At 47.9% G+C, this 134,032-nt stretch overlaps 2 protein-coding genes across 4 annotated transcripts; one reads left to right on the top strand and one right to left on the bottom strand.

The window, feature by feature from the left end:
• The first annotated feature begins 15,966 nt into the window (after nt 1–15,966).
• LOC307205591 (neuronal acetylcholine receptor subunit alpha-7-like) lies at nt 15,967–37,683 on the top strand. Its single transcript, XM_079958193.1, has 10 exons — nt 15,967–16,372; nt 25,116–25,255; nt 25,464–25,508; nt 25,878–25,987; nt 27,088–27,167; nt 28,871–29,038; nt 30,311–30,505; nt 31,593–31,679; nt 33,600–33,709; nt 35,186–37,683. The coding sequence occupies exons 1-10, from the start codon at nt 16,321–16,323 to the stop codon at nt 35,690–35,692; spliced, it is 1,494 nt and encodes a 497-aa protein (XP_079814319.1). The 5' UTR covers nt 15,967–16,320; the 3' UTR covers nt 35,693–37,683.
• Nucleotides 37,684–38,980: 1,297 nt separating this feature from the next.
• On the bottom strand, nt 38,981–129,305 carry CELF3 (CUGBP Elav-like family member 3). 3 transcript variants are annotated; one of them, XR_013834045.1, is made up of 14 exons: nt 128,439–129,305; nt 92,098–92,180; nt 65,256–65,304; nt 62,996–63,124; nt 60,656–60,735; nt 58,364–58,507; nt 55,371–55,521; nt 53,745–53,894; nt 51,969–52,034; nt 50,895–51,005; nt 49,852–49,995; nt 49,399–49,542; nt 45,764–45,847; nt 38,981–40,743 (listed from the first exon to the last, which is right to left on the bottom strand). XR_013834045.1 is itself a non-coding variant. In XM_079958216.1 (13 exons), exons 1-12 carry the CDS (start codon nt 128,581–128,583, stop codon nt 49,415–49,417), a joined length of 1,380 nt encoding a protein of 459 aa, XP_079814342.1. In that variant the 5' UTR covers nt 128,584–129,305; the 3' UTR covers nt 38,981–40,743; nt 49,399–49,414. The 3 variants fall into 3 exon arrangements, 2 of the variants coding, with proteins under 2 accessions (XP_079814342.1, XP_079814343.1); XM_079958216.1 differs by lacking the exon at nt 45,764–45,847; XM_079958217.1 differs by lacking the exon at nt 45,764–45,847 and having other exon boundaries at nt 62,996–63,121.
• Nucleotides 129,306–134,032: the final 4,727 nt, after the last annotated feature.

Genomic DNA, 134,032 nt, shown 5'->3' with positions numbered 1-134,032 from the left:
CTTTCTCTCCAGGTCTTAAGGTAAGGCTTCATCTGTGTTTGAGGCTAGGATTCCCTCCTGGGGCGGGCAGTGTGCCATGTGCCTCTGAGCTAGTGCAGAGCGCTTTCCTTCCTGGAAGAGTGACTCCAGGCAGCCTCTGTTCCCCTCTCTTTGTAGAAGAAGTTCAAACATGGAAGTCACGCAGAACTTTCTAGCCAGTCAACTTATTTCCACAACTTATCGCATCATTCCAGGCAAGGCGGGCCTCACCTCTGCTATTCAGTGGTTCCTCCTCTTCCTCCGAGAGAGTGCTTTCAGGAGCTGGTTCAAACGTGAGTAGCTGCAGGCACCAGCCGCAGCCAGAGAAGCGTTAGAAAGAAATTGAGTTCATCTTGTTTGCCGGAGATTCAGGAAGTTCAAACTTCTTTTTTTTGTTTTCGGGGAGAGGGCATGTGAGTTTTCCAGGGGATTTTCCAGCTGGGGATTTCTGGTGGCCTAAAACATCCCTAGAGGAGCAGAAAGGAGTATTTATAATGGCTGATAAAATGGAACTATTGAGTGAATGTGCCTATTCCTGCATTGTCAGGGGCTGTGGAGACTTCTGTTAGCAACCCTGACATTGGGCGTGGGGAACCTCTGGCCCTCCAGGAGCCTCCGAGCCACAGCTCCCATGATTGACCATGCAAAAGTTCAGCCAGTGTTCCCCATCCCTCCCTTAACTTCTCAAACGTGTATCTCCCAAGACACAGTTATTACACGGAGGTTTGTTACAGTCTATTACGCATTCAGTTTATCAGTCGCACAACACAGAAGGGATCTCTGAGCAGATTGCAAAATGTTTAAAACATGATGCGTGACATGAAATCTGGGAGCGAGGAGAGCAGTGCGTCACAGTAGCTAGAGGTGGTCCTCTTGAGGAATTTGAAACAATCACATGTTCATTCAGAATCCAATTGAAGCTAGCTTAATTTGACAAAACCGAACTTGATCCGGTGATGTCAGCTTCTCAAAGTCTTGAGAGGCATCAACACCTCTGGCAACCCCCTCCTTGCCGCTTAGTGCCCCCTCCCAAAGCCATCCCACCATTCACTTTGGGAACCTCTTAACAGTTGAAAACCTTATTCCACCCGGTGATCACAGGGTTGCAACAGGGGCATTTTCAACTTCCTCAAATGTCATAAAGATGGAGACAGATACATCGCACTGGGGGGACATTGTGCAACCAGGGGACCACCACCCAGAAGGCCCTGCCATGGGTCAGTGCCAACAAGGCGTCACTGCTGTTATAAGCAGATATTTCTCCTCTCCATAGAAGTCCGTGCAATGTGCTCTTACATCTTCAACTTGATTCGCAGCAATTTTGACCTCTGGTTTTAAAACGTTGGCGTTTACCTTCGTTGATGTGGCTGCGGTTCTGATGTTGCTCTCTCCGGTAAGAACTTGCAGGAGAAATTGGGGCAGAGCCCCGTCAGGGTACCCAACTTGGTCTCGTCCGAGTGTTGTTGAACTCCCATCATCACCATCCTTGACCATCGACCTTGTTAGCTGCAACTGGGAGCTGGACTCCGGGGACGTCCGGAGGGTTACCATGTTTGCTGCTCCTGTGTTAGGGAGAAAGCTTTTGGTGTGATGGTCTCAGCCCTGGGAATCACCCCCTTTTGCCTGCCAGAGCAACTCGGGGGTCTTAGCAAAGGTCCATTGGCCACCAGGAAGCCCACGCTTGGGGTGTGAAAGCCCAGTGGGCCTGCTCCACCACTTGGCATTAGGAGGTAGACTGCCTCTGACACTGGAGGTTCTGTAACTGTTATGACCAGTTGTTACCAACACGCCTCCCCATTTAAAGCCATCTAAATTAGTGGCGCGCTCCGCACTTTGTGGCCGCAGATTCACCAACACCTTGCAGGGTGTTGGTGTGCGAGAGGAAGGGGCCAGCAAGTTGTGTAGCCTTGTGCACATTCTGAAATCCAGAACCTTGCCGCCTGCCGGCAGCCGGTCCCCACCCAGCTCAGAAACACGGCAGTAGGAGAACCATGAGGAATCCTGGGAGCGACTTGCAAGTAAAATGGAAAGGAGGCAGTGTGCTGAGAGGTGAGAGTTTATGCTCTGAGCACAGATTCGTTCCTGGGCAAAGCTTCAACCCTCTGGGCCCTTGACAGCAAGAACCCAGAACTCATCAAAACCCAAGTGGCAAAGCTTGGACTGGACTGCTTTAGCTGGCGGTGGGAGCTGTGTGATTGCTCTCCTAAAGAACATTACAATGAAACTTCCTGTATGTGGAAATCTAGCATGTAAGGCTGAAGCCTAGCTGTCTCCTTGACATGCTAGATTCCTCTGTTAGGGAATAATAATAAAAAACCCTATAAATCAGAGTAACTCGAGAGCCCCAAATAGACTGCCAAGTCGCCTTCTCCCTTTGCACCCTGAATATAAGCTTGGTCGTTTCTTTGCAATTGGAAGATGTTATTTATTTTTATTTTTAGCTATGCACAGACCAGTTTTGCGGAAAAGCAATATCTGTGGCCCCCAGGGGAAAGAACAGCCTGCCTCTCAATTCTCCTGAATTTATGAGCTGCATCACTTGAAAGTAGAACTCTGGTCCTTTGCCCTAGGCAAGATTCCCCCCCCCCCCCACTAATCGGCTCTCTGGCAATCCAGATTAAATCCGTCAAGTGCGTGGAAACATGAATGCCTTCCATATGCATTGCACCTGTTTTTCTCTTGCTTCTCACGCTCCCCTCCTCCCTGACTTTCCCTCCTGCTTTGCAAGCGACATGTAGGTGTTTTTTTTTTTTTTTAAAAAGGCATCCCTTCCGGCTTCCTTTAACGCATCTTCATTTTCCGAGCTGGTGACTTCTCTTCCTTTTTTTTTTTTTTTTTAAAAAAAGGAATTACTCACAAAGCCATCCCTGGCGGCAACTCAAATGCGCCGTGTAAGCTAAGCAGGAATTTATTTATTTCCCCCCCTAAATGGGTCAGGGTGTTTGTGTTTTTGTACAACAGCTCGGTGCATTCCTAATTTGAATATTCAGAAGCTACATTTTCTTTTTTTTTGATGGAGAGGCTATTCTTAGCATCCGTAACAGGATAAAGTTCCCAAGCAGCCGTGAGGCTATGCCGGGTGATGTCAAAAGCAAATGTTTGTGGGGTATGTGTCGGCAACTGGCTGCTTCCAAAGCCACGTCCTCCCTCCCAATTGGGGTCACAGTTTGGCCCCCGTGTTGCATCTGGGACCTGCATGGCCTTCGTGGGCTCGTGCCAAAGCCAGGAACAGCATCCTTAAGGAGAATTTGTTGGCTTATTGGTGCCTTTCTGGGACGCGGGTGGCGCTGTGGGTTAAACCACAGAGCCTAGGACTTGCCGATCAGAAGGTGGGCGGTTCGAATCCCCGTGACGGGGTGAGCTCCTGTTGCTCGGTCCCAGCTTCTGCCAAGCTAGCAGTTCGAAAGCACATCAAAGTGCAAGTAGATAAATAGGTACCGCACCGGCGGGAAGGTAAACGGCATTTCTGTGCGCTGCTCTGGTTCGCCAGAAGCGGCTTAGTCCTGCTGGCCACATGACCTGGAAGCTGTACGCCGGCTCCCTCGGCCAATAAAGTGAGATGAGCGCTGCAACCCCAGAGTCGGCCATGACTGGACCTAATGGTCAGGGTCACTTTACCTTTACCTTTATGGTGCCTTTCTGTATTGTATATGCCTTCCTGGGCAAAGTTGCCGCTTAATCACAGCCTTCTCCGGTCTTATTTTCTTGTCTGCGAGAGGAAAATAACTCATCTCCTACTCCCCTGCCTGAAACTCTGGAGAGCTGTTGCCAATCAGTGTAGACCATGTAGAGCTAGGAAAACCCAGGGCCCGGCTTCCTATGTCCGTCTTCAGACCAGCCCTTTATTCCGAACCATGAGGACTGGAAACTTGGGACCTGTTTTCAGAGGAAGGGCCACAGCTCAGTCTTGGATCCCGTGCATTACATGCAAAATGTCCCAGCTTCTATCCTCAGCATCCTCAGGTAGGGCTGAGAATGCCCCCCACCCAAAACCTGAAGAGATGCTGCCAGCCAGTGCAGCCAGCATTGAGCGAGAAGGACCAAAAGCAGTTTCCGACACCCCTGTGTTGTTGCGTTTTGGAGAACAGCCTGTTAGCTGGTCAGCAGAATGTGTTGCTCCTAATCTCTGCGCATACTTTTAAGGATGCTTTGCAATGAGCCAGGGATGTTTCCAGCTGAAGCTTCTGGAGAAGCAGGTTTCATGTTTTGAGAGGTGAGGGAGAACATCAGACTGAGATCTTGGAAGATCACGGACAACTCCATCAAGCCTTGGTGGAGCAAATGTGAGACTTCTGGGCTTGACAGCAGCTTATCGGATGTTTTTGAGGCAAAAGGCCCTGGGTTCTTTTCCGGTTGAAAGTCTGCCTTGCAAAGTCCGGTTGCAAAGACCCCTCTCTCTGCCTGACTTCCAGACATTGCTGGTCAACATGAGCAGCAATGTGACCCAGTAGTCTGGCTCCGTTTAAGGCAGTTTGGTATTTAACATTTGGTTGCTTTGAATCATCAGTACTGCAATTCTGGGGACGCGGGTGGCGCTGTGGGTTAAACCACAGAGCCTAGGACTTGCCAATCAGAAGGTCGGCGGTTTGAATCCCCACGACGGGGTGAGCTCCCGTTGCTCGGTCCCTGCTTCTGCCAACCTAGCAGTTTGAAAGCATGTCAAAGTGCAAGTAGATAACTAGGTACCGCTCTGGCGGGAAGGTCAGCGGCATTTCCATGCGCTGCTCTGGTTCGCCAGAAGCAGCTTAGTCATGCTGGCCACATGACCCGGAAGCTGTACGCCGGCTCCCTTGGCCAATAAAGCGAGATGAGCGCTGCAATCCCAGAGTCGGCCACGACTGGACCTAATGGTCAGGGGTCCCTTTACCTTTTTTACTGCAATTCCGTACTTAAGGAGTGGGGAACCTGAGGGCTGAATGTGGCCCTTCAGCTGTTTCCACCCGGCCCTCGGAGCTTTCACGAGTCTACGCCCCCCACCAGCCCTGCATTCATTGCTCCACCCCTTTTGGCCCCACCCACATCTGGCATGTGACCCCCCAGAAGAGTCACAAGAAGTCTGAACATCAGACTTCGCCCACCCCTGCCCCACCAAAGTAATTGGGGCTTGCTTCTGAGTCAGCCTGCCTCATTTTGCATTGCACACAACTTTTAAAAATTGAGTTTTAATAGGCAGGGGGTCTCCACTTTGTGCTGAAAGATCTCCAGCAAGGCAACACGAACCCTACAACTGCCTTTTGAACAAAGAAAAGCCTTTGGTTCCATTATCCTTGCAGTTCCCCGGGAGCATTCCACGCGTTACGTAACACAGGTTTCTAACACCTTTTGGGCATGAGAGAGAGAAAGAGAAAAAGCCTCTGAAAGTGACTGTTGTCGAACGCAAGAACCTCAAGTTTTGGACAAATACCTAGATCACACACACACCCTGAACAAAACACTAGAATGGCCAGAGTCCGTCACTATGCTTTAGCTAAGCCAGCATGTTGTTTAGTCGTTTAGTCATGTCTGCCTCTTCGTGACCCCCATGAACCAGAGCACGCCAGGCCCTCCTGTCTTCCACTGCCTCCTGCAGTTTGGTCAAACTCATGCTGGTAGCTTCGAGAACACTGTCCAGCCATCTTGTCCTCTGTCGTCCCCTTCTCCTTGCGCCCTCCATCTTTCCCAACATCAGGGTCTTTTCCAGGGAGTCTTCTCTTCTCATGAGGTGGCCAAAGTCTTGGAGCCTCAGCTTCAGGATCTGTCCTTCCAGTGAGCACTCAGGGCTGATTTCCTTCAGAATGGAAAGGTTTGATCTTCTTGCAGTCCATGGGACTCTCAAGAGTCTCCTCCAGCACCAGAATTCAAAAGCATCCATTCTTCGGTGATCAGCCTTCTTTATGGTCCAGTTTTCACTTCCATACATCACTACTGGGAAAACCAGAGCTTTAACTATACGGACCTTTGTTGGCAAGGCCAGCATGGTGCCCTGTTTTGCAGCTTGCATGGTGCGCGTTCAGGGGTCCTGAGGTTAGATGCCCCCCCACAAAACCTGCTGGTGATTCCTGCCGCCATAGCTTCTGACATTTAATCAGGTGTTGGGCATTTTAACACTTTCCCCTGAGCTTGAGGACTAGCACCTTATATACAAAGGAAAAAGAAAAGCCCTGAGGTACTCAGAACACCAAGTTCTATGCCCTATTGCAGATTCAGTCATCCTGCACTCGCCCTGTGCCGCAGAGAGAGGATATCGGGCCAAGTAAATTAACCCTCTGCAAGGACCAAATGGAGAAACCGTTCTTTTTTTAGTAGCCTGACTCCCCCAGGCACAGACTCTTCAAACGGCTTTCTTCAGACTGCTTAACCTGTCAGCGAGAAGGAGGAAGCCAACAGTGGCGTATTAAGAGCATATTTCAGATTCTGGACTGCCAAAGCCTCTTCCCAACAGCTGCCAGTCTTTCTACAGTCAGGGGCTGGGGGGGGGGGAATGTCCTTCGGGGAGCAGAGCAGCCGCCTTTGCATGCAGAAAGAGTCCCAGGTTCATTCCTGACACCTTTTAAAAAGTACCGTATTTTTCACCCTATAGGACGCACTTTTTCCCCTCCAAAAATGAAGGGGAAATGTGTGTGCGTCCTATGGGGCGAATGCAGGCTTTCGCTGAAGCCTGGAGAGCGAGAGGCATCGGTGCGCACCAACCCCTCTCGCTCTCCAGGCTTCAGGAAGCTATCCGCAAGCCTTGCAAGCCCGGCGGGAGTTCCCGCCATGCTCCCAAGGCTTGCGGACAGCAGCCTGCAGCCCGAAACCTGGGGAGCGCAGCACACCCCGGGCTTCGGGCAGATATCCGCAAGCCTGGGGAGACCAGCGGGATAGCAACCTGTTCTGGGGGCTGGGGTCAGGGGAAGCTCGGGCCTGGGGGGAAAATAATTCCCCCCCTTTATTCCCCCCCCCCAAAAAAAACTAGGTGCGCCCTATGAGCCGGTGCACCCTATGGGACGAAAAATACGGTAAACAGGAAAGTCTCATTTGAGGGCCTCTGGAAACTGAGTCCCTGTTGTGCAGAGTTTGACAATACTGGACTGGGGAGTGGTGGTCACTGGTCCTATTCGAGGAACGGTTGAGGGACCTGGGTATGTTTCACCTGGAGAAAAGGAGTCAAAGGTGATAGGAGAGTCACCTTGAAATATCCGCCGCATGGAAGATGGAGCCAGTAGGACCCGAACCAACAGATTCGGATTCCAAGGACGGAGATTCCGACTAAACATTAGGAAGAACTTTCTGAGAGTAAGAGCTGTTTGACAGTGGACACAGACCCTCCCAGTGTCCCTATTTTCCAGGGAGGCCCCTGATTTAGAGAAGCTGTCCTGGTTTCTGATTTGACCCCAGAATGTCCCATTTTTCCTTAGGACGTCTCTATTTTCATTGGAGAAATATTGGAGGGTATGGAGTTATCTGACCGCCGAGGCAATCCTGTATGGGGAAGTTTTATGAAAATGTTTAATGTTGTATTATGTTTTTTAATATATTGGAAGCTGCCCAGAGTGGCTGGGGCAACCCAATAAGATGTGTGGGGTATAAAAACAGTAAAATGATCATTATGAAATGGGACGTCCCTGTTTCATCATAGAAATATTGGAGGGTATGGGAACAGTCTCCCTCGGGTAGCTGCAGACTCTCCTTCCGTGGAAGTTTTTAAACAGAGGTTGGGTGGCCATCTGTCATGGACGCAATACTTGAGATTCCTGCGTTGAAGGGGGGTTGGACTAGATGACCCCTGGGGACCCTTCCAACTTTTTAGTTTAGAGAAAATGTTAAGAGGTTGTGGTCTCTCCTTCCTTGGAGGTTTTTAAGCAGAGGTTGGAGGGGATTTTTGATGCAGGGGTTGGACTAGATCAGGGGTCAGCAAGGTTTACCAGCCATGGGCTGGATCACTGTCACGTGGGCCGGGCTGGCGCAGCGCAATGCCAGAAATTGCTTCTGCGCATGCCCAGATGCCGAAAACCGCGCATGTGCAGATGCGATTTTCGGTGCCTGGACATGTGCAGACGTGATTTCTGGCGCCACTCGGCGAGTCCCCACGCTGCGCTGCGCTGGTTTAGGGCAGCGCGTGGGGGACTCTCCGAGTGGGCATCTCGGGGGCTGGTAAAACGGTCCGTGGGCTGCATCTGGCCCAAGGGCTGCACGTTGCTGACCCCTGGACTAGATAGCTCTCAGGCTCCCTCAAAACTCTACAATTCTATGATAATTATATTCCTAGGAGTTGTTCTCTTTCTCTCCACCCCCAATTCCTAAATTAAACCTGCTTGGCGCTATCTTCAGACTAGGAAACGGGCTTTGATGGGTCTTGTTTTGACCTCTGCTCGTCTGCCTTTGAGCAAAGGCACTGTCTGCGGCTGCGGAGAGCCCCTCCAGGACTAGATTGCATTTGTGATCATAGCTGTCAACTGACAGATTTGAAAATAAGGGACCAGCAGCCTCGAAAATAAGGCATCAGCAGCCAAAATAAGGGATTTCCCAAGGGGCACAGATATGTTCGACTTCTGAGCCCCTCCGAGCCAAAGGCAGAAAGCCCAGCCAGCAGCCAAACAAAGCCTCAAGCGGTAGTTCCCACAGCGCAGCAACCCGGCAAAGGGGATGCAGCAAGGGAAACCACCGTCACCTCTCCGCTGGGAAGCGCTGAGCAAAGGCGGGTCCCCAGGCAAAGCGGCCAATTTGATTGGCACAAGGCATGCAAGCTCGACCCCCCAGTCGTTCTCAGACTCCTCATTGGGTGAGCAACACAGCCAAGCAACACAGTTGGAGCCTCCCTCCTCCCTGGCCGGCTGCTTCCTTTGAAACCCGGGAAATTTAAGGGACATCATCAATAAGGGACGTCAGCGGGACACGGCGCTGGGATAAGGGACTGTCCCGCCAAATAAGGGACGGTTGACAGCTATGTTTGTGATGCACGTGCCTTTGTTGGGTCACCCCCCCATTCTTCCCACCTTGAGATGAAGCATGTTAAAAGCGAAAAGGACCCCCCACCCCCGTGAAATGTAGTTGCTTTCCCTTCAGTAGTGCCGTCCGCCGATTGTGAAAATCCGACTGCCGATTGCATAAAACCGTCTGCTGGGAATGCAAGCACCGCCTACCGGGGGGGGGGGTGACTGCTGGGCGCATTTACACAATCAAGTGGATTTTCACGACGATGATCGCACCAATCACGAAAATCCGCCCGCTGGGGGTGTGAGCGCCTGCGTGCTGATCCACCCGGGGGGATTTTGTCAACCCCCCCCAGGCATGACATCTGGGGCGGACCACACCCCCCCTTGCAACGCCCCTGGGAAATGCCACCCCCACTTCAAATCCTGAACAGCTGCTGCCAGTCAGTGCAGACAGCACTGAGTCAGATGAACCAGTGGCCTGACTCTGCATAAGACAGCTTCCTATATACCTGGTATTAGCCTAAACATCTGCCCCTGCTCCTCCCTGATGCTGCTTCTTAAAACAACAACAACAACAACAACAACAACAACAACAACAACAACTTTATTTATACCCCGCACTCCCCAGCCAGAGCCGGGCTCAGGGCAGCTAACACCCATAAAATCACAGTAAAAACATAAACAAAACACAGTAAAAACTGAAAAAAACAGGGAAAAAAGGAGAAAAAGAGGGGGGGAGGAGAAGGGGAAAAAAATAAAATACAGGTTAAAATGCAATTGTATTTTTTTGTTGCACTTTCAAGATGTGGAGGAGAAAACGGATTCTTTTTGTGGGGGTGGGGGTGGGGGTGGGGAAGCAAAGGGTAAAGAAAAGGAAAACACAAAATCAATTTCCACTTTCCTGCAGTGTTTCATACTTCATTTTCTTTAGAGCTAACCACTCTTAAAATTTTGTTCGGTAAAAGTCGATTAGTGTAACTAATTGTAACATACTCTTTTAAATAAATTGATTTATTGATGAAATGTCTAAGCTTTCAGCTGGTCTTTTCTCGCGGTGTGAAATTTATACTGGAGACACGTTTCTTAAATGAGTCTGTACATACTCAGTGTTTGCATTAAAACAAAAACACATCTTGTTGCAAGAGCACCTAGATCCTAAAACCGGTATAGCAGACGAAGGGAACCTCACACCCAGAGGCCAAATGCAGCCCCCAGGACCTTTATATCTGGTCCTTGGGACCCTGTCCAGGCCACGAACCCTCCTGATAGATTCTGGCAATGCCTCCTGCTTGCTTGCTGGAGAATGGAGGGGTGTGGGTGTATTGAAACCACCCTCCAGCCCAACAACAACAACAATTTATTATTTATACCCTGCCCATCTGGCTGGGCTTCCCCAGCCACTCTGGGCGGCTTCCAACAAAATATTAAAATACAGGGACGTGGGTGGCACTGTGGTCTAAACCACAGAGCCTAGGACTTGCTGATCAGAAGGTTGGCGGTTTGAATCCCCGCGACGGGGTGAGCTCCCGTTGCTTGGTCCCTGCTCCTGCCAACCTAGCAGTTCGAAAGAACGTCAAAGTGCAAGTAGATAAACAGGTACCGCTCCAGCGGGAAGGTAAACGGCATTTCCGTGTGCTTCTCTGGTTCGCCAGAAGCGGCTTAGTCCTGCTGGCCACATGACCCGGAAGCTGTACGCCGGCTCCCTCAGCCAATAAAGCGAGATGAGCGCCGCAACCCCAGAGTCGGCCACGACTGGACCTAACAGTCAGGGGTCCCTTTACCTTTATGTATATTAAGGAGGCCCCACCCTTTGGGGGCTTTGCTGAGCTTTTGGGGAGTAATCCCACTGAGCCTTTATTGCTAGCAATAAACACCCTTTTGTTATTCTTCAATGCTGCTGGAGTTTTTCCTTTCAGTCACCCTCATCACCTCCTGCCCAAGGAAGCAGTGAGTTGCAGGCGGGCAGCTCAAAGGCTTTCAGGGCACCAGGGGAAGACCACAAGGGCACCGTGTTGGGGAATCCTGAAGTCTGAAAAATAAAGCGAGATGAGCGCCGCAACCCCAGAGTCGGCCGTCACTGGACCTAATGGTCAGGGGTCCCTTTACATTTACCTTTACCTCCCCAAGTCCTAGCCTGATGCTCTTAACCACTACACCCCCCTGGCTCTCTTACTTGGGAGTTGTAAGCATGACCATTTCAAAGGCTTGAGATCTAGAAACCTGCTCAGTGCACCTCCCTGGAAACCTGGCCTCTTCAAAGTGGATGTGGGATTCTTGGGGAGCCAGATTCTGCTCCAAGACCCATTGCTGCCTTTGCCAGGAATGGCGTTTAGACTGCCTGCTCTGCTGGTGGCAAGATTTTTGCAAGCAGAACCACCTTCCCAGCTTTCCAAAAGCATCCTTTCTTTGGAGGCGTGGGAGAGATTATTTAGGGTGTCAGAACTCCCCGGGCTGCTTACAGATAGTCGCCAAACAGAAATAAATTTCCCTTCCTCTCTCTAGAGATTTAGCGGCGCCACAGACTTCTCCGACAGCTTTCAACTACGACTTTGTGGGTCAAATCAATAAATATTCCCAAGGGGGAAAGAGGTGGAAGAAAAGAGGAAGAATCTCTGCTAAATGCAGCCTGGGGTTGAAAAAAGAAGCAGCGGGAGAGGCAAAGCAGCTTTGGAAGGAGGTGAAAACAAAAAGGCTTTTAAAGTATTTATAATCCTAGTACTGATGGCATCTTTTCTCAAGATGCAGGTTTTAGTGTTTTAAAGAGCTCGGTGGGGCTTGGAGCAATTCGCCAACATCCCAGGGAGATTTCAAGGCCAGCGAGGAAAGATACTTGTTTGTTTATTTATTACCTTTTCTTCCAAGGAACTCAAGGTGGTGAGTCTTGTTGTTGTTGTTTAGTCATTTACTCGTGTCCGCCTCTTCGTGACCCCTGGACCAGAGCACATGCTGGTAGCTTCGAGAACACTGTCCCACCATCTCGTCCTCTGTCGTCCCCTTCTCCTTGCGCCCTCCATCTTTCCCAACATCAGGGTCTTTTCCAGGGAGTCTTCTCTTCTCATGAGGGGGCCAAAGTCTTGGAGCCTCAGCTTCAGGATCTGTCCTTCCAGGGAGCACTCAGGGCTGATTTCCTTCAGAACGGATCGGTTTGATCTTCTTGCAGTCCATGGGACTCTCAAGAGTCTCCTCCAGCACCAGAATTCAAAAGCATCCATTCTTCGGTGATCAGCCTTCTATATGGTCCAGCTCTCACTTCCATACATCACTACTGGGAAAACCAGAGCTTGAACTACATGGACCTTTGTTGGCAAGGTGATGTCTCTGCTTTTTAAGATGCTGCTGGTGAGTCTCGTTCTCCCTATTTTATCCTCCCAACAACCCTGTGAGGTAGGTTAGACTGAGAAGATGTCACTGGCCCAAGGCTTCCCCAGCCACTCTGGGCGGCTTCCAACAAAATATTAAAATACAGTAATGCTTCAAACATTAAAAGCTTCCCTGAACTGGGCTGCCTTCAGATGTCTTCTAAGCATCAGATAGTTGTTTATTTCCTTGACATCTGGTGGGAGGGCATTCCACAGGGCAGATGCCACCACCGAGAAGGCCCTCTGCCTGGCTCCCCGTAACTTGGTTTCTCGTAATGAGGGAACCGCCAGAAGGCCCTCGGAGCTGGACCTCAGCGTCCGGGCTGAACAATGGAGGTGGAGATGCTCCTTCAGGGATACTGGACTGAGGCCGTTTAGGGCTTTAAAGGTCAGCACCAACACTTTGAATTGTGATCATGCCTGGATGGGGGATAGAGGGTTGTGTGTCTGTGCAAAGGTAAAAAATTACCTCCATTGCTCTTCCCACTTTTCCTCTGCCCCCCCCCCCCGACATGTGGCCCTTAAAACATTACCTGAAAGGAAATGGGGCCTTCAGGCTGGAACAATCTCCTGGTTCCTTGCCGCACCGGTTGCTGAGCAAGGACCAAGCCGGTCACATCCTAACAATCATCACTGGCGAAGCACAGATCACGCAGCTACCTCCTTTCAACTTTTTAATTTTTATCTTTTCCTCATTCTCCTCCTGTCCGCCTGCTTCCGGCTGCTAAGTTTCGGATGGCAAAATAAAACCTGAGTCCTCATCTCTCCCGATTCCCAGCTTTGGGGAAAAGGAGACCTTTCTCTTCTTTTTGCTTATGTGGGCATTTATATCGCGCACACCCCTCGCCCTCGTGCCAAGAGCCTGATTTCAATTAGAGCTTTGGCCCCTGCCGGTTTCTGCAGTGGCGGCGGCAGCGACACGATTTATGGCTCCCACCGCATTACAGGGCCTGGAGGTAGACCTAGATGCTGCAGAGCGGTGCTGCAACAGTGCGGCCAAGGAGAGACGCGGATGCTGTGGTTTGGGAGGCGAGATGGGGCCGGATCCTGGCAGGGCGAGGAGACGGGGTCAGGACCATTGCTGCGAATGGTATACCAGGGGTGCATCTTCCTTTCCAAAAATGGAGTAAAGAGGGTGTGTGAGCGAGCGTGTGTCTAAACTAGTCCATGCCATGAAAGTAACTTTGATATTCATGTCTCTGACCACATTGGCCGACCCTTCCGCAGGAGAATTCAACAGCACACATCTGTTTCTCAACGGCCTGGCAGGCTAGGAAACTGTTCAGAGCAGCAAGGAAGTGCAACAGACTCTTTTCAGACTTCAGGATTCCCCAACACGGTGCCCTTGTGGTCTTCCCCTGGTGCCCTGAAAGCCTTTGAGCTGCCCACCTGCAACTCACTGCTTCCTTGGGCAGGAGGTGATGAGGGTGATTGAAAGGAAAAACTCCAGCAGCATTGAAGAATAACAAAAGGGTGTTTATTGCTAGCAATAAAGGCTCAGTGGGATTACTCCCCAAAAGCTCAGCAACGTCCCCAAAGGGTGGGGCCTCCTTAATATACATAAAGGTAAAGGGACCCCTGACTGTTAGGTCCAGTCGTGGCCGACTCTGGGATTGCGGCGCTCATCTTGCTTTATTGGCCGAGGGAGCCGGCGTACAGCTTCCGGGTCATGTGGCCAGCAGGACTAAGCCGCTTCTGGTGAACCAGAGCAGCGCACGGAAACGCCATTTACCTTCCCGCCGGAGCGGTACCTATTTATCTACTTGCACTTTGATGTGCTTTCCAGCTGCTAGGTTGGCAGGAGCAGGGACCGAGCAACGGGAGCTCACCCCGTCGCGGGGATTCGAACCGCCGACCTTCTGATCGGCAAGCCCTAGGCTCAGTGGTTTAGACCACAGCACCACCCGCGTCCCATTTAATATATGTAGCTGTTATCTATTAAAGCAATACATATGCATAAACTTCCTCCAATCTAAAGTTACAACACAATACAGTGGTACCTCGGGTTAAGTACTTAATTCGTTCCGGATGTCTGTTCTTAACCTGAAACTGTTCTTAACCTGAAGCACCACTTTAGCTAATGGGGCCTCCTGCTGCTGCCGCACCGCTGGAGCACGATTTCTGTTCTCATCCTGAAGCAAAGTTCATAACCCGAGGTAATATTTCTGGGTTAGCGGAGTCTGTAACCTGAAGCGTATGTAGTACCACTGTACTAATTATACTATGTATGGTTTTTCCTTCGTTACCTATTCATTGAGCAAGGGAACAAAGAACTCTCTCTAAGCCGCACCTTGCTGCACGTGATCTCTTTGCATTCTTTCTGTCTGAGGGGGTAGAACCAGAACTGGCCCATGAGCTGCCCCCGAACCGTGCCGGCCGTTCGGCGAGTCCACGGTGCCAGAAATCGCGTCTGTGCATGCTCAGATGCCGAAAATCGCGTCTGTGCAGATGCCAACGCCGGAAATTATGTCTGCACAGACGCCGGAAATTGCGGCCATGCACGCGATCCGGCCCACAGAGGGATCTCTGCTGGAATGAACCGGCCCAGGTGAGGTAAACCTTGCCCGACCCCTGCTCTACAGAATGTAGAAAAACTGCCTTTTTGAGCTCCGGGACCCACTACAGGGGTACCTCGGGTTACAGACGCTTCAAGTTACAGACGCTTCAGGTTACAGACTCCGCTAACCCAGAAATAGTACCTCAGGTTAAGAACTTTGCTTCCGGCGGTGCGGTGGCAGCAGTGGGAGGCCCCATTAGCTAAGGTGGTACCTCAGGTTAAGAACAGTTTCAGGTTAAGAACGGACCTCCAGAACAAATTAAGTTCTTAACCTGAGGTACCACTGTACTGCTCTTGTCAGCTCAATCTTTGACTCCCTCAGTCAAAGCCATGGCCCAGGGAGCGGTCGCTGTCATGTGCTGGTCCAAATCTTTCTCCCGGTGTCTAATCTGGCTTATCTCTCCAGGGTATCTGCTCATCAATCTGGCTCCCTTGCATATCTCTTAATGACAAGGGGGATAAATTGAATTCAGTTCGTGCTTAAAGGCGAAATTGCCTGATTTTGCACTTTATGAAACAATGCACGAACCGAAACTCTGCCGTCCCTCGAAATTCGTACTTCCCCGAATTTTTGCAGCGCAGCCGTCCAGCCAAGTGCTGTGATTAAAAAATGCACCAATTGGGACTAAGTGTGCATAAAAACGCGTATATTGGTGAAGATAACATGCAGAAGTGCAGCAAATCCCTGGAAGTTGATTTGCAAAAAAAATAAAAAAAAAAAATAAAAAAATGTCCCTAATAGGAGAAGATGAGTATCGGCAAATGCACATATGGATAAATGAGCCCTGAAATGTTGATGTCTTTTTGTGAGGAATAAAACCAGGAGACCGTGTGAAAATGTGGAGAAATGAACTTGAGATTGGAAAAAAAAACGAGCAACGCCGGAGAAACCGAAACAGACAGATTCATTCATCCCTGATACCCATCTGTAAGATTCTGTTGATTTAAGTTCACAATTATTGCGGGGAAATCAGCTCCTTTCTGAACTTCCTTTGTCGTATACATCTACACAACTGCACTGCAAATCTACTGTACCTGCCTCTCTCTTTCAATCTCTCCTTCATCTCCTGTTTGCCTAATCTCTAATGGTCTTTTAATGTGTGTGTGTGTGTGTGTGTGTGAGAGAGAGAGAGAGAGAGAGAGAGGGAGAGAGAGAGATGCCATGAAATTAATGCCCCTTCTAAGTCCCATTAACGCTGACCTTCTAAAGTGCTCATGTGGCTCTTAAAATCTCTCCAGCCAAAACAGCACTGAAATGATTGAATTAATGAGAGCTGAAAAGCATCCAGTGGGCAATGATGATGCTTCATTCTCCTCTTTCCTTCCCCTCCCCAGCCTCTTCTAAATAAAGATTCTTGCTGTTTCCCTCGGTGAGTGAGCTGCGCGTCCTCCGCTGAGCCAGTACAGAGCGCCATGAGGAAAGCAGACTAGTTGGCACCAGCTTGGGGGGTCTCCCATCGCCCCTTTTCCTTTCCGCGATCCGGTTGCGGACATGGAACCCTCTGCCCGGATTTGTGCCTTCAGCATCTTCCTTCTCTTCCAAGGTAACTTCCTCTCTTTATTTTCTGTGCCCCCATTTCTCTTCCCCCTCCACCACTCCCCTGACCAGGTATGCAAAAAAAATACCCCTCATTTCTTTTCCCTGCCATGAAACACAAGAAACCCAAAACCTCAGAAAAAGGCAGAGAGAAGCATATCTCCAGCTGTTTTCAAGAAGGATTTTGCAGGATGGATTGGATGAGAGATAAAAAGCAAGCCTGGAACATTTTCAAATCTCCCAGGGCTTTGAAACAGGTCTGGTGTTTTTCCAAAAGGAAAGCTTTTGTCTTCCCCCCTATAAACTGCGAGATCTTTTAGTGTTTTAGGACTAGATGATCTCCCAGGATGTCAGGAAAAACCCACTTTCTGCCCTAAGATTTCAAGCCGGAGTCAGGACGAAACCCCTCTCTGTTTTCTGTCCTTACGGAGGGAGATGAATTGGGGCCTGGGTTGGTTTTCCCCCTCCTATAAAACCTAATTTTTTCCCTTTCTCTCCTCGGCTTTTATGCTTTGCAGGAATAAAAGCAAATTGGACTGGGTCGTCTAGCTTTTCCAACTCCCCCTCCTTCCCCTTTACCCCCCACTACCACTGCTTAGCTTATTTCATGCTTGCTGAGTTTAATTTCATACATAGCCTCCATTTCTTCTGAAGGTGGGAGAATGGCCAGGCTGCCTTGTCAGTTTCGTTTAGGGTCTCAAGTTAAAAGGGGGGTCCGTCTCCTCATCCTTTTTGCACCCGCCTCCCTCCGTCTTGTTCCAGGATGGATCTGCCGGTTTGTGTGTGTGTGTGTGTGTGTGTGTGTGTGTGTGTGTTGTTGTGTCAATAGTGGGTGTGTGGGAAACTGCACAGCAAGGCTGTTTCTTCCATCCCAACCTCTCACAAGACAGTGGTAACTCAGGTTACAGACACTTCAGGTTACAGATGCTTCAGGTTACAGACTCCGCTAACCCAGAAATAGTACCTCAGGTTAAGAACTTTGCTTAGCCTTAAGCAAAGTTAAGCAAAACAGCTGGATGTACATTTCCAGAATACAAGATTCAGTGGTACCTCAGGTTACAGATGCTTCAGGTTACAGATGCTTCATTCAGGTTACAGACTCCGCTAACCCAGAAATATTACCTCGGCTTAAGAACTTTGCTTCAGGATGAGAATAGAAATTGTGCTCCGGCGGCACAGCAGAAGCGGGAGGCCCCATTAGCTAAAGTGGTACCTCAGTTTAAGAACAGTTTCAGGATAAGAACGGACCTCCAGAATGAAAAAAAACACCTGGATGTACATTTCTAGAATACAAGATACAGTGGTACCTCAGGTTACAGACTCTTCAGGTTACAGACTCCGTGAACCCAGAAATATTACCTCGGCTTAAGAACTTTGCTTCAGGATGAGAACAGAAATCTTGTAGCAGCGGCAGCAGGAGGCCCCATTAGCTAAAGTGGTACCTCGGGTTAAGAACAGTTTCAGGTTAAGAACAGACCTCCAGAACGAATTCAGTTCTTAACCCGAGGTACCACTGTACTGGAGGTTTGCGTTTTCTGAAATCGGCAGGAAGGTAGATTCTGAATGCAGGAGGAATGGAGATTGCTTCAGCCTCAGCGGCGCTTAATTTATTTATGGGATTTGCAGGTTCTGGCGGCCGAGGGACTGAGACGCCTTTCAGAAGGGATCAGGGAAAGGCGTATGAAGAGGAAAGGGGCCTGTCAACACCTCTTTATCCCTGGAGCATCCATGTTCAGAGGCAGTGCACCCTCTGACTCCCGGGGGGCTGGAGGCAATCCACAGGGGCCAGACTGTCCCCTTCCTGGGATCATAAGCGCATCGCAAGCTTCCTTCTATGTCCCGCTTCCTTGGGTGTCTGTGGGGCTGTGAGGGAAGGAGAAAAGCTTTACCCACTTTCTCTTTGATTTATTTATTTAGAATTTTATTTATTTATTAAAGTTCTTACATCACATCGGTAAACATCATCATATTACATCACAAGGCTTATTTTACTATAATTTTCAACATGTATACAAAGTTTATATACTAAAAGAAAGGAAAAAGGGCAAAAAACTATTCCAAAATCATATCTATACCAACACTTTGGACTTCCTGTCTATCAAATGAATGTACTCTTATTATTGCATATTTCTTTACATTTTATCTAATACATTCCTGTATCAATATGTACCCTTGGTCTTCTTTCTCAGCTCAGTCTCTCCCCAACGTCAATCGAATGCCAACGTAGATAGCAAACCTTTACTGTATTTTTGAACATATACCTATCCCACTTTTCCATAAATTTTTGTTTTGAATTGCCTCTCAGGCTATTTGTCAACTGCGCCATTTCAGCAAATTTTTGTAGCTTGTACTGCCATCCGCTATTGTCGGGGCGTCTTCTTCCTTCCACCCCTTTGCCACCAAATTCTGAGCTGCAGCCGTTGCATATAAAAATATCTCCCTAAAGGCATTCGGGATGTCCCTGCCAACAATACTTAACTGAATTGCTTCTGGTCTTTTTAGAAAGGTTATTCCAAACATTATTTTTTTAAATAACCTTTGGAATAACCTTTCTAAAAAGCTTTCCCACTTTCTCTGTGCCATGTGTAATTTTATATGCTTTTATCGTGCCACCACTTAACATTTTCTCTAAAAAGTTGGAAGGGTCCTTGAGGGTCATCTAGTCCAACCCCCCTTCAACACAGGAATCTTAAGTATTGCATCCGTGACAGACGGCCGCCCAACCTCTGTTTAAAAACTTCCAAGGAAGGAGTCTGCAGCTACCTGAGGAAGACTGTTTCCACACCCTCCAATATTTCTCCGATGAAAGTAGGGACGTTCCATTCCATAATGATAATTTTACTATTTATACCCCACACATCTTATTGGGTTGCCCCAGCCACTCCGGGCAGCTTCCAATACGTATATTAAAAAACATAATAAAACATTAAACATTTTTTAAAAACTTCCCCACGGACGATTGCCCTCAGATGGCTCCGTGGTCAGATATCTCCATCCCCTCCAATATTTCTCCAAGGGAAATAGGGATGTCCTAAGGAAAAGCAGTCAACACCTCTTTATCCCTGGAGGCAGTGAGAGAGGTTACTTTCTTGGGCTCCATGATCACTGCAGATGGTAACAGCAGTCACGAAATTAAAAGACGCCTGCTCCTTGGGAGAAAGGCAATGGCAAACCTAGACAGCATCTTAAAAAGCAGAGACATCACCTTGCCAACAAAGGTCCGTATAGTTAAAGCTCTGGTTTTCCCAGTAGTGATGTATGGAAGTGAGAGCTGGACCATAAAGAAGGCTGATCGCCGAAGAATGGATGCTTTTGAATTCTGGTGCTGGAGGAGACTCTTGAGAGCCCCATGGACTGCAAGAAGATCAAACCGATCCGTTCTGAAGGAAATCAGCCCTGAGTGCTCCCTGGAAGGACAGATCCTGAAGCTGAGGCTCCAAGACTTTGGCCACCTCATGAGAAGAGAAGACTCCCTGGAAAAGACCCTGATGCTGGGAAAGATGGAGGGCACAAGGAGAAGGGGACGACAGAGGACGAGATGGTGGGACAGTGTTCTCGAAGCGACCAGCATGAGTTTGACCAAACTGCGGGAGGCAGTGGAAGACAGGAGTGCCTGGCGTGCTCTGGTCCAGGGGCTCACCAAGAGGCGGACACGACTAAACGACTAAACAACAACAACAAACTGTGACTGATAACCTGCTGCCTTGCATCAAGGGAAATCTCCAAGTCACCAGTTTGGATGGCTTTTTTATAATAATATTTTATCCTTTTTCCATCTTTAAAGTTACACTTGTTACTCAACAGTTATATTCCAGTTCAACAAAACTAGTGGCTCCCTGCTCACCTGACGTCGATGTTTACAACCCAAATTACATACAACTGTGTTTAAAGCTTCCGTCTTACCTAATTTCATCCTCCTTAACATGTTTCTTAATATATTCTTCTGTTTTATTACACTTCAAACCCTGCTGTGGCCTTCGCATAGGGGAAATAACTTTTTATATCGGCTAGAAAAGGTTTTCCAGCCTTCTTTAAAGGCTTCTAAATTTGTGTCTCTGTGTATTCCAAGATTTTCATCAACCGTTCTTCTTTCGAGGCTCTTTTCCCTCCTCCTTCCATTTCTGTGCACAGAGAATCCTTGCTGCTGTAGCCACAAACATAAATACCATTGAGGCTTTTTAGTTTGGATGGCTTTGAAGGAAAATTCAATATATTCATGGAGGATCAGACTGCTCTTCCTTGATGGCCAGACAAAGGATTGTTTCTGGCTGCCGATTGTCGGGAATTGCAGAAGGGGAGAGTTGCTCATGTGTTCGAATCCTGCTTTGGTTGGTTTCCCATTGGGACATCTGCTTGGCCACTGTGAGACAGGATGCTGGACTAGGTGGGCCCTTGGCCTCATCCTGCAGGCTCTTAAGTTCTTACCTGGAGATGCCAGGGCTTGAACTAGGTCCATTCTGCTCTAATACTGAGCTATGGGACTCCCTTCCCAGGGTACCAGCTGGCTTGCATCATCCCCTGTGTAAAATCCCCATGCCATGACTGCACCGAGTGATGAGAAAAATATATAGGCAGAAGCAGGCCTGTGTGGCAAAGGTGTGCGCCTGTAACATGTTTTCTATCAGTAACTGATTTTGCACACATTTGACAGTAAGTAAAAGGTAAAGGCATCTTAAGACAGCATCTTAAAAAGTAGAGACATCACCTTGCCAACAAAGGTCCGTATAGTTAAAGCTCTGGTTTTCCCAGTAGTGATGTATGGAAGTGAGAGCTGGACCATAAAGAAGGCTGATTACTGAAGAATGGATGCTTTTGAATTATGGTGCTGGGGGAGACTCTTGAGAGTCCCATGGACTGTAAGAAGATCAAACCTCTCCATTCGGAAGGAAATCAGCCCTGAGTGCTCACTGGAAGGACAGATCCTGAAGCTGAGGCTCCAAGACTTTGGCCACCTCGTGGGAAGAGAAGTCTCCCTGGAAAAGACCCTGATGTTGGGAAAGATGGAGGGCACAAAGAGAAGGGGACGACAGAGGACAAGATGGTGGGACAGTGTTCTCGAAGCGACCAGCATGAGTTTGACCAAACTGCGGGAGGCAGTGGAAGACAGGAGTGCCTGGCATTCTCTGGTTCTTGGGGTCATGAAGAGTCGGACACGACTAAACGACTAAACAACAACAACAAAAGGTAAAGGGACCCCTGACCAATAGGTCCAGTAGTGACTGACTCTGGAGTTGCAGCGCTTGTCTTGCTTTATTGGCCAAGGGAGCTGGCGTACAGCTTCCGGGTCATGTGGCCAGCAGGACTAAGCTGCTTCTGGCGAACCAGAGCAGTGCACGGAAACGCCGTTTACCTTCCTGCCGGAGTGGTACCTATTTATCTACTTGCACTTTGACATGCTTTCGAACTGCTAGGTTGACAGGAGCAGGGACAGAGCAACGGGAGCTCACCCCGTCGCGGGGATTCGAACCGCCTACCTTCTGATCAGCAAGCCCTAGGCTCTGTGGTTTAACGCACAGCACCACCCGCGTCTAAGACACACATTTGAGAGTAATCCCTGCTTATTCCAGGTAACCATGTGTAGAGGGGTCACGGCTTTTGGAAAGCGAAATGAATAGCTGAATTAGAAACAAAACAATAACAGTGGCGACAACGATGCGATCGGAGTCGAGTTTAGAACTGGGGTCTTCCTGAGCTTCCGAGCTCATTGCCTGTTCTAAACAAAGCAGCGATCCAGGCTTTCAGCTCCACAGTTTTCGCAGCCTCCAATCTTCGGCTTCGTTTAAAGCTTCAGGCCCAAAGAGGCTCGTTTGCCGCTGCGGCAGCTTCAAGACTCTGCTAGCAGCGAATGACAAGCAGAGAAGCTCACGGATGCCCTGCAGCCATCGCCCAAGGCAGTGAAAATTTGGAGCCAGGCGGAGATGGAAGAAGAAGCCCCGGGAGACAAGACTCACAACACCCCTGTCGCCCCAAGGAAGGAAGAAAAACCATGAACCAGTAAAATGGACAAAACGACTTAACCAGACGCACACGAGAGGTGGAAACAGGAGCAGACTCGTGCATTTGAAACACTCCTGTTTTCACGAGGGTCGCTGTCTCAGCATAAATGCTCGCTCTGCTGCATTTGGTACTGAAATAAAAAAATGAAGGTCTTATATATGTAATAAAGGTTCATAAATGTACCAAGCAAACACGTACATAAATATATAAACCGCATGTCTGAAGCAGCACAGGGAAACAGCCCTGGAACCATTTTGACTCCCAAACTGACCAAATGTTTTCTCTGCAAAGTCAAAGGAAAATGGAAAAGCCTTTTCTTTCACAAATCCTGTCTTAAGGGTATGTCTGTATATGAATAGGGTGAGCCTGTGACCTGGCTCAGGAACTAAGTATTTATCATTACAAAGGACTGGCCAGGTTCCCCAGGGTATCCAATCAAGTAAGCATTAACAGGTAACCTGTCAGACAGGAGGTAAACAAAGCACTCAGATTTCTGCTGTAGACTGCCCTTTCTGTGATGTAGGTATGATGTTTCTGGGGGTGGTCTTGGACTCCAGGGCGGGCAATTTAAAATGTCTATATAAGGGCAGGCACACCTTGGCTCTGGGTCCTCCTCCTTTCCTGCGTGTGAGGGGAGCACCCTGTTGCAACAGCTCAATAAAGATATTCTCTGGTTGGCCTCTATAATTTTCTCCTACCGATGGAGAACCTACAAAAGACTATAAGGGCTCTTGTGTCCCCCGTAAGGGAATAAGGGCAGGATTTTTGTTTATTACAGTACATTTTCCAACAGCCTGTCCTACAATGAACTAACAGTGAAAGGGATCCTCTTCATTCTCTTTGGTTCAAGATATACCAGGTCCCCATCTGCGCCATGCATTTAAAACCACAACCGTACCCCTTTAAATAGTCATGGGTTCCCCCCAAAGGATACTGGGATTTGTAGTTTAAGGGTTCTGAGAGTTATTAAGAGGCTTCTAGTTCCCAGAGTTCCTTGGGAAGGAGGGATTGGCAAACCACTCTGGGAAGTGGAGAGGGCTGTCGATGCCTAACAGCCACCATGGCTGAGGTCTGTGTCCAAATGAGGCAGCGATGCTTCTGAAGGCCAGGTGCTGGAAACCTCAGGAAGGCAGAGTGGATCTTGTGTTCGAATCCTGCCTGCCGGTTTCCCACAGGCAATCTGGTTGGCCACTGTGAGAACAGGACACTGGACTAGACAGGCCTGAAAGATCATCATTGGCTCCCAGTACGTTTCTGAGCACAATTCAAAGTGTTGGTGCTGACCTTGAAAGCCCTAAACGGCCTCGGTCCAGTAGACCTGAAGGAGCGTCTCCACCCCCATCGTTCTGCCCGGACACTGAGGTCCAGCGCCGAGGGCCTTCTGGCGGTTCCCTCTCTGCGAGAAGCCAAGTTACAGGGAACCAGGCAGAGGGCCTTCTCGGTGGTGGCGCCCGCCCTGTGAAACGCCCTCCCACCAGATGTCAAAGAGAAAAACAACTACCAGACTTTTAGAAGACATCTGAAGGCAGCCCTGTTTAGGGAAGTTTTTCATGTTTAATAGACTATTGTATTTTAATATTCTGTTGGAAGCCGCCCAGAGTGGCTGGGGACGCCCAGCCAGATGGGCGGGGTGTAAATAGTAATAATAATAATAATAATAATAATAATAATAATAATAATAATCCTGTTGAAACCCACAAGCCGGATGTCAAGGCAATAAACAACTACCGTATTTTTCGCTCTATAAGACGCACCAGACCACAAGACGCACACAATTTTTGGAGGAGGAAAACAAGAAAAAAAAATATATTCTGAATCTCAGAAGCCAGAACAGCAAGAGGGATCACTGCGCAGTGAAAGCAGTGATCCCTCTTGCTGTTCTGGCTTCTGGGATAGCTGCGCAGCCTGCATTCACTCCATAAGACGCACACACATTCCCCCTTACTTTTTTAGAGGGAAAAAGTGAGTCCTGTAGAGCAAATAATACGGTATTTTACTTTAAAAAAACAACTGCAGGCAGCCCTGTTTTTAATGTCTGGTGCTGTATTGTTTTTAATACAGTGGTGCCCCGCAAGACGAACGCCTCGCAAGACGAAAAACCCGCGAGACGAAAGGGTTTTCCGTTTTGGAGGCGCTTCGCAAAACGAATTTCCCTATGGGCTTCCTTCGCAAGATGAAAGCCCATAGGGAAATCTCCGGGACAGCGGGGAAGCGCAGCACGTCTTCCCCACTGTCCTCGGACCTCCTCCGAAGGCTGGCGGTGGGGCGTAGAGACCTCCTTCCGCCGCCAGCCTTCGGATGGCTGTCCTGAAGACTTGCGGTGGGAGGAGGGTTTTCCTTCCCACCGCCAACTTTCAGAATGCTGTTCTGAATGTTGGCGTGGGGAGGAAAACCCTCCTTCCACCGCAAGCCCCGGGAACAGAGGAGAAGCGCTGCGCGCCTTCCCCTCTGTTCCCGTACCTGTCCTGAAGGCTTGCGGTGGGGAGAAAAGCCCTTCTCCGCACCGCCAGCCTGGCAAGCGGTCTCCATAGGAACGCATTAATTGATTTTCAATGCATTCCTATGGGAAACCGTGCTTCGCAAGACGAAAAACTCGCAAGAAGAAAAAACTTGCGGAACGAATTAATTTCGTCTTGCGAGGCACCACTGTATTCGGTTGGATATTCAGTTGGAGGCCCAGCCAGATGGGAGGGGTATAAATAATAAATTATTATTATTATTATTATTTTCTCATGCCCCTCTGTGATTTGCAGGCTCTCAAGGAGGCGTCTACCAGCGGCAGCTACTGAAAGCCTTGATGGAGAATTATACCCCCCTGGAAAGGCCGGTGGGAGATGACGCACAGCCCATAACCGTCCACTTCACCCTGAGCCTCATGCAGATCATGGATGTGGTAAGATCCTGAGCCTGGACAGGCTTATATGGAAACAATGCACTACGAATATATCACTTTCCCCTTCCTCTCCCCTGTCCATCTTGGGGTTTTCCGTGGGGACCTGTACATTATGCACTAGAAATCTTTGCCTCCTTATTTGCCCTCTGAAGTTCCTTAATGCCTCATTCCTAAGCCTTTAACATTTCCCTCCCCCTTTTTTTTGCAGGATGAGAAAAACCAAGTTTTGACCACCAATGTCTGGCTCCAGATGGTAAGGTCATGGCTTACGGGGGGCAGAGAAAGCAGATGTACCTGTTGTATCGCGGCATCGACTGCGTTGTATCAGTAGCCCTGCTTCTGATCTTAGCAGCTTACCTCTTGCAAAGCTCACTTTGCTTGCTACTTTTGTTTGTTGCAGCTGAGCTCTTGCAAAGCTTAGCTTGCTTCCCCGCCAAGTAGTGGTAACTATTGCAATGCATCGTGTTGCTTCAGATTTAGCTCATCTGGGGTGGGAGGACAAACGGGCCCTTAAATATTGGCAACTTTGCCTTGAACAACAGCAGCAACACCCTATCCCTATCCCTAACCGAACTAAACATTGGCAGGGTCCCATCAACGCTGCTTTTTCTCACCTTCCCAGTACTGGTACGACCATTACTTGCAGTGGAATGAATCGGAATACCCCGGCGTGAAGACCCTGCGGTTTGCCGCTAACCAAGTCTGGAAGCCCGACATCCTTTTGTACAACAGGTGGGAGAAGCTTGTAGCTGGGATATTTGGTGGTGTTCGCTGGGTGGGTAATAAGTTGGGCTTCTACAAGAGCCAGGTGGCCAAGTCAACCAGTGGTCAAGGAACTCAGAAAGGCAGCTGGACCACAGCTCTGACCATCCCTGGCTGGGCTTGCTAGGGCCGCTGGGAGCTGCAGTTCAGAGTTTGGAGAGCACCGCGTTGGCGACCCCTGAGCTAGAGAATGAAACCTTGTAAGGACTTGTAAGGAGCAATCTCTTTTCGGATTGCTCCCACCGACACAAACCTCCCTGGACTCACAGATGGATGCCCCCTTCTGAGGGAGGTCCAGAGGGTGGCACCAAGGTGGCAGGGCCTTTTTGGTGTTGGCTCCAGCTTTGCAGAACGCTCTCCCCAGTGAAGCCCGCCTGGTACCAGCTTATCCCTGGAAGGAGAGGAAGAGAATTTCATTCCTCAAGAGGCTTTGTGCCTAGACTTCGGAGCTACCCAGAGTGGTTCCCCAGTCCTAGCACAGGACTGTCACACAAGCCTTTACGTCAGGGGTCAGCAAACGTTTTTCGCAGGGGGCCGGTCCACTGTCCCTCAGACCTTGTGGGGGGCCGGACTATGTTTTTTCTGGGGGAAATGAATGAATTTCTGTGCCCCACAAATAACCCGGAGATGCATTTTAAATAAAAGGACACATTCTACTCATGTATAAACATGCTGATTCCGACGGGTCGGATTGAGAAGGCGATTGGGCCGGATCCGGCCCCCGGGCCTTAGTTTGCCTACCCCTGCTTTACGTGCTCTGATGGATCAGTTGAAGCAACCAGAAAGAAATCTGATTTAACATGCTTAACATAGAAAATTGAAGGAAAACTACGTAATGATGATCTCTGGATGATACTTGATGCCAAGTAAACTAGCAAAAATGTATGTCAGAGTCAGGTATGTGCTGGAAATGTAAAGGAAATGTAAAAATGGGAAGGTAGATTTTATCACATGTTGTTGGACGTGTAGAGTAGCTAAGGGGTTTGGGGGCGATGATATATAAAGGAATGAAATCTGATTTCACTGAGCTTCTTCAACTCTTCCCCTCCCCTTATCCTTTCCCTCCCCAGTGCCAATGAAGAGTTTGACTCCACGTTCCACACCAACATCTTGGTCAACTCCAGCGGCTACTGCCAGTGGCTCCCCCCAGGTGAGAGGCAGACGGAGAGATCCAGAGGTGGATTTGGTGCCACATAGCGGGAAAGTGGTGTCTTTTGCCAAAGGCAAGGTGGTTCTTTTAAAACGGGATTCAGAAGTCATACAAAACACAAGGGAGTGAGAAGATGAAGGATTTTATTCTAAACAGCAAGCAATATATACATCCCAAGCGAGCGCTTCAATCTGCCACTTGGAAGCCCTAAAAAAGCGGCAAAATGTAGCCTCAGTTTGTGGTCGATCAGTCCGTGCAGGAACTTCAAAGAAACACTACCCACAACTATCCAATTTATGGCTAGCCAGCCCTTATGCATAGCTGTCAAGCGTCCCTTATTTGGCAGGGAAGTCCCTTATCCCAGCGCCATGTCCTGCTGCTGTCGTTTATTGATGATGTCCCTTAAATAAGCTCCTGAAGGTAATGGGGCCCTTTATATGTCCAGCTGTCCTTAGTCAACAACAAATTGTTGCTGTTTTTTGTGTGTTGAATATGTGCTATATGGTAACTGATGGACCTAAAAGGTATCTAAAGCCATTTGCATGCAGCAAAATATGTATTTTATCAAAGTAATTGTTGATCCCTTATTTTGGCTGCTGATCCCTTATTTTCAAATCTGTAAGTTGACAGCTATGCCCTTATAGCTTGCCCAACTGGCTACGTGCAGATCATTCAGGGCCGGATTTAGGCTGGATGAGGCCCTCAGCTTCTGATGGTAATGGGCCTTTTATATGTCCAGCTGTCCTTTGTCAACAACAAATGTCGTTTTTTTGTTGTTGTTTTTTGAATATATGCTATATGGTCATTTATGGATCTAATAGGTATCTAGAGCCATTTGCACATCACAAAATATGTATTTCATCAACATACCATGCTTTTCTGTGTATAAGACTATGTTTTTTTTACTCTAAACTAATGTTCAAAATCTGGGCTCGTCTTATACACTGATAGTATCTCCCCCCATTTTCTTAAATGGGAGTCCCCCAAAATAGGGGGCGTCTTATACATGGGGGTATCTTATAGAGGGGAAAATATGGCAACTGTTGAACTGAAATACAATTAAGAAGAAGTATATTAATAGTGAAATAATTATTAAGCTCTAACTTAAAATGATTGGGGGCCCATGACTTACATCATAGGAGCCTATACAACACAAAACACTGTTGCTGTATGTAGGTTTTAGTTTATTTGTTTTTAAACTTATCTTTTGGAAATGTACATCCAGCCCCTCCCCATTCCCGAGGGTCTGAATCCCTATTCAGAAATCTCCAAAATACTGGGGGGCTTTGAAGCATTTATATTGCCGATTACAACAGTTACGGTAAATGTTAAATTAGAGCTCCCCCTGCTGACGACTTCTAGGTTTTTTTGTAGCAGGTCAAAACCAGCATGTCGAAAGTCCATTTTGGGGGCCTAATCTGGCCCGCCGGTCGATTTAATCCGGCCCCCGTGGCAGTATATGTCCTGGGGTAAAATCCTAAAAAAGCTCAGCAACTTCAATCCTTAAAAAAAGTTCAACAACTTTTGGGTGAAATTATCAAAAGTTTGGGCACCCTGTCATAAGTCCTTGTTTCAGCCTGTCTTTTTCATTGCATTTTGGCTACGTATATAATTTCTGTTGGTAATAACAATAACAATAACAACAACAACAACAACAACAACAACCTTGGTGTGGCTCATTTGGCCCCTTCCCCCTGCCCCAGGCATCTTGAAAAGCACCTGTCGAATCGACGTCCGCTGGTTCCCCTTCGACACCCAGAAGTGTGACCTCAAGTTTGGCTCCTGGACGTACGACGGCTGGCTGCTCGACCTGCGCATGCTGGAGACTGACACCTCTGGCTACGTGGCCAATGGCGAGTGGGATCTCATGGGTAAGGCGGAGCCTCCAGCAAACCCAGCGCCAAGCTCCTAGTCCTTGTGAGGTTGGGTTTATTATTATTTTAAACAATAGGGCTCCTGCGAAACCTGGGAGCATCTTAAGAAGAGAGCAATTCTGTAACTGTGTTTTGTTGTGGAATGTCATTTTTAAGTGCTTGTCAGAAACAAATGTATTTAAACAGTATGTATAGGGAATCGTTTGTTTTTAGGTTTGACTAGCTTGGACCAAGAACAGTGGCGGATTTTTATTTGCCTTACCTTTCATTTAATAATAATAATAATAATACTAATACTAATGGACTTCAAAAAGATGTTTTGCTAAATTACCTGTGAACATGTAAAATACTAATTTTTTTGTTTAGGACTTATTGCACTAATGACAAATTTAAGAAATAAAATGCTTTATTTCTGCAAAAAATAAAAATAAAAAATAGGGATCCTGCGGCTAGGGCTGGGGGAAGGAATTCAGCTTTGTTCTCATTTAAAGGCATACCTGCCTCATTCACACTTTTTGAAAAACAGTGCAAACTGGAACACAGCTATCTTTCTGAATTTGAACTTAGCAGGGCAGTTTTACAGCCAAGTCGGGAGCACAAAATTGCATCTGCCCAGGTAAAACATGCACATAAATGCATATATATGAAGCCTGGTACAAAGGAAGTCCTGGGCCTTGCAGACTTGAGTGAATGAGAGGGGTGTCAGTTGGGACAGATTTCTTAGACTGGCACGACCAAATCATACTTGTGAAAATTCCCTGTAAAGGGTACCAGAGGCCAATGGACCTCATCCTGCACACACAGATCTCTGGAATGCCGTTAGACCATCTACTGTTGCTCAGCAACTCCGAAATGGGGGGAGAAATTCAATTGATCTCTCATTTAAACCCAAACTGACCAAATCCACACTTTCCAAGCCAATACATGAATTAAACAAAGCCACCCTCCCAAATTCACACTTCTCTGAATTTTGAAATGCGCTTCTCCAGCTGAGCGATATTTATGATATTTATGCATATACTGCGGTGAAGCGTGCATAGAAACGCATATAATGTGCAAAAAAAAATGTATTAGGAAATCGCTTTGTAAAAATGGTGTGCGGCAGGACTTCTGAAAATGCAAGTTTGCAAACTGATGTGGGCATGTGGAGGAGAATGGGACCTCAGGCTGGGGGGGCAAAAAAACCAACCCCATGAGAAACAGGAAGAAACCAAAACGGATTGATTCTCTGGCGTACGCTGACTCCCTCTTCCTCCTCACCTGCTACAGGTGTGCCTGGCAGTCAGAACAAAGTGTTCTACGAATGCTGCCGGGAGCCCTACCTGGACGTCACCTTTGCGGTCACCATGAGGCGCCGAACGCTTTATTACGCCCTCAACATGCTGGTTCCTTGCCTCCTCCTCTCGGCCATGACCTTCCTGGTCTTTCTTCTGCCAGCTGATTCCGGAGAGAAGATTTCCCTGGGTAAGCAGAACAATTCAAGCCAAACAATTACGCTAACTATTGCCTGTGTGGTTCCCCCCTTCCGCTACCTAGCGCTTTTGTTGTTGTTTAGTCGTTTAGTCGTGTCTGACTCTTTGTGACCCCTTGGACCAGAGCATGCCAGGCACCCCTGTCTTCCACTGCCTCCCTCATGCTGGTAGCTTCGAGAACACTGTCCCACCATCTCGTCCTCTGTCGTCCCCTTCTCCTTGCACCCTCCATCTTTCCCAGCATCAGGGTCTTTTCCAGGGAGTCGTCTCTTCTCATGAGGTGGCCAAAGTCTTGGAGCCTCAGCTTCAGGATCTGTCCTTCCAGTGAGCACTCAGGGCTGATTTCCTTCAGAATGGAGAGGTCTGATCTTCTTGCAGTCCATGGGACTCTCAAGAGTCTCCTCCAGCACCAGAATTCGAAAGCATCCATTCTTCGGCAATCAGCCTTCTTGATGGTCCAGCTCTCACTTCCATACATCACGACTGGGAAAACCAGAGCTTTAACTAGATGGACCTTTGTTTGCAAGGCGATGTCTCTAGGTTTGTCATTGCTTTTCTCCCAAGGAGCAGGTGCCTTTTAATTTCGTGGCTGCTGTCACCATCTGCAGTGATCATGGAGCCCAAGAAAGTAAAATCTCTCACTGCCTCCATTTCTTCCCCTTCTATTTGCCAGGAGGTGATGGGCCCAGTGGCCAGGCACCCCCAAACTCGGCCCTCCAGGTGTTTTGGGACTACAATTCCCACCAACCCTGACCACTGGTCCTGTTACCTAGGGATGATGGGAGTTGTAGTCCCAAAACAGCTGGAGGGCCGAGTTTGGGGGTGCCTGACCTAGCAGAAGCCCCGGCGTTTGAAGCCCTTTGCAGATATTATCTGAGTGGATTCTCACAACAGCCCCATGAGGAAGGTCGGTGTTTGTTGTACCCATATTGCAGAAAGAAGGACTGAGGCAGAGAAGTGTGGACAAGGCAGCTGAGCCTCCTGGCAGATTTTCCTTGGGTTGTTGTTGGTTTTTGCCTCTCTCACTTAGACGCTCCTCCAAACCCAGTGGAATAACAGCCTGTTTTCCCCCCTGACAGGCATCACCGTTCTCCTCTCGCTCACTGTCTTCATGCTTCTCGTGGCGGAGGTTATGCCGGCCACCTCTGACTCCATTCCGCTCATAGGTATGTACGGGAGGGAGATCGGGAGATGGATTGGTTTGCCCAGGGATGGGCCGACCTCAATTGTGCTCTCTGCTCCTAAATGTGATGGAGCCAAACAATTAAACCCCAGTGTTGCAAACAATTATCAGTAATACCCAAGGCAACACGATGACCAAGTACAACAATGCAATATCAATATAAACTCTTTATATAATCTATACGGAACATAGAACAATATGAAAAACCAAATAAACAGAATCTCATAAATCTCTGAAAGTAAGTCTTATAAGTCTTGTTATGTTACATTACTGTATGACCACTGCTCTATAGATATTGTTGTTATACAATTCCATTCGCCATATATACCGTATTTTTTGCTCTATGACTCACTTTTTCCCTCCCAAAAAGTAAGGGGAAATGTGTGTGCGTCCTATGGAGCGAATGCAGGCTGCGCAGCTATCACAGAAGCCAGAACAGCAAGAGGGATTGCTACTTTCGCTGCACAGTGATTCCTCTTGCTGTTCTGGCTTATGAGATTCAGAATATTTTTTTTCCTTGTTTTCCTCCTCCAAAAACTAGGTGCGTCTTGTGGTCTGGAGAGTCTTATAGAGTGAAAAATACGGTAGATGGGTTTATGAAGCATTTCTGTATCTTTCTGCTGTACTGAAGAGGAATTCTACAAAACATATCTGGAATTACTGTTCACTGCATCTGTTTGCCGACCACTTCGGCAGCGTTGGACGTCATAAAACAAAGCTAAAACAGCTTGTTTTCATCAGATAAGAATCTGACCCATTGCTTCTCTCAGAGACTTTCATAGCCCACAAAGACTTTCAGAGACTTATAAGACTTGCTTTCAGAGATTTATGAGATTCTGTTTATTTGGTTTTTCATATTGTTCTGTGTTCCGCATAGGTTATATAAAGAGTTTATATTGATATTGCATTGTTGTACTTGGTCATCGTGTTGCCTTGGATATTACTGATTATTACTGCTCCTAACGCGGGTGGCGCTGTGGGTTAAACCGACTGGACCTAATGGTCAGGGGTCCCTTTACCTTTATGTATATTAAGGAGCTTTTGAACTGCTAGGTTGGCAGGAACAGGGACCGAGCAACGGCAGCTCACCCCGTCGCAGGGATTTGAATCGCCGACCTTCTGATCAGCAAGCCCAAGAGGCTCAGTGGTTTAGACCACAGTGCCACCCGCGTCCCAGAATAAAAGGTAAAGGTAAAGGGACGCCTGACCATTAGGTCCAGTCGTGGCCAATTCTGGGGTTGCGGCACTCATGTCGCTTTACTGGCCAAGGGAGCCGGCGTACAGCTTCCGGGTCATGTGGCCAGCATGACTAAGCCGCTTCTGGCGAACCAGAGCAGCACATGGAAACGCCGTTTACCTTCCCGCCGGAGTGGTGCCTATTTATCTACTTGCACTTTGACGTGCTTTCGAACTGCTAGGTTGGCAGGAGCAGGGACCGAGCAACGGGAGCTCACCCCGTCGCGGGGATTCGAACCGCCGACCTTCTGATTGGCAAGTCCTAGGCTCTGTGGTTTAACCCACAGCGCCAAACCTGTCAATTCCAGTTTCTCATTTTCCAGTTTTCAGCTTGCCACTGTGTCGTTTTTGGTTTTTAAAAAGGAAGCACAAATCATTTTTTTTTTTGCTGCACATCTTCGAATATACACAATTTTGCAAGCAAATTCCCCCAAGCCGTTGCATTTTTGTATGCTGTTCTCAGGAAAATGTATTCCTTTTCCTGCAACTTTCCCCCTAACATATGCATTTTCGTACATATTTTGTTTGCAAGAAGTTTCGGGGGGATTCGCTGGTTAGCGTTTTGATTCAGGAAGTGTGAATCAGGCAGGGTGTGATCCTGCAAGATCTGCCCACCCTTCCTGATGTCAACTTCAGAATCCTCTGAGCCCTTTCTCTCTGCCTCTAGGACAATACTTTGCCAGTACGATGGGCATGGTGAGCCTCTCTGTGGTCGCGACAGTCTTTGTGCTCCAGTACCACCATCACGACCCGGACGGCGGCTGCATGCCGAGATGGGTAAGCGCTTTTAAAAATCCGTTTTCAGAATCGCTGCTTTGTTTATCACGTGGCGCCTTGTATCCAGCGTAGGCAACATTCACAGCATTCCTTTTATGTTTGTTAAATCATTTTTATTAATTTTCTAATAAAAAACATCCAGTTAACATATCAAACCATAATCCAATAAAAATAAAGAACTAAAATAAAAAAGACCAAATTATCATCCAAATTATAGTTATTAATTTTTTGGGGATTCCCATAATCTGGACCTTGAAGCATATCTCCAAACCTCAATCCTGCTTCTCCTCATTGTTTCCATATTTTCCACATCTCGATTTTAACACTTTAAACTTCTCCTTCTCTGGCTCTGCGGCATTCCTTTTAAAGCACTAAGATCCCACCATAAACACTGTCATGGCTTCCCCCAGAGAATCATGGGAGCTGTAGTTTGTGACGGGTGCTGAGACTGGTTGCTAGGAGACCCTATTCCCCTCAGAGAGCTACAATTCCAAGAGTGGTTAAGCATCCATCCCTCTTTTCTCACGTATGTAACAACAGCGGCTAGGATTCACTACGCACAAAAATGGAAGATCCCACCAAAGAATGGGGAAGTGAGGTGGTGGATGATGTAGAACTGGCTAAGTTTAACAGCCAGATTAAGAGAATCTAGCGATGATCGCTTTGTGGAAGGCCGGAAACACTTTTTGGACTACAGTGGTATCTCTGGATATGAACGGAATCCGTTCTGGAGCCCTGTTCGCATCCTGAAATAAACACAACCTGCATCTGAGCGGGTCGCGATTTGTCACTTCTGCACATGTGTCTGAGGTCATTTTGAGCGCATGCGCGAGCGGCAAAACCCGGAAGTAACACGTTTCGTTACTTCCGTGTCGCCGTGGAGCACAACCCGAAAACGCTCAACCTGAAGCAACTTCAACGCAAGGTATGACTGTATTTAACTCATGATGAACTTCACAAGCAGGATTTGAAATATGAGCAACGGGAGGAACTGGAGAATGCAGTATGGATGGGATGGTATAAAAGAGAAAAGGTTTTGTGAGGCAGAAGGGGAGAAATAAAAACACCATGGAATATGGAAAAATGTCTTACGTATGGAAGCGTGCATGTCAAATTTTTGAAAATTGAATAGCAATTTATTACAAAAAATGAAACCACCACCCCCTCTTTCCAGGGGATTCTGGGAATTGTAGCTCATCCGACCAACTCACAGCACTGTTAACAAATGACAGTTCCCAGAATTCTTTGGGAGAAGCCAAATGGTATCTTAGTGCTTGAGATTTATGGTGGGAACTTGGCCCAATAGCATTTATTGGTTTCCGAGTTGTTGTTGACCTCCCCCTGATGATCCGCTCTTTCTTCCCTTCCCTTGTGGGCCCTCCCTCCTTTCTTGGTCCTGTAATAAACGGGGTCCCCGTTTCCCCTCGCCCGTAAACTCCATTCCCTCTCCCTTATCGTCTTGCTGTTTCCACGCAGGTCCAGGTGGTGGTGCTGCAGTGGGGAGCCTGGCTTCTGCGCATGCGCCAACCTGGCGAGGACCCGGTGGGGCGCCCGCACTGCGCCCCCAGCCTGCTGAGTTGCAGCTCGGACAGCAGCGATGGCAGCGGCACGCCAACCCAGCAGGCCCGTCTCCCCGTGGCGCTGGCCAACGGCAACCTCGCCTACCCCGTGGCGCTGCTCCCGGCCAAGCCCCCCGATGTGCCGCGCCCGTTCCTCCCATCACCGGAGCTGCCGTCCTCCAGCCCTGAGGAACTGCTTGCCACCCCCGAGCTGGGCCGCATCCTGGAGGAACTGCACTATGTGGCTCAGTGTTTTCGGGGCCGCGACGCCGCCCAGGCCGCCTGCAGCCAGTGGAAGTTTGCGGCGGCCGTCCTGGACCGGCTGTGCCTGGTTACCTTCGCTCTGGTCCACATCGTCTGCTCCATCGGCATCCTTATGGCCGCACCCAACTTCCCCGAGGCCATCACAAAGGACTTCCTGTGACCTTAAGCCCGCAAAACGGCAGGTTTCCCCGATGCCTAGGTTTTGGCGTACTCCCCTCGCAGCAGGACAGGTCTTTCTAACATGGCTTCCCTCCCTAGCGGCAGGATGTTGCTAGGGGCTTCCGGCGAGGAGTATCCGGGACAATTGAGGACAACCGGCCAGGACTTCCGACCCACTTGTGAACGCTGTCCTGCCGAGTTCTGTGTGCTCATCTGGAGGACCAAACGGACACCGTACCGACACCCCTGTCCCGCACGCCAAGTCCGTAACACTCACCCTGAAGGATTTCAGATCATAGCTGTCAACTTACAGATTTGAAAATAAGGGGCCAGCAGCCTCGAAAATAAGGGATCAGCAGCCAAAATAAGGGATTTTCCCAGCACAGGTATGTTCAACTTCTGAGCCCCTCCGAGCCAAAGGCAGAAAGCTCAGCCAGCAGCCAAACGAAGCCTCAAGCGGTGGTTCCCACAGCGCAGCAACCCGGCAAAGGGGATGCAGCAAGGGAAACCACCGTCCCCTCTCCGCTGGGAAGTGCAGAGCAAAGGCGAGTCCCCAGGCAACGCGACCAATTTGATCGGCACAAGGCAGGCAAGCTCCACCCCCCAGTCGTTCTTAGACTCCTTATTGGGTGAGCAACGCAACCAAGCAACACAGTTGGAGCCTCCCTCCTCCCTGGCCGGCAGGGAGGGAGGGAGGGAGAGGAGCTGCTTCCTTTGAAACCCGGGAAATTTACGGGATATCATCAACCCAGGACAGCAGCGGGACACGGTGCTGGGATAAGGGACTGTCCCACCAAATAAGGGACGGTTGACAGCTATGTTTCAATTCAAACTTCCTCTAGAATTTACCACTCATTGTTTTTCTGAGAGGGGCCTATTTGAGCCTGAACGCCATGGATGTCAAAAAGGCCTCATTCTCCGTCCTGCCCCGTTGCTGCCGCACGCAGCGCCGTTTCCCTTCTGCTGCAGTTCGTCTTCCGCCAAAGAATTGGTTATCTGTCTCGCTGCCTGCTGTGGCGAAATTACATAATATATGTAATGAATTACCCCGGCGTTATGTTACGCTCGGCCCCGTGCATTTCGGTGAAAATGAAACACAGAGCAAATGGTGTGTTAATCGGTCTTGTGTCGTTTGCAGACCAACAGCAGCAGCAAATACCAATTGCATTTGCTGTCTCCATTTCCCTTCCGTTCTTGGGACAACCAAGCAAACATGGGCCACTTCCTGGAACTCCCAAATCAGTTTGGGAGCCCTGACCTGGTTTATAAACCCCGGAGGAGGTTTTCGTAGAGACCCTTTTATAGCAAAGGAAACTAAATCAATTCACATGTCTTTGTGTGTACACATCCTGTGCTGGATCGTGGCCAGGGATTCAAGCCCTGCCACAGCAGCCTTGAGCCAAGGCCACACGGTCACTCTCTTTGCCTCAGTTTTCCTAGGCTGTAAAATGGGAACATGCCAAGGTACCCTCTTGCCAGGGTCTGCTATGAAGTCAAAGGATGCAGTGAAGTTTATGAAAGTGTTTTTGCAACGGACGAGGTTCAGATTCACTGAATGTGGGAATGTTTTTATTGTGTCATACAGTACCAATCTTCTCACTTCGAAAGGCAATGCTATGAACATTCGCATGTTCACAGTTTTGTGTATGTTAACAAGACATTGCTAAATGTCGTGCCAAAAGGAAGAGGGGGTATCTTTCCATTTTGATGGTTTGTTTGTGATCTTTCTGACCCCCCCCCCCCTGTATAGTGTGTTACCATTTATGGTGGCATATATATAAATGTATTTTTTTTAACACTTGCCTTCCCAGGATGGCAGCGAATGTTAGCCAAATCAAGTACACCTTTTCTCTACTCTTTTCACAACTTTTCGTAACTACTGCAGTACCTCTAAGTGAGGGCAACATAGATTGGATTTGCTTTTCATTTAATTTTATTTAGACAGAAAAAAATTAAATTATTAAAAGTGGCAATAAATAATCAATAACTTAAGCACTGATATTGTCTGAAACATATAATCCAACTCTTCGTTTTTCTTAAAATTCCTCATTACTAAAAGTTCTTCTGATTTTGGGGGTTCCCCCCTTCTTTATTTTTTTCCTCATTTTTTTCCTTTTCTCCTTCTAAATAAAATGTCCAAGTAGTAAACCCACCTCCCACCTCCCTAGAAGGGAAAAAGAAAAGAAAAAGAGAGAGGGACAGAGAGAGAAAGAGAAAGAAAGAAAGAAAGAAAAAGATTTAAAAATCCTCTAAAATCAGAAAAGTTAACATGGTGATGGATAGGAAACCCTTTTTTAAAATTTAATTGCAGCTAATCGCAATGGAATTATTTACAATTACTGGATCAGCAAAAGAGACTTGTAAACATATATTTCTTTTTTCTTCTCTTTCCTTCCTCATGGTATATAACCTTGATTTCAGAGCGCTTGTGAGCATGAGAGGTTTCTGAGCACGGAGGGAGAGAGATTATGGTTTGATATCCCCAGCCCTCCATCCTTAGGGGAGACATAGGTAAAAATAAAGACAAGGAGGGACAAAGACCTTCTGTTTTGCAGTGGGGGCAGGCGGAAGAGTCATGAGTAGGTTTTGGTCTCTGGGCTTGTTGGGTTAACTTTACACACACCAATCTACTCAAGAGGGGAGAGTGAGCGTGGGGTGTGTTTAAGCAGAAAGGGAAGAGAAGTATTTTGGGTCTGGTGTCTGATAGAGCAGAAAGATAAGGAATGGGTAATTCAGTCAGTACCGAGAATGGGGAATTTCTGGTAAGCAAGGAGCTTAACTTAGGAAGAGACACCCTGTGTTTGGAGATCCAGCTTTGGTGAGAATCCTTTGACTTGCCCTCTCGGCGAGCGTTGAGTCCGTTCCGTGCCCTCGGATCACCACCCAAACAAACAAGGTCTGGACAGCAGCTCTGTGTTATGGCCCTGCACGACAACCGGGTGTATAAAACTGCAGTTGGCCCTCCTCACATGTTTGGATATGGAGATACGAAGGCTAAGGTCTGGTTTCTCTAGAGATTTTTTTTTGGCCTTTCTTTCGCCCTCTCCGAGAAACCAAAGAATGGATTCGCATGGCGGGAGGGGGATGAGCGGAAAGATTAGCTGTGAAACAGCTGGCAGAAAATGTGGTCAATCCAAAAGATCTCTTGGCCGAAATGGATGCAGGTGGCTTCAGGAATGCTGGGAAGTTTTGGCAGCAACCTCGCGGCTGATTTGGAGAGTTGGGGCTGATTTGGAGAGGTGGGCAACCCAGAGATCTTGCAGCCGGCCTCTTTATGGGGCATAGGCTGTCTCTGCTCATCTTGTGAGGGATACGCTGAATGACAACGCGAAGGAGTATCACATTTCCATTGCCCTCCAGTTCTGGCTGGCCGGATACTCAAAGACCAGGTGTTTCCATTTTCCCCACTGGGTGGTTTTTAGTGTCCTGCTTTGAAAGGCTCTCCTACATCAGCCAGACTGTGTTGCCCAAAGGGAAGCTGGCAGGAAACGGTGGCCAAAAGAGTTCGGGTTTAATTTCAGGTTTGCATGTGGCTCTTCCTCCAGAGAGGCCCTCTCCTAACACAACCAGAAAAGCCTTCAAGTTTTTGTTTCTCTGTCTTAATCACTTCGTCTGGGGTCCCCGGAGCCTCACATGCCATCTTAGGCTCATAACAAAAAGTTTGCTCGTCCAGTTGTTGGGTTATTTTGACCCCCTCCTTCCTCTTTGAGGTTTCCTCCATCCTCGAAGCATTTCTGGATCCCTGAATGGCAATACCAAGATACTTGGGGGTGGAGGAGAGGCACATTTCCCTTTGATATGAAAAAATATAAGTTTCCGCTCTGATCCATCCACCCCAAACGCCGATACGACGGGTGGCGATAAAGTTTCCAGGAGAAGAGAACAGGGAGAGCGGTTTTGGGGTTGTTGTTTCCGGGGGTGGGGGAATATAATGACATGCTCTTTCAAAGCCCGGTGGGGAGAGAGGGTCTGGACAGGCTGTTTCTTTAGGATGAGGACGGCTGCATTTCCACCAGTGCTCCTGTGGCTTTAAACAGCAGCGTATCTGCAAAATACCGGCACCGACCCATTTAATCTGCATTGTATGTTTAAAGGTTTCCACTCCTAAATGGTGGGCAGGTTGCTGATATTTGCAGCGGCAAGTATCCAACAGAACCCCCCACCTCTCCCAAAAAAGCTACTTGCAGGGGAGGCTGCCTTGTTGCACCCCTGTATGAGGCCCTGGTCTGAGATTTCCTGAGGAGGCACTCTCAGGGCAGCGACTTGTGCAGAGCTCCTTTGGGCTTGGGTTGTTTTACACTGGCCTGCATGGTCCCCAAAAAACCAACCTTTCCGTTTGAGCAAAGCTTTTTCTCACCTCCTGAGAGGTTGCCTGGATCGGTGTAAGAAATTGGGTGGAGAGTGGATTATCGGAGGCCCACAAGCTGCCCGCAAACCCCTATATTGGCCCATTCCTTAGCCCCCCCCCAAGTCCCTAGGTTGCTGCACCCTAACAGTGCAAGAGCAAAAGGGCTGAGGACCCCAAAGGTGAGGCTGGGTTCCTCTCCGGTTTGGTCCTGAGTCCATCTGTCTTGGCGTTTCTTCTGTCCAAGTTTGCCTTGTCCTAAATTTCCTTCCGCCTTGAATCTTGCTTTTTAAATTATTATTCTAAGCAGGGCTTTCTTGAGCTGCATGTCTTGGTGACTTCGGTTCCCACAATGCAGTTCTTCTTGGCTGGGTTGGGGGGAGGGAGGGGGCAAGGATTGGAGTGGACGGAGTGGGGAGTGGGGAAAGCCCTGTGGCTGGCAGAAGGGGAGATATATATATATAGAGAGATATATAGTGAGCCCGTCTCATCACTCATCCCGTCCTCAAAGAGGGGCTTGGTTGGCGCAGCTGAAGGGGGATCTTCCGGGTCTCCGGCCAGTGAGGAAATCGGTGCCCCTCGATCTCAGAGAGCCAGTGGCTTTCCTATTATCTACGAGGAGGAAGAAGAGCAGAGGAAGAGAGGAAGGGGGCAGGAGGGAAGGGGGAGACATCAAGGGGGCTTTGTTCCTCCAGTAAGCTCCAGACCTAGAAAGAGAGAGAGAGAAGGGGAAACAAACAACAGAAAAAGAACAGAGATATATATATTAAACGTCTTTCTTTCCAGCTAAAGCCGCTGGGTCACAGAGAATCTGAGGTGCCCAGAAGCCTAGGACATGCAGACAGAGGAGGGTGGTTTGCGTGGAGTCCTGGGATCGAAATCTTCCCCTCGATTTCTGCCCAACCTGGGTGAGGCGGCCATGTTTGAATAGGCTGCGTCTTCTGCAGCTCCTTCCCACTTGGGGGGCCGCAGAAGAAGCTCCCCTGGCCTCCAGAGTCCTCGTCCCCCCTTGACTGTGCCAGAGGATGTATGTCAATAAATCTCGTTTTGAGGGCGTGTCGTGATTCCTTCCCTGGCCGAACAACGCAGCCACGATTAAAACATCTAGTAAATTTTGAGCGGTCAAGTAAGGATGGATGGATCCGACCATTTATGCTCCATCACTTTCTCATTTCCCCCAGTCTTAAATTCAGTTTTCCATGTGTTCCTCAGCAATTTGCAAATTCTTTATTTCTTTTAGAGAAAGCCTTGCAAAAATTCGTGTTAGGAGTGAATTTTTCATTGCGCACACATTGTTGTGCGAGGTTTGGACTAACAACGGGCACATCTTTGCAAGCGATTTCCACGAATCGAATGCATTTGTTTGTGTGTGATTCACACTAAAGTTTGCATCTTGGTGCACGCTACTATCTAGTAATATATGCTTTTTTTGGACACGGCTGGAGAATTTTGCACTGTAAAGTTTGGAGAAGCACGAATTTTTGTAGGATTGCTGCGTTTCGGCTCACGTCTCATTTCGGACGGTGCGAATCGGGTGGATTTGCATTCAAAAATGCCAACAAAACCCCCAGGGTGAAGGCAGCTGGTTTGCGCTCCGCAAATGTATATTAATAATAGTAATAAGAACCTTTTAGGAATAGCCACAGAAAAACGCCTGTGGTTAGATTTGCAGGACGAGGCAATGGCGCCGATGGTGAGTCAGATTGTCTCTCTTACTCCTTTCTGCCTCTCTGCCTCCACCCCACAAAGCAGGGCAAATTTCCCTCTGTTCCCCGCCAACACCGTCCCAAGATTCCAGCAGACAGAGCCCCCTCTAGCACAAAGCACCCGCTTAGGACCATCCAATTAGCTCTGTTCTGCCATTTTGCCGTGTCTCCAAAGGCCACGGAGAATGGCAAGATGGCAGCCGACGAGGAACCTGATCCCATTAGGGGACTTTCCGGAGTTTTGGCTTTTTATGGAGAGTGGTGGGCCGAACCCTGCTCTCAGGTTGTCATATTCCACCCCTCCTGCATCTCTGGAGGAGACAGTTGGCTCCTATAAATTGTGGTCAGGGAAGATTCCCCCCTTTTCTTAACCTCTGCCCCGAACTCTGTTTTGGTCTTAAAGATAACCCTCGTGTTATTCTACCTTTCCCCCTGCCTTGGGCTTTAAAATAATAATAATAATAATAATAATAATAATAATAATAATAATAATATTTATACCCCGCCCATCTGGCTGAGTTTCCCCAGCCACTCTGGGGGGCTCCCAATCAAGTGTTAAAAACAATACAGCATTAAATATTATGGGGTTTTGACTCTCTTTGGCTTCCCCCCATCTTAAAACCCCGGGTTGTAGCCACGATAATCCACTCAAGAAAGTTCTTTAAAGAATGTTGCAGTCATGGGAGCGGTGGAAGCAGAAAACGACCCTCCTTTTTTGGGTGGGTGGGTCTGTCGTGTCTGGTGGTTTGAAATGACCGGGATGATGGGCCTCGCTCCCCACCCCCGTTGAGACGCCGCCCTGTGGAGCCCATCACTGGGGGGGTCCGGCCTCCACACAGCCTTGGCCACGAGCCCCACCCCACGATGCTTTATTTCTTAGCAACTAGAAATACAGACACACACACGCACACACCAACGATGACGACAAAAAGAAAGAAAGCAAACACACGGGAAGAACCCACGACGACAATCAAGAACGACGACGAGAAAAGAAAAGGTAGAGGCCTTTTTTTGGAAGCTGGGGATTCTCATGGACAAGAACAGCCCGGCTGGCCAAGCACAACAACACATCGGGATGTGAGATTCCGCAGGCGGCAACGGTTGCCGTGGAACAGCCAATCAGGAATCTCCGGGATGGATGGATGGCAGTGGTACCCAATAGGTTTGCAGAAGGGAGTGATGAATAATAGGGGGCCAGGGGGAGAGAAAGAAGTTCATGCAGCAGGTCAAAGAGATGGAGACAGGGTAGGGCGGTGGGTCAGGCAGGCAGGCAGTCCAAAGGGGGTCAGGATGGGGAAGAGGACCATGAGTGTTGAGGGGGTGGGTGAATTGTGAGCACAGCCCACAGGGTGGTTTTTTTTTGGGGGGGGGGAGGGTTGGAGGAGAGAATCACCTTTGCCACACAAGTGTTGACTTGTGTCTGTTCCCTTTGCCCCAAACTAATGTATGCAATTTGGGGAGGGGCACGAACTTGTGGAATATGATGCAACCCCCCCTTTTTCTGCTGTTCTCAGACCTGTGCTCCAAATCACTAGGGTTGCAAGCCCTCCTGCAAAACCCTTGTTCGTGATGGGAACAGCTCCTGATCCGTTTCACTGGGTACCGTATTTTTCGCTCTATAAGATGCACTTTTCCCCTCCTAAAAAGTAAGGGGAAATGTGTGTGCGTCTTATGGAGCGAATGCAGGCTGCGCGGCTATCCCAGAAGCCAGAACAGCGAGAGGGATCGCTGCGCAGCGCTCCCTCTTGCTGTTCTAGCTTCTGGCTTAGCCCCTCAGTCCCTTCCCACACCTCCCGGAAAATCCCCCAAGAGCCTGCAAGGGCTCGCTGAAAGGGAGCGCTGAGCAGAGCCTGGGATGCATACAGGCTCTGCTCAGCGCTCCCTTTAAAGAATATTTTTTTCTTGCATTCCCCCTCTAAAAATAGGTGCGTCTTACGGTCAGGTGCGTCTTATGGAGCGGAAAATACGGTACTTATTCTGTAGTCATCAAATTGGCACTATGTACCTAAACCCAGTGGGCAAGGGTACCCAGTCTGGGCCTGCCTTGGGTGTGTGTGGCCAAGTTGGCCTCCAAAGTGGTTTTATTCAGACCACACCTGCCTGTCAACCAGCTGATGTCACTGTGGGCAATACGCTGGCAAATCAGACCCCTGCAGCCGGCAGGATTGAACCCTGTTTGTCAGTTGGTGAGCAGAATGTTCCTGTTCAGATTGCAGGCGGCCAAAATATAGGGTGCGGATTCTTTGCTTCCACGTAGCTCTGTGCTATGCTTTGCAGTCCCAACAAAACGCTTCAAAATGCAGCGTCTTGTAATGTCATTGCGATTAACCAAACAATTTAACCCCTGTGTTGCAAACAATAGTCAGTGATATCGAAGGCAACAGGATGACCAAATACAATGAGACGATATCAATATACACTCTTTGTATAATATGAAATATATGAAATCACATAAACAGAAAACTTACGAATCTCTGAAAGCCACAAAATATGCACTCTTAATGGATTTCAATGATACGATATCAATATACACTCTTTATATACCGTATTTTTCTCTCTATAAGACACACTTTTCCCCCTTCAAAAATTAAGGGGAAATGTGTGTGCATCTTATGGAGCAAATGCAGGCTCCATGGCTTCAGCAAAAGCAACGCGAAGTCTCCGAAGCGCAGAGGGAGTGCTTCCGCCGCGCTCCGGATGCTTCACGTTGCTTTTGCTGAAGCCTGGAGAGCGAGAGGGGTCGGTGCGCACTGATCCCTCTTGCTCTCCTGGCTTCGCTTCGCTGGAGAGGCACTGCAAAGTTTCCCCTCTCTGCGCAGCGCCCCTTCAGCGAAGCGGGAGGAGACATGGAAGGGGCTCCATTTCTCCTGCCGCTTTGCTGAAGGGGCGCTGTGCAGAGAGGGAGAGAATTTTTTTTTCTTGTTCTCCCCCTCTAAAACAAGGTGTGTCCTATGGTCGGGTGAGTCCTATAGAGCGAAAAATTCGGTGATATGAAATCACATAAACAGAAAACTTATGACTCTCTGAAAGTCACAAAATATGCACTCTTAATGGATTTCATATATTTCATATTATATAAAGAGTGTATATTGATATCGTATCATTGCATTTGGTCAGCCTGTTGCCTTGGATGTCATTGCAATTGACAGCTGTGTGGCCCCACCTTCCTATCCAATTTACACGCCCCGGGGTAGTAAGATGGGGATCTGCTCCGGTGGACCAGTTTACAGGTACAAAACGTGTGTCGAGTGCGCCTGAAACCCCATGTAGCAAAGGTGGAAGGTGGGTTTTTTTTGGGGGGGGGGGAGAGAGACAGGATCAGGGAGTGGTAGGAGAGGAAAGGAAAACTTTTTAATAATATTATTTTTTTTTACATTCGCCCACAGAACAAAAAGCACAAACCAATTGCACAGAGCCACCAGCCAAATGCGTCTGAGAGATTAAGAAACAACCGTACAGACAGGCAAAAAAAAAAAAAAAAAAAAGTAACAACACACAGCACAGGCAAGAAAATCATAGAAAAGAACAGGCCACAGCGATATGGTGACGACAGCGGTAGAAAAGGTGACCGAAACCAAATACAGGTAAATTGGAGGGTGAGGCAGTGTTCTCAGGTGGGGCAGCTTGGAGTATTAAGGGATGGAAGGGGCAGAGGTGGTGCCCAGTTCAAAATCGAATTGAGACTCTCTTTTTGGAGTTTGGGGGCAGAGACGGGGGGCCGTGTGGGTGCAGGGGGCCGTGTGTGTGTGTGTGTGTGTGTGTGTGTGGTGGAGGGGGGCTTGTTGTGCAGGGGGAGGCATGGGAAGGGGGGGAAAGGAGGGAGGGGGAGATAAGTTCACCAAACGAAAACTACGTTCCAGAAACTCACGGCACATCCAGTAAACGCTAAACCACGCAGACGTCATGCAAAAAGAGTGCAGCTCGGATCACATGACGTTTTTGTTTGTTTGTTCTTTCCAAATAATAAAGAATAATAATAACAATCACTTTTCTTTTGTTCATTCCAGAGGATGCAACTTACAAGGGGGGGCGGAGCTACGTCTCTCGCGACAGGCGAAGGGGTTGGCTTAGCAACAGAGTCGTCTCAAGATATGATTGCAACACCCTGTCGGAGGGAGGGAGGGAGGGAGGGGGGAGGGAGGGGGTGGGCATGGTTTCGAGCAGCAAAGAAAAAAAACGGGAATTTGGTTTTCTTTTCGTTTGTTTTTGTGTGTGTGTGTGTGTGCGCGCGTGGAAAAACGAACGGTTCTTTAAATTTGTTTTTTTGCAACTTCACCGATAAGAAAAGGGTTTTCTAAAAAATAAAATAAAAAGGACATTTAGTCAAAGGAAAACGACACTGCTTACTGACACATGGAAAGGAGACACAAGACAGGGAGGTTTCGACTCTGGTCACTTGTAAACTCCCAGCATGCATTGGGAAGAAAATGTACGAAATGCGTTGTCACAACTTTCCTTTTTAAAGAAAAATTGTCCCTTGATTCTTTTAGGACAGGTGTGGGGGAACCAGTCCCAGTCCCTGCAAGGGAGATTAGACTCCACCCCCCCCTTGGCTTAAAAAACCCCCAAAGCACAACCCACAACTGACAATGGTCCTTAAGTGAGACTCGTGGCGAGGCACAATCTAATATGACTAATTATACAAATCCACTATTCAAAAAATAATGTTCTTTTCCACTGCACCTTTCTCAATTTCATCAAGCTGCCTGGCAAACAGATCTACAAATGTTTTTAATCTTCGTTTGTTCCCTTAAAAAAAACTAAACGAAAAAACGATCCCCACCTGTCCAAACTCATTTCTGACAGTACAGTGGTGCCCCGCAAGACGAATGCCTCGCAAGGCGGAAAACCCGCTAGACGAAAGGGTTTTCCGTTTTGGAGGCGCTTCGCAAAACGAATTTCCTATGGGCTTGCTTCGCAAGACGAAAATGTCTTGCGAGTTCCTGCGGGTTTTTTCCCCTTCCCCCTTTTTCTAAGCCGCTAAGCCGCTTATCCGCTTACCCGCTAAAAGCCGCTAAGCCGCTAATAGCGCTAATCCGCTAAGCCGTCAATGGGCTTGCTTCGCAAGACGAAAAAACCGCTAGACGAAGAGAATCGCGGAACGGATTCATTTCGTCTTGCGAGGCACCACTGTATTCTGAAACCCAACCACTGGAGATGATCCTTGCTTGCCCTGGGCAACTAGGCCAACATGGCTGTCTGCAATCCAGCTTACCAAAGCCTCTCTTGAACTTTTTGCCAACTCCTTGGGTTAAAAAGAATGAATTTGTAACACTCCAGAATGGAAAGTGGGCCATAACTGATTGAGGGTGGGTGTTGGAGGAGACAACATCCCAGAACTGACTTCTGAAATTTAAACATACCAGGGGGAGAAAACACGCGCGCTCACAAGATTTCCTTGATTTGAAAACAACCGCCCAGAAGGGTAACCTGGGGCGATGCCCTGCACAAGAGGGAAACCCCCACCTGTCACACCTGACAAAGAAGCTTCACACCTGGAGAGATTTATCTGTAGGTGGGGAAATGCGAACGAGAGCAAAGGCATGGTGTGACAGGTTCTAATAATAATATTTTTTTATCGTCCTGCCCGGACACTGAGGTCCAGCTCCGAGGGCCTTCTGGCAGTTCCCTCACTGCGAGAGGTCAAGTTACAGGGAGCCAGGCAGAGGGCCTTCTCGGTAGTGGCGCCCACCCTGTGGAATGCCCTCCCATCAGATGTCAAAGCAATAAACAACTACCTGACATTCAGAAGACATCTGAAGGCAGCCCTGTTCAGGGAAGTTTTTAATATGTGACATTTTAGTGTATTTTTCATCCTTGTTGGAAGCCGCCCAGAGTGGCTGGGGAAACCCAGCCAGATGGGCGGGGTACAAATAATAAATAATAATAATAATTATTATTATTATTGTTCCCCAGCCACTCTGGGCGGTTTCCAACAAAGATTAAAAATACATTAAAATGTCACACATTAAAAGCTTCCCTGAACAGGGCTGCCTTCAGATGTCTTCTAACCATCAGATAGTTGTTTATTTCCTTGACATCTGATGGGAGGGCGTTCCACAGGGCAGGCGCCACCACCGAGAAGGCCCTATACCTGGTTCCCTGTAGCTTTGCTTCTCGCAATGAGGGAACCGCCAGAAGACCCTTGGAGCTGGACCTCAGTGTCCGGGCTGAACGATGGGGGTGGATGTCATGCCACACCTAGACACTAGTGAGTCCTGTCCTCTCTCCCTGAACCCTCCTCACATGCTGGTCTTCATTGAGCCTCCACCCTAAAATATACATCCGCAACGGCTGGGATTGGACTGTCCAATTGCTCCTGATGCCTTTAGAGAAGGCTGCGCGTGGTCTTTCTTAGGGGCACTGACTTGAGCCCCAGGTTATGGGTGCCCAACGGTGACATAACATGACATCATGGCGTCACGGCACTTCCGAGGGCTGCCAGGGTCTCCGACGTTGTCTGGTAGGAACCAGAAGTCGCGTCACAGTCCTGCACTGCGGGTGCTAAACACCCACGATTCTTTTTTGTGTGTGGGTGCCCTGTCACCCTGGGACCCCTAGACCTGGTGCCCAGACCAGGGACTCGTGCAGAATCACAACAGCAGCAGCAGGCCCAGCAGCCTCAGAGGAGGCGCCCTGTGGCCAGCGCTGACCTCTTTTCCGAAAATTGCAAACTTTTGCAAAGATGCAGAGCTCAGCCACAGCGAGGCAAAGAGAAGTATCACCAGAGGCATTCTGGGTAAATAAAGATGGCTCTGGCGGCAGCCTCTTCAGCACTGTTAGCTGTTTCTGCTGCTGCCCCCCCAGTGCCCCCACACTTGTCCAGGCCCCCTCACTCTCCAATACAAGAGCATAAATGCTTAATTTGAGATCTTGCCAACTCTGCTCTGCTAAGGCTGGCTGAACGTCACCGTGCTCTCCTCGTATTTAGAACTGGTTGAACATAGATTTAAATATTGTCTTCTCTGCCCCCTCCACCTTGAAACATCTTCCACCCCCCAAAAAACAATATGACCAGGACTGTGTCGCCCCATAGTGGCTGGGTGGACACTGTGCAGAATAATGTCAGCCAGAACACACAGCACAGCGAAGGAGCAATCTGTGGCCCCCAAACTCAGGTGTTGCTGGACTCCAACTCCCAACAGCCCCAGCGGCCAGCGTGGCCCCCCCCCCAATGGGCAGGGATGGTGATGGAAGTTGTAGCCCGGCTGTCTCTGGAGGGTCACATGTTCCTCTCCCCAGGTCTTGGTGTTCTCCTGCGGACTAGGGCAAAACCCCCACGCCCCCAGCCAAAACGTGACAGCGGATTGCAACATGGGCTTGCAGCAACTGGTGCAATTGTGTAAAGAGAGATATTTTGCATTTTGAGCTCTCTGGGCCTGTTGGGTCCTGCATCAACATGTCCCTCACAGAACGGGCAGAGGCTACTCCACCAGGAAGGCGTTGGGGTCAATGGGCCAGGAGTTAAGGAAAACAAGCTTTCTCGGAAGAGATTTTACGCTGCAATTTCCGCATTTCGAGGGACTTCCGGGGTGCGGGGGTCAGGTGTTGAGGCTTGGTGGTGCCCTCCCTCCAACCCTCCAACGATGCCCGATATGCCCATCTGCTCCAGCGGTGTCTCCTAATCTCCCTCGCTTTGGAAGGGGGGGCACCCACCTGATGGGCAGCTGGTTCAGTAGGGCCGGTTGGCGTCTTTAGGCCTCTTGAGCTGGACTTTGAGGCGTTTCATCCCAATCTGGAAACCGTTCATGGCCTGGATGGCAGCCTGAGCACTGGCAGGATTGTCAAAACTTACGAATCCTGCAAAAGGCGGAGGGGAAACGGACAAGGAGAAGGGAGGATGGGGTGGGCGAGGGCCTGCTGTGACCTCACAGCACGCAGACGGAGACCTCCCCCCCCTCCGTAGAACCCACCCCTTGCTTGGTTTGGTTTCTAAAGCAAAGGTTTAAGTTGATAGTCCCTATGAGGGAGGTGGAGAAGGCACGCTGGGGGGGGATGTTTCTCTCTCTGCGTGCCGAGTGCGAGGTTTTTAGCCTCTGCGGATTGCGGTCCCCCATGATTTAGGGGACCCTATTCTCTTCCCCCAGAACCCTGCTGGGCTATCCCTACCGAAACATTTGCTCTGATTGGTGGCCCGGTCCACAAAGACTTTGGCGGAGATGACATTTCCGAAGGGAAGGAACATCTGCAAGATCTCGGAGTCTGTGAACTCCTGCGGCAGGTGGTAGATGAAGATGTTACAGCCCTCGGGACCTGGGAGAGGACGGCCATGTTTCGGGATAAAGGAAGGCGGGAGGGAGGGAGGAGAGAGAGAGAATTGTTCGTTGAGAACATGCTGGAATACAGAGGGAGCTCGCTGTGCAATCCACATCCCCCGTAACATTTAGATGGAAGGAGGTACAGGGTTATAAAGAGCAGGACTAGCCGCCTGAGAAACAGTTTCTATCCAAATGCGATTTTCGTTTTAAACGCAGTGTAAGGAGTCTCTGGGACACGGGTGGCACTGTGGGTTAAACCACAGAGCCTAGGACTTGCTGATCAGAAGGTTGGCGGTTCGAATCCGCATGCCGGGGTGAAATCCTGTTGCTCGGTCCCTGCTCCTGCCAACCTAGCAGTTTGAAAGCACGTCAAAATGCAAATAGATAAATAGGTACCACTCCGGTGGGAAGATAAAGGGCGTTTCCGTGCTCTGCTCTGGTTAGCCAGAAGCGGCTCAGTCCTGCTGGCCACATGACCTGGAAGCTGTACGCCGGCTCCCTCAGCCAGTAAAGTGAGATGAGCGCCGCAACCCCAGAGTTGGCCACAACTGGACCTAATGGTCAGGGGTCCCTTTACCTTTACCTAAGGACTCTCTATGGGAGTATATTGTATTTAATTGTCGGGTACCAGAGTTTTTAGGGGGCTAACCAGGCTGGGATAGCTGGGATAGCAGGCTTATTGATTTTTGAATTTCTGATGTAGATTTTTTCAATTTCGCTGTTCTGTATGGGACAATGACAATGAAGATTATCGTATCGAAAGCGAGACGGTGCCTCAGGACCTCCACTGAGGAAGTGGCGGACCGGATTCCAGAATGTTCCAATGGAAATAATGTCTACAAGTCAAATGCAGCTGTGGGGTGGGTGGGGAAAGGGGCTTGGTGACCCACCTACCTTCCCGCTGCTGCTGCTGCTGCTGTTGTGGAGGCGGCTGCTGGGCGATGATGGTGGCTGGCTGTTGCGGGAAGGCCGGGCTGACCAGTCCGTAGGCGGCAGGGTAGGCGGCTGTGGGGGCAAGCGGGGCAGAGTGAAGCCTAAGCTCCTCACATTGGCCGAGCAACGGGCAGAGAGAGAGCGACAGGCCTGCAGTGTTGCCCAACCCGCGGAAGAACACGTTGCGGGCACTGCCCAGGCAGAAAGGCTTAAGGCGCAGAGCGGGCACCGTGCCCTTCTAGGAATGGACAAAACCACCAGAGTTCCTAATCTTGTGTATTTCTGAAGCATTTTTTTGCTTGCCAGCATTTTATCCTAAGGTACACATTTTTACATACGGGTATCCTTAACACACATTTTTTAAAAACCAGCAGTTTACCCCATTCTTGGGAGAATTTCTGCATGTGGTTTTCACCAATACATGCATATACTGTATTTTTCCATGTATGAGACTAGGTTTTTCCCCTTAAAAATAATCTGAAAAATTAGGGGGGAGCGTCTTATACATAGATATCTCTCCCTCCATTTTCTTAAATCTGAGTCCCCCAAAATAGGGGGCATCTTATACATGGGGGCGTCTTATAGATGGTTAAATACAGTATATATTTTTTAAAAACGTGCACTTTCCTCTATTGTGCTTTTTTGGGTTTGGAGAACTGCATGGTAAAATTTGAAGCGGTGCAAACTTTGAAGGACAGCTGTGTTTCAGTTCCCATCATTATTCCAAGAAGTAGGCATGAGGGAGCTTTGCGAACCAAACCAAATTCCTCCCTCCTCTCTGGACCCTTCCCAGATCTCGCTGGACCACAAACCCCGCAGTTCCTGAGCGCCACTAGCCTGTGGAGCGCCAGAGACATTCCCCATCCCCGACGTAATAGATGTGGCATTCTGGGAAATCCAATGAGCCAACATCCCTGGCGCCATCTTGGCCATAGAGCAGGGACCAGGTCTCTGGTGTTGCCTGGGCAACAAGGCCTTGGCAAAAGGAGACATATGGGCCCAGAATCCTATAGATGCCCATTCCCCACCCCCTACCTGTATAGTGCTGCATCCCAGCGTACGCCTGCTGCAATGGGTCCACGGGGGCTGCTGGGCTCTGTGCTGTGTCAGGGGGCGAAGAGGAAAGAGTGCGCATTTATGAGACGATAATGGCCTGCTTCACACACAGAAAGCAAAACAGAATCTCCAAGTCGGCATGCCAGTCCTGGTTTTGTTTCCTAAGAACCAACCACATTGTGCAGCCATGGTTTGTTGCTGAATAATTGGGTGCACTCTTCCCACCTTGGATCAAATCTATGCTTCCAGGTGCCATAAGAAAGCTGCAGAGATAGCGCAGGATAGTGCGCACCCCGGAAATGATCTCTTTCAGCTTCTGCCTTCTGGAAGAAGGTAAAGGGTTTGATGTATTACAGTATTGTTTGATGTATTACAGTATGTCTGATGTATTACAGTATTTTAATATTTTGTTCTAAGCCGCCCAGAGTGGCCGGGGAAGCCTAGCCAGATGGGTGGGGTATAAATAATAAATTATTATTATTACTATTATAAAGACCAGGACTAGCCGCCTGAGAAACAGTGTTTATCCAAATGCGATTTTGGTTTTAAACGCAGTGTAAGGTAGTCTCTGTGGGAGTATATTGTATTTAATTATGGGGTATCAGAGTTTTTAGGGGGCTAACCAGGGTGGGATAGCTGGGATAGCAGGCTTGTTGGTTTCTGAATGTCTGATGTAGTTTTTTTCAATTTCATTGTTCTGTATGGGACACTGACAATAAAGATTATTGTATCGTATCGTATTGCACGGTTTTTTAAAGCTGTGGTTTAGCGTTGCGTCGGAATCCAACCATCCTTTTCTTTGGCTGCCTGGTCCCAGGCTCTATATCTGGGGCAGGGAGCCACGCTCTGCAGAAATGAGCAGTGCCGTCTGGGGCCCAACTCAAGGCTTCTTAGGCAAACCATGGTTAAAGCAAACGGCAGCTGAGTGTTACATGTACTGTATTTTTCGCCCTATAGGATGCACTTTCCCCCCTCCAAAAATGAAGGGGAAATGTGTGTGCGTCCTATGGGGCGAACGCAGGCTTTCGCTGAAGCCTGGAGAATGAGGGGGGTCGGTGCGCACCGACCCCTCTCGCTCTCCAGGCTTCAGGCAGCTATCCGCTAGCCGTGGGAGACCCAGCTCTCCCATGGCTAGCGGAGAGCTTGCCTGCACCCAGGAGCTCAGCACGCCCCAAGCTTCGGGATTAGTGCAGCGCACCTGGGGAAAAAAATAATTCCCCCCCCTTTATTTCCCCCCCAAAAAACTGGGTGCGTCCTATGGGCCGGTGTGTCCTATGGGGCGAAAAATACGGTAAACACAGCCAATGCTATTTCAGATTCCTCAAGCTCTGGCAGCCATCAGATCTGGAGCCCAGGTAACCCTCCAGTGGGACATGAAGCAATTTCCCTCCTCGCTTGTCTGCCCACAGCGCAGAATCCTGCTCCTGTACATGGAGGCTCCATCACTAGATACTCTCACAGCTAATAAGCGTACCAGAGGAGCCCTGGTGATTCAGGTGGAAGGTCTACAACTTAGAGCAGCGGTTCTCAACCTGTGGGTTGGCAAGCCCTAGGCTCTCTAGTTTAACCCACAGCACCACCCGCGTCCCTAATATAGGATTACTGTGGTGCATTTGTGTGTGCGGGTGTGTGTGCATGTGCGTGTAGATCTAGTTGGTCTCAAGGACTTGGGTGTCCAGGAAAGAAAGACCGAAAAACAGGGGACAGGGTTTGTGTGATGAGAGGGAGACGGAGACCCCGGGAAGCTTCAGATACCTGGGTATGGGTGGACGCCATTTGTGTAAATGGCCTCGGAGGCCGGCTGCCCCGTGCTCTGCGTGGGAACGGGGCTGTAGCCGTTGACGCTGAGGGTGGCCGGGATGGCAGACACTGGCGTGGCGGCAATGGCAGGTGGCGTGCTGGTCCCTGTTGGAAGAAGGCAGCGGAAGGTTGGCGGGGCACCAGAAACCTCACCAGGCCTCTGTGGTGGAGCCGCTCGTGTCCGTAAACTCCATAGCTCTGCCCTTCTTGAAATCACACATGCGCCAAAGTTTACTCCTCTAAGCATCTCAGGCTGTCAGATCCGTGTGCAAAGCCTCAGTGGGACTAAACGGTGCCAGGCTTTGCATAATACATCATTCGTATTTTCGGCTGCTTTGCATAATCTATTCCGGCTAGAATTTCGCCGCTCACCAAGTTTCAAGGGTGTCATAAAGACCGGAAGCTGGATTTGGAAAAAGAACAAACCGGGACCCCCTCATATTTTGGACTCTGGTTGAATTGCTCCCAGGTTTCTTCTCACAGCCCCATCTTAAGATGAGCTCTGACTACCCCCATTTGAACTTTCCTTCTTAATAGCAAGAAGGTTGTGAGTGGATATGGGGGAGGTTTGAGCAGGAAGTCAGGGGAACTGAATTCCCTTTTAAAATCAAATACCATATTTTTCGCTCTGTAAGACGCACTTTTCCCTCCTAAAAAGTAAGGGGAAATGTGTGTGCGTCTTATGGAGTGAATGCAGGCTGCGCAGCTATCCCAGAAGCCAGAACAGCAAGAGGGAGCGCTGCACTCTTCTACCTTTTCACACCAGGGGGAGCCTTCATCCGCTGCCCTGAGCAGGCTTCGCGGGGCTATCAATGGCTTTTGCAGGAGGTGGGGGAAGGGACCAAGGGGCTGCCCTCTGTCCCTTCCCCCACCTCCCGGAAAAGCCCGCAAGAGCCGCGCTCCCTTTAAAGAGCCGCGCGGAGCATGTGGGCAGCTCTTGGGGGCTTTTCCCCGAGGAGGGACGAGGGCAGCCCATCGGGGAAAAGCCTGCAAGCGCCACACACATGATCCGTGTGGCTCATGTAAGGGAGCGCTGAGCAGAGCCTGCATGCATCCCAGAATATATTTTTTCTTGCATTCCCCCTCTAAAAACTAGGTGTGGCTTATGGTCAGGTGTGTCTTATGGAGCGAAAAATACGGTAATTAATATATATTTTTTTGTCTGGGGGGCTGGAATGGCTACGCCTGAGCCAAAAATACACCTATATCTGTAATCAGTAAAGTTGTGGCCATTTCCAATGCAGATCATTGTCTGCCTGAGTTTATTAATCACGTCTTAAATTTAGCCACTGCCCGGGGGAGTGGCACTGTGACTTGGACCGCAACAAACAAACAAACAAACAAACAAACAAACAAACAAGCAAACAAGGAGACAAACAAGGAAACAAACAAACTTCTTGGTGAATTTCCCCCACCTTTTTCTCCTAGGAAAAAAACACATATTGGGAGTGGGAAACATTTTGGATGCCTTCCAGAAAACCCTGGTTGGTCACAGTGCCAATCGTGTGTTTGTCTGCCCTGTGAGGGAGGCAGAGCCCACGCCCCCCATTTCCTGGCTGGGCCTCCTTGGCCCCCCCTTACCTGAGGAGGTTGTGATGGGGGTGATGGGGGTGGCAATGAGGCCGTTGGGGTTGATGGTGGCCATCTGCTGCATCTGCACGGCGGCCATCGTCGCCATGGGGTTGAGGTAGGCGGAGTGCGTGGCAACAAGAGCTGCCTGTTGCTGCATTAGCTGAGGGCAGAAAAGCGGGGAAAGGGGGCAGGAGAGAGAGGGGTCAATAATAATAATAATAATAACAATTTGTTATTTATACCCCGCCCATCTGGCTGGGCTTCCCCAGCCACTCTGGGCGGCTTCCAAAAAAATATTAAAATACCGTAATGCATCAAACATTAGAAGCTTCCCTAAACAGGGCTGCCTTCAGATGTCTTCTAAAAGTCTGGTAGTTGTTTTTCTCTTTGACATCTGGTAGGAGGGCGTTCCACAGGGTGGGTGCCACCACTGAGAAGGCCCTCTGCCTGGTTCCCTGTAACTTGGCTTCTCGCAGGGAGGGAATTGCCAGAAGGTCCTCGGTGCTGGACCTCAGTGTCCGGGCAGAACGATGGGGGTGGAGATGCTACTTCAGTAAATATAAAGCACCATGGATTTCCACAGAGTCTGTCCCTACAGCCCCATCAGCATCCTGTTATGTGACTGTCCTGCATCTCCTTCCAAGCAGGGGCCAGAGTATTGTCTCGCCAGAGTGGCGCATGCTCTGGTTATCTCTCGCTTGGACTACTGCAATGTGCTCTATGTGGGGCCGCCTTTGAAGGCGACCTGGAAACTACAACTAATCCAGAATGACGCAGCTAGACTGGTGACTGGGACCACATAACACCGGTCTTGAAAGACCTACACTGGCTCCCAGGACGTTTCCGAGCACAATTCAAAGTGTTGGTGCTGACCTTGAAAGCCCTAAACGGCCTCGGCCCAGTACAGTCATACCTCAGGTTACAGACGCTGCAGGTTGCATGAACCCAGAAGTACCGGAACGTGTTACTTCTGGGTTTGGGCGCATGCGCATAAGCGCTAAATTGCACCTTGCGCATGCGCAGAAGTGCAGAATCGCAACCCGTGTGTGCACAGATGCAGCGCTGCAGGTTGCGAATGTGCCTCTCGCACGGATCACGTTCGCAACCCGAGTGTCCACTGTATACCTGAAGGAGCATCTCCACCCCCATCGTTCTGCCCGGACACTGAGGTCCAGTGCCGAGGGCCTTCTGGCGGTTCCCTCCCTGCGAGAAGTGAGGTTACAGGGAACCAGGCAGAGGGCCTTCTCGGTGGTGGCGCCTGCCCTGTAGAACGTCCTCCCATCAGATGCCAAGGCTTCACCCCCCCCCCCCAAAAAAAGGCCAACAACTTTAGCTTCCCACCCCTCCCTTCATGGTTAGATCACTTCCAGAATTTTTATACTGGGAGTAGATCACAGTCTCTTGTGAGTTGGACGTGACTCCTCTAGGCTATCTGAAAACTCTGCTTCCTCCTTCACTTTCTCTGGAGGAGTGCTCGAAACGGGCTTCGTGCGAAGGCAAATTGTTATTATTTTGGTGACGGCCACCTCAAAAAAGATCCGCCCTCATCCTGTTTTCAGCAGACTCGCAACAAAGCAAGAGATGGAAAGCTCGTTTTTATTGCATTTTGTTGTTGTTGTTGTTTAGTCGTGTCCGCCTCTTCGTGACCCCCTGGACCTGAGCACGCCAGGCCCTCCTGTCTTCCACTGCCTCCCGCAGTTTGGTCAAACTCATGCTGGTAGCTTCGAGAACACTGTCCCGCCATCTCATCCTCCGTCGTCCCCTTCTCCTCGTGCCCTCCATCTTTCCCAACATCAGGGTCTTTTCCAGGGAGTCTTCTCTTCTCATGAGGCGGCCAAAGTCTTGGATCCTCAGCTTCAGGATCTGTCCTTCCAGTGAGCACTCAGGGCTGATTTCCTTCAGAACGGATCGGTTTGATCTTCTTGCAGTCCATGGGACTCTCAAGACTCTCCTCCAGCACCAGAATTCAAAAGCATCAATTCTTCGGCGATTAGCCTTCTTGATGGTCCAGCTCTCACTTCCATCCATCACTACTGGGAAAACCAGAGCTTTTACTATACGGACCTTTGTTGGCAAGGTGATGTCTCTGCTTTTTAAGATGCTGTCTAGGTTTGTCATTGCTTTTAAGGTTGCAAAATCTTAGAAGGGCAACGGTTGTGAGGCAGCATGGAGTGGCTTTCACCAAAAGGAACCTCCACTTCTAAATTTACTCCTGCACATAAGGTAAGGCTCCTCCTTTTAAAAAATAAAATAAAATCCCTGCATGTAGAAGATTAGCATCTCAGGGTGAATAGTTCTTGTCCTTCCTTCTTCTTGGCGTGCCAGTTATCTATAATGCAGCTTTTTCGGGGGGTGTTAATGGAAAGCTAGCGTCTGAATATAGGTTTAAAAGCTATGTAAAAAATGTAATAGAAAAAGGGTGAAAGACTAAAGTTATATTATGTCAAAGGTAAATAATATGTTAGAAGGAGTTTAAATATAAGGAGGAAAGTTTGGAGACATAACAGAATGATTTTAATAATTAGAAATGAGTTTAGAAAGAATTTTTGGATTTGCTGTATACGATTGGGTAAAGAGGAACACAAAAAAGGGAGGCGTGAGGAAGTCAAGAAAGGAAGTTTTTGTAAGCATAATTTTAAAAGTTGGAATTTTTATTTTTATTTTTCTTCTATGTGTATTTGTGATTGTTTTTGTTTTTTTCATCTCAGTTTTGTGGCTGTTATGTTTCTTCTTTTCTGTAAAAGCAAATAAATATATTTTTTTTTTAAAAAAGGAAAGCTAGCGTCTGAAGGATAAGGGCCATAGCCTAGCTTACACCCTGACATGCTAGCTTTCTAGATGCGGTGAGATGATCTTAAGGAAAAGTGTGTGCATATGCACACATCAGCGTTCCTGTTTGTGTACTGAGCCAGGAAAACACCTCCCCCCCCAAAAAAAAACACAGCCGGCACCGTCCCCCTCCCCACAACTCCAGGCTCCTAGAGCAAAGGGGAGCCTCTTACTGCTTGGGTGTAGGCACTGTACACCCCAAACTGCAGGGCGATGGGGCTGAACATGCCCAGCTGGTTTGCCACTTGCTGCATTCGGCGGAGACCTCTCTCCTTCTCCGTGTCGGCAAATTTCACCACGAGGCTAGACGAGGCGCCCTGGAAGGAAGAGGCAGAAATTGAGGTCTCCAAACAGAGCAACTTTGCTGAAGCTCAGGAAGTCTTTCCCAATCTGGCACCCTCCAGAGAGACAGTGTGGTGCAATGGTTAGCGTGCTGGGTTACAACCCGGGAGATAACAGGTTAATAATAATAATAATAATAATAATAATAATAATAATAATAATAATTTCTTATTTATACCCCGCCCATCTGGCTGGGCTTCCCCAGCCGCTCTGGGCGGCTTCCAACAGAATATTAAAATACAGTAATGCATCAAACATTAAAAGCTTCCCTAAACAGGGCTGCCTTCAGAAGTCTTCTAAAAGTCTGGTAGTTGTTGTTCTCTTTGACGTCTGGTGGGAGGGCGTTCCACAGGGCGGGTGCTACTACCGAGAAGGCCCTGAGATATCCCCGCTCAGACACGGGCCAGTCACTCTCTCCCACCCTATCCTATACCACAAGGTTGCGAGATGTGAGGTTACAGGGAACCAGGCAGAGGGCCTTCTTGGTGTTGGCACCCGCCCTGTGGAACGCCCTCCCATCAGATGTCAAGGAGATAAACAACTATTTTACTTTTAAAAGACAAAGGCAGCCCCGTTTAGGGAAGTTTTTAATGTCTGATGCTGTATTGTTTTTAATATTCGGTTGGAAGCTGCCCAGAATGGCTGGGGAAACCCAGCCAGATGAGCGGGGTATAAATAATAAATTATTATTATTATTATTAAGGGTCAGTGGAATGCCAATACTGATGGCACTTGAAGACACCTGTTTAGATAAGTGTTTTCTCCTGATCTCCTGTCTTCAACGCCCAAATTCTTCTTTTAACTGTTATGCTCTGGTTAATGGGCTTTGCTCATGACATACTTTAATCTCAGATGTTTTCATATACAGTCGTATCTTGGAGTCGAACGGAATCCATTCCAGAAGTCCATTCGACTTCCAAAATGTTTGAAAATAAAATCGCTGCTTCTGATTGGCTGCAGGAAGCTCCTGCAGCCAATCGGAAGCCACGAAAGCCCCGTGAGACGTTCGGCTTCTAAAAGAACATTCAAAACCCGGAACATTCACTTCCGGATTGCGATCGTTCAGGAGCCAAAACGTTCGAAAACTAGGCTGTTCGACTTCCAAGGTATGACTGTGGTTGCTTTGCTACGTGTTGTCAGACAACAGCTCATGTCAGCCCCTTAGCCAGGGATGATGGAAATCATGTAGACAGCACCGGCTTGGGGGAATGTCTAGAGTTTTCTCAAAAATGCATATTATTAGGGGAAAGTGTCAGTTAAATGCATAGATTTATGAAAGTACCATTAAAAATGCATTATGCTTTGGGAAATTTGCTTGCAAATACGGGTGCACAAGGGGGAATTGTGTACAAAGATTTGTACATTAAAGAGAAAATGAAGATTTTTAAAAAATATATATATAAACTGGTGCAGAAACGCGGAGAATTGAAGTTGAGATTGGAAAAACTAGAAACGGAGAAGAACCCAAAAGGATTGCTTTGTGCCCTATTTGCCGCCCCCTGATCGCTGCCACCTTAAGTCGTGCGTGAATGCATAGCATCGGAGGGTAGCTTGAGAAGTTGGCAACCCCCTGATTCAAACAGCTATTTAATTCACAAAGCAAATTGCCGGATCTCTTTTCTGGACCCTCGGCAAATGTATAGCCGGCAAATCTTTTGGACTGCAGTGGTACCTCGGGTTAAGTACTTAATTCGTTCCAGAGGTCCGTACTTAGCCTGAAACTGTTCTTAACCTGAAGCACCACTTTAGCTAATGGGGCTCCCGCTGCTGCCACCGCGCGATTTCTGTTCTCATCCTGAAGCAAAGTTCTTAACCTGAAGCACTATTTCTGGGTTAGTGGAGTCTGTAACCTGAAGCGTCTGTAACCTGAAGTGTATGTAACCCGAGGTACCACTGTACTCTTTTGGGAAAGCGGAACAGAGGACGTTTGTCCACTAGGAGGTAGCAGAGCCCACTGAAGATTTCTCCCCTCTCCCTCCTCGCTCTGGAGCCTCAAAATGAAAGGACTTAATGGAAGGCAGGAGGAATTTAGCAAGACAACCTTCTCCTCCTCCTCCTCTGCCCCCCCCCCACAGCCCCTGGCTCTCCCTGCCCCCCACCAAGGCAGAAGTTGTGGGTCTCACCGGTAACGTGCGGCTTCCATGCAACGTATTGATGGCAGCTTGTGCTTCTGCGTGTGTCTGGAACTTCACAAAGGCACAGCCTGGCAGAGGGGAGAGAAAGGGAAAGATTCAGAGACAAAAAAAGGAAGAGCTTGGCCGCTGGATCAGGCCTGCACCCTGTACTCACAGTGGCCAATCTGATGCATCACTAGGAAGCTGTCAGATGCTGGTGGGGGTTGCTCGTGAGTAACCAGGCAGGACTCCGACCTGTCTTTTACAGGTTTCATTGTGCAAACTATTTACAGTGCAGATCTACCAAGTTCATGTCCGTCTCAGTCACTTGCAGAATCTGGTAGTGGCCCCTTCCGGCTTCTCCCCCAACATAAGAACTTCAGCACCCCAAGCCTCCTCCTCCTCCCCTCCTTGCGTTTCGCCCTCCAGTGGCGTGCGTCCCTCCTGGCCAGCCCATAGCTGTCAACTTACAGATTTGAAAATAAGGGACCAGCAGCCAAAATAAGGGATCAACAATTACTTTGATAAAATACATATTTTGTTGCATGCAAATGGCTTTAGATACCTATTAGGTCCATAAATTACCATATAGCATATATTCAACACAAAAAAACAGCAACAATTTGTTGTTGACAAAGGACAGCTGGACATAGGAAGGGCCCCATTACCTTCAGCAGCTTATTTAAGGGACATCATCAATAAGGGACAGCAGCGGGACATGGCGCTGGGATAAGGGACTGTCCCGCCAAATAAGGGACGCTTGACAGCTATGGGCCAGCCTGGCCAGGTGAGGTGCTGGGGTTCTCGGCATCATCCTCAAGCCCTCTCCTTGCTTGGCTGGCCCCTTCCCTCTCTTCTCCACTGGAGGTTTGGCTTTTCCCATCACTGGAAGAGGAACTGCTCCTCAGGAGTTTCGGAGGCTCTCTGTATCACAACGGCCCCCCTGCCTTCCTCCCCTGTTCTGATGGCAGCCCCCTGACAGAAGCCCACAAGCAGGAGACCGACCATAGGAGTCCTGTGGTTTCCAGCGACGGGCATTCGGAAGCACCGCTGACTCTGACCGCAGAGGCATCTCCTCCACGAATTGGTCAAATTCTCTTCAAAAGCCGCCCGAGTCGCTGGCCATCGCTACATTTTGTTGCAGTAGCCATTCGCCAGCCGCCCCATCCCCACCAAGCCGCCCTTGTTTCTCCCAGGTTGCGCTCAGGATCGCAAAACCAACTGTGTGTGTTTTGAGCTATGCCTAGCTCTGATTGGCTGCGACCTGTGCCGTCATGAACCCAGCTCACCCATTTTAAACCTCTGAAAGGCGGGCAGACCATGGAGCTGGGGGCGTGGAGGAGGACCCGCTGAAACAGGGTCTGATTGGCTGATTGGTATGTCGGCCGCCTGCCTTCTAGATGCAGGAGGGAGCCAGAGCCAGGGCCATCTTAAGCATATCCAGCGCCGTGGTGCAAAGCTTCCTCTGGCCAACCCTACCCCTCCGTTTTCCAGAGCTTTTTTAGGGAGGACAGCGCTGCCGGTGGGGCTGGAGGAGGCGGGCAGCGGCTGGAGGGCAGCTCCTCTGACGGGGAAGAGGCGGAGGCCGGACGTGGCGCCTCCCAGTTCAGCTGGCTGCTTCGTGCCACGGTGGCCATGGCAGGCAGAGACCCCAGGCGCTGCTTCAGCACGGCATGGTGGGCAAGGGTGGCGAGCTGATGACGGGCGGCGCCGCGTCCAGCCTCCGCCTCTTCCCTGGCGCCCTCCAGAACTTGGTGCCCTGGCACCCTGCGCCACTAGCCTCTATGGGTAAGACGGCCCTGGACGGAGACACCTGTCTGATGATCAATGCTCTGTAAGGACGTAAGATCAGGCCAACATTAGCTCGCTGTGCCTCATCGCTTTTTAAAACAGGCCTGCATGAATCAGGCCTGGCGCACCCACGAGGCAAGGGGAAGCAGCTGCCTTGGATGGGCACTCTTCCACTCTTCCACCTCTGGCACTGGCAGAGAAGTGGTGCCAACTTCAGTGCCAATTCCCGGCGAGATCTTGCTGGAAATCACTAGTGATCTGCCGCTGTTTCTCCAGCAGTGGAAGTGGCAAAGCGAGGCAGCACTTCCTGTCTGGCATCTATCAGGCAGCAAAAAGTGATGTGCCCTCTCCGCGCATGCGTACAAAATGTTCTTACATAAAAGGGCCCCCTTAGTCACTTCCCAGAGCAGCAACTCTCTCCAGATGTTGTTGGACTACGACTCCCCTCCCTAGCCGTTGGCCAAGCTGGTACTGATGGGAGTTATAGTCCAAGGGCACCTGCTCAGGGGCAACCTTCTGATGGCAGCAGTGGGTGGCCGCCCTCCCTTCTCCACTCACCTTTGCTGGTGCCGTCTGGACCGCGCAGTACCGTGCACTCGTCAATGTTCCCGAAGGGCTCAAACATTTTCCGGACGTCCTCGTCTGTCTGCTGCTTACCCAACATTCCCACAAAGAGCTTCCTGTCTTCTGGAAGGAGGAGAAAGGAGGTTGATCAGATAAAGGCCGTCCTGGGGGAGCCCAGACTGCGCCATAAATATGCCCCCCTCTGTTCAGAAAGCTGGCACGAGTTTTAATTTGTTTCCGGTCTATTTTAACTTTTTTGGATTATTGTTGCTATTTCTCTTAGTGGCGATTACGTCTTTTAGGGTTGTTTTTTTGACAATCAAGCAGTATATAAATTCCACAAAATAAAAAATAATACCGTATTTTTCGCTCTATAGGACGCACCCGACCATAGGACGCACCTTGTTTTAGAGGGGGAGAACAAGGAAAAAAACCTCTCCCCCTCTCTGCTCAGCGCCCCTTCAGCGAAGCAGCAGGAGAAACGGAGCCCCTTCCATTTCTCCTCCCGCCTCGCTGAAGGGGCGCTGCGCAGCTCTCCCTCTCTGCTGAAGCCGGGAAAGTCTTGATTTCCTGGCTTCAGCAAAAGCAACCCGAAGCCTCCGGAAAGCAGCGTGAGGTCCTGCTGCGCCCCAAAGGCTTCAGGTTCCTTTCGCTGAAGCCAGGAGAGTCTATCCCTGAAGCCTGGAGAGCGAGAGGGGTCAGTGCGCACCGAACCCTCTCACTCTCCAGGCTTCAGCAAAAGCAACACGAAGTCTCCGGAGCGTGGAGGGAGCTCTCCCTCTGCACTTCGGAGGCTTCACGTTGCTATCACTGAAGCCAAGGAGCCTGCATTCGCTCCATAAGACGCACACACATTTCCCCTTAACTTTTGGAGAGGAAAAGTGCGTCCTATAGAGCGAAAAATACGGTACATACACACACATCCCCCCCCAGGGAAAAAACCTGGGGGGATTGCACCGAAAAACAATGGAAGTATAACAACAAGAAGAATAAAATTTCCTCTTGCGTGCCAACGTAATATGGATTTGCTAAGCACGGTGGGAAAGTCCCACGTCAGTGACAGTGACAATAAGAAGGGGTTCACATTGGACCAATGATATTGGGAATAAACAACAGAGAAAAGGCCGGAACAAAAATAAAAGACTTTCTCCAGACCAGCCAAAACATGGGAAGTGCCAAAAAAATTAATTAATTCAGAATGTATAAATGGCATATATATATATGTATGTGTGTGTGTGTGTATATATATATATATGGATATGATGTGGCAAGATTAATGAAAAATTAATAAAAAATTATTTTTAAAAAGGGGGGGAAACCCTGGAACAGTGTATGTGTGGGGGTGAAACTTATTAGCTCTCCACCACCTTCACCAAAATGGACCCCTCCAGAAGCTTTGGACTATGACTCCCAGTTGGCTGGCACTGGTGGGAGTTGTAGTCTAAAACATCCGGTGTGTGTGTGCGTGCGTGTGTGTGTGTGTGTGTGTGTGTGTTTCAGGGTGGAGAAGGCTGTACAGTCATACCTCTTGTTACATTTGCTTCATGATACGTTTTTCAGGTTGTGTCCCGCAGCGACCCGGAAGTACTGGAAAGGGTTGCTTCCGGGTTTCGCTGCTCGCGCATGCGCAGATGCGCAAAATGACATCACGCGCATGTGCAGAAGCGGCGACTTGGGCAGACGTGCCACTGTGGGTTGCGTTCCTTTCAGGTTGCGAACGGGGCTCCGGAATGGATCCCGTTTGCAACCAGAGGTAAAGGTAAAGGTAAAGGTACCCCTGCCCGTACGGGCCAGTCTTGACAGACTCTGGGGTTGTGCGCCCATCTCACTCAAGAGGCCAGGGGCCAGCGCTGTCCGGAGACACTTCCGGGTCACGTGGCCAGCGTGACATCGCTGCTCTGGCCAGAGCCAGAGCCGCACACGGAAACGCCGTTTACCTTCCCGCTGGTAAGCGGTCCCTATTTATCTACTTGCACCCGGAGGTGCTTTCGAACTGCTAGGTTGGCAGGCGCTGGGACCGAGCAGCGGTAGCGCACCCCGCCGCAGGGATTCGAACCGCCGACCTTTCGATCGGCAAGCCCTAGGCGCTGAGGCTTTAACCCACAGCGCCACCTGCGTCCCGCAACCAGAGGTACCACTGTATTATTAAGGGAATCAAACCTGTCCAGAATGTGGAGGCCAGCTCCTCCAAAGACACCAGGTGAGCAGGCAAGCTGCTCTCTGAACCGCCCAGCACCCCAGAGACAGACTTTACCTCCTCTGCTTTCGCTGTCCGCTGGCTTCACCTGGATCGGTCGGTTCATCTGGAACGAGAAGGAGACAGAGGCTGTGGATCCAGACCCAGAGGGGTGAGGTGGGGCAAAGGCCATCATCATCATCATCATCATCATCATTTATTATTTATACCCTGCCCATCTGACTGGGTCTCTCCAGCCACTCTGGGCGGCTTCCAACCGAATATTAAAAACAATACAGCGTCAGACATTAAAAACTTCCCTAAACAGGGCCACCTTCAGGTGTCTTTTAAAAGTAAAATAGTTGTTTATTGCCTTGACATCTGCTGGGAGGGTGTTCCACAGGGAGGGCGCCACCACCAAGAAGGCCCTCTGCCTGGTTCCCTGCAACCTCACTTTCGCAGGGAGCGAACCGCCAGAAGGCCCTTGGCGCTGGACCTCAGTGTCCAGGCTGGATGATGGGGGTGGAGACGCTCCTTTGGGAATACTGGACCAAAGCCATTTAGGGCTTTAAAGGTCAACACCAACACTTTGAATTGTGCTCGGAAACGGACTGGGAGCCAATGCAGATCTCTCAGGACTGGTGTTATGTGGTCCCAGCAGCCACTCCCAGTCACCAGTCTAGCTGCCGCATTCTGGATTAATTGCAGTTTCCGGGTCACCTTCAAAGGTAGAGCACATTGCAGTAGTCCAAGTGGGAGATAACCAGAGCATGCACCACTCTGGCAAGACAGTCCGCGGGCAGGGAGGGTCTCATCCTGCGTACCAGATGGAGCTGGTAAACAGCCGCCCTGGACACAGAATTGACCTGCGCCTCCATGGAGAGCTGTGAGTCCAAAATGACTCCCAGGCTGTGCACCTGGTCCTTCGGGGGCACAGTTGCCCCACTCAGGACCAGGAAGTCCTCCTTACCCGCCCCTGCCCCCCAAGAACAGTACTTCTGCATTGTCAGGATTCAACCTCAATCCATTAGCCGCCATCCATCCTCCAACCGCCTCCAGGCACTCACACAGGACCTTGATAGACTACAACTCCCATCCTCTCCCCTGAGTGTTTGCCATCCTGGCTAAAGCGATGATGGGAGCTGGCAACATCTGTACGTGTTCCCCTTCTGCCTGCTTCCCACATCCGGGGTTAGAAATTAGGAAATGCAATACTGGGGCAGGTGCAACTCCAGCTTCTTAGAAGCATAGTGTTTAAAAAACATTGCTGTTTCAGACACAAGATCTACCCACCCGGGAAGAATGGCAGATGAAGGTGATGGAGTACATGGAACTGGCTGAGATGACTGGCAGAATCCGAGACCAAGGAGAAGAGTCGGTGGAAGAAGATTGGAAAATTTTTTAAAGTTTATCTTCAAAAATATTGTAAAATTAAGGATTGTTAGAAAGATGTTGGGAAAAGAAAATTACGTGGTTTTAGTAGAAATGACATAAAGGATTAAGTAAAAATGAGTTGGTGAAAGAGAGAATGTAAAATTATAGTATATTAAAACAAATTATTAAGATAAAAATAAGGTTGGAAGGATTTGCTGAAATAATAATTTGAATTAGAATACAAAAACGGGAGGTGTGAGAAGGTCAAGGAAATAAGTGAAGGAAAGAAAGCTATGTAAAGGTTTGATTTGTTCTTTTTTTTAATTGATTGTATTTTTTCTGTCTTTTTTATTTTTCTTTTTTCTCTTTTTCCTTTTTGTAACCTTTAAAATTTTGAATAAATATTATTAAAAAAATAAATAAAAAACATTGGTGTTTCAATTTACAGATTGTTCCCTATTGAAGGAGAATTACATGAAGATGATGTACAGGTGGTACGCAACACCAGTGCGGTTAGGGAAAATGTACAAACCTAGTTCAAATATATGTTGGAAGTGTAAGGAAAAGGAGGGGACATTTTATCATATGTGGTGGGATTGTAAAGTAATTAAAAAAAATTTGGGAAATGATTTACAACGAATTGAAGAAAATGTTCCATTTACCGGTAACATTTGTTTAAAAACCCGAGGCATTTTTGTTGGGGATTGTAGGGAAAGACCTGACAAAACAGTTGAAAAACATCTTCATGTATGCGACAACGGCCGCGAGAGTTCTGGTAGCACAAGAATGGAAGACTGAAGAAACCTCAACTAAAGAATCATGGCAAGAACAATTGGTGGACTATGCAGAAGTGGCAAAGTTGACATATAAGCTACAGGACAAGGATAACTGTGACTTTAAGGATGAATGGGAACAAAGCGAACTGGACTCCTTGGCTGGTTTTGAATAAACATTCACAAACTTTTTATTGATAAGAATCGGCTAAATAGTTTGAGGATCTATAGAACTTTCTAACATGCAGAAAACAGCATTTTTAGAGAAACCAAAGACTGGAACCGAGGGAAGTTGGGGTGTGTGTGCAGGAGGTTGGGGGGAGGGAGGAAAAATGGGGGGGGGGGAATAAGGATGATATGTTTCTGGATAATATGTCTTGTTATAATTTTGAATAAAAAAAATACAAAAAAAAAATTGCTGTTTCATTCTTCTTTTGTATGGCTCCTTTCCTGCAAGGAGTTCAAGACGGCATTCATCACCCCCCCCAAAACCACCTCCCCATTGCATCCTTGCGACAACTCTGCAAGATAGCTTTAGGCTAAGAGCCCGGGGTCACACTCGCAGATCTTCGCCATGCCATTTTTAAACAGCCAGGGAACTCTGGGAGCTGTAGTTTGCGATGGGGGCCGAGAGACCCCCCCCCCCATAGAGATACAATTTCCCCACAGTTCCCCAGGAAGAGGGGCTGGTTGCTAAACCACTCTGGGAATTGTAGTTCCTCCGGGAGGGGAATAGGGGGGTCTCCTAACGACTCTCAGTGCCTTCAAACTAGAGTTCCCGGGATTCTCCCACGACTGTTTTAAGATTATATAACCATGCTTTAATGGCAGATGAAGATGACGGACTATATGGAAGTTGCTGAACTGACCGGGAGACTCCGAGACCAGAGAGAAGAGACGGTGGAAGAAGACTGGAAGAAGATTAAAGAATATTTTTTTTGGGGGGGGGAATTAATATTTAAATCTCTGAATAGCTTTGGAAGTGGATATAGGCTGTAGGGTTAGAAGTAGAAGATAGTCTGTATTATTTGCAAGTGATAAAATGTGAAGTTATTTTAAGTGTGATAAAAATAAAAAAGATGGTTAGAAACTATGATATATGTAAACTGCTAAAGATGAAGTAAAATGAAAATCAGATAGGTGGAACTTGGGGAAAGTCCACTTAATGTTTAGAAAAATAAGGATATGACAAGAATTGGTTTGGGTTTTTGTTTGTTTGTGTTCTTTATTTGTGTTATAAAATGAATAAAAAAATTAGGGGAAAAAATTATATAACCATGCTTTAAAGGTGCAATGTCAGCCTTTGGGTGAGGATCAGAACCCTGGCCCCCCCAGATCCTAGCCCCCCAAACCCCAAATGCCACAGCACATGGACACCTTATATGTGCTATGGGTCGTATAAAGAAATAAAAAGATGCACGGCTCTCTCTCTCCCCCTCGTATGGTCCGCACAACGACCCTGCAGGGTGGGTTAGGCTGGAAGGTCGAGTAAGGCTTTGAGGCCTGGTCTCCCAGGTCTTAACCTGACACTCTAACCACTACGCCACACTGCCTCTTGTTTTACAAAGGAAGTTGCACACACACACAAAGCCCCAGGCAGCCTCGGGAGGGTTAAGTCCCTGATGGAGAGCACTCTCACCAGCCTTCGGGATTAGAAAGAGCTAGATTATGCCAGCAGGCAGCTGGGGCCTTTTTTCTGTAAAAGCAGTTGTAATCACATTAAAGGAAAGCAGGTCTTGCGGAGGCGGATGAGGCCTTTGAAAGGTCCGGGAGCAGGGAAAGAAGAGAGAGAGAAAGGGAGATTTCGCTGGGCTTGTCGGTGAGGCTCCATCTTGCCTCCCTGAAACTGCTGCTGTGGTGGCAAGCTCTAGTGGGCCACCGAGTTCAGTACTGCTCACTCTGACTGGCAACTGCTGTCCAGGGTTTCGGACTCAAGGGCCATTCCTGAACCTAATGGGAGATGCCTAGGACCTTCTGCGTGCAAACTGGGTGCCCTGCCCCTGAGCCGCAGCTCTTTCCTTCAAAATCAAAGGTTCTAGTCCTCATGGTTCTGAAAAAGGAAGGACTTAGATAGCAACACGGGAAGAGACATTCGACTGGGCCATCTTGCTCAATATGGCCTCCACTGGCTGGCAGCAGCTCTTCAGGCAACCCTGGGGATTGAACCTGCGACCTTCTGCATGCAAAGCAGGTGTTCCATTAGTAGCATAGCGGGACATTGTGAAGTGCAGCAGGAGGGAATCACGGCAGCCCCTGTATCAAACGAAGTGCAAGGAGGTTGAATGCTCAAGCTACTGGCATGAAGCAGGAACCCCAGCAAAGAAAAGGAAAGACGTAGCTAGCCTTGTTTCCTTTGGCTTCCCACATGCTAATCTGTCAGAGCTTCGGCGGCACCTCACTCCTTTGCCAGAGCAAGGGATCTTTGTGTCTATCCACCACCCAGGCACTGCCAGTCAGTGACAGCAATAAGAGTTTGATGGGGAAAAGGTCTGGCCTGGTATCAGGAAGCTTCCTAATGTAAACCAGCAAATAATACACAAGAGCAAAAACAGCTTGAAAACATTAAATGTTTGGGATTATGCAGTTTCAAACAAGCTAACAGCCACCCCACAATAAACACATCGTCCGTTAAAATCCTTAAGAGTGATGATTCCTTCACTGCAGCAGGTCCCTTTCAACTCTACGCTTCTATGACCATTATATGCATGTGATCCTGGCAACAAGCACAGCGAGATTTACTTCTGAGTGAACACAGATAATTATAATAATAATAATTTATTTATACCCCGCCCATCTGGCTGGGCTTCCCCAGCCACTCTGGGCGGCTTCCAACAGAATATTAAAATACAGTAATGCATCAAACATTAAAAGCTTCCCTGAGCAGGGCTGCCTTCAGATGTCTTCTACATGTCAGGTAGTTGTTCTTCTCTTTGACATCTGCTGGGAGGGCGTTCCACAGGGCGGGCGCCACCACCAAGAAGGCCCTCTGCCTGGTTCCCTGTAACTTGGCTTCTCGCAGGGAGGGAACTGCCAGAAGCCCTCGGGAGAGGGACCCCGGTGTCCGGGTAGAACGATGGGGGTGGAGACACTCCTTCAGATATACTGGACCGAGGCCATTTAGGGCTTTCAAGGTCAGCACCAACACTTTGAATTGTGCTCTGAAACGTACTGGGAGCCAATGAAGGGCTTTCAAGACCGGGGTTATGTGGTCTCGGCAGCTACTCCCAGTCACCAGTCTGGCTGCCACATTCTAGATTAGTTGTAGTTTCCGGGTCACCTTCAAAGGTAGCTCCACGTAGAGCAGGTAGAACCGCCGTTCTATACTGGACCAAGGCCGTTTAGGGCTTTCAAGGTCAGCACCAACACTTAGAATTGGGCCTGGAAACGTACTGGGATCCAATGTAGGTCTTTCAAGACCGGATAGGATTGTGCTGTCGAGACACTCGGATACTGTGGTTGTGTTTTCTGAAAGTTAAGGACTTAGGTTCTCATGCTCTTGACTACTACAATGCCCTTTACATTGTGCTGCCCTTTGAAGCAGTTCAGAAAATTCAGTTTTTCCAGGCTGCAACAACCTACACGGCCTCATGCAGAGTGAATCCTTTTCAGTGCTTGATGCTTCGGAGTGAAATTCGCAACATTGGGTTTTTCTTTTTCCTTAAACCGCACCCCCCCCAAGCCAGAATGTGAGTTATTTCTTACAAAGCGTGCTTCTCCCTCCCTGTGAAATAAGATAAATTGGTGGCATTGTGTGTGCCACAGGTGCAGATGGCCTCTCCTAATGAGGTAATCCTGGACCAAAAATAGGGCGCAGAGCGAAGTGGTGCCAGATTATGGGACTCCTTCTCGAAGGAGCTTGATGTCGCCGAGGTTTGCAGCTGGCCGTTCAGAACGCATCTTTCTCTTTTGAGCCTTCTGCGGGCAAAACCGAGCTCATTGGCAGATAGGCTTCCTCGTGAGCCGCCGTGGTGCTTTCGCCCAAGCTGCTGTGAGGACATCAGTGATATAACACTTGTTTTTCATGCTCTAGCTGCTCAATCTCAGAAAATAAATAAAATAAAATAAGAGGATTTCGCGGAGCTGGAATAACGGGGGCAGAGGATCTCCTCTCCCAGGAGAGATGAAAGTATTTGGGGCTTTTAAAATGTGGGTGGATCTGAGAGAGAAATTCAGTCGAGGTCACATCTAAAGGCGAATTCTACTTAATTTGCACGTTCCAAAATAATGCATGAACAACAACAACAACAAAATGGCCATCCTTTGAAATTTTCACTCCCCGAATTTTGCACTACTGTTCTCCAGCAGGGTATTGTTTACAAAACAAAACATACAAACATACATACTGGGCAAAGTGTGCAAAAAATCTGCCTATATTGTTGGAAACAGCATACAAAAATTCATTATACAGAGGGAAATCGCATTGCAAAAAAAAAATGTGCATGTTAAGCAAAACGGTGTAAGAAAATGTGCAGGAGAGAATTCGCACTGAAATGTTCGCGAGGATTTGTTTTTATTTTTCTAATTCACAAATTGCAGCAGAAATGCGGAGGACAGGATTTAAGATAAGGAAATGGGGAGAAACCGATATGGGCAGATCGATCCACTCCCTACTCTGGGGACAGGGTGTGCAGGCCGAACAGGCTTTTATGAAGTTATGCCCAGTGTGGAGGCTGTAGCAGAAAGTGGAGGCTGTAGCAGAAGGCGAGGAATTCTGCTTCTTCTTAAACCATTTCCATTCTAGCTGGTCATCCTAAAAATTAATTAAGAACTGGCAGCTGACTTTGCTTTCTCCCCCCCTTGATATATCACATATTTTAGACTGCAAGCCTGAAGATTGATTTCATTCCATTCCTCACCCATGGCACTAGAACTCGGAGTTAACTGACAAAACTGATGGGTAGGAAATTAAGTAGAGAACCAAAGGATAGGATTTCTTCACCCAACACATTCTTATGGAACTCCCTGCCACATGATATAGCAAGGAACACTGCCTTGGAATACTTTAGGGGAGCATCAGACTAATCTATGGGTCTGCTAACAGCTTGTTGTTGTTGTTGTTTAGTTGTTTAGTTGTGTCCGCCTCTTCGTGACCCCCTGGACCAGAGCACGCCAGGCACTCCTGTCTTCCACTGCCTCCCACAGTTTGGTCAGACTCATGTTTGTAGCTTCGAGAACACTGTCCCACCATCTCGTCCTCTGTCGTCCCCTTCTCCTTCCCAACATCAGAGTCTTTTCCAGGGAGTCTTCTCTTCTCATGAGGTGGCCAAAGTCTTGGAGCCTCAGCTTCAGGATCTGTCCTTCCAGTGAGCACTCAGGGCTGATTTCCTTCAGAATGGAGAGGTTGGATCTTCTTGCAGTCCATGGGACTCTCAAGGGTCTCCTCCAGCACCAGAATTCAAAAGCATCCATTCTTTGGCGATCAGCCTTCTTTATGGTCCATCTCTCACTTCCATACATCATGACTGGGAAAACCAGAGCTTGAACTAGATGGACCTTTGTTAACAGCTACTAGCTGGCAAATATCTGAAAAGTATCCCCCCCAGCTCAGAAAGTGTCTACCTGTGAAAACTGAGGAGAAAGGATGGTGGGAAGGGGGGGGGGAAGCTATTATAAACACCCCCAAGAAACTGGGAATTATGGGTGCTGGAGATTCTAGGTCTGTTAGGGGCAAATTAAAGTTCCCAGGAGTCTTTTGAGGGAGCAGTGTGCTTTAAATGCATGGCATGCTTAGAGCCACCAATTATAGTTCTCTGGATTCTCCGCTTTGTGGGGGAAGGAAGCTGTAACTGGTATAAATAAATCTGTGGTGCAGAATTTCTTCAAGTCCCAGGTGTGCCTGCTTCTCTAAAGATCACAAAGGGGGAACCTTCTTCCTTTCTTATTATGGAACGGTTAATAGGGTTTTTAAATTATTGATTCCAAGATGCTGGGAGTGTATTTTGATGGCCAAAGAGCCAGCAGCATATTGAATTCAACTATAAATATAAATAAGAATCGATAGCGAGAGGTGCAAGGAGAAGAGGGTGCCAAGTTCCTCACTCGTGAGGTGCAGTAATGGAGAAGATTGGCGAGCAACAGAAACGACTGCACTAGCCCTCCCCACCCCAAAAAAACCAGCAGATTCCCTGCAAAGAGGGATTGTGAGACTAAACCAGATTTAAGTCTGCAAGTGTAGACAGAGCCTTGTACACAGGGGCTCATTCCTTCCCAAGCCCATCGCTGCAATGAGAATAATTTCATTTATGGATTGTATTTATTTCCCACCTTTTCTTCCAAGGAGCTCAAGGTCCTCCCAGCTCTCCATTTTATCCCTACAAAACAACCTTGCGAGGTAAGGTTAGGCTTAGAGGCCGTGACTGGCCCAAGTGAGCTTCCTGGCTCTGTGGCAATTCGAACCCTGGTCTCTCCCAGGCAGGGACTAGACCAGCACTCTAAGCACACTGGCTTTGTGGTGGAGATGGGTTCCGTTTTGGAAGAAAGGCTGGATAAAACAACTTCTTCTTCTTCTTCTTCTTCTTCTTCTTCTTCTTCTTCTTCTTCTTCTTCTTCTTCTACTACTACTACCAACTCTCTTCACTGTTCCATCACTAGATCCCACTGACCTCCAACCACCTCTCTCGCCCCCCTCCTCGCCCTCCGGCGCTGAAGTTGGGTGTGTGTGTGCTGCAAACCGAGCGATCAGCGTAATGAACGCTCTGCTAATTGACCCGCTGATAGATGGCTATCGCTAATGTACTGCGGGCGGGGGCTCTGCCGATCAAATAGGGGCAGCCTGCGGCAAAAGTGGGGTGTGCTGGGTACGCAGCGCAGCCAGCTAAGGCAAGGAAGGGAGATTTTACAACATGTACGCGGATATGTCGCCATGGGTCTGAGTAGGGCCGAGACACAGAAACTCATGTGTTAATTCTCGTTTGTGGATCAGCAATGTAACGGGCCCAAATGAGACTATCATTCCTTGATAACTGCTGACCATCAGCAAAGGGCAGGTCCTCTGATCACGTGCAGAGTGCCTTTCCCTCCCCACGGAGGCCTGAAACCCTGACAGGGTCGGACTCTCCAAATGTCCCTATTTGCCAAGGACAGTCCGGGATTTAAAGAAACTGGATTTTGGCAACCCCAAAAGGCCACTGTGTTTCAGGGACGACACCAGCCCCGGCCTTATAAGATGGTTCCCTTCGCACTGGGGTGGAGGAACGAACCCCCCTCTCCTCCCCATCGTCACAAACCACCCCCTAAAGCTGCTCGCAGGGTTTGGGATCTGGTTGCCATGGCGCCCGAGGCCGGGGTACCATTCTTCCTCATCGTCTCCTTTGCCTCTCGTTGCCACAGCAACCGGCGCAGCCAAGTAGTTGGGGATGGGAGGGGAAACTGACCAGTTTCCCTCTTTCTATTATTATTATTATTATTATTCCTCACCGATAACACACCACTCCCAGTTTTTATTTTCCCCCTCCTCCTCCTGTTGTGTTCCTGCCACTTAAAATCAGAACGGGAGGACACAGTCATCACCGGGAATTAAAGCGAGAGAGACGCAGGCGTACGGTCCTTTCATTGGGACTTTGATGAGGTGGAGCAGGGAGAAAATAAAATGTCTCTTGCTGGTTTGTGTATTTGTGTGTGTGTGTGTGTTGCATTTATTCAACTCAGGCCTGCAAGATTCCCCATCCCTAAAGAGAATATACATCTCTGCCAGGAGACCGTTTGTGGGTTACAAACCCTTCCATGTCACAATTTTAATGCAAGGGTTATACAGGTGAAACTCGAAAAATTAGAATATTGTGGAAAAGTTCCTTGATTTCAGGAATTCAACTTAAAAGGTGAAACTAATATATGAGATCGACTCATGACATGCAAAGCGAGATCTGCTTCTACTTCTCAGAGGTCCAATCTTGCTCGATTTGCAATCCTTGTTTTTCTGATTTCCTTGTATATTCTAATTTCCTGAGATGGTTAATTTGGGGGTTTCATAAGCTGTTCGCCATGATCATCGTAATGATAACAAATCAAGGCTTGACATATCTCGCTTTGCATGCCACGAGCCTATCTCATATATTAGTTTCACCTTTCAAGTTGAATCATGGAAATCAAGGAACTTTTCCATGATATTCAAATTTTTCGAGTTTCACCTGTAGTTTTAGGATTTGCAGCTAATGGGTTGTGTAGACCCATTGGGATGAATGGGTCCAGCTTAGGCATATCCATTCTCAGGTTAACCTACCTTACAGGATCGTTGTGAGAATTAAAGCAGTAGCAAACGAGGCCTTTTAAGAGCAAGCAACCCATTGCTTTTGCAGTCCGGGTTAAGGACGGATTTCTCTGTCCATCCTTCAAACGTGTTACAGGGATCCCAAAGGGACACATCTAATCCATCGCTCGATTGCTAATTACTCCTGCTCGTGGGACGAGCCAAAGAGTATTTAAAAACTATATTTTTCGGTACTGACGTTTAAACTGGGAGCTGACAAGCAGTTAAGCTGGCAGGGGGCTGGTGGGAGTTTCAGTCGAAAACATCTTTATTATTTCCATCATCATCACCGTTGAAAATAATAAAGATCTTTTTGGCTGAAACTCTCATCAGCCCCCCAGCCAGCTAACTGCCCAATTCGTTGTTAATTACTACTACTTAATAACCGTAGTTCTATAGGATGGCATGCAACTCAAGTTCTGCTCAAAACAGGCCCATGGAAATTAATTAATTGACCGTACATTTAAAGGACTATGATGCTACTTTAAGAACAGTCTTGGCTTCCCCCAAAGAATCCTGGGAGATGTAGTTTGTTAAGGGCACTGAGAGGCGATATTCGCCTCTTGGAGCTAATGTTTCCTAAATTCCCCGTGAAGAGGAAATAGCTTTTTAAACCACTCTGAGAATTTCAGTTCTGTGAGGGGAATTAGGGAGGGGGAGTCTCCTAGCAACTTTCAGCAGCATTCCTAACAAACTACATTTCCCAGAATTCCTTGGGAGACACAGCGGCTGTTTAAAGTGGTATCAAAGCACTTTAAATGTAGGGTGTGAATGTGGCCTGTTTTAGGTCCATTCATTTCTACTGCTTCCCTTTCTAATGATAATAATAATAATAATAATAATAATAATAATAATAATTTATTTATACCCCGCCCATCTGGCTGGGCCTCCCCAGCCACTCTGGGCGGCTTCCATAGAAACCAAAAATACAGTAAAATATCACACGTTAAAAACTTCCCTGAAAAGGGCTGCCTTAAGATGTCTTCTGAATGTCAGGTAATTGTTTATCGCTTTGACATCTAATGGGAGGGCGTTCCACAGGGCGGGCGCCACCACCGAGAAGGCCCTCTGCCTGGTTCCCTGTAACTTGGCTTCTCGCAGGGAGGGAACCGCCAGAAGGCCCTCGGAGCTGGACCTCAGCGTCTGGGCAGAATGATGGGGGTGGAGACGCTCCTTCAGGTATACTGGACCGAGGCCGTAGTCTTGCCCATTGATTTTTTACCATTCTGGGGAACCAGAAACCGTTATTCAGCTTCAATGGGTCTACTCCAGGTAGGGCTGATGTTGGACCCGTAGAGGTGGTAACAAATAATGGGGAAGAGGGAAGCTAAAACTTGACGTCAGAAAGGGAAATAGTGGAAGGGGAGGAAAGAAAGAAAGAAACTAAGAAAGAAACTAAGAAAGAAAGATAGAAAGAAAGAGAGAGAGAGAGAGAGAAATCTCAGAAAGAATATTTCAATACAAGAGGAGAAGTCCATGCCCAAAGCAGCTCCCATTTGAAAGCTGAACGGAGGGGAGGGGTGAAGCTGATAAAAACTGGTGAAAAATTAGCATTTCTTTCAGCTGCAAGCCACATTTCAAGAGAGGGACTGGCTCTAAGGGGTGATGTCAGATATGAACTCATCAATGTGCATGGTTTGTTTGTTTTTTTGGAACAAACCACCCCATTTCCATTAGCATTCACAGCGTATTTTATTTTATTTTTTAAAATCTTGGCCCTTTCCTTCCAATTCAACCCATTACAGGACTGTATCCCGTTTTTACCAAGGCAAAGGGTTTCGTGCTGTGTATTCATTCCCGACGCCGTTCCCTCAGATGTGGATGATTCCAGAAAGGATCGCATCAGGAAATTGCTGATACCCACCTCCCCCCACCCACCCAACCGCCAGTCATTTATGCTATCGAAATCACGAGTGGAGGGGGACAGGAGAGAAAGAAAGAAAGAAAGAAAGAAAGAAAGAAAGAAAGAAAGAGGGAGCAGGTGCTTTGTAACGATGGCAACGGAAGAATATACTCCATGGTAACCACCCACTTATCTCCAATTTACCCATCGGGTTGCCATGGGAACATGCGCTGACATCATAACTTATCTCTATAAACAATGACCTGGAGACTTTGGCAAAGGGAAGGAGAACATAGAAGGGGGTGGGAAGGAAAGGTGTGTGTTTTTTTGGGGGGGAGGAAGGAAATGTTCATAACAAAAGGTGAACCAGCAAGGTATTTGCAGAAGGTGATGTGTGTGCGTGGGTTGGTTTGTTTGTGTTTCACAAAAATCGGGAGAGATCAGCTCGCAAAAACAAATTTGCTCCTAAGCCTCCGCTCCACCCCTCCAAACCCCCCCCCCCCCACAATTTGGTTTTTATCCACGCTGATACGCCACACAAGTTTTGATCGGGCAAAGCCAGCTTCCACCCGCCAGTCCTGTTGTGTGTGCAGATGACACGGTGTGGCAGAAGCGTGGGCCCTATAGGAGAACCCCCAGCCCCATGGGAGACGCTGTTCCACAGCCCCGGGTTTGTTGGCATGCAGAGGTTGAGCTGAGAGGTTGGCATGCAGCCAGCTCTGGGGTGGAGCAGAGGGGCCCTAATGAGTGAGCAAGGAGGTCCCTGCTGTGGGGCCAGCTCCTAGCGCCTGCGGAAAGGGGGCTTATATCCTGGGTGCGAGCTGGGTACCCTCTGGGTCGTCGCTCGCATCTCCCACTTCCTCCTGAGGGGGCCTCTGGCGTCAGAAAAGACTCCTGGGCATGGGTAGGCAAACTAAGGCCTGGGGGCCGGATCTGGCCCAATCACCTTATTTTATTTTATTTTTTAAAATATTTTTATTAGGGATTCCAACATAACAATCTTAACAAAAATACATCATCCACATTATTTCCCTCCCATTCCCCCCCCCAAAAAAAAAAGAAAAGAAAAATTTTGTCTGCATGTGATAAAATTGTAAAGATCCTCAGTTTATCTATCTATATATTACCAATAAAGAATTTGTGAATGTTTATTCAAATGGCCCAATCACCTTCTAAATCCGGCCCGCGGACGGTCCGGGAATCAGCGTGTTTTTACATGAGTAGAATGTGTGCTTTTATTTAAAATGCATCTCTGGGTTATTTGTGGGGCATAGGAATTCGTTCTTTTTTTTCATCTTCAAAATATAGTCTGGCCCCCCACAAGGTCTGAGGGACAGTGGACCGGCCCCCTGCTGAAAACGTTTTCTGACCGCTGCTCTTGGGAGCCCAGCAAACAGCAACTCGTGTCTAGAAGGTCCCAGGTTCGGTCCCTGGTACTCTTAAAAGCAGAATCAGGAAAGGTCCCCCACAATCGGAGACTTTGCAAAGCCTTTGCTGGATGAACCAGCAGTTGAAGGCAGATTCCTGGGAGATGGCCTCCCCACTTGCAGTTGGGTAGGATGCGATGGGCAAATAAATCAGGCCCTCGCTGCGTTTCGCCAAGAGCCAAACGCTCTCGCCCCATTGCTGGCAAGCGCAGCAGCCCGGGGTCTCGACAAAAGACGGCAGGAGCTGAGAGCCACGAGGGGCTCAGGGAAATGGCAAGGATGCTGAAGCTCTGTTTGGTACTCAGGAGAGGCGAGTGTGTGTCTGTGTGTGAATAGAAGAATACAGGAAGTGTGCCGATAAGAAGAGAAGACTCCCTGGAAAAGACCCTGATGTTGGGAAAGATGGAGGGCACAAGGAGAAGGGGATGACAGAGGACCAGATGGTGGGACAGTGTTCTCGAAGCTACCAGCATGAGTCTGACCAAACTGTGGGAGGCAGTGGAAGACAGGAGTGCCTGGCGTGCTCTGGTCCAGGGGGTCACAAAGAGGCGGACACGACTAAACAACAACAACAACAACCATGTACCGAACCAAACCCTCAATCCGTGTACCTCAGTATGGTCTACACGAGGCATGTCCAACTCCCAAGAGAATGCGATCTGAAGGTAAAAGGTAAAGGGACCATTAGGTCCAGTCGTGGCCGACTTTGGGGTTGCGGCGCTCATCTCACTTTATTGGCCAAGGGAGCTGGCGTACCAGTTCCGGGTCATGTGGCCAGCATGACTAAGCTGCTTCTGGCGAACCAGAGCAGCACACGGAAACGCCGTTTACCTTCCTGCCGGAGTGGTACCTATTTATCTACTTGCACTTTGACGTGCTTTCGAACTGCTAGGTTGGCAGGAGCAGGGACCGAGCAACGGGAGCTCACCCCGTCGCGGGGATTCAAACCGCCGACCTTCTGATCGGCAAGTCCTAGGCTCTGTGGTTTAACCTACGTCCGACTGCGATCTACTTCCACTATATAAAAAAACTGGCAGTGATCTACCCATTGGAATGAAGTTATTGTTCTTCACATCAGGAAAAAAAAAGCAAGCACCTGGACCTCATGGTTTTGAATAAGTTAGGTGCCTAATCAGGGCCAGATTAAGCGATCTTGCATGGTGCTCCAAAACACATGTTTTTGAGCGTTGTGTCCAAAAAAAAAGCACTTTTTTGTGCGCCCCCCCCCCCCACAATCATGTCGGAAGATATGCTACATCCATGCACCCGTGAAAATTTCCTCTTTGAAATACTACTTATTTTTATAATTAATGTCTGAAAGTATGTATGTACAGCTGTGTCACAAAAAGTACCAAAGCAGTTTACAGCTATAAAACAAAAAACTCCCCATAAATTAGAAACCCTAAAAAAGAACTTTAAAACGTACAACATTTCGGAGAGGTGTATTCTTGACAGCCGGCATTGGCCTAGTCAGAAAGGTTTTCAGCAGGCATTTCAAAGTGGTCCCTGAAGGTCCCTGCATGCCCCTAATTCTGGTTCCTGGACAGGGCAGGCTCCAGATTTATTGAGCCAAACCCACACAGAAAGGGAAGAAAACGAAAGTCTGTCTTCGTCCCCCCGACAGTTGTCTCCGCTGCTTGGAGACCCCCCTCCTGCCGGTGCCTCCGTGGGGGAGATTAAGGCACGGATTACCCGCATAGAGACACAGGTTTAATTTCCTTTGGCCATCTGTAGCTGACATGCGACACGTTCCCTTTCTAGCAAGATGTGCGCATTATTTCACCCTTTATTCCCAGAAACGAGGCAGAGGGAGATTTGGGGCAGGTTAAGGAATCTGCTACTAAGACACACACTAACTTTCCATTTATATTAATTTTGTTTATGGAGTTTCTTTGTTCACTTTTCTTCAGCTGCCATGCTAGCAGTTTTCCTGATTTATTGGCATACGCAAAATATTTTTGTTTCATTCTTTTTATTTTCCAACTGATTTCCTCGTTAGGAACCTGTAGAACTCCTGATGCTATTGGACACCAACTTTCACACGCACACCCGGCCAGCATGTCCAATGGTCAAGGAGGTGGAGCCTGTTGAGATCCAAAGGGACACCACTTCTCTGCCACGGGTGTAAAGTCTTCCTTAGGCATAAAATCCTGTCCCCCAAGAAAATAAGTAGAACTTTATTCTGAGCTTCTCTCTCCCCCTGACCTGTCCAAAAGTGTACCAAACAAATAAATACGAGGGCAAAATGTTCCTGCGCATGCACAGATGGCTTTGAGCTGTTTCCAATCACATTCATAGTAGATCCATCGATATTAATGGAAAAGCAGAGACATCACCTTGCCAACAAAGGTCCGTATAGTAAAAGCTCTGGTTTTCCCAGTAGTGATGTATGGAAGTGAGAGCTGGACCATAAACAAGGCTGGTGGCCGAAGAATGGATGCTTTTGAATTCTGGTGCTGGAGGAGACTCTTGAGAGTCCCATGGACTGCAAGAAGATCAAACCTCTCCATTCTGAAGGAAATCAGCCCTGAGTGCTCACTGGAAGGACAGATCCTGAAGCTGAGGCTCCAAGACTTTGGCCACCTCAGGAGAAGAGAAGACTCCCTGGAAAAGACCCTGATGCTGGGAAAGATGGAGGGCACAAGGAGAAAGAGACGACAGAGGATGAGATGGTGGGACAGTGTTCTCGAAGCTACCAGCATGAGGGAGGCAGTAGAAGACAGGAAATTCCTGGAAATGGTACTGTGAAGCAGCTCAAACTGTGGAACTCACTGCTGCAGTAGGCCAGTAATGGCCATCCAACTCATATCCCACCTTTCTCTCCTGAGGAGTAAATAGTTCACTCCCTTCCTCGGTTAATTCCTACAAGGACCCTGCAAGGTAGGTTAAGACGAGCAGGCATAGGCAAACTCAGCCCTTCAGATGTTTTTTGGGACTACAACTCCCATCATCCCTGACCACTGGTCCTGTTAGCTAGGGATGATGGGAGTTGTAGTCCCAAAACATCTGGAGGGCCGAGTTTGCCCATGCTTGGTTAAGAGGCTATGACTGACTCCATGGTCACGCAGTGAGCTTCCTGACTGAGGGAGGATTTGAACCCGGACCTCCCAGGTCCTAGTCCAACGCTCTAACCGCAAGCCACATGGGCTTCCTAGAGTACTTCTGCTGCGGGGCAGCTATATAAATTAAGGAGGTTAATAAATACAGGGAAAGCACTTAGAGAAGCATCTCAAATATTTCCCTGGATTGTTTTATTTGATGTGTTGTAAACCACTTTGAGATTTTTCCTTTGAAATATATAGCAGCATGGAAATTAATAATAATAATAATAATAATAATAATAATAATAATAATGTTTTAAAAGACGATTAGACAAATGCACTGAGAATAAGGCTATTAGCAGCTATTAGACACGATGGCTCCACAGTGCCCGACCAGATGCCTTTGGGAAACGTGGAAACAGGATCGGAGCCCAAAAGCACCTCAACTTCCTGCCTGCCGACTTCGAAATTCACACACCACCAGATTTTGCAATGCAAAGATCTCCAGCCGCTGGGCAATGTGTTCAAGAATTCATATAATAGGACAAAAATGTGCACAAAAGTACACACATGGCTGAAAAGAACATGGGAAAATGTATTGCATTGGAGAAGGGGATGACTATGCAAAAGATGCATGTTCTGGGCAAAGTTGCATAACCCCCCCCCCAAAAAGGTGTGTATTAGAATAAGTTCACACGGAAAAGCTGATGAATTCTCACGAGGAGCTACGATTCGCAAACTGATGTGGAAACTGGGAGAAGTGAAGGCGAATTTGGAGAAGTGAGAAACGGAGAGAATCCGATGTCGACAGATCCACCCGTTCCCAGCTATAATATAAATATAATGGAAATAAACAGGGCTGCTTCTTGCTCCAGAGAAATCCCAAATGATTAGTTGGAGGGATTGTGGGGTTGGAACACCTCCCCGAAGGAGAAAGGCAGACCCATTTGGGACCTTGCTTAGCGATCCTTGGGATCGCTGCATGAAAGGAACTCAGAAATAAGAGAGGGGGGTTGGGAGGCCTAGAGGTCTGCTGCCGGTCAGAGTCTGGCACGGCAAGTCCAGATGGCCGGGACTAAGGGCAGCCTCACAGATATTCAAATTATTTCCTCCTGGGCCTTCCTCTGCCGTCCCCCCCCCTAAAGAATAGCAAACATCACAGCTTCCATTTTTGCCATGGAGGCTCCAAATCGATCTGGCTGGGTCTTTAAGCTCTGGGATCGCTTGATCCCTGGATATTTTCGGTGCAGTGACCTGTCACCTCTCTCCCTCTCCGGAGCCGTTTACCTCGAATGGCGTATCGCCCTCCCTCGGCCACCGATACTAAACAAACAGCAGGCTGCTCATGCCCCCACCAACGCAGCCCGCAGTAATGCGCCGGCCATGCACAGCATTCTGGGATCTAAGGAGATTTGGGATTGGGCTGGATAATCCGTGGATTTAGGCCTGGCGGAGCCGAGGCAAAGCGTGTTGCATTGGGGGCAGGGAAGGGCCCGGGAAGCCGGCTTAGAGCAGTTGGCACCCAGATAAATGCCTTCTGATCTCAGGCGAGAGTGCCGTGCCCTTCCTTCAAAGCGAAGAGACGGGAAACGAGAGCGAAAATCTCACCCACCACTTTCTTGCGCGGGGAGTGAGACCTTGCGCAAGGAGAGCCGTTCGAGGTGAATCGGGGCCAACGAGGGCTGAGCCCAGGCCTTGACAAGGGACACAATTTCTTTTCTTTTTCTTTCTTTTTTTTAAGCATAAAATGGTCCTGGTTTTAATGGTCCTCAGTGGCGCTGTGGGTTAAACCACAGAGCCTAGGATTTGCCGATCAGAAGGTCGGCGGTTCGAATCCCCACCACGGGGTGAGCTCCCGTTGTTCGGTCCCTGCTCTTGCCAACCTAGCAGTTCGAAAGTACATCAAAGTGCAAGTAGATAGATAGGTACCGCTCCGGTGGGAAGGTAAACAGCGTTTCCGTACGCTGCTCTGGTTCACCAGAAGCGGCTTAGTCATGCTGGCCACATGACCCGGAAGCTGTACACCGGCTCCCTCGGCCAGTAAAGCAAGATGAGCACCGCAACCCCAGAGTCGGCCATGACGGGACTTAATAGTCAAGGGTCCCTTTACCTTTTATTGTTTTAATGAGTTGATTTGGTTGTGATAGTCATGCTAGTTGTTTCAACCTTCAAAAAGTGGAAAGTTGGAAAGGGGAGATTGTGGTAGCTGACCTGCTTCTTGGGAGAAAAGCAGTGACAAAACTAGACAGCATCTTAAAAAGCAGAGACATCACCTTGCCGACAAAGGTCCATATAAAATAAAAAAATTCCTTCCAGTAGCACCTTAAAGACCAACTAAGTTAGTTCTAGGTATGAGCTTTCGTGTGCATGCACAATTCTTCAGATTAAAAATACGTTAAAATGTCACACGTTAAAAACTTCCCTGAACTGGGCTGCCTTCAGATGTCTTCTAAAGGTTTGGTAGTTGTTTATCTCTTTGACATCTGACGGGAGGGCTTTCCACAGGGCAGGTGCCACCACCGAGAAGGCCCTCTGCCTGGTTCCCTGTAACTTGGCTTCTCACAGGGAGGGAACCGCCAGAAGGCCCTCAGCGCTGGACCTCAGGGTCCAGGCAGAACGATGGGGGTGGAGACGCTCCTTCGGGGATACTGGGCTGAGGCCGTTTAGGGCTTTCAAGGTCAGCACCAACACTTTGAATTGTGCTCGGAAACATACTTCCGAAATCTTCCAACGTTCAGCTCGGATGCCCGCGAGTTGCAAGAGCGGCAGACAAGCAAAAGCCCTCTTTTCCCACTCTGCGTGGATAAACTGCAGCCACCAGAATTCTCCCCTCCTGCAAAACCACTAACCCCAAAGAGGCCTGAGTGGGGTGGAGAGATATGGGGTGTGGGGGGAAGCAGAGCTCTCGCCTTCTGTGCCCGGTTCCTAAGGAAAACAGACGCGGATATCAACCCAGACACAAAACCCTTCTGGGACACGGATGCTATTCCCACAAGGCAGAAGGCAGACGCATCGCCACTGCTTCTCCCAGCGGCCCTCCTGCTATTGTCAGCTCAGCCACCCACAGCTCGGCGCAGCTGCCCCCCTTTTCCATCCCCCCTCTCCACCCCCCTTCTTCCCTGCCATGAGCCACCCTGGACGGTGTTTACCTGGCAACGGTGCTTTCTCGAGCCGCCGGTTTCCTAGCAACCGAGCAGCCAGGTGACGCTGCCTGTACCAGGAGCAAAGTGGGAGATATTTATAACAGATGTTTCCAGATAAGTCCCTGAACAAAAGCAAGGGCCGGGAGGGAGATGGAAAGCAAGGAAGCCAGACCAGGGTGCCAGATATATATATATATATATTTCTACAGTTCCACAGAAATAAATAATCTCCCCCCTCCGTTAAATTCTGCCACCAGTTATCATTTGCACGGCTTTCATTCTGAAATCGATGTACTGTGAGGGGGCGACGCTTGTCAATTTCAGTTTCTATCCATTTTTCACACACACCCCATCTGAAGTTTGCTTCACCACCTTTCCGCCTCATTTGGTGCTTCTTCTTTTAATTTAAAAAGTCAGCATTTCTGTTTCTCCTCACATGCCCTTTTCCGAATGCAGTTTTGCTTAACGTATACATTTCCTTTTTTCATGCAGGCAGTCTCCCTTCACAGAGAGCGTCGTCATAATTTTTCACTCACAGCTGCATTTCTGTGCACGCTGCCTGCTAACAATATTCATATTTTGTGTCTGTGTGTATTGGAGAATTGCATCACAATCTGGAAAAGCGCAAATTTCACAGGGTTTCGGTTCTCGCCTTCTCTGGAGAAGGGGATTAAAATGCAAGGAGAGTCCTGCTAAAGGAGGCGAGTGACCCATCTAGTCCAGCACCTACAGGGGCCAGCCAGGGGCCCCGGTGGGCAGCCTGAGCAGGACCCGAGTGCGAAAACAGCCCTCTCCCCTCCTGTGTTTTCCACCAAGGGGTATTCAGAAGCGTCGCTGCCTCTGACCGTGGAGGGCGGGGGGCTGTAGCCATCGTCGGAGAAACAAAAAGTTGGGAAGAGCTGTTGCCAAACTCGCCTTGCTTTTGGGCTTCCCAGAGGCATTTGATTGGCCAGCTATAGGGAAGAGGAAACTGGACTAGATGAAGATATCTGGTCTGAGCCATAAGGCTTCTTCGCTGGAAGGGGTGCCTGAGGGCTGCTTTGTCCTCTTAGCCAACCCTCCAGGGAGTGGGAGGTGGGGTGGAGTGGGTGCATGCCAGTGGAGGGCACATGGCCAAGATAAATATGGGCACGGCCACCTACATGAGCACAATTCAAAGTGTTGGTGCTGACCTTGAAAGCCCTAAACAGCCTCGGTCCAGTATACCTGAAGGAGCGTCTCCACCCCCATCGTTCAGGCCGGACACTGAGGTCCAGCTCCGAGGGCCTTCTGGCGGTTCCCTCCCTGCAAGAAGCCAAGTTATAGGGAACCAGGCAGAGGGCCTTCTTGGTGGTGGCACCCACCCTATGGAACGCCCTCCCACCAGATGTGAAGGAAATAAACAACTATCTGACTTTTAGAAGACATTTGAAGGCAGCCCTGTTTAGGGAAGTTTTTAATGTGATGCTGTATTGTTTTTAATACAGTGGTACCTCGGGTTATATACACTTCAGGTTACAGACTCCGCTAACCCAGAAATAGTACCTCGGGTTAAGAACTTTGCTTCAGGATGAGAACAGAAATCGTGCGGCGGCAGCAGGAGGCCCCATTAGCTAAAGTGGTGCTTCAGGTTAAGAACAGTTTCAGGTTAAGAACGGACCTCCGGAACGAATTAAGTACTTAACCCGAGGTACCACTGTATTCAGTTGGAAGCCGCCCAGAGTGGCTGGGGAAACCCAGCCAGATGGGCAGGGTATGACTAAATAAAATTATTATTATTATTATTATTATTATTATTATTATTACTACGACTACACACACAAACCTGTGGGGCAGATGGAGAGGCTCTGGTGCCTGCTTGTGACCTGTGGGTCAGCAGTCTCTCCTCTCTGGTGGAAGGGCCAGAGTACAGCTAGCCAACGCTATGCCCTCCCATGGTTGTCGGACTACAACTCCCATCATCCCTGATCACCGGTCAAATCAGGTGGTGCTGATGGAAGTTCAGAGTCCAACAATGACTTGAGAGCACCACAGGGACTAGAAAATTTGCTGCGTTGAAAGCTTACAAACTGAAGCCTCTACCACGTTCCGCACTGTCCCTGTGGAATCCCAGTATACAGACATTTGAGGTGTAATAAATCTGTCAGTTTCGAGTTTCTGTTTCTCACTTTTCCTATCTTTAAATCCAGCTCTTCCCATTTCCACAGAGATTTGCACTGAAGAAAATATTCATGAAAACTCGCCAGAGCTTTAGTGTGGTTTCCTCCCAATAAACACATTTTTGAAGGGAGCTCTGACTAACGTACACCGTTCTATGAGCCATTTCCCCACATGTAACACATTTTTTATAATACATTCAATATTGTCACCGACACACCTGTTTTTATAATAGATGCATTTTTGTGTAAAAGCTGCTTGGCTGGAGAACGGCGATGTAAAATCTGCCCTTTTAAATGTCTTGAGGGAAGGGGCAGGGATTTTTGGTTTTGTCCTGTTCTTATTTTTATTACGAATTTTGTGCTTTTCTCTTGTAATTTTATGTTGTGAGCTGCCCTGAGATGAAGGGCGGTATGTAAACTATAATAATAATAATAATAATAATAATAATAATAATAATAATAATAGATTTTGAAGGATGGTTCTTCATTGTTTCACAAAGTGCGAACGTGATAAACACATCACAGGATAGGAACCAAAGATAATTTCCTTCAGCAGCTCTCACACACCTTAGAAAGGAATATAAGCTCTTTTTATATGCAATAACAGCAGCAAGAATATTACTGGCCCAAAAATGGAAGCAAGAAGAATTACCGACGATTGAAGAATGGAGGGTGAAGTTGATGGACTATGCAGAATTAGATAAACTAACAGGAAGGATTCGAAACCGGCGGGACCATAAATTCACAGAAGACTGGAGTAAATTTATGGACTATTTGAAATGTATTTGTGAAGATCAGACGACGTTTGTAGGTTTGCAAGAAGTTTTGTGAGGAGTATGATTGGAAGTTATGAATTCTGGTGCTGAAGGAGACTCTTGAGAGTCCCATGGGCTGCAAGAAGATCCAACCTCTCCATTCTGAAGGAAATCAGCCCTGAGTGCTCACTGGAAGGACAGATCCTGAAGCTGAGGCTCCAAGACTTTGGCCACCTCATGAGAAGAGAAGACTCCCTGGAAAAGACCCTGATGTTGGGAAAGATGGGGGGCACAAGGAGAAGGGGACGACAGAGGACGAGATGGTGGGACAGTGTTCTCGAAGCTACCAGCATGAGTTTGACCAAACTGCAGGAGGCAGTGGAAGACAGGAGTGCCTGGCGTGCTCTGGTCCAGGGGGTCACGAAGAGTTGGACATGACTAAACGACTAAACAACAATGATTGGAAGTATTGCAAAAATGGAAAAGGGGAAGGATGATTTGTTAAGAGATGTAAAGGCAAGATAAACTTAAGAAATGCATAAGAAGTGGTTAAAACGGTGGATCATCAGAGGTGCTGATGGAAGTCTAAAATGATGGTATAAGTGATAAGTTTTGTGGTACATTTTATAATTTATATGTTAAAATCAATAAAAATTATTTTTTTTAAAAAAAGCAGCTCTCACACACCTGTAACCGTAGCTGAAAGGATGGGCACAGGTGAAAAGCAAGAGACAGGTGACTGCTATGGTCAGGGCCTCAGGCCCCGCCAGAACAGAGGTAGCAACTGTAGCTCCTATTCAGACATCAGGCGAAACACCTGCCCTTTGAACGTGTTACTGTTCTGCCTCCTCCCTCGCTTAGCAGGTGCTAGGAAACCAGGTGTAAGGGAGATAGATGGAAAAGCAAGTGTCGTCTCCCATCCCCCCCCCAAATAAATAAGGCAAGGTGTGCAGAGGCAGAGCTGGAACCCACAAATGCATAAAACACCTGCTGTTTTGCCAACGCGTAAAGAACAAAAGGCTGCGAAAGAGAAAAGCCCGTTGATACGAGTTCAGGCCTGAAGACTGTGATGCAGAGAGGATATCCTTGCGCATGTGCAGAGCGCCTACCCTGCATTAGTGGAAAATGATATACAAAATGCAATTGCTATATTAATTTTATTAACAGAGTGTCCCGGTTTGAGAACTTTGCCTCGGTTTCAGAATGGTTTCGGTTTAAAAACGGTCTTCTGGAATGGATTAAGTTTGTAAACTGAAGTACCACTGTATCCCTTACGAGACCTGACAAAAAAAAATTGAGTTGTTCCCAAAAAACGAGAGAAATGTAGCAAATGTAGAAAGATTGGAAAAAGGAGAAAACGGAACCAGGAGGACTGGAATCTTATTGGGTCTTTGGGAAGGGGCCGTAGCTCTGCTATGCATGCAGAAGGTCCTGGGTTCGAATCTCGGCATTTGCAGGGAGAGCTGACACAATAATGTCCCCTGCCTAAAACCCTGGAGAGCTGTTGCCAGTCTGGGCAGACAATACTGAACTAGATGGACCAATGTTCTGACTCCATATAAGGCAGCTACCTATGTTCCTGTTTAAAGCGTCCCTTTCCTCTGAATCATGAGGACTGGAATCTTAACTTTATTTTAAGGGAAGGGGGATAACTCAGAGGATAGAGAGCCTGTTATCCACTGCCTGAAAACCTGGACAGCTGCTGCCAGCCAGTGTAGACAATACTAAAACAATACAGTGAAAGTCAGCTTGCTATAGTCTGCTCAGAACCACATTTCTCCTTCAGAACTTCCCATATCCAGTGAGCAAAACTGGGAAAAACACGAGGTGGTCTGTGGTGAGGAGCAGACATTTCTGACCAGCACACTATCCCCCACCCCACGCCAAAGAATGGATGCTTTTGAATTCTGGTGCTGGAGGAGACTCTTGAGAGTCCCATGGACTGCAAGAAGATCAAACCTCTCCATTCTGAAGGAAACCAGCCCTGAGTGCTCACTGGAAGGACAGATCCTGAAGCTGAGGCTCCAAGACTTTGGCCACCTCATGAGGAGAGAAGACTCCCTGGAAAAGACCCTGATGTTGGGAAAGATGGGGGGCACAAGGAGAAGGGGACGGCAGAGGACGAGGTGGTGGGACAGTGTTCTCGAAGCTACCAGCATGAGTTTGACCAAACTGTGGGAGGCAGTGGAAGACAGGAGGGCCTGGCGTGCTCTGGTCCAGGGGGTCACAAAGAGTCGGACAAGACTAAACAACAACAAGGGGAGATCGCAGACAAAAGCTAGGCATATTAGGAGAAATTTGCATTCAAATGCAGTTGAATGTTCACAAGGGCTTCTAAAGAAAATCATAAACTGGCAGTGGAAATTTGGAGAACTGAACTTAACACTGGGAAAGTGAGAGAAAATGAAATTGACCAATTTGCCCGTTCCTAGAACTTCCATTTGCCAGAATCCTTGCTTTAAAAAATAAAATAAAAACGACCCATTACTGATTATTAATGTTTTATTAGGTGTGTTTGATGAGGCTTCACTGGCTAACTGCTTTCATTTTCAGTCTCCGTAGTTATTTGGGCTTTTAAAAATAATAATGGAAAAAACGCCCAACAACCCAATATCTTGATGAGTTTTATTATTCTTAGCTGCCTCTGGGGATGTACAGAACAGCAGGGTAAACATCTTTTCCCAAGGAATAAGAATCACTGTTTATTATTTATAAAGGTGCCTAAAGTCCCTGGGTGCTGCCAAGAAATTAAACATAAAACAGGGTCCTGTCTGCAGGTTTGCAATCTAAGGGGAAGCGTCACAGCCCAGTGACAAAGCACCTGCTTTTCATGTAGGTCTTGGGTTCAAGTCCCTGGCATCTCCATGTAGCGATGGGAATGTTCCCAGCCCAAAAACCTGGAGAGCTGTTGCCAGTCCGTGTAGACAATATTGAGCTTGATGGACCAATGGCCTGATTCATTTTAAGGCAGCTTCCTAGGTTCCTGTGATTAAAATCCCACCCTTCCTCTCCTCTGCCCCATAAAGGTAAAGGTGAAGAGACCCCTGACCATTAGGTCCAGTCGAGGCCGACTCTGGGGTTTCAGCGCTCATCTCGCTTTATTGGCCGAGGGAGCCGGCGTCCAGCTTCCGGGTCATGTGGCCAGCATGACTAAGCCACTTCTGGCGAGCCAGAGCAGCGCACAGAAACGCCGTTTACCTTCCCGCCGGAGCTGTACCTATTTATCTACTTGCAATTTTACATGCTTTCAAACTGCTAGGTTGGCAGGAGCAGGGACCGAGCAACAGGAGCTCACCCCGTCGCGGGGTTTCGAACAGCCGACCTTCCGATCGGCAAGCCCTAGGCTCTGTGGTTTAGACCACAGCGCCACCCGTGTCCCTTACCTCTGCCCCGAGATCTCTGCAAATTCTTCTGCCCAGACGAACCTTTCCTGGCATCTGAAATGTTCCTGGACATCGGCAAAGATTATCCTGTTTACTGACTTCTGACGCTGCGTGAGTTTGCCAGTTTGAGCCTTGGAACTCTGGAACCAGGCACTACAAAAAGGCACTGGCAATTTGGACTAACGTCTGTACAAGGTAATATGCAACTAACTAACTTTATAACTTGAACCGCAACCAAACAAAGGCAGGATTTCTAAGGACCGCGTTCCCGCAGAACTTCTTCTTGTCTAAGCGAAGAGATCTCTGTGTGAGAGAGAGAGAGTGAGGGAAAGAGAGAGGGTTTGAGTTGTCTTTCGAGGGAGACAACTGAGCCTGAATGCAGGGGCGAAATCTCAGGGAGAGCACATTCCCCAACTGGCTCCACACAGAGAAAAACGGCCATGTGGTTATTGCAAAAGAGACAGACAGACAGAGAGTGACCAGGAAGGCGTGTGTTTGTGTGCATAGGGCATAGCTGTCAACTTACAGATTTGAAAATCAGGGACCAGCAGCCTTGAAAATAAGGGATCAGCAGCCAAAATAAGGGATTTTCCGGGCACAGGTATGTTCAACTTCTGATCCCCTCTGAGCCAAAGGCAGAAAGCCCAGCCAGCAGCCAAACGAAGCCTCATCAATAAGGGACAGCAGTGGGACATGGCGCTGGGATAAGGGACTGTCCCGCCAAATAAGGGACGCTTGACAGCTATGGCATAGTGGATGGACGGCAAGGTGAATCAGCAAACAGCACAAACAACTTACCCCGGGTAGCGTCTTCTGCTCGTGGAGAGCACTTTGGGCCTTGAGAGCTGACTCGCGGGCGCAGTAGGTCAGGAAGGCGCATCCTGGAAGAAAAAGAGGTGGGAATGTAATCTTCAGATTGTGGCATTTGTTCCAGAAAGAGGTAGCAGCCGCCACCGGCTTTAACAGGGGATTATAGTGGTACCTCGGGTTACAGATGCTTCAGGTTACAGACGCTTCAGGTTACAGACCCAGAAATAGTACCTTGGGTTAAGAACTTTGCTTCAGGATGAGAACAGAAATTGCGTGGCGGCTGCAGGAGGCGCCATTAGCTAAAGTGGTACCTCAGGTTAAGAACAGTTTCAGGTTAGGAACGGACCTCCGGAACGAAAACAACACCTGGATGTACATTTCCAGAATACAAGAAACAGTGGTACCTTGGGATATAGATGCTTCAGGTTACAGATGCTTCAGGTTACAGACCCAGAAATATTACCCGGGGTTAAGAACTTTGCTTCAGGATGAGAACAGCTTAAGAACAGTTTCAGGTTAAGAACGGACCTTCAGAACGAATTAAGTTCTTAACCCGAGGTACCACTGTAGACCAATTGTTGGAGGAGAAGGAGAAGGCTGCCATGGGCTACTCTTAGCCCACGATGGCTCGGTGATTGTCGGAGGCAGCTTGCCTCTTGAATCCTACTCACTAGTAAACCAGGGAGGGGAAGGAGAGGTGCTGCGCTGAAGTCCTGTTCGGGGGCTTCCCATCAAGGCATCTAAGTGGCCCCTGTAAGAAGAGGACATTGGGTCTAGGTGGGTCCCATTTGGACGGATTCACCCACAGGGCTCTTATTATGTACTAATGCTATCAAAGGCCCGCGGTGGGTGCTAGGCATTGCGCGCACACCACCACCACCACCAACAACAACAAATTTTATTTATACCCCACCCTCCCTAGCCAGAGCTGGGCTCAGGGCAGCTAACACCAGTACAGTGGTGCCTCGCAAGATGAAATTAATCCGTTCCGCGAGTTTCTTCGTCTTGCAAAGCACGGCGCTTAGCAGCTATTAGCGGCTTAGCCGCTTAGAAAAAGGGGGGGGGAGGGAAAAAACTCGCAAGAACTCGCAAGACGTTTCGTCTTGCGAAGCAAGCCCATAGGGAAATTCGTCTTGCGAAGCACCTCAAAAGACGGAAAACTCTTTCGTCTAGCGAGTTTTTCGTCTTGCAAGGCATTCGTCTTGCGGGGCACCACTGTAAAATTACAGTAAAAACATAATGGGGGGGGGGAATCAATTTAAAATACAGGTTAAAATGCAATTTAAAATGCAGCCTCATTTTAAAAGTAGCCCATAGATCAAAACCATAAGGGGAAGGAAGACATAAGGGTCAGACTGAGTCCAAACCAAAGGCCAGGTGGAACAGCTCTGTCTTGCAGGCCCTGCGGAAAGATGTCAAGTCCCGCAGGGCCCTGGTCTCTTGTGACAGAGCGTTCCACCAAGTCGGGGCCAGTGCTGAAAAGGCCCTGGCCCTAGTTGAGACCAATCTAACCACCTTGCAACCTGGGACCTCCAAAGTGTTGCCATTTGTGGACCTTAAGGTCCTCCATGGGGCATACAGGGAGAGGCGGTCCCGTAGGTACGTGGGTCCTAGGGCTTTAAAGGTCAAAACCAGCACCTTAAACCTGACCCTGTACTCCACTGTATCTGTCTTTCTCCATATGTAAGCAACCCACAATCTCAGAAGTGGAGGTTGGCACAACCAGTCAGCGAGCCACAAAATCTACCGATCCATCCATCTATCTTATTTACATATGGCCCCTCGGCTGAAGATCTCAGGGCTGTTCACAAGATAAAAATGCAAGATAAACGCACATATAAATAGTTAAAACAAAGACCATTAGGAATGCTGGCACGGGGAGTTGGATTCCAGCAGAAACTGGGAGGGCCTCACATTGTCCTCCCGTCTCCCAACTTCAATGCTCTGATGCCTCACTTTGCTGCCATTGCAAACTCCACAGTCACACGTTGTTTACTTCTTTTTATTGCTTTTAATCTAATTTTTATTGCAGCAATAAAGTATCAAAACCAGCAACACCATACAGTTCTCTGAAAAACCACCTTATGCAGCGTTGCACAATATATATATACAGGTGCAACACTGTGTTTTATGGTTTTCAATAGTTTGCAAACTCCTGTTTCTCAACAAACCTATGCAGTGAGCATCTTCCTTTGACTCTCATGTCCAGAACAAGATGAGACAGCAAAGCTCCTGTCCAAAGATGTTCGTGCCAGTTACATCCTGAAGGCGGCCACTGCAAAAAGGCATCGCAATCTTCTGCCATCCTCTGACGCGTGGGTTTCGTTTCAATGGCAGAGTGTCAAACTATCACCTGGGGCACCAGGGTTGAAATTCTCACTCAGCCATGAAGGTCACTGGGTGACTCTGGGCCAGATCCTGCCTTTCTCAGCCTGACCTACCTCATAGATGTGTTGTGAGGTGGAAAGAGGGGTGGGGAGAGCTGTGTACTCCACCTCAAGCTCTTCGAAGGAAAGGCGGGGTACAAAAGTAACATGACTTGGGTCTGGGTTACCTGAGAAAATTATCTCCCCCAAAAAACCTGCCCAGGTGCTAAGATCCTTGGGTATACTGATCCCATCAGTATTCAAGGCATGGGTGGTGGTCACACAAAAGAGAAAGAGAGAGAGGGGGGAGAGAGGGGGGGAGAGGGGAGAGAGAGAGGGGGGTGAGAGAGAGAGAGGGAGAGAGGGAGAGAGAGAGAGAGAGAGAGAGGAAGAGAGAGAGGGAGTGAGGGGGAGAGAGAGAGAGAGAGGAAGAGAGAGGGGGGGTGAGAGGGGGTGAGAGAGAGAGAGAGAGGAGAGAGAGGGGGGAGAGGGGGGAGAGGGGGGAGAGAGAGAGAGAGAGGAAGAGAGAGAGGGGGTGAGAGGGGGGAGAGAGAGAGAGAGGGGGGGAAGAGAGAGAGGGGGGGAGAGGGGAGAGAGAGAAAGAGGGGGGGGGGAAGAGAGAGAGTGTTGTTTCTGTGACTGCTCCCAGGTTGTGGAATTCCCTCCCCAAAGGTGTCAGACTGTCTCCCTCTTTGTTATTTTTCCGCCTGCTGGCTAAAACCTCCCTGTCCAGACAGGCCTTTGGAAATTAGGCTTCTGTCATGTCAAACTGGATTTTAATTGCTGGTTCTAAAAACGTTTTAACTACAGTCATACCTCGGGTTAAATATGCTTCAGGTTGAGTGTTTTCAGGTTATGCTCTGCGGCAACCCGGAAGTAACGGAATGCGTTACTTCCAGGTTTTGCGCTTGCGCATGCACATGCGCTCAAAATGACATCACGCGCATGCGCGGGAGCGGCGAATCACAACCCACGCAGACATGGGTTATGTTCGCTTCAGGATGCGAACGGGGCTCCAAAACGGATCCTGTTCGCATCCAGAGGTACCACTGTATTGTTTTTAACCAGTTTGTTTGTATTTTTGAACCATGCTTTCAAAACGTCGTAAGCTGCCTTGAATCCCAGCTTGGGAGAAAGGTAGGATCCAAACTCGTTAAGCAAGCAAGCAAGCAAGCCATATCATTTATATACCCCAGCTTTTGACTCTCAAAGGGATGCACCTTTCCCACCCCATGCCCAGGACACTTCAAAATGTTCCAGTCACTTCCGGAGGCGGCGCGAAACAGCAATGGCGGCCCTCTTCGTGCTCTGAAGAGGGGCTCCGCATAAAAGGGTCGTTCGCTGCGGCATAGTGGCGACCCATCAAGAAAAACCACGGGCAGAGTGAGCTCGTGGCCGTGGGACTCGGCGGGCACCAGAAGCCCCCCCAGAAACCGAGAAGGAACCCCGTAAGGGGCTCCGGAACGTGAAAGGGGGAGCGGCGCTGTGAGTTCATCGCTCTTTCTGCGGGAAGCAAAGCGGCGCGGCTGCTGCTGATGAGCGCCGACCTTTCTTCTTGGAACATCAGATTTGCAACTACAACCTGTGAGTAAGGGGACTTAAAAATTATCGGGACTAAAGTATTTAATTTGGCTGAAAACGGGAAACGTAACCAGGAAGTCCGTTTCCCGACCGTGCTAAAGAGATCAAAGCAAAGTTTGACAAGCGGGAAGCGCTTTGAAAGAACTATAAAAAAGATTGGATTATCGTGCAGACTATTGAACTTTTGGCAGGGATTAAAAGAGACAATTTCGGAGTATCTATGCTGATTTTCTGACTGGATCTTCCTTCTTCCTTTGGGATTTATAAATAATTGAAGAAACCAAATCTGTGGGCTGCTAGGGTAAAGAAGAACTGTCAAACTGCCAAACTGCTGATATTGTTTTTAAGATTGAAAGTGTTGCATGTAAACGTTACACCATAGAAGAAATAGGGAAACTGTTTCTTGCACCCTCTCTGAGACTTTGTATTAAGTTGGGAAAAGCTTAATGCTAAAAAGAAACTAAAAGACCTTTTAGAACTTCAGTTGTTTCTTCTTTGGATTATTGGGACTGTAAAGAAGGAAAAACCTCTTTCTTTCGGTTGAACTTTATTACTCCCCCTAGAGGACTTTGGATTTATAATTCTCTGGGAACTATATTTTGTTTTGATTCTCTGCTGCCTGGTTGTTTATACTTTGGAACTGTCTCTCTCATGGGAACACATACAGTCTGACCTTGATACACAGACGGGATTGGAATGAGTGACGCAGGGAAAACAAGGCTGGCTAAAATAAAGGCAAAACAATTGGTACAAACAACTTTGACTTCCCAACCACGTAGATCATCTGTCCCAGCTGTTCTAGAAATACAAAAAGGGGCTGTTGAGCAGACATCTACAGGGGATATGGCTTCAGGAGGATCTGAAAAAGTTTTAAATCAGATCCTAGAACAACTGGCAATTCTAAATAAAAAGGCGGACGAACATTCGACTAAAATTGATCAAGCCACATCCTCAATAAATAAATTGACTGACCAGGTGGCTCAACACACACAAGCAATTGGGAATCTTCAAGAAGCAACAGCAGAGAATCACAAACTGGCTGAGGAAGCCAAACAAAAAGCAGAGGAAGCCAACTTGAAAGTTGAGGCATTAAAGGTGGAGGTGAAGCCGTTCCATAAACAGATTAGTGAACAGCAGGCCTACTGGTCGATGACTGAACTGAGAAATCGGGAAAGCAATCTTAGACTTAGAGCTGTTCCAGAACTTGAACAGGAAGATCTGATTGGTTATCTGACATTAGAATTTTCAAAGTTCTGGGGTATTGAAGAGGATAAGGATTTTAAAATTGTGACTGCTTTCAGATTGGGAAGAGTGACGAGGAGGGATAAACCCAGAGACTGTTTGATCATTTTAAGATCTAAGCAAGAGAGAGATAAAATATTAGGCCTTCATTTTGGAAAATCACTTGACATCCACGGCAACAGAGCTGAAATTTACAGAGACATACCAAAACAGCTTTTGGATCTTAGAGCGACGTATATAGAACTTGCAAAATTACTGAGAGGCAACTCAATTCCTTATAGGTGGGAGTTTCCTCAAGGACTATCTTTTAATTTCAAAGGAAAGAAAGTTAAAATTAGAACAGCAGAAGACCAACAAAAGTTCTTGAACGACCACGAAGAGGATCTACAGAAAGGGACAACAGGAGCCTGGCCACCGCCACCGCTTACACTTATACTGGCACCTACACCCTCGGGACCAGAGGACCAAAAGAAAGGGACGTCACCACAGGACCAATAGATTGACCCAGGATGTCTCTGCAGCTTCTTAGTTGGAATATAAATGGCGGAAATTCCCCAGAGAAAAGAAGAAGAATTTTTCATATATTGAAAAAAGAACAATTGGACATCATCTGCTTGCAGGAAACACATGTGACCAGGCTCCATAGAAAAGTCTTGATTAATAAAAGATTAGGCCAAGAATTCATCTCATCGGATAAAGTAAAGAAAAGAGGAGTGGTGATTTATGCAAAGGAGAGCCTGTCACCAAAATTTTTATTCAAAGATGAGCAAGGAAGAGTTTTGGCTATTGAAATACAAGCCCAAGGAGAAAAATTTTTGCTATTAGGAATTTATGCACCGAACAAGGGGAAATCAGAATTTTATAGGAAACTGCATGAGACAATCCTGGACTATTTGGACTACACCAACATCATTATGATGGGAGATATGAACGGAGTGGTCTCTACAAATATGGATAAGTCACAAGACCTAAGTCTAACAAAAGATGGCAGACTACCCAAAACTTTTTTTGAACTAACTGACAATATGGACTTAATCGATATTTGGAGGACTAAGAATCCCTTAGGTAGAGAAGGAACTTTCTTTTCTGAGGCTCATCTGTCATGGACAAGAATAGACCAAATATGGACAACTAGAAGGCTGGCACCTATAATTAGAAAAGTGGAAATCTGCCCAAAAACTTGCTCCGACCATAACGCTATGAAAATGGAATTAAGACTTACTCCAATCGGCTCCTTTAGATGGAAAATGAATGACACCCTATTAAGAGATCAGGAGATTGTGAAGAAGGCCCAAAAAACCTTGAAAGATTATTTTGAAATAAATTTGAATACTACGGTGGAAAGGAGAACAATCTGGGATGCAAGCAAAGCAGTTATGAGAGGGTTTCTGATACAACAGAACACGATAAAGAAAAGAATCTGGAATGGGAAAAAAGATAAGATTTTAGAGAAGATAAGAGATGGAGAGAAAAAGTTGAGATCTAAGCCAAAATCAAAGGAGATCTTGAGAGAAATTAAATTTTACCAAGCACAGTACGCGAAACTGATAAATCAAGAAGTTGAGTGGAAAATTAAACAAATGAAACAAAGATCATTTGAATCAGCTAACAAGTGTGGGAAACTATTAGCATGGCAATTGAAAAAGAGACAAAAATTGAATACAGTCACCAATCTAGAGATTGAAGGGAAAGATATCCAGAAACCCGAAGAAATTAGGAAGTGTTTCAATAGATATTTCAAAAAGCTCTATACTCAAGGGCCACAAGAGGAGAAGGAGATAGACCAATTTTTGAAAACAAATGGTTTACCAAAACTTGCCCAGGAAAAGAGAACAATCCTGAATCATAAAATAACACAACAAGAAATAGAGGGTGCCATCCAGAATATGCAACTAGGCAAATCTCCAGGTCCGGATGGGCTTACCTCCAAGTATTATAAGATATTGAAAGATTATTTGATACAACCATTAATGGAGGTATGCAATCAGATTTTGGAGGGGAAGAAGGCACCGGAATCGTGGAAAGAAGCCTTCATCACATTGATCCCTAAAGTGGAAACTGAAAAGACTCAACTTAAGAACTACCGTCCCATCTCACTCCTAAATGTGGATTACAAAATTTTTGCAGATATTTTGGCAAGTAGATTTAAAAAAGTATTAAATGAAGTAATTCACAAGGACCAGGCAGGCTTTCTCCCAGGAAGACATTTGTCTGATAATACTAGGAATATTATTGATATTTTGGAACTTTTGCAAACCAACATTAATACAAAATCAGTGTTAATTTTTGTTGATGCGGAGAAGGCCTTTGATAACATTTCTTGGAGGTTTATGAAGAAAAATTTGGAAGGGATGGGAGTGGGACGGGGGTTTGAAAATGGAATAGAGGCAATTTATTCAGAGCAGAAAGCTAAACTGATAGTAAACAATGTGGTGACAGAAGAATTTAAAATTGAAAAAGGAACACGACAAGGTTGCCCCCTATCCCCTCTGTTATTTATTTCTGTTCTGGAGGTGCTTTTGAACATGATTAGGGAAGACCGGTTGGTACAAGGAATACAGGTCGGAGTGAAACAATTTAAATTGAAAGCTTTTGCAGATGATTTGGTTTTAACACTACAGGAGCCAGAATCTAGTACGAAGAGAGTGTTAGAATTAATTTATGAATTTGGTCGGGTAGCGGGGTTCAAACTGAACAAGCAAAAAACCAAGGTTTTGGAGAAAAATCTGACACCTTTGGAAATAGATGGGTTTCAGAAAGAGACAGAGTTAAATGTTGTTAAAAAGGTAAAATACCTAGGGGTAAACTTGTCTGCCAAAAATTTGAATCTATTTAAAGATAATTATGAAAAATGCTGGTCAGAAATTAAGAAAGATTTAGAGATCTGGTCAAGATTGAAACTTTCCTTGTTGGGTCGAATTGCAGCTATAAAGATGAATGTATTGCCGAAGATGTTATTTTTGTTTCAGACCCTACAGATCGTGGACAGAGTGGAGTGTTTTGGGAAGTGGCAGAAAGATATTTCTAGGTTTGTCTGGCACGGCAAAAAGCCCCGAATAAAATTTAAAATATTAACGAATGCAAAAGAGAGAGGGGGGTTTGCCCTACCAGATTTAAGGTTATATTATGAAGCTGCGGCTTTCTGCTGGATGAAAGATTGGTTACTCCTTGAGAACACTGACGTCCTAGATCTGGAAGGGTATAATAATGTTTTTGGATGGCATGCATATTTGTGGTACGATAAGGTAAAGGTTCATAAAATGTTTAAAAACCATATTGTCAGGAAAGCTATATTTATGGTCTGGACAAAATACAAAGACTTATTGGAAGGTAAGACCCCGAGGTGGTTATCACCAGCGGAGGCCAAGGTTCGAAAAAAACCCAATATAGAGGCCGGATGGCCGAAATACTTGGAAATAATAGAAAAAATTGGAGATAATTGGAGGCTGCAGAGCTTTGAAAAATTAAAGAATAGGGTGCAAGACTGGTTTCATTATGCTCAAATTCAAGAGGTTTTTAAGTCAGACAAAAAAATAGGATTCCAGGTGGAAAAATCGAAATTAGAGGCAGAACTGTTAGAACCTAAGACCAAGGCGCTTTCGAGAATGTATAACTTGCTGCTTAAATGGAACACCCAGGATGAGATAGTCAAATCAGCCATGATAAAATGGGCTCAGGATATTGGGTACAACATTATGTTAGAAGACTGGGAAAGGTTATGGACCACTGGAATGGAATTCACGGCATGTAATGCCCTGAAGGAAAATATTATGAAAATGATATATAGGTGGTACATGACCCCAGTCAAACTTGCAAAAATATATCATCTGTCTGATAATAAATGTTGGAAATGTAAGGAGGCTGAAGGGACATTCTTTCATCTTTGGTGGACTTGTCCAAAAGTGAAGGCCTTCTGGGAAATGATCTATAATGAGTTAAAAAAGGTGTTTAGGTACACCTTCCCTAAGAAACCAGAGGCCTTCCTCCAGGGCATTGTGGACCAAAAGGTGTTAAAGAAGGATAGAACTTTTTTTATGTATGCAACTACAGCAGCAAGAATACTCATTGCAAAATATTGGAAGATACAAGACCTTCCCACGCTGGAAGAGTGGCAGACGCAGTTGATGGACTATATGGAACTGGCTGAAATGACTGGCAGAATCCGAGATCTGGGAGAAGAGACAATGGAAGAGGACTGGAAGAAATTTAAGGACTATTTACAAAAACATTATAAGTTGTATGAATGTTAAGAATCTGCATGACTTGGAAATTTTAGCTCCTGCAATTAGATTAGGAAAATAGAAAGTTAAGTTATAAGTAAGAAAAAGTTGAAATTTAAAGTTATTTTATGTATTATCTTAAGGTATAAATATTTGACAAAAGGTACTTTAAATTTAGAAGTAAAACACTCTGAAAGATATAAATAAGATACGAAACAAGGTAATAATTTGCTGATATGTTTATTGTAAAGAACGCAGGGTGAGGGAGATGTGGGGAAGTCCAGTTAGTAACCTAAAAATGTATTTTGAAAGTTGGATTGTTTTTCTTTCTTTCTTTTTTCTGGTTTGTCCTTCTTTTTCTTTTCTGTAAACTGAAAATGTAATAAATTTTTTAATAAAAAAAAAACAAAAAAACAAAATGTTCCAGTCAAAGAAACGGGAAACCCATTTTAGCAGGCAATAACTTGAAAAGGAAAAGGAATTGTGAAAGGATTTTGAAACCAGGCTGAATGCTGACATTGTGCCTTCTCAAAGTCCCGTTCCACATCTCAGAGAAGGAAACGGGGACATTTTGAAAACGCCCCCATTGTGGCAGCGAGCAATGCTGCCTGGGTTATTATTATTATTATTGCACATTGCCGAAGCCTTTGCTCTCTCTCTCTCTGCTATAGTCATTTGTAGGGCGACAGCTTATCCTCTGCCAATTTAAAAGAGCGAAGGAGGTATTCTTTCTTGGGGGAGTTAGAAGTAAAACCTATGGGGAACCACATTTGTATCCCATACAGCGTGGTTGGAATGCGTTCAGACTAGAGGCAGTGAGGGCCACCAAACGGGATGGCTTTTGAGAGAGGAGAGACATCACCTTGCCGACAAAGGTCCGTATAGTTAAAGCCATGGTTTTCCCAGTAGTGATGTATGGAAGTGAGAGCTGGACCATAAAGAAGGCTGATCGCAGAAGAATGGATACTTTTGAATTCTGGTGCTGCAGGAGACTCTTGAGAGTCCCATGGACTGCAAGAAGATCCAACCTCTCCATTCTGAAGGAAATCAGCCCTGAGTGCTCACTGGAAGGACAGATCCTGAAGCTGAGGCTCCAAGACTTTGGCCACCTCATGAGAAGAGAAGGCTCCCTGGAAAAGACCCTGATGTTGGGAAAGATGGAGGGCGCAAGGAGAAGGGGACGACAGAGGACGAGATGGTGGGACAGTGTTCTCGAAGCTACCAGCATGACTTTGACCAAACTGCAGGAGGCAGTGGAAGACAGGAGTGGCTGGCGTGTTCTGGTCCAGGGGGTCACAAAGAGGCGGACATTACTAAAAAAACTAAACAACAACAACAACAACAACAGGCAGATTCACGAGGCCATTGTGGCTTCTTGCTATGGCGGCCACATCCCGCCTCTCCTTTCATATGCATTGGGTCCTACTTGTAGACTTCCCTTTGAGGCATCTGGTTATCCACTGAGAACACAAGAGGAGCATGCAGGATCAGGCCAGTGGTCCATCTAGTCCAGCATTCTGTTCTCACAGTGGCCAACCAGCTGCCCCAATGGGAAGCCTGTGTAATAAACAAAAATCCTGCCCTTATTCCCTTATGGGGGACACAAGAGCCTTTGCAGGTTCTCCATCAGTCGGAGAAAATAACAGAGGCCAACCAGAGAATATTGAGAAGCAAAGCAGCTAGTAAGCCTGATCTTTATTGAACTGTTGCAACAGGGTGCTCCCCTCACACGCAGGAAAGGAGGAGGAACCCAGAACTAAGGTGTGCCTGCCCTTATATATAGACATTTTAAATTCCCTGCCCTAGAGCTCAAGACCACCCCTCAGATACATCATACCTACATCACAGAAAAGGCGGTCTACAGCAGAAATCTGAGTGCGTTGTTTATCTCCTGTCTGGCAGGTTACCTGTTAATGCTTCCTTGATTGGATACCCTGGGGAGCCTGGCCAGTCTTTTGTAATGATAAATACTTAGTTCCTGAGCCAGGTTACCCTATTCAAACACAGACATACCCTTAAGACAGGATTTGTGAAGGGGAAAAAAATGGGGAGGCTTTTCCATTTTCCTTGACCTTGCAGAGAAATCATTTGGTCAGTTTGGGAGTCATAATGGTTTTCCTGTGCTGCTTCAGACATGCGGTTTATATATTTATGTATGTGTTTGCTTGGTACATTTACAAACATTTATTATATATATAAGACCTTAATTTTTTTATTTCACCTACAAGCAGAATTCGATCTCATGAGCATCCCTACACATGTGGTTTACAGCTGCTGGGTTTTCAGAAACATCGATGCCTCACAACTTTGTGGACAGAGCACAGCCAATATCATTTTTTATTCTTTACTGAATTTGTATACCACCCTATACCCATAGATCTCAGGGCATTTCACAACATAAAATCACCATATATATATTTTAAAAACCTACACAAAATACTAATAAAAACAAAAACAACCTAATAATCCCCGCCTTCCACAATGAATTTTAAATGGGCATCGGATGTCAATCAGCAAAAAGCCTGGTCAAAGAGAAACATTTTCGCCAGGTTTTAGTAGCTACTGATAAAGCCACATTCTCCCCATTTCTAGATCAGCTTGCAATCGGATTTTGTAAAAGTGCTCCTGAAAATTCATCAGTGTTTTAAGAAAATTTCTCCCAATGGACATATTATTCTTTTTTTTTTTTTTACTTACAATTTTGCAAAAGGTGCAGATCTGCCTCAGTTATGAGCGGCACTTAGAAGGGAGGCTGTGTGGCCCTCGGAAGGCCACTCAGAATGGAATGTGGCCTCTGAGAGGGAAGAGGCTTCCCTTCTCTGGGATACGAATGCTGGGACCCACACTGTAAAAAGAATTTGGGGCTGCTAGATAATGGGGTGGAAATTCAAGTCACCCCACCTCGCTTGCTGTCTCCCAACTCCAAATCTTTCTTCTTTTTTAAAAAATCATTTTTATTAAGTTTCCCAGTTTAACAATCCAATCAAATCACATTTAATGTTCCAAATTATACAAACTCAAAATCTTTCAATTCCAACTTAATAGATACTTTTAAATAAAACCACACCCCCAAAACGATATGATTTCTCACCTGGGTGCCGGATCGTCTTAACATCTTTCCAGCAGCCCGAAAGAAAAAAAGCTAAAAACATATCAGTTGATGCAGAGCGTGAGACGGAAACGCAGGGACTTCCCTGAAGATATTCTCGCAGGAGAATTCTCCACATGGATCAAACACTCGGCGACAGTGCCCGAAGCACAGAACACATCTGCGTTTTGAAACCACAGGAATCGGGGCCACCGTGAAGTTGGAAATTCATCCAAACTGAGGGAAGGGGGGTCGGATTTATAAAGGGACCCCGCGGGTGATCTAGTCCAACCCCTGCAGTGGAGGAATCTTTTGCCCAACGTGGGAATCGAACCCACAAACCTGAGATTGAGCATCTCATGCTCAACTGACTGAGCTATCCTAGGCTTACCTGCCTGCTCTATTTCTCACAACCCATCCATGGGACGACTCTGCTTGCCAGTTTCCTCCTCCTCACTTTTGGTGTCCCCCTTGCAGAATTTAGCACAGGGGGGAAGGATAGGGAGAAAACTGGAATGAGTTGGCTCCGCCTTTCCTTGGCTTTGGCTCCGCCTCTCTTTGGCTCTGGCTCCGCCTCTCCATGGCTCTGGCTCCACCTACTGCCAAGTTCTCTGCCTTGCGCCCTGCCAGGCCCAATGGGCACCAGCCGCCACTGGGTGGCAGGCAGAAATGGTGAGACACTGTGGTGTCAGACTAGGCCCTGGGAAACCAGGGTTCAAGACCCTGCTTGACCAATCCAGCTGCCCCGATGGGAAACCTGTGTAATAAACAAAAATCTGCGCTTATTCCCTTATGGGGGACACAAGAGCCCTTATAGAGTCCTTTGCAGGTTCTCCATCGGTCGGAGAAAAGAGGCCAACCAGAGAATATTGAGAAGCAAAGCAGCTTGTAAGCCTGATCTTTATTGAACTGTTGCAACAGGGTGCTCCCCTCACACGCAGGAGAAGGAGGCTGTGTCCGCCCTTATATAGACATTTTAAATTGCCCGCCCTGGAGTCCAAGACCACCCCCAGAAACATCATACCTACATCACAGAAAAGGCGGTCTACAGCAGAAATCTGAGTGCGTTGTTTATCTCCTGTCTGGACCAGCAAGCTCACTGGGTGGCCTTGGGGTGGCTATAGTCTCTCAGCCAAGCCTACCTCACAGGGTCATTGTGAGGATAAAATGGAGGCAGAGGAGAACCACGCAGGCCTCTTTGAGCTCCTTGCAGCAAAGGTGGGGTATAAATATAATAAAGTGGTACCTCTGGTTGCAAACAGGATGCATTCCGGAGGCCCGTTTGCAACAGGAAAAGAGTGCAACCCGCAGCGGCACGTCTGCGCAAGCACGGGTTGCAATTCGCCACTGCGCATGCGCTGGACGTCATTTTGCACTTCTGCGCATGCGCGAGCGGCGAAACCTGGAAGCAACCCTTTCCGGTTACTTCCGGGTCACCGCGGGACATAACTTGAAAGAACGTAACTTGAAGCAGACGTAACATGAGGTATGACTGTACTGAAATAAGAAATTTTGTATTTATTACCAGCAGATTTTGTGAAACCTAAACACCCCTGATACCTCGCACCTTTTTTCCGAAATAATCATGCAGTTGGACGCATTTATAAACCTCTTGATTTTGTTGAAAAGCTTCTAAGCATTGTGCAATTGTTTAAAAAACCCGAACAGTATTAGCAAAAGAAAAATTTAAAAACCCGAAACAGCATTATAAGTTTGGAGGGGGGGCAGATCCACCTAAATGTGCTATGGTGTAATGATGTTATAATTGATCAAGGTTTGGTTAAACTTTGCCAAAGTTGCACAGGAACCCCTTCGACTGAGTTATGCTAAGGTGTCAAGCCAGCTGGGCAGAGGGCTAGCTAGATGGGCCATGAACAGAGCCCAGAGCCCAGAGCTGGCCCATGAAGGGAACCATAAGAGAAAAACAACAAACCTCTGGTTACGTGAAACATATTCAATAAACACACAAGACGTAACCGGCTGTACGTTTGAAAAAATAATATATACTATGCAATGTATTTTGCTAACAAAGGTCCATGTAGTTATAGCTATGGTTTTCCCAGTAGTGATGTATGGAAGTGAGAGCTGGACCATAAAGAAGGCTGACCGCCGAAGAATGGATGCTTTTGAATTATGGTGCTGGAGGAGACTCTTGAGAGTCCCATGGACTGCAAGAAGATCCAACCTCTCCATTCGGAAGTAAATCAGCCCTGAGTGCTCACTGGAAGGACAGATCCTGAAGCTGAGGCTCCAATACTTTGGCCACCTCATGAAAAGAGAAGACTCCCTGGAAAAGACCCTGATGTTGGGAATGATGGAGGGCACAAGGAGAAGGGGACGACAGAGGACGAGATGGGTGGACAGTGTTCTCGAAGCTACCAGCATGAGTTGGACCAAACTGCAGGAGGCAGTGGAAGACAGGAGTGCCTGGCGTGCTCTGGTCCAGGGGGGCACGAAGAGGCAGACACGACTAAACGACAACAACAATTGATTGTACTGGATTGTAGATTTTTACAAAAGTAGCTCATAAAGTTCACCGAAGAAAGTAGAAGACCCAGTGGATCAGTTCATTCTCTAATCAGTTTATGCATAAGGTCCATATATGTGAAAGTGTCTATTCCACCTGTCAACCTAGCAGTTCAAACGCGCGTCAAAGTGCAAGTAGATAAATAGGTACTGCTCTGGCGGGAAGGTAAACGGTGTTTCCGTGCGCTGCTCTGGTTCGCCAGAAGCGGCTTAGTCATGCTGGCCACACGACCTGTATAGCTGTATGCCGGCTCCCTCAGCAGATGAAGCGAGATGAGCGCCGCAACCCCAGAGTCGTCCGCGACTGGACCTAATGGTCAGGGGTCCCTTTACCTTTACCTTACAATTCAATACAATGAATAGTATGTATTATTTTTTCAAACTTACAGCTGGTTATGTCTTGGGAACCATCAGAGGGCAAGACTCAGAGGGGCTCCTTAGTCCAGCAGGAAATATAAGGTAGCGTTTGGGTTTATGTTTGGGCTTTATGACTTCTGCCGGTTTATTTGCCACATGGTTTATTTCTATTCTTAGAAACACTAATGATTAAACAGTGCCATGCATGTTGTAAATGAATTCAGTCATCGCTGACGTTACCTGGAAGAGGAAACCAGGTGTGTGTCTCCAGGTGACAGAGAGATAGCAAATAGGCAGAGACCTTCATTGCTTCATTGAATACTCCTGAACTGCAGGACTATTTAAACAGGATCAAAGAGGGTGGGGTGGGAAAACCCCAATCAGTGTTTCACTTGTGGGTTTTACTAACTGAGAATCTCTCAATTCCCCCGCAATGAAACCGAGTCTATTTATTTAAATGGTAATCCTTTGCCACAATGGAAACAGGCCTGTGGATTTCTACGCATATCAAATGCATGAATCTTTTTTTTCAAAGACGGATGTCATGTAATGAAGGTATCTCTGAGTCTTCGCCTCACCACTGATTACTTTGCTATCCTACACATGGATCACCTTATTGAGGCTACTTTGCATGCACTTCAGGATAGATAATGCTAAAGCTATTTTTGGTCATCTGAATACTATCCTTTACTTTTTCCTGTAGGACTAATTGCAGTCATTGACAGCTGTCAACATTGAGTCAATCACGCATCTCCTACTACCCTTCTGAGAAAAACCCCACACCACCCTCCCACTATATATAAGGGTCTGGTGACTTGCACCACTCTGGTGAGACAGTCCATGGGCAGGTAGGGTCTCATCCTGCGTACCAGGTGGAGCTGGTAGACAGCTGCCCTGGACACAGAATTGACCTGCGCCTCCATGGACAGCTGTGAGTCCAAAATGACTCCCAGGTTGCGCACCTGGTCCTTCAGGGGCACAGTTACCCCATTCAGGACCAGGGAGTCCCCCGCACCCACCTGCCCCCTGTCCCCCCAAAACAGTACTTCTGTCTTGTCAGGATTCAACCTCAAAATGATCACAGGCCCAGAGCTGTTTCTCTAGCAGGGTGGGGAATTTTCCAGCCCATGGGCCAGTCTTGGTCCACCAGGAGGGTGGGAAGGGAGCCCAGTTTGGCCAATGAGGCCATTTCCCCAAACCACACCCACCAGTCAATCAACTAACATCACCAGCCGATGGGCAGGGTTCAATCCTGCTGCTTTGCCAGTGTATTCCTTGCAGAGAACGGCCTGGAAAAAGCAGGATTCCTGCAGAGAGCCGGACTGAACTCTCCACTTATCAGCTCAGCTTCTGCTTGCGGGGTGTGGGGTGTGTGGGGCTTTCCACCGGTTGGCCCTGTTAGAATTCCTCCTCCGCGATTGCTGTCATGGGATCCCTAATATCTGTTGGCATCGGTCGCTGTGATGTTCGGGCAGAAGAAAGCTTTTGAAGCTCCCAAATGATCGACCAGGAGGGAGAGAATATGCCAGTCGGGCATGTGTCTCTGCTAGGGTCCTACTCGAGCGTAGGACGAGCTCCTGACAGGCCCCCGTGAAAACAGGACACAGGACTAGATCGCTGGTTAGATTCCACAGAGCCTTTTTTTTTTTTTTTTTAACTGGCGCAAGCATTTTGGGCGGCTGGGCAAAGAGGAGCCGCGCACAAGAGATCCGACCTATATACAGAAGAAAAACCCACATTGCACAGCCCTATGGCGAACCGAGCACCAGGCCAGGCAATCATGTTTCCCTGGGGATCCTTATCCTTCCCAGCTCGCCACTGTGGAGTTCATGCATAGTTTGAAAAGGCGGAAAAACTTGCTCCGGTGTGATTCTGTTTGCCCCCATTCCCTCCCGCCGCCACCCTTCCTCAAAAATTCATGAGCAAAATATGTTCCTTTTCTTCCGAGCTGCAGTGCTGAGTTCTATATTTAGATTCCCTGCCAGCGAGCCTGTCGCAAGGAGCAGCGAGGCGGAAAAGCAAAAGCCGTCACACTCCAGCGGGCCCATCTTGCGGCGCCACGTCAGCTGAGCGGACAAGCCGCCGGCAGTAGCTTTTCCTGGGAGAGAGGGGGAGGGGTGTGGGACAAGAAGATGGCTCCGTGCAGCCTCGTCCGTTGCTGCTCCCCTGGGCTCAGGAAGAAAAAAAACCTGCCTGCAAATGACCAGGCCATTGGCAAGAGGTGGATCGGTCCCCGTACCTCCGCTAACTAGTGCGCTGCAAACTGAAATGTGGAAAGGGGCAAACAAAAACCAAAAAAACCCACCATGGACTAGAAACTTGAGGATTTGGGTCAGACCAATAAGCAGCAAGTCTGGAAGCCCCCACTTCAAAATTCACCCCGGCGATAAATCATACAGAGATGCGACAGGCACAGTCCTCTCCACGGACAGGACTTGATCCGAGTCTCTGCGCCAGAAGTGAACGAAGGCAAAAGTCGCGCCCAGTGTAGAGATGTAGCAGAAACTTCTGCCCTCCTGCAGAGGCTGATGGGAAGGAGGGACACCTAGAACAAGGACTCATCCAGAGAGGCAGCAGGCAGCCCTCCTCTCTGAATACTGCATTTTTCGCTCTATAGGACGCACCTTTTCCCCTCCAAAAATGAAGGGGAAATGTGTGTGTGTCCTATGGAGTGAATGCAGGCTTTCGCTGAAGCCTGGAGAGGGAGAGGGGTCGGTGCGCACTGATTCCTCTCGCTCTCCAGGCAGCCATCCGTAAGCCTTCTGAGCGTGGCGGGACTTCCTGCTGCACTCAGAAGGCTTGCGGATAGCTGCCTGTTCTGGGGGGTGGGGTCAGGGAAAGCGTGGGCTTCCCCGCCCTTAGCCCCCAGCCCCGCAAGCTCCGGGAGTGGCGGCAAGGTTGCGCACCATCTTGCTGCCGCTCCTGGACCGGGGAGGGGGGGGGAATAATATTTTTTTCTTTATTTCCCCCCCTAAAAACTAGGTGCGCCCTATGGTCTGGTGCGCCCTATGGAGCGAAAAATATGGTAGGCACTTTTCAGCTCCATGGCTTTATTGCTGTATGGTTTTTAATACTTGATTGGGAGCCGTCCAGAGTGGCCGGGGAAACTCAGCCAGATGGGCGGGGTATAAATAAATTATTATTATTATTATTATTATTATTATTCGGGGGTTTCCCCCCAGAGACACCGCAACACTTCTCTAATGCTGCTCAGGTCTCTAAGATCCTGATTCTTAAGCCTTGTTTTAAGAACACCTATGAAAGGCTTGGGCGTTACCCATTTAGGGACGCAGGTGGCGCTGTGGGTTAAAGCCTCAGCGCCTAGGACTTGCCGATCGAAAGGTCGGCGGTTCGAATCCCTGCGGCGGGGTGCGCTCCCGCTGCTCGGTCCCAGCGCCTGCCAACCTAGCAGTTCGAAAGCACCTCGAAGTGCAAGTAGATAAATAGGGACCGCTTACCAGCGGGAAGGTAAACGGCGTTTCCGTGTGCGGCTCTGGCTCGCCAGAGCAGCGATGTCACGCTGGCCACGTGACCCGGAAGTGTCTCCGGACAGCGCTGGCCCCTGGCCTCTTAAGTGAGATGGGCGCACAACCCCAGAGTCTGTCAAGACTGGCCCGTACGGGCAGCGGTACCTTTACCTTTACCTTATGAAAGGCTTGCAACGCTCCCCCATCCCCCAAAAAGAGGGAGGAGAATAAATCTTTAACACCAAAGACGTGGGTAAGAAGAAATTTCAATTAATAAAATACAAACAACTTATCAACCTGACAATTTTTTAAAGTCCACCGTCCAACAGACAAGCACAGCGCATGTGGGGCTCAAGGGATTAAGATGAGTTCAACGAAGGGAGGGACTGTGGGTGACCGTCGCCCTGGCAAATAGAGAAAATGAATTTTAAAAACCCTGCGCTGATAAACGGCAGAGTTTGTCGCTTGCATGAATTATGCAAATAGGCTGCTCTTTGCATAATCTATTCCGTTTCTTCCTCCACCAGGAAACCTCAGTTGCTGGAACATGAGTGCTCAGACGCTACAAAGACTTGAAAGGCAGCCCTGAGGGGGGAAACACACTTTGTACGCGCACAGAGTGAGGCCTCTATGATTGCTCCTTCCTATTTTCCATGGTGGAATCCTGACATTCAGGAAACAGATGCTTAAGCCCTGCTGGGCCCTTACTTAGAGGGTGTGCAGAGCAGACGGAAATTCAACCGGTGCACTGGCCCTATAGCTGCCTGACAGATTTTATTTTATTTTTGGTCTGTCGCGACTCTGCTATAAGGAATAGAAAAGGAGATCTCCAACCTTCCGGAAGCCCCTTTGGAAATCTAAGGAACAGCCATGGGCACCACAAAACCGATTTCAAAGAAGAAAAAAGTGATCACACTTAGGAATCACCTACATGCATCTGAAAATAAATGCAACATGGACAAAAAAGGAGGTGATGCCCACTCAAAAATAGGCAAAACGGCCCCTGCCCCACAGCCAGCAAACAGACAAAAAAATTTGGGCACCCATTTTGGCTGAAGAGGCACTAGATTTTATCTGACTGAGTTCTACTCAGACTAGACCCATTGAAGGGACTGAACCAGGGGTAGGCAAACTAAGGCCGGGGGCCGGATCTGGCCCAATCGCCTTCTCAATCCGGCCCACGAACCGTCCAGGAATCGGTGTGTTTTTACATGAGTAGAATGTGTCTTTTTATTGAAAATGCATCTCTGGGTTATCTGTGTGGCCTGCCTGGTGTTTTTCATAGAATCATAGACTCCTAGAGTTGGAAGAGACCACAAGGGCCATCGAGTCCAACCCCCTGCCAAGCAGGAAACACCATCAGAGCACTCCTGACACATGATTGTCAAGCCTCTGCTTAAAGACCTCCAAAGAAGGAGACTCCACCACATGAGAAGAATGTGTGTGTTATGTACTGAGTTGAATAGGATCCAAAGGGCAGCAGTCTGATTGGTCCTAGAACAATAGGATCCAGAATGCAGCAGTCTGACTGGTCCTAGAACAATAGGATCCAGAATGCAGCAGTCTGACTGGTCCTAGAATAATAGGATCCAAAAGGCAGCAGTCTGATTGGTCCTAGAACAAAAGGATCCAGAATGCAGCAGTCTGATTGGTCCTAGAACAAAAGGATCCAGAATGCAGCAGTCTGATTGGTCCACAGGAGCCACCCAATCCAGCTCCAGGTGGAAGTGAATCTGCAACCTGATTGGCCTACAGGAAAATCCTGGAATTAGCCAATCAAGTGGGGCCCATTGTGTAAATAATGTATATAAAGCAGACATTTCGGGGGAACTTCCATTCCTCCTCACCACTATGAGCTGAATAAAGAGCATGAAATCCACACTCGACTCCGAGTATATTTCAGTGTGCTTTTATTTAAAATGCACCTCTGAGTTATATGTGGGGCATAGAAATTCGTTTATTTCAACCCCCCTTCAAAATATAGTCTGCCCCCCTCCCCACAAGCTCTGAGGGACAGGGGACAGGCCCCCTGCTGAAAAAGTTTGCTGACCCCTTGTATAACTGACCCTAAGTTAGTCCGATGCATTGGAGTAACACTGGAAGAAAGAAGTGCGTTGGAAGGCAGCTAAAAGGAACTATTTCACACAGCACATAATGATAATAATAATGATAATGATGATGATGATGATATCATTATTTATTAATTATACCCTGCATATCTGCTCAATCTCGGTTGTGGGTTCGAGTCCCACGTTGGGCAAAAGATTACTCCATTGCAGGGGGTTGGACTAGATGACCCTCGGGGTCCCTTCCAGCTCATGCTTCTACTCTCTGTTTCTTACAACCATGGGGTGACCCTGCTTGCCAGCCTCCTCCTCCTCCTCCCTTTTGGTGTTGCCCCTTGCAGAACTTAGCACGGGGGGAGGATAGGGAGAAAATTGTGCGGCTTCCAACAGAATATTAAAATACAATAACCTATTAAACCTTAAAAGTTTCCCTAAACAGGGCTGCCTTCAGATGTCTTCTACAAATCTGGTAGTTATTTTTCTCTTTGACATCTGGTGGCAGGGAGTTCCACAGGGTGGGTGCCACCACCGAGAAGGCCCTGTAACATCACTTCTTGCAGGGAGGGAACCGCCAGAAGGCCCTTGGTGCTGGACCTATGGAACTCACTGCCTCAGGAGGGGAGCACCAGCTTGGAAGGCCTGAAAGAGGATTGTTGGGCAAATTCGTGGAGGAAAAGTCTGCTGATGGCTCCTAGCCAGGATGGCTCGGCGCTGCCTCCACTGAATGCTAGTTCCTGGATACCACAGAAGGGGAAAATGCTCGGATCCTGACAGACATCTGGTCAGCCTCTGTGAGAACAGGAGTCTAGGCTAGATGGTCCAGATTTCTGATGTTCTGATGCCATTGATTTGAAACCTGGGCAGGATTCGCACTGGATACAATTCAAAGTGGGGAAAGACCAGGCAAGGCAGTGGAGTGGGGTGTCTGGAGAGCTGAGCCCCAATTTCCAGCCCCACCCATGATTAAAAAGGAAGGTGGCAAAGACCATCAATATATACCGTATTTTTCGCTCCATAGGACACACTTTTTCCCTCTTAAAAACTAAGGGGGAAAGTCTGTGCGTCCTATGGAGTGAATGCAGGGGGGGGCAGGCAGGAAAAGCCCCCAAGAGCCGCACACAAGCTTGCGGCCTGAAGCCCCCGGAGTGCAGCGCGAACTGCCGCTGCGCTCCGGGGGCTTCAGGCAGCTATCCGCAAGCCTTCGGAGCGCAGCAGGAGTTCCCGCTGCCCTCCGAAGGCTTGCGGATAGCCGCCTGAAGCCTGGAGAGCGAGAGGGGTCAGTGTTTTCCCTCTCTGCGCAGTGCCCCTTCAGGGAAGCAGGAGGAGAAATGGAAGGGGCTCCGTTTCTCCTGCCGCTTTGCTGAAGGGGCGCTGAGCAGAGAGGGGGAGAATTTTTTTCCCCTGTTCTCCCCCTCCTATGGTCCGGTGTGTCCTATAGAGCAAAAAATACAGTATATGTGTGTGTGTCCCCAAAACAAACCCTACTCCCCAGATTCCCAGCTTTCTCTTTCTTTCTTTCTTTCTTTCTTTCTTTCTTGAGCAAGAGCATTTGAAGAACCTGAGATGTACCGAACATATTTTTATATCTCACTCTAAACAGGAATTTGCAGTCTTGGAAACTGCTTCACACCTAGAAAGAGGCGGGTTTTCGTTTGGGAGACCAAAAAGCACACACATTTGCATGTGAATTTCTGCCTAAAACAGAGGAGATTTTGTGTTTGAAAGAGGGACAATACGCTTTAGTATGGGAGGGGAAAACACCCCTTTGAAATGAAAATAATGCCCAAGGCTGTTTTTTCGTTTTTAAGATGACGGTTTCACTGCTTTATTCTTTTCGAGAACTGCTTTGATGATGTTGTGCTGTTGTTTTTAACAAGCAGTATTTATTTATATTTTTTAAAATGAAATAAAGAAGCAAATATGAAACAAAATCCGTAGGCCCTATCCTTCTCATTTTGGGGTGAGAAACTAGTCTGCTTCACCTTACTCCAGAAAAGGTGTGTGTTTGCGTGTATTAGGGTTGCCGGGTCAACAGCATCCTAGACCCTGAGATTGAGAGCCCAAACCTGAGACACAGAGGCGGCCCCTGGTGATATTCCAGGGGCCGTTCCTGGAGATGGAAGTTAATTGGGAGAGGAGAGCTCCAGCACCCTGAATCTCTATGCTATAATTTGCAATCAGCTCCTGCCAGACTGAAGCTTGCAAGCTTCATGCAATCTCCTTAATAATTTCTTTCTTTCTGGGCACCACAGTTCAAGAAGGACACTGACAAACTGGAACGTGTCCAGAGGAGGGCAACCAAAATGGTCAAAGGCCTGGAAATGATGCCTTATGAGGAACGGCTAAGGGAGCTGGGCATGTTTAGCCTGGAGAAGAGGAGGTTAAGGGGTGATATGATAGCCATGTTCAAATATATAAAAGGATGTCACATAGAGGAGGGAGAAAGGTTGTTTTCTGCTGCTCCGGAGAAGCGGACACGGAGCAATGGTTCCAAACTACAAGGAAGAAGATTCCACCTAAACATTAGGAAGAACTTCCTGACAGTAAGAGCTGTTTGACAGTGGAATTTGCTGCCAAGGAGTGTGGTGGAGTCTCCTTCTTTGGAGGTCTTTAAGCAGAGGCTTGACAACCATATGTCAGGAGTGCTCTGATGGTGTTTCCTGCTTGGCAGGGGGTTGGACTCGATGGCCCTTGTGGTCTCTTCCAACTCTATGATTCCACGATTCTATGAAAATTTATTTATTTATTTCATAGACAAACAAACAATGATTATTCCCACCGACAAAAATACATATATTAACCCCAAAAAGAAAAGCCGAGAAAGAGAAAAGAGAGAATAATATTAGTGAGCCCATGTGACTTAACTTCTCCAATACTCACCATCCCTTAAATTTTAAGTTCTTATTTACATTTTATCTTATACATTTCGTCTTTAATGTTCTAAATACAGTCATACCTCGGGTTACAGACTCTTCAGGTTGTGTTTTTTTGGGTTACGGACCGCCAAAACCCGGAAGTACTGGAATGGGTTACTTCCGGGTTTTGGCGGCCGCGCATGTGCAGAAGCACTAAATTGCGCTTTGTGCATGCGCAGAAGCGCCGAATCACAATCGGGTTGTGAACGCGCATCTTGCACAGATCACATTCGCAACCCAAGCATCCACTGTATATTAATTTTTCCTAGGTCAACTTTACAATCTTAATCTAAACAAACCAACATGCTTTCTTCAGAACAGTGTTGACTCACATACTCTTCAAAACATTGCTATTGTTGATTTCTTATTGTTATTATTCAAGTTACAGATAGGTAGCCGTGTTGGTCTGCCATAGTCAAAACAAAATAAAAAAATTCCTTCCAGTAGCACCTTAAAGACCAACTAAGTTAGTTCTTGGTATGAGCTTTCGTGTGCATGCACACTTCTTCAGATACTTCTGTTTCAGTGTATCTGAAGAAGTGTGCATGCACACGAAAGCTCATACCAAGAACTAACTTAGTTGGTCTTTAAGGTGCTACTGGAAGGAATTTTTTTTATTTTGTTATTATTCAAGACCTTTTCACCAACCTGAAGATTGAAGTCCTCTACCTGCCGCCTGGAGGTGGGACCAGGTGGGACCTGGAGACCCTGGAAACCCTAATATACATTATCTCTCTGTGTTTTCCCTGATTGTTTGGGTTTTAATTCGCAGTCCCTTGGGGCCTGTCTGCATCCAGCAAGGCAGTTGGAACAGCAAGGATCTTTCTATTGGCTTCTAAGCCTCCATCTCAACCCTGCCTTCACCACAAACTTTTGCTGACAACGCTTGTCTGTTTGCAAAACACAATTTCTTTCTTTGTTTCAAATGGTAGTTGCATCTACATTATGGTTACCAGATTTTTTTCTATGAATCCGGGGACACTTTTTTTGAAGCTGAGTAGTAATAGGAAGTCAATAGTGGGGATGGTGAGGCAAAAGACCCTGGGCCCAAGCACACATGCATATTGTAAGGTAAAGGGACCCCTGACAGTTAGGTCCAGTCATGGACGACTCTGGGGTTGTGGCGCTCATCTCGCTTTATGGGCCAAGGGAGCCAACGTACAGCTTCCGGGTCATGTGGCCAGAATGACTAAGCTGCTTCTGGCGAACCAGAGCAGCGCACGGAAATGCTGTTTACCTTCCCGCCAGAGTGATACCTATTTATCTACTTGCACTTTGAGGTGCTTTCGAACTGCTAGGTTGGCAGGAGCAGGGACCGAGCAATGGGAGCTCACCCCGTAGTGGGGATTCAAACCGCCGACCTTCCGATCAACAAGTCCTAGGCTCTGTGGTTTAACCCACAGCACCACCCGCATCCCATGAATATTGTATAAAGGTGCAAAAACCTTCTTTAGCACCCTGTGAAACATAAATGCGCAGAGTTTTTGAAACACTGGGCAAGGGCCGCCCGCCCGCCCGCGACTCTTGAGCCTCCCCCGATCAGTCAAAACAAAGGAGGAAGCGGACAGGAGATCGCACAAGCAACATCCTATGTGCACAAGACACGTCATATGGGGACTTCCAGTGAGGAAAAATGATGGGTGCCACGGCAGCGAGCAGCTCCTGAAGTCAGCCAGAGCCAACTGCGCTACCAGGCTGGCTCCGGGCTGCTAAGGCCACGTTTCCCAGGGACAAATTTGCAAATCTGGGAACTGTCCCTGGGAACTGTGTACGTCTGGTAACCCTAATCTACATATCTGTTTGCAAAGCCAGCTCAGGGTACTCTTTTGGGGGACTAACTAAGGTCAGAGAGAGGGAGACAAATGAGGTATCGGATGAAATCACAGAGCATGGCAAAATAGCAGGTAAAAAAATGCACTTTTGCCCATTCGTCCCCTAAATCAGATCAATTGAACAAAAGAAGAAACACACAGACATATACAAACCCTCTACAGCCATAGCCTGTAAGAGCTCTCTGGTTTCAATGAAATCAGATTCACATGGTTCAACTCACAAAAGGATAGATCATTAAAAAAAAAGGGGGGGGGTTAAAAAAAAAAGGATAGATCATCTCAGTAAACTTCACAGCAGGTGGGCCTCTAGTGTTGTATCCTCATAGCAAAATTTAATTATCCAGTTGACGGCTAGTCTTCCTGCAGCTCAAAGCAGCAGCACCCATGCATTAAGGGAGAGGTAGTTGCAGGCTTGGGGGAACTCTAAGAAATTTAATGTATAAAAAAACCACTTGCTGGGAAGACCAAAAAGTGTGTGTGTTGAGGGGGGCAGAAAAACTTGAAAAAAAACAAGCAAGAGGGGGAACAGAATAGAGTATCTTGGCCAACTGGAAGCCTTGGCAGGAGTGTTCCATGCTGCAACATTTTGTTGCAGACCCCATTTGTTACCCATATATTACAATTTTTGGGAGGGTTGGGATTAGGGATGGGCAGATGTGTCCGTTTTCAGTTCCTCATTTTCCCAATCTAAAGTTCAGTTCTCCACACTTCCACCTCAGGTTGCAAATCTTTTTTTTTTTAAAAGGTCCTCAAGAAAATTCACCCGTATTTTAGTGCAATTTTCTCCTAATATCCACACGCTTGCATGCAGTTTTAGCCTATGACACATATTTTAGCAAAGCAGTTCCCCCTAATACAACATGCATTTGTACATTATATGCATTCTTATGCACACTTTACCACAGTATATGCATTTATGTACACACCACTTGGGTGGGGAACTGCATTGCAAAATTCGAAGGGGTGTGAGTTTTGCAGGACGCCTGCATTTCGGTCCGTTAATTGTTTTGGAAAGTTTGTATTTAGTTGGGTTTTGCCTTTAAATGAGAACTCTGTCGAATTTCTCCCCCTATCCCGTGGTTGCTGAGTGACAGCAAATTATCTAGAGTCATTCCAAAGATTTCTGTGTGCAGGATGAGGTCCATTGGCCATTGGCCTCTGGTACCATTTTACAGGGAATTTTCACAAGTTTGATTTTGTCACTCCAGTCTAAGAAATCTGTCCCAACTGACGCCTCTCTCATTTACTCGAGTCTGCAAGGCCCAGGACTTCATCTGCCCCTGGCCTAACCTAGCCCCCGTCTCTCAGACGAGGGGATGCCAACTGACCATGAAGAACCCAGGCTAGTCTGCTCCTGCGCCCATTTCAGCAGGCTGATTTGCAGGAAACTAGGAAGTGAAACCATTGGCAGCATGGAAATAATGTAGGGTCAGCCCAAGCTCTGCTTTCCTGTTACTTCAAGCCTCAGGAGCGAGAGGCAGTCCAAGAAGCTGGCGAGCCTGTCGAGGTGAGATTTAAACCAGACACACTTTAAACCACACCCTGAATCTCTGTGTTACATCAGTTGTCTGATGGGTAGCAAACCACTGTATGAGGTTGGAGGATGGATGGTGGCTAACAGATTGAGGTTGAACCCTTACAAGACAGAAGTACTGTTCTTGGGGGACAGGGGGTGTGGGGGACTCCCTGGTCCTGGATGGGGCAACTGTGCCCCTGAAGGACCATGTGTGCAGCCTGGGAGTCCCTTTGGACTCACAGCTGTCCATGGAGGCGCAGGTCAATTCTGTGTCCAGGGCAGCTGTTTACCAGCTCCACCTGGTACGCAGGCTGAGACCCTCCCTGCCCACCTGGTAAGCAGGCTGAGACCCTCCCTCTCTGTCTCGCCAGAGTGGTGCATGCTCTGGTTATCTCCCGCTTGGACTACTGCCATGCGCTCTACGTGGGGCTACCTTTGAAGGTGACCCGGAAACTACAACTAATCCAGAATGCGGCAGCTAGACTGGTGACTGGGAGTAGCTGCCGAGACCACATAACACCGGTCTTGAAAGACCTTCATTGGCTCCCAGTACGTTTCCAAGCACAATTCAAAGTGTTGGTGCTGACCTTTAAAGCCCTAAACGGCCTCGGTCCAGTATACCTGAAGGAGCATCTCAACCCCCATCGTTGTACCTGGACACTGAGGTCCAGCTCCGAGGGCCTTCTGGTGGTTCCCTCACTACGAGAAGCCAAGTTACAGGGAACCAGGCAGAGGGCCTTCTCGGTGGTGGCACCCGCCCTGTGGAATGCCCTCCCACTAGATGGGGGTCTGGCAACTTATTCCATCCTGTCTTTATACAACTTGCAATATTTTAAACAACTCAAGGGTCAAAGTCAGTCTCCTTTTCCAGGAGGATCTGGATAGCTGTCCTTGGTGTGCTGTGATAAATCAACCATTCCTCATAAGGCTTGGTTTCCAGACCCTTGACCATTTTGGTCTCCTCTTCTGCACATGTTCCAGCTTGTCAATATCCTTCTTAAACTGTGGCACCCAGAACTGGACACAGATTCCAGGCGCGGTCTCATCAAGGCAGAAGAGAATGGCATTATTAGTTCCCTTGATCTGACACTGTTAGCATTTTGGGGGGAGGTTTTTTTTGTGTGTGTGTTTTTTGCAGAGCAGGGCTCCCAAACTTCTAATCAGATTCCATGTTTTGGCAGAGGGTCCCGGCTAGGTCTTTGGGAACGTTGTTTTGGGTCTTTTTCTTTTTTCAATCAAGTGGTACATAAATCTTAAGAAATAAGTAAAAGAAATTGTTCACAAAGCCCTAAGCAACTTGGTTCTAAAGTTACTAGGGGACTGCCTGATTCTACCTCGATCACCAAGATCATCTGATAGGCCACCTCTGGTGGTTCTCCCTAGGCCCCAGGGCTTTGGCTGGCCTTAGGACCCTGACCATTAGGTCCAGTCATGGCCGACTCTGGGGTTGCAGTGCTCATCTCACTTTCCTGGCTGAGGGAGCCGGCGTACAGCTTCTGGGTCATGTGGCCAGCAGGACTAAGCCGCTTCTGGCAAAGCAGAGCAATGGACGGAAATGGTGTTTACCTTCCCGTCGGAGTGGTACCTATTTATCTACTTGCACTTTTGACGTGCTTTCAAACTGCTAGGTTGGCAGGAGCAGGGACCGAGCAAGGGGAGCTCACCCCGGCGTGCAGATTCGAACTGCCGACCTTCTGATTGGCAAGTCCTAGGCTCTGTGGTTTAACCCACAGCGCCACCCGCATCCCTTTCAGCTGGCCTTAACTAACCCTTTAATGCAGTGGGCTCTGCCCTGTGGAACTCCCTGCCTCTAGAAGTTCAGATGGAACCACCCCTGTCTTCTTTCAGGTGTCTTTCGAAAACCGAATGCTGCTTAGGAAAGGCCTTCCCAAGACGAGCTTCTCTTTTCCACCATCCACCGAGCTTCTATTGACATTTCCAAATATTTTTTTACAGATATTTATAAATGTGGCGTTTTTGACATGTTGTAAGCCGCCTTGAAAAAGTGGATTATAAATAGACAAATAAATGAACGAATAAAATGCTAGTTGTGGCAGAAGAGGCAATGGGGGCAGGATCCTTTTGGCTTCCCGGAAGGATCCAGCTGTCCGTTGCAACGGAAGCAGTGTGTTGGGTCTAAATGGGCCTCCCTTCGGCTTGATCCAGCAGGGTCCGCCGTCTGAGCCAAGAGAGAGGGGGGAGGCCTGTCTATCTTCAAGCCCATCTACCTGTCCCTCCTTCTCTTGTTTGCTTAGTTAGTTAATATGCTCCTACATTATAATGAGCCATTCCCGTTGGGGCAATTAAGAGATTAAATTTGGCAGCTGTTCCTGTTCACTCTGATTTGGCAATTTCCGTATCCCTCCCTCACCCCCAGCCCCAAATTGGGGGTTGAGCGGAACTAGCTATCACAGCTGCCCTGGGCAAAATTAATTTCATATCTACCCCCCCCAAAGCCCCTCTTCCTCAGATCTTGCTGTACCAAACTCAACCTAAGCAACAAAGAGCAGCAGAGTTGAATCTTCTGCACCGGTTTTATGGATTGAGAGAGAAATGGGCTGATGGGGGGGGGCAGGAGACCAGGCACGAGAGCTCCCCCTGGCTTGGGAGTATTTGTCCTGAGAAGGGTGGGGTTCTTCTCCCCCTAAGTTTTCCTTATTAGCTAGGTACCCCTGAGATTCTGCTGCACACCCCCACACCACAAGCAACCACCTGAACTAGCAAAATAAAGGCCTCCTTCATCATTTCCCAAAGACCCTTCTCAAAGAGTTACTGTATTTTTCGCTCCATAAGACACACTTTTTTCCTCCTAAAAAGTAAGGGGAAATGTCTGTGCGTCTTATGGAGCGAATGTGTGGTCCCTGGAGCTGAATTGCCCAGGGGTGAAAAGCAGACCGTGCTTTTTTTTTTTTTAGAAAGAGGGAAGGGGTGTTGAAACAAAGCCACTGAGCAGCTGATCGGCAAGCGATTGGGAGGGAGATAAGGGACTCTAGCGATAAAGGAGGCTGCCTGGGAGGGCGGAGGTAAAAGCACATGGATCCTCAGGATTATTGCATTGGGTCACCCCAAATTCACCATCAGATCACATAGCATGTCCATGGCTACAGTCTGCACCAAAAACACACACACACGTTAACTGTTTCGTGGGGCCGCAATGGTGCAAAAACGTGGTTACAAAGCACGGATCCACATGGATTCTCAGGATTTTTGCATTGGGTCACCTCAAATTCACCGTCAAATCACATATCATGTCTGTGGCCACAGAATGAACCACAAAAATCATACATCCACTCTTTCATTCAGAATTTTTTTTCTTCTTGTTTTCCTCCTCTAAAAACTAGGTGCGTCTTATGGAGCAAAAAATACGTATCTAAAAGCATGCAATGTTGCACAGCTGGCTGGCTGGGGTAATAGGAATTGTGGACCAAAACACTTAGAGGGCTCTGGTTTGGCAAAGCCTGGCCTATCTTTCCTTTAAAAGAAAACCACCATCAGCTGTGCTTTAAGGGGTGTTTCCCTTAGTTTGGGGGGGGTGTATACAGACAGACCAAGGAAATAAAAGCCCCACAATCATTCCAGATTTTATTTTTGATTTATCTCGGCACATGCTGTTCAAATCTTCCTGGAAAAGGAAGTTGACTTTCCCCTTGAATTGTTTAAAATATAGCAAGTTATATAAAAGACAGGGTGGAATAAGTTGCCAGACCCCTGCTGTCCTATCTCCCTGCCTGGAACCTGGAGCCGTTTGCTGTTGATTTCGGCATTTTGTGATCAGACAAGACCGGCAGGTAGATCCTAAGCATTATGGAGGCTCCCTGCCTTCTGACTTTCAACCAGCCTGTGGTTTGGTCCTCCCTGTCATCTTCCTAGCCCTGAGCTTCAATTTTGTCCTAGCAGAACGCAGCAGGGAGGAGGCTGGGGGCAATGGAGAATTTGTTGGCTCCACCCATCGTTGACTCTGGCTCCGCCCACTGTGGGTCTCCTTGCCTTCCACCCCACCGTCTCCATGGGCACCAACCACCAGTGTCTAAAGGGTGCAAGACAGAAGAGGACCCTTGTGAGTGTGTTTACTCAGAAGCAAGCCTCTCAGGTTCTGGCGAAGCTCGCTTCAGAGTAAGCACGGTTTAGGAATGTCAACTGGGAGCACCATCCCACGCAGGTTGACTCAGAAGGAAGTCCTACTGCATTCAACAGCACTTGTTCCCAGGTAAGTGTAGAATGGATTTCAACCTCCCTGTGTGTCCCTGTATCATGGAAAGTGAGAGGCCGTTCAGTTCTGGGTTATGTAAACAATGACTTGTTGGGCATCCTTCATCTCTGGCGATTAGGCTTTTGGAAATTGGTGAGCATGGAAGGAGAAGGCAAACTCATTGCCAAAGCTTTGGGGTTTTTAAAGGTAAAGGTAAAGGGACCCCTGACCATTAGGTCCAGTCGCGGATGACTCTGGGGTTGCGGCGCTCATCTCACTTTACTGGCCGAGGGAGCCGGCGTACAGCTTCCGGATCATGTGGCCAGCATGACTAAGCCGCTTCTGGCGAACCAGAGCAGTGCACGGAAACGCCATTTACTTTCCCGCCAGAGCGGTACCTATTTATCTACCTGCACTTTGACGTGCTTTCGAACTGCTATGTTGGCAGGAGCAGGGACCGAACAATGGGAGCTCTCCCCATCGCGGGGATTCGAACCGCCGACCTTCTGATCGGAAAGCCCAAGGCTCAGTGGTTTAGACCACAGTGCCAGCCGCGTCCCTTTGTGGTTGTTAGGTGGATATTATATAGACGTACCAACTTCTTATACTTCTATGCCAGGGGTGGGGAACCTGGCTGGTCTGGCCGTCAGACCAGATATTTCACTCCCCACCCCTGCCAGGCCAAATTTGACAGGTGGGTGGGACCAATCACCTGTCAATCACCTGGCATCACTTTGACACCACTGTGCCACGACGGTTAGGACTTCAAAATGCAGCACATTTCAAAAGCATATTTGCAAGCAGCCCTTTGCTGCTCTTTAAACCTCAAAAAACATAGTTATACTGAAGGGCAGGCTTCCTCAACCTTGGCCTTCCAGATGTTTTGGGGCTACAATTCCCATCATCCCTGACCACTGGTCCTGCTAGCTAGGGATCATGGGAGTTGTAGGCCAAAAACATCTAGAGCAGTGTTTCCCAACCTTGGGCCTCCAGATGTTTTTGGCCTACAACTCCCATCATCCCTAGCTAGCAAGACCAGTGGTCAGGGATGATGGGAATTGTAGTTCAAAAACAGCTGGAGGCCCAAGGTTGGGTAACACTGATCTAGAGGGCGGAGGTTGAGGAAGCCTGATAAAGGGTCTTCTCCACCTGGTTTGATCCACCAGCTCTGCTGAAATCCTGTCAATTTAAAAGCCACAGAGGTGTTTAGTTCTTTAGATTAGGATGGTGGTGGGTTAGGATCATTCTTCCTAGAGCAGGATGTGTGAAACGGGAACCTAACACCTTAGCACTCATGTGCGCTAAAGCAATGAGGTGCATTTGTTTTCCCATGGAGAGATTTCGCTTCTAAAGATTCCTTGGCGGGGTCAGGGGTGCTTGGACTCTGCTACAAGCTCACACCGGCTAATTATTATTATCCAGAATGCGGCAGCTAGACTGGTGACTGCGGGCAGCCGCCGAGACCACATAACACCGGTCTTGAAAGACCTACATTGGCTCCCAGTACGTTTCCAAGCACAATTCAAAGTGTTGGTGCTGACCTTGAAAGCCCTAAATGGCCTCGGCCCAGTATACCTGAAGGAGTGTCTCCACCCCCATCGTTCTGCCCGGATGCTGAGGTCCAGCGCTGAGGGCCTTCTGGCAGTTCCCTCCCTGCGAGAAGCCAAGTTACAGGGAACCAGGCAGAGGGCCTTCTCGGTGGTGGTGCCCGCCCTGTGGAATGCCCTCCCATCAGAGATAAACAACTACCTGACATTCAGAAGACATCAGGGAAGTTTCTAATGTGTGACATTTTAGTGTATTTTTGGTCTTTGTTGGAAGCTGCCCAGAGTGGCTGGGGAAGCCCAGCCAGATGGGAGGGTACAAATAATAAATTATTATTATTATTATTATTATTATTGATTATGTTTATTACCCACCTTTCTCCAAAGAGTTCAAGGCAGCGTATATGGTTCTCCCTCTCCCTGTTTTACCCGCACAACAACCCTGTGAGGGAGGTTAGTCTGAGAAACAGAGAATGGGCCCAAAGTCACACCCAGGGGCTGAATGGAGTTCTCGGACCCTTGCTTACCACCACAACTGGCTCAAGGCAACCACAAACGTGAAGAAAAAGTACTGGGGGAGCAAGGAGGGACAACAATTTGCCTGGGGCAAGGTGCCAGGAATGCAGAATGTGCTCAGGAAACTGAGGACTCATCCTGCCTCCATTGGAATAGCCCTTGCGGCTAGCAGACAATCATAACCCTGCCCCTCTGATCATAAGCCTGATTCTCTGAGCAAGGGTAGCCATGTGGTGCCCTTGCTAGACTACAATTCCCATCCTCCTTGCCTGTTGCTGCACTGGGTGTGAGGGTCCAAGGACCCCCCTGAGAGGGTTGGTCAGATGTGGTGAGGGGGAAAACAACCACACACTGATCCGAAACGGCTTCTCCTCAGAACACCCAACCTTTTCCCTTGTTCAGCTACAGAGAAACTGAGGCTACTCAATGAATTCTAAACAAAAAAATATATTCAAACTGCATCATATTGCAGATTTAGAATATGCTTGTGTTTTTCCAGACCTGGAGGTTTGTCCTCCGCCCCCAAGCCTTGCATGCAAAATCTGAGGGAATTGGTTCGTTAACTGATCTTATTTTATTGCCAGTGTTTTGCAACGCCAAACATCCAATACTACCAAACATGAAACTTTAACTCCTGCTCAAACATCCTGTTTATTATAATTTTTTATTGGGGGGGGGGGAATATCCCACACCCTGCAACTTCTAACATACTCAGACTCTAGGCCTCAATCTCAACTCATTTCCCTTCTCACAAAGCTTGCCAATTCCTTTTTCTGCTCTTGCTCCTCTGCCTTTAATAGCATCTCAATTCATTGGAACTTGGGGGTGGCATGGCTGGTGTGTGTTGGGGAAAGAGATCTTTTTTTCATGGCACTGGAGATAAACATGGTCCCCTTGTAAACACTCGTCAGCTGAACCCTTGTCCGAGTCATGGAAGCACAGGCTGATCACAAAAAGCTGGCAACTTCCTTGTCTGCGCGAAACCTACCAAATACCATTTGCAATAAAACCAAGAGAAACAAACAAACCCAGGAGCCTCACACCTGGTTATTGTGTTCCCAGCTGGCCTGATGGGTGATCAGTTCTCTTTTCCTAGACTTCAAAGACAAGAGCAGCTTCAAATGGGCTCAGCAAATGTTACTTCTTTCTCTTATTGCCCCCTCTCCCAGCAGTTTACGAAGCCAAAACCATTTTTCACGGAACGGTGCCGCAAATACCTGCCAAACAACGTCCATTAATCAGGGTTTTGGATCAGCAAGCCCAGACACATACGAGACGCCTCTATCGGTTGCCAAAATTTGGATGCTGATGAAATCTCAGAAATTAAGCGAAGCTGGACCTCATGAATTTTTGCCACTTTAAAAGAGACCCCAAAAAACCCCTAAATGTTCTTAATTATACTCTGTTCCCTTCCTTGTGTTCCTTCAGGGTGTACTAAATGGATTTTGCTTGCTTTCTCTTCCCTCTGAATCAGCACCTGAGGGCAGAGCTGTGTTTACCAGTCGGCATCACAGGGAATAATAATAATAATAATAATAATAATAATAATCTTATATTGCAACTTTTCCTGCCACTCACCTACAAAAGTTTGATGCATCTTGAAATGTGGTTTCAAATAAAATTTAAACAAAACAATTTCAGAGGTGGCTACTCTCTTACACAGCTGAGAATAAGGGCCTGGGAAGGGGAGGCAGCGACAATGAGGGACAATTTTGCTGGGGAATCTGGAGGGGGAATGACCCGGCAAAAATAATAAAAACCACCCAAGAAAGACGAAAGCTTTCTTGTTCTGAAAACCAAGAGGTCTCCAGAGTTCTGTTGGAACAGGCATGATTAAACCTGGAAATCGTTCCAGGGGCTGCAATTGTGTCACCCAGCACTGGGCTTCAGCTAAAATCACACATTGTTTCCTCTTCAAGAAGGTGGTTTTAATTTCCTTTTTTAAAAAAGAAAAAAAAAAAGAAAAGGCAAAACTTGATAAGCGATTAGGTTACAAAAATCCAGGAGCTCTGCCGTCACAGGTGAAAAAAACCAAAACAACCGTGGATTTATTTAGCGACACTTTGAGAGGAGAGGCATCACTGAAGCCCTTTCTGAAAGGGGGGCTGGACCCCTCCCTCTTTCCTACTCCAAAAGGAAAACATAAAAGAGGAAATGAACTGGAGAAAGGATCTGAAATCTTTTGCTCCCTCCTCTCTCTCTCTCTCTCTCTCTCTCTCTCTCTCTCTCTCTCTCACCCCATGCTCAAAGTCAGTGCAAATCTGCTCAAAACACCCTCGCCGCTAAACGATTCCTGCTCCCCCCTGCTAAGTTAGGGTCCTCTTGCTTCCGAACCTTACTCCACATGACTCCCAGAAATCAGAATCTAGATGCCCACCCTCCGTCCTATTGACGGGCAAGTCTCTAACCCCATCCTGTGGGTGGTTAGACATCCAGGGTTCTATTCATGGTGCCCTTTTGCGGGGGGGGGGGAGGCGGGAGAAATCTACGGGCTCTCTACCTCCGGCCATCTGTTACCATCTCCCAACCCCCCTCCCTCTCCTCCTGGAAAAACCGCTTACCCTCAAATGCCTTGCTCTGACAGCCCCCCCCCCTAAGCCTACAAACTCCGCGCGTAACGCTCGCCAGTGACGAGCCGGGCGGTGCTTTCAGAACGACGAATTTATCTGCTCGTTTTTTTGTGCGCCCCCTCCTCCAACCGGGTAGTGCAATTCCAGGCGATACTTTGGGCTCAGAATTCTCCTTCTTCTTCTCTCTCCCCCCGCATCACCCCCAATACTGTCCCCACCGACTTTGTTGTTCTTCGCCCGTTTCTATTCCATCCCACCGCTGCCACCAGCGCATCCGACGCGCGAGGGTACCCAGGGCGCAGCGCTTGGTCTCTGCGCGTAACGCGCGCCTTACCTTTATGCATGCCGGTGTATTTATCCTTAATGACTGTCAACTCGTAGATTTTGCCGAACTGCTCGAAGATAGGCTTAAGGTCCTTCTCCTCTAAATTCCGGGGGATTTGTCCAATGAAAAGTTTGATGGCGTCTGGTTCCTTCATTGGTTCAAAAAGGAGCAAGCTGGAGCGAGCCTCGAATTCAGAATGTTCACCAAAAAGAAAGAAAAAATAAAGGAAGGGGGGGGGGGAACCACGCCGGAACAAAACAAAGAAAAAAAGAAAAGGGGGAAAAAGAGAGCAGAAAATCCCAAGCTGGACTTGGTCGTCTTCGTCGTGTGTGCGTGGAAACAAAGAGATCAAAAGCCGCCAGCAGTTTGGGAGACAAAATTTCCCTCCAATCTCGCTTTAATTGAACGGCATTTCCGTCTGCCTCGCTTCTCTCCCAAATCCTTCAATTATTATTATTTTCTTTTTTTTAAAAAAAAAGGATGAGGAAGTGTGGTAGGGGGACGAGAAAGAGAGGGACAGAGAGATTTCCTTTCCTTCTTTCCCCCCACGGGTGCAAAAAAATACAATAAAATTCCTATTGAAAAGATAAAAATAAAATAACAATTCTTCTTTTAAAAATATTGCAAAGAGTTCTACGATTCGGCCTTATCCCAGGGTCGTGGGCAGCCCCCAGACCCTCATTCTAATTCTTCTGATCAAACAATTACAAAGCTTGCAAGCAGTTAATTAGTTTATTGATTAACTTTCCGTGGCGCGGTTGAGATTCTGGGGTTTCTTGTGATTTTTTTCCTTCTTCTCCTCCTCCTCCTCCTTCCCCCCTCTCTTTTCTTCGCTTATTGATTCATTTTCGCACCCTGACGGCTCTTTCCCTCCCTCCCACCCCTTTAAAATTTCCTTCCTTCCCTCCCCCCCAGCCCCACCTCAAGAGCGCGATTTCGGCTGCTTTTTCAGGTTTGACGGTCCCTTCCTTTAATGGATCTTGAGCTCTGTTTCAAATCTTTTTCTTTACCAACAAAACCTCCAGCAGCACACACAGCCCTGGCGGCCCCTCCTCCTCCCCCCCCCCGACTAATAATCATGTCAGAGTTAGGGACCGGCAACAAATTACCGGCTCGAGAGAGACGAGAGCAGCGCGCGGGCTGAGAGGGGAGCCGTGCAAACAATCCTAAACCCTGAGTAAGGAGCCCTTTACCTGCTTTCAAAGAGTGACCTGGAAACTTTGCAGAACCACCTGGGGGCAAATAACGCCTCCCTCCCAGGGCCCACCTTATTTCTGCGGGATACTGGAAGGAGATATTGCTTAGGGGCTGATTTGATTTTGGAGATGTTCATTTTCCTGTTATCCATACTCATTTGTTGTATCTTGTTGCATTTTTAAATCTTTGGTAATAACCTTTATTGGGATTTTTATTAAAGTGATTTTTATTAGAGTGCCTGGCATGCTCTGGTCCATGGAGTCACGAAGAGTCGGACACGACTAAACGACTAAACAACAACAACGTTAAAGTGATACAAAACAGTACCAAGAACAATGCAATAAATAAACAAACATAATAATCTCCCTGCTCTGCTGGTTTCTTTTGGTCTCCATCCTAATCCAATCAGGTTTCACTGTGTTTTTAGATTTTATTATGACTCACGTGGGGGTTGTTTAATTTCCCTGTGTATGTTTTGGTACGTTTTTTTATTTACTGCTTATGACTACTTTTGTTACACTTTTGTAATTATGTAAATCTTCTCACTTTGCAAGCTGCCTTTCCAAGCGGCCCCCTGGTGTCATAATGATTGACAGGTGGGTGGCCCCAGCCAGGCAGAAGGCCGGAGGGGTAAAGAACTGGCTGGATCCAGTTCCCAACCCCTCCGCCAAAACATGGACAGAATAAAAAACCAGGCAATCAAACCATTCCATTTAAACAACAACTCAATGGTTCAGATGGAGAGATCAGGGGAAAGACGTCTGTGAAGCCGGTGACTCAAAATGGCCCTCTGTATACATCTTGCGGTCGTGAAATCCACAAGTTATTTTTATCCCTCGTGTACGACATAGGACTTCCCCGTCTAATTCGCTCCCTGTAGGCATAAGAACCAAGGAAGGGTTTTCTGGGTTAGGCCAGTGGTCTATCTAGTCCAGCATCCCATTCTCACAATGGCCACCCAGATCCTTGCAGGATACACAAAAGCAGGATTCGAACACAAGAGCCCTAGGCAACCTAAGGCCCGGGGGCCGAATGCGGCCCAATTGCCTTCTCAATCCGGCCCACTGATGGTCTGGGAATCAGCGTCTTTTTACATGAGTAGAATATTTCCTTTTATTTAAAATGCATCTCTGGGTTATTTGTGGGGCCTGCCTGGTGTTTTTACATGAGTAGAATGTGTCCTTTTATTTAAAATGCATCTCTGATAATAATAAATTTTATTTATACCCCACCCTCCAAAGCCAAGACCGGGCTCAGGGTAGCTAAAAAACAATAATAAAACAAGTTGATTGAAATACAACTTAAAAAACAAGATTAAAATGCAACATTAAAACATTAAAATGCAGCCTCATCACAGGAGGAGAAAAAAAAAGAAAGAGGGGGAGGGAATCAAATTGACTCCAAGCCAAAGGCCAGGCAGAACAACTCTGTCTTACAGGCCCTGCGGAAAGAAATCAGATCCTGCAGGGCCCTGGTCTCATAGAATCATAGAATCCTAGAGTTGGAAGAGACCACAAGGGCCATCGAGTCCAACCCCCTGCCAAGCAGGAAACACCATCAGAGCACTCCTGACATATGGTTGTCAAGCCTCTGCTTAAAGACCTCCAAAGAAGGAGACTCCACCACACTCCTGGGCAGCAAATTCCACTGTCAAACAGCTCTTACTGTCAGGAAGTTCTTCCTAATGTTTAGGTGGAATCTTCTTTCTTGTAGTTTGGAACCATTGCTCCATTTCCGCTTCTCTGGAGCAGCAGAAAACAACCTTTCTCCCTCCTCTATGTGACATCCTTTTATATATTTGAACATGGCTATCATATCACCCCTTAACCTCCTCTTCTCCAGGCTAAACATGCCCAGCTCCCTTAGCCGTTCCTCATAAGGCATCGTTTCCAGGCCTTTGACCATTTTGGTTGCCCTCCTCTGGACACGTTCCAGTTTGTCAGTGTCCTTCTTGAACTGTGGTGCCCAGAACTGGACACAGTACTCCAGGTGAGGTCTGACCAGAGCAGAATACAGTGGCACTATTACTTCCCTTGATCTAGATGCTATACTCCTATTGATGCAGCCCAGAATTGCATTGGCTTTTTTAGCTGCCGCGTCACACTGTTGGCTCATGTCAAGTTTGTGGTCAACCAAGACTCCTAGATCCTTTTCACATGTACTGCTCTCAAGCCAGGTGTCACCCATCTTGTATTTGTGCCTCTCCTTTTTTTTGCCCAAGTGCAATACTTTACATTTCTCCCTGTTAAAATTCCTCTTGTTTGTTTTGGCCCAGTTCTCTAATCTGTCAAGGTCATTTTGAAGTGTGATCCTGTCCTCTGGGGTGTTAGCCACCCCTCCCAGTTTGGTGTCATCTGCAAATTTGATCAGGATGCCCTTGAGTCCATGAGACTGAGTGTTCCACCAGGCTGGAGCCAACAATGAGAAGGCCCTGGCTCTGGTTGAGGCTAATCTAACTTCCTTTTCTGGGTTATTTGTGGGGCATAGGAATTCATTCTCTCCCCCCCAAAAATATAGTCTGGCCCACCGCATGGTCTGAGGGGCAGTGGACTGGTCCATTGCTGAAAAAGGTTGCTGACCCCTGCCCTACACAAATACAGAGTGGGGTCCCTAAGACGGTTGAATGTCGTCTTGTACTCCTGCAGCCAAGTTGGTGCCAATGTATTGCTCTGCCTTCCTTTGGACCACATCAATGAGTCTGGGATGTGTGTCTTGTCATCTGGACAGCTCAGGACCTCCATGCACACTGCCCAGGCTTGTCCCCCAGAGGGGTCACTGTTGCTGCTAACACAGCAAAAACAACGCAGGAGACAGGGGTTTATGGGTTACTGGTCTCTGCAGCCACAGCAGGTGCTGTGATTCTTCAGCCGTTTGACTTCACCCCAAGAGGCACACTCCATTGTCCCTCAAGACAGATGGATGGCAAAAACTATTGGCTCTGTCCATGGTGCCAGAGCATAGTCGTCGTGGCTAGTAGAATTCACTGGCCATGAATTTGTGCAATCTTATTTGAAAGCCATCTAAGCTAGCCGCCCCAGAAACCCAAAGATTGGAAACACATCACTTGATGTTTTGGGGAACCTCCTGAAGATGTGTTAACCCTCAGGATGCTTTCCCCATTTTTATTTTATTTGCAAATTGGAAAATCTCAAAAAAGAGCTGTTTTTCTTCACTTCTCCGGCTTACAGAAGGGGGCTGGATAACCCCCCTTTTGTCCTCAGATCTTATAGAAAGATTGTCACAAACCTCTATAAGCAACAAGAATCTGACACTAGGTTAATGAACCCAAAACTCTTTGGGTTGGTATCCAGCTAAACAATGTGCAAAGTGGACCCACACTGAAATAACTGGATCGACGTTAGTCATGCCCATGAATGTCAATGGGTTGTACTAAGTTGTCATCAGAGTAGACCCACTGGAATTAATGAGCCTACGTTAGCCTTGCCCATGAATTTCAATGGCTGTGCTCTGCGTAGGCCTAGCAATGGATACAATCCTTTGTTATTGCAGCATAGGTTAACAAGGGATAATGTCTGTCATTCAAATATGTCAAGGGAGTCCAAAATGCACGCATCCAATCCAGCTCAGGAGTGCTAATTACTCCTGCTCATGGGATGAGCAAAGGAGTGATTAAAATCAGGGTTTCATTGGGGACATCCTGGCCCCAGAACTTATTTTCAGTGCTGATGTTTAAACTGGAAATTGGCAGGCATTTAGCTGGATGAGGGGCTGGCGGGCATCAAGTTGGGGGTGGACTGGGTCAGGAAGACAGATATAAATACAGTTACACACACACACACACACACACACACACACACACACACTGCAATGAACACACACATGCCCATCAGATCCACTAAGCGCAGCTCACCCTAACAGCCCTTAGTGAAAAATTAATTGGCTTACGCAGAGGTTTTAAAACCTTAAGAACATCAGAAGGGCCTGGCTGCTGGATGAGGCCCAAAGGCACATCTAGTGCAGCACATTGTTCTCACAGTGGCCAACCAGACGGCCCAGTGAGAAGCCCACAAACGAGACCTGGGTGCGAAATCAGCTCTCCCCAACTGCAGCTCCCAGCAACCAGCATTCAGAAGCATTTAAGCCGCTGGTTGTGGAGGCAGCATGGCCAATAGCCACAGATAGCCCATTCCTCCATCGATGTGTCTAAACCTGTTTTCAAACCATCCAGGTTGGTAGACCTGCCTACAACTTCTGGGACGGAATTCCAAAGTTTAGACTATGCGCTTTGTGAAGAGGTATCTCCCTTGTGAGACAGCATCTTAAAAAGTAGACATCACTTTGCCAACAAAGGTCCGTATAGTAAAAGCTATGGTTTCCCCAGTAGTGATGTATGGAAGTGAGAGCTGGACCATCAAGAAGGCTGATTGCCGAAGAATGGATGCTTT

Source organism: Podarcis cretensis, assembly GCF_951804945.1.
Source record: "Podarcis cretensis genome assembly, chromosome: 16".
Classification (NCBI taxonomy): domain Eukaryota; kingdom Metazoa; phylum Chordata; class Lepidosauria; order Squamata; family Lacertidae; genus Podarcis; species Podarcis cretensis.
This window is presented reverse-complemented; position numbering and strand designations above follow the sequence as displayed.

Coding starts and splice junctions, on each gene's coding strand:
- LOC307205591 (XM_079958193.1), top strand. CDS start 16,321: ATGGAACCCTCTGCCCGGATTTGTGCCTTCAGCATCTTCCTTCTCTTC. Junction 27,168..28,870: donor CTGCCAGTGGCTCCCCCCAG/GTGAGAGGCAGA, acceptor CCCCTGCCCCAG/GCATCTTGAAAAGCACCTGT. Junction 30,506..31,592: donor CGGAGAGAAGATTTCCCTGG/GTAAGCAGAACA, acceptor CCCCCCTGACAG/GCATCACCGTTCTCCTCTCG.
- CELF3 (XM_079958216.1), bottom strand. CDS start 128,583: ATGAAGGAACCAGACGCCATCAAACTTTTCATTGGACAAATCCCCCGG. Junction 53,895..55,370: donor CCCCATCACAACCTCCTCAG/GTAAGGGGGGGC, acceptor TTCTTCCAACAG/GGACCAGCACGCCACCTGCC. Junction 49,543..49,851: donor CAATCAGAGCAAATGTTTCG/GTAGGGATAGCC, acceptor CGCCTTTTGCAG/GATTCGTAAGTTTTGACAAT.